Source organism: Oryctolagus cuniculus, chromosome 5 (genome assembly GCF_964237555.1).
Source record: "Oryctolagus cuniculus chromosome 5, mOryCun1.1, whole genome shotgun sequence".
Taxonomy (NCBI): domain Eukaryota; kingdom Metazoa; phylum Chordata; class Mammalia; order Lagomorpha; family Leporidae; genus Oryctolagus; species Oryctolagus cuniculus.
In genome coordinates, this window is record NC_091436.1 from 52,808,936 (window position 1) to 52,919,758 (window position 110,823).

At 43.0% G+C, this 110,823-nt stretch overlaps 1 protein-coding gene and 1 pseudogene across 1 annotated transcript; one reads left to right on the forward strand and one right to left on the reverse strand.

Moving 5' to 3' along the window:
- Positions 1 to 1,829: 1,829 nt before the first annotated feature.
- On the reverse strand, positions 1,830 to 88,675 carry DCBLD1 (discoidin, CUB and LCCL domain containing 1). The gene is made up of 14 exons (XM_017345333.3): positions 88,376 to 88,675; positions 44,744 to 44,956; positions 30,157 to 30,291; positions 28,796 to 28,847; positions 25,892 to 25,964; positions 18,319 to 18,452; positions 14,562 to 14,602; positions 13,403 to 13,618; positions 12,098 to 12,222; positions 11,295 to 11,442; positions 8,123 to 8,216; positions 7,802 to 7,851; positions 6,872 to 6,991; positions 1,830 to 3,839 (listed from the first exon to the last, which is right to left on the reverse strand). The coding sequence occupies exons 1-14, from the start codon at positions 88,623 to 88,625 to the stop codon at positions 3,334 to 3,336; spliced, it is 2,157 nt and encodes a 718-aa protein (XP_017200822.3). The 5' UTR covers positions 88,626 to 88,675; the 3' UTR covers positions 1,830 to 3,333.
- On the forward strand, positions 50,426 to 84,878 carry LOC127493141 (prohibitin 1 pseudogene; annotated as a pseudogene).
- Positions 88,676 to 110,823: the final 22,148 nt, after the last annotated feature.

Sequence of the window (110,823 nt, forward strand, 5' to 3'; positions counted from 1 at the left end):
AGGTGGGGAGAGGAGGTCAGGAAGGTGAAGGCCTGAGGACAGATAGCACCTATCCAGCCACATGTGATGGTCTACATTTAAATGAATTAAAATAAAATAAAATTAAAAATGTATTCCTCAATCACTCCAGCCTCATTGTTAGTGCTCCCCAGCCACGTGTAGATACCAGTTATCATAAAGGGCGAATGCAGACAATATTTCTTTTCTATTGCTGCAGAAGTTCTACTGGACAGTGCTGACAGAGCCTTCTAAATCACTGTTTATTGGAGCCGGTGTTGTGGTGAAGCAGGTTAAGCTGCTGCCTGCGATGCTGGCATCCCATATTAGAGCACTGGATCCAGTCCTGGCTGCTCCACTTCCAATACAGCTCACAGCTAATGTGCCTGGGGCAGCAGTGGAGAATGGCTCCGGTACTGAGGCCCCTGCCTCCCATTGAGAGACCCTGATGGAATTTCAGGTTCCTGGCTTCTATCTGCCCCAGCCCCAGCCATTGTGGTCATTTGGTGAGTGAACCAGTGTATAGATCTTTCTCTCTCTCTCTGTCTTCCCCTCTCTCTGTAACTATGCCTTTCAAATAATAAAAAAATACATAGCTTAAAAAAAAAAAAGGAATAGTGAGGCCAACTTGGTGGCCACACTTCCAACTGCTTTCCTTACTGGAGGTGCCTGGATCAGAGGTTTCTTGTCTTCACACAAGAAAAAAATTTCCAATGTGAGGCAGCAGCAGTAAACATGCTAACCAAGTTTAATGAAACAGGCCAGTGGGGCATCTCAAGAAAGCAGTGAGTCTGGTCTGCATTTGGACTGGAGTTTTTAGACATGGGCCCACCGTTTCTCCTCCCCCACCTGACCCCCTTCTGAGATACTGCTGGACAGTGGGCTTTCTGGGTGTGGAATTCCTGAAATTCCTCCTAGGACTTTACTGACACAGTGTTGTTGGAACAAATGGCCCCAGGTACAGGACAAGGAAGATTCCCCTAAGCTGTCCCTGGGGGAGGCCTGGGACCCATCTAACAAGGTTATCTGACCAGGGCAAGACTTCTGATGTGCAAGTGCTAGTCTGCTTCTAAAGTTCGCTTCTACATTTCTTCCCTCATTTAACAGCACAAAATTCCCTTTGTCATTCTACAGCCCCTCTCACATACATGGGTTAATGTCTATTTTGCTACCAAATGTATTTAACCCACGATTTCTCATGCATTTTATGACACATCAGAGTCTGGAACCATGACCTAACTCTAAGCCCAGGCTCTGTCTACTGTTCTGAGACAGTTAAGCCACCTGGGGGTAGTTCCAGTTATCTCAGGCCCCACAGGGTATGAGTTCCCCTCACCCTGAAGATAAGCAGACCTCAGTGGGCCAGGCTTAAAGCAGTTAAGTGGTCCAAGGCTGACCTGAAGTGACTTACACCTTGCTGAAGGCTCATTGTAAGTCATTAACATGCTAAATGACACTTCTGTCAGCTGCCACAGCAGAAAACATCAGATCATGTAAGGAGCCAAGAGGGGCAGTAGCTGGATTCTGGGAAATCTCCAAATACTGCTCAGGAAAAGTGTAAACCTCCCTCCCCTTTATTAGGATGTAACCCCTTTTCATATGTTAAACAGGGCCACTCCCCCTGGAGTAGGCCCCACTCTGGCTGTGGAATGTGTATCTCACTTTATCAGACACTCCTCATCTTCTGACTGGCTCCTGAATTCTTGGTGAAGGCAAGGACCTGGGTACTGGAGAGTCTTCCTGTCTGGCCTCAGTATCACCCGCGCTTTTATTAAGGCCTGCACCTCAAGTGCCTTCAACAGCACAGCAAGCAGGGCACGAGTCAGGGGCGCTTTGATTTGGCTTGTTTATTACAATTAGTATGCACATAAAATCATGTAAACTGCACAAAGTAAACGGTTTCTCCCCCACAATAACCAGCAAAGTCTGCCTTCCAGCACCTCCCTTAGTGAGCAGTACACTATGGACACATTTCACAGAAAGGCACAACCATACCAATAGTGTTAAAGATTTTTTTCGTTATGAAAATGATTTTTTGGTTGATATTTTCTAGAAAACAAACACATAATTTCCTCTTTGGCAAAAGAGGTTAGCCCCCACCCCCCACAGTTCATTCACAAAGCAAACTCAGATTGAAAGCATGTGTGTGAGGTACAGCTGAGGCCTGGGCTAATCTGGAATTACAGACGCATACTTGAGGGGAAATTTCTTAACAAAATCAGTTCAGTTCCCAATCATCTCAGCAGAAAAGCGCCATTTAAGACTTGGCCTTGGTCACTTCTGCGAGAACCCATTTCAAATAAGCATTTTCTTTTCTAGGGGACCTTGGAAGTCACCAACATGCTCTGTTTTGGAAGGAAGTCATGAGAAGCGTGAGCCTCTGACCTCAGCCATGTTTTTATCATCTGAGACACAAAAGCATCTGACACAGCAAAACAGACTCTAACTGCAGCGCTACCTCCATCCATTTCAGCTTGTTGAGAGAACAGTTTTGCATTTGAAAGTTGCAGTGTTTGCGGGGCCTGAGAGGAGGAGGAAGGAAAAAGTGAAGCAAGCACATTCCTCAGAGACCCCATTCCCCCAGCCCGCGAGCAGCGGGGGTCTCCACCAGCCTGGGAAGATGGGCCTCTCAGTCTGCCACTTCGCATCCTCATCCAGGAAGTGTCTATAAAGACACTGGCCGCCGCCGCAGAGGTGGTGTGTTTGTCTTAATCTACAATTATAACTGCCAAACAAAACCACCACCCCGGTGTGCTTTTCATGCTTCAAGTAATTTCATTTCTTCCAGGGGAAGAATGTTAAAAATGTTTTCAGTTCTGGCTATCAAAGGAAAGGAAATGAGCCACAGTAACAACAGGATTAAGCGGAGACAGGCCTGCTGCTAGCTCGGTATGGGATACCAAAACGTGCTGGGGGAAAATGGACGTCCTGGTGGATACCGCGGCACACAGCAGCGGCTGCATTTTCCCACTTAACCTCTGGGCAGGCCTGAACTCCGGTAAGGCAATCTTCGGTTACTTTCACTTCTTGTTCAATACAACTCTGTATGGATTGCACATCTTACACCAAAGAAGCTCAGTATCACAGTTAGAGAAATGACAATGCCATCTGGAAATTTTCGTTATTTTCTAGCCCAACAAAAACCAACAGATTCTCGCCCTAAGGGTCAGAACAGTATCAGCTGCACAATTTTGTAAACAGTTGGAGAGCACCTCTCCGCGGGATCCCGTGGACTCGAACGCGCGCACACAGGGATGCACAGCAGCCGCCCTTCTTCCAGGGGCTCACACACACCGCCACCGGGGACCACACCAGGTGGCTTTCACATTGTGTTCGCTAAAGGGCCGGCGAGGCAGTGTGCTGGAGGGGCTGGAGGCAGTCTCTGGGAGCCGAGTAACCGTCATTCACCCCCGGACTCAGCCGCGGCTCCTGAAGAGCTGGGTCTCCGCTCTGGGGGGCGAAGACGCTGTTGGCTTTGGGCTTGTCGTAGCCCCGGTCCGCCGGCGCGGGGCTCTCGGCGCCGGCTCCCGCCGCAGGGGAGAAGCCGCCGGCGGAGAGGGAGTGTTTGTGAGCCGGCCTGGGGCCGGGGACATGGTAGCCGTCCTGCGCGGAGAAGGTGTGGGTCCGAAGCAGGTGCCGCTCCACGATGGGCGTGGCGTACTCAGGCTCCCGGTGCGTCAAGGGCAGCGCGTACTCATGGCGGCCCGTGCGGTGAGGGCAGTCGTAGTGGCCGCCAGGCTCGGAGCTCGCCCCTAACTCGTGGGCTTCCGGGTCCATGGGCCGGAAGGTGGAGCCCTTCCTTGTGACTGTCCCGGTGCCAATCATGAGAGGCTGCTGGTAATCTGAAACCACAGGAGGAGAAGGCGCATCAGTTGTGCACCGCGGGGCTACTCACTGCACCGACAAGTCGGCTGTTTGCAGAGGGGGCGCTCTGCTTCAGGGAGAGCCGAACCAAAAACTGCATCGAGGGCCTGGAGTGCCCTAGGCGCCAGTCACGGCCGCCACAACGGAAAAGGAGCTCTCACACTTAGCCCTGGAGTAGGGGAAAAATACTTAAGTGGCTTTTATAGTTGCACTCGACATGCCAGATTTTGGAGGTGGAGGTAACACCGAGGAAAAGGAAGCAAGAGCAACCATGAAAATAGAGCTTGATGTGGCCAAGGGCACGAGGGACGCGGAACAGTTTGCTTAATGAGATATAAAGACCAAAATATGTCAGGACCCAGCGACCATGGCGAGGATAATGAAAGAGATCACATTTTTCCAGCCCTTGCTTTGTGCCAGACACGAAGACAGTAAGACATGAGAAAGGTCTTCAGAAAGTTCGTGGAAAATGGAATTAAAATGTAAGTTTATTTGGGTACACTTTTTTTTTAAATCCACGCACAGGTTTTTTTATAATCTGCATTTCCTGTGGACCTTCTGAAGACTTCTCACATGCATGGGTTTCAAAATTTTTGCACCAAAATAATTTATCTTTTGATTCCATTTTCTGTAAACTTTTTGAAGTGCCCTTGTATTTCCAAGTTACTTTTCAAAGAAAGTCTTATGAGCTAGGGTTCATTACCCCTTTACAGACCAGAGCAGAGGGAGGTTATGTAACTCTTCCCTATTCACACAGTTAGCAGCCCATGGAGCCAGGAACCCACTACACTGTCGCTCCCCCTCTTCGCAGAGGAATGACACTAGGACCCTGCGCTGTTCTTTTGTCTGCTCGGCCCTTCCCGGGTTTGCTGCTGGTTCTTCCCAGGTTGGCTACCGAAGGGCGGTTCCCCCTGCCACTTTCCCCACTTCCGCGGGGGAGCAGCATACCGCCGGCCGGCTCTCTCGGGGGCTGCTCAGATGTTATCCGGATGTTCCCTTTAGATGTTCCCGGTGTATGTTGTCTCTCTCCTCCTTTATAGTCCTCTTCCACCAATCCCAACTCTGCTACCCACACGCCGAGTACGCTGCTCTCCTCCAATCAGGAGCAGGATCAGCTCCTGCAGGTCATTGGTCGAACTGGAGGCAGCTGCATAGAAGCTGTTTCCTCCTCTCCCAGCGCCATATTGTGGGAGAGCAGATGCATAGAATAAGTCTTAATTCCAGTAACTTAGCCTAGTCTCAGTTGCTCCCCACACTACACACCCTGAGTGCGTGCTGTTAACTAACCCTCACTCAGGTCACAGGAAGCAGAGTGCCTTGCCAGGAGGTTTACTTCTGGAGAGAACTAGGGACAGACACAGTGGGTGGGAACTCTGGTGGTACACGGAAGAAGGAGAGACCAAAAAGCAAGAAGTAAAAGGCAAAGAGAGATGACAGGTAGAGGAGGAGGCCACATTTTGGAGACAAGAGTCAGGGATGTGCCATCAACGACTGTAGGGTGTGAACAAGGAGGGTAGCCAAGGACCCTTCCCAGAGGTTTTGACTGCTGGACTGGAAAATCACTTTGAGTCTGGGTATACAGAGGAACTGGTGACACTCTAGGTGGGGTGCCCAGAAAGCTCCTAAGGATTACAGACTGGGGACTGGGAGGAAAGTTGGGGTCTGAGAGGCAGTGTGGAGAAACATGCAAGGACTTCTGGAAGCTCCAGAAACTGGTGACAATGATTAGGGGAGAGACTGCAGGTAAGCTGGGACAGGATGAGCACTTGGGCCTTGCACATTTAAGGGGTTTAAGAAAGACCAGTCAGAGAGGAAGATGGAGAGGCTGTAGTGGGAGCTAAAAGTGAAATCAGGGAAGAGAGCAGAAAAGAGGTTCTCCCTTCACTTCTGTGGGACAAGAAGATGGATTTTGGCTGGGTAAATGCTCTCCTTGTCCATGAAGTGGCTCAAGTGCCTCCCAGATCCCGATGTGTACATGCATCCCCTAGTTCTGTAGTTCCCGTCCTAGTTCTGTAGGCCTGGGGCATGGTGGGAACCACAGCTTGCGTTTCTAACATGGCCCCAGTGTTAGATATCTGTACTGCAAGTGCTGAGTCTGTGGTGAGACCTGAGAAGCCAGAGCAGGGCTATGCAAAGTGAGGGCTGTGGATGCCCACACATCTGAGAACTGTTTTATATGTCTTTTAAAAAATTTTACCTTTACTAATAATTGGTATTGTATTTTTTTTTTTTTTTTAATTTTTGACAGGCAGAGTGGACAGTGAGAGAGAGAGACAGAGAGAGAAAGGTCTTCCTTTGCCGTTGGTTCACCCTCCAATGGCCGCCGCTGCAGCCGGCGCACCGCGCTGATCCGATGGCAGGAGCCAGGATCCAGGTGCTTTTCCTGGTCTCCCATGGGGTGCAGGGCCCAAGCACCTGGGCCATCCTCCACTGCACTCCCTGGCCATAGCAGAGAGCTGGCCTGGAAGAGGGGCAACCGGGACAGAATCCGGCGCCCCAACCGGGACTAGAACCCGGTGTGCCGGCGCCGCAAGGCGGAGGATTAGCCTATTGAGCCACGGCGCCGGCTCATTGGTATTGTATTTTACAAAGTTACTTATCCATGAAGGTTTGGAAGTTAAGAAGCAAAAAGACAAATTGTACCCCACAGCTACTTTGGGAAGCTCACTCCTCAATGGTGGCCTGTTAGGGACACCAAGGCCATTCAAACACGGGAGGACTTCCCTCATCTCCTCCTTCCTTCCTCAAGGGGAGGAGCTATATTTAATTCATCTTTCTAGTCTCTTTCCCACAGTGCCTTAATCAAGACCTTGCTAACAATAGCTTCAGGGCTTTCAGATACTATTAGTACTTAAGCATCATCACCTGGATTTCATTATGTCCCCTGCAGGTGTAACAGACTGCTGAATGGGGCTTTTGAGAAACAGTTGAGTGTCATTTCACAACTCTTCTTTGCAGAGTGCAGAAAAATCTTAAGACATCTCTGACATTTCGGAAGTGCGACCCTTACCTGCCATATCACTGGTGATGAGATCTAACTTTTGTGTCAACTCCTTCTCATTGTCATAGCTGATGGTAAACTCGGTTGACTGGTGCCTGGCAAAGGGGTACTTAATCTGCTTCCAACAGCCTGGATAAAGATAACATGAAACATCAGGAGGGTAATGCACACAGTCCATGCCGTGTCCCTTGGTGAGTCGCAGGTCAGGCTGTCTCTTGAGGGCTGACGGTGATGAGTGGACAGCGATAACTCTCAGGTGAGTGCTGAGGACAGCAACCTGAGGCCACTAACTACAACAGCAAGCCCTACCCCAACCGTGCTTTCCACTGTGCCCCCAAAATGTACTTGTGCATCTGCTAGGTTTCGGATTACCCATTTGTGAGGCCATCTGGGCATGGTTTCCTATAATTTGCTTTGATACAACATTCATGACCCGAAGGAGACAACATCTGTGGTGCTCAGATACTGCGCAGGCAGAGTTTCAAGTGTTCCTGAGTTTTCCCAGGGGTCCCACCTTACTGCCCTGTGGCTAGAGCACTGATAGCTCATTTTGTGGGCAACTTGTGTCCTGTGGATTCTCTGAAATCTGCACATGAGCCCTGCCTCTCTTCACTTTTCCAGAGTGGAAATTAAAGGGGAGGCCTGAGAGCATTAGACTACATGCAGTTCCCTGATGGAGCTGTTGGGACTCATTCTTGCTGACAGTGTGGTGGCCTAAACTGCAATAAATAATGGAGACATTGCTGAATAAAAGTAGGGTGGTCATGAAAATAAGGAGACAGGATACAGTAAGTCCCTTCTTTGCAGAATTGCTAGTGTAAAGGCTTATGTTTTCTTTAAGCATGTAGGTGTGTCACTAGCCTCCACATGCTTTCAATGGGCAGATCCTGTCTGTTCTTCCAAGATGGGGTAAAACTGGAGATGGAGTTTTCAACCAACCTGGTTTCTGAGCTTCAGATGATCCATATGGATTTCCCTTCTTCTTCCTCCTATCAAGAGAAGAAGTCCCTACTGAATATGTAGAAGCCAACTGGTTTCTGGATACTTCTGTGACAATGCTTTATCAAAAAGTTTGTAAAGGACAAGATGCTTATAAAGTAATATTTGATCATTTCTACTTCTACCCAGCTTGCTTTTAAAATATAAGCTAGTAGTCTACTTGAAAGGCATCATGCTGCTGTTCTATGCATAAGTATCTGAAGAGTTAACTTTTTGGGTCTGTGTTTACATAACCAGAGAATAAATGAATAAATACGTCACCTTATATTTCTGAAGGCTGCAAAGATCCCCAGTCCTACAAGCAGCAGGACCACAAGGAGCACCAATGGAACAGCGACAGTGGTGACGTTCCCACCTAGAGGAGGGGGAAGCCATCGTGTTACCATGGAGATGACGGTCACCAGGCTTCATAATCTAAAAACTGAACATTGTCCTCAAGAGCCTCCAACTGTTTGATATATGTGGAAAATGAATACAGCCCAGGCATTTGCTGATATTGGAAAGTGAGAGGATTTAAACTTTGGACTAAATTGGGGAAAATAAATTTTCCAAAAAACTACTGGAAGATAGTCTCCAGACTCCCTCAGGGATTTCTATGTACTCTGTGCTTGTTGCTGGGCCCATATCAGACTTTAAAAATCGGAATCCAGGGGGATGGTTTAAATCAGGTCCACCCAGCCAGGAGCAACTTAGGTAAATTAGTGAAGTTTAGAGTAGAGCTGCTTTGGTACAGTTAATTTTCCCAGATGGTGGACGAGTTTGGACCTGCACGGTAACAGAGGCTTGGAGGTGCCTGGGATTCTCATTAGTGGGACTTTGCAGCTGTGGCCTGGGAGGAAACGCAGTCTGATGACCTCAAAGAGCATTTTCACTGTGTGACAAGAAACACTACATATTGTTTCCCTATAACTCTTTTTGCTTTAACAAAGGAGGTCACTTTAACAGTCACTGCAAGAGGCCCCAAATTTGCAGAAACTACGCAAACTAAAGGAGAAAAGTTTGCTCCTCACCCTCTTTTTTGTGATCCCTGGGAAAAAAATAAAGGGATGTTCAGAAGTGGAGAGCTTGTGAAGAGGAGGAAAAGGTACACAAATGGGAACAAAATTTATGTAAACAGCAGGTGTTGGTTATGAGTGAAAATTTGAGGCTGGCACTGCGGCTCACTTGGCTAGTCCTCTGCCTGCGGCGCCGACACCCGGGTTCTAGTCCCAGTTGGGGTGCTGGAGTCTGTCCTGGTCGCCCCTCTTCCAGTCCAGCTCTCTGCTGTGGCCCGGGAGTGCAGTGGAGGATGGCCCAAGTGCTTGGGCCCTGCACCTGCATAGGAGACTAGGAGGGAGCACCTGGCTCCTGGCTTGGGATTGGCACAGTGTGCCAGCCACAGCGCGCCAGCCGTAGTGGCCATTTTAGGGGTGAACCAACGGAAGGAAGACCTTTTTTTCTCTCTCTCTCTCTCTCACTGTCTAACTCTGCCTGTCAAAAAAAATTGAGGAAAATCTAACTTAAACGTCCAACAATAAGAGGAATGCTTAACTAAATAATGGGATATTCTTATTAAAAAAACTATAAAGGTATTAACAATTGTGCTTTTCAAATATTCAATAGCATTGAAAATGTACTGAATACATTGTAAAATGAAAAATATATCCACAAAACAATATAAAGTTGCTTCAAAAGTTCATGGAAATATGGGATTAAAAAATAAACATGGAATTTAAAAATATTGGCTGGCGCCGCAGCTCAATAGGCTAATCCTCCGCCTGTGGTGCCAGCACACTGGGTTCTAGTCCCAGTTTGGGCGCTGGAATCTGTCCCGGTTGCTCCTCTTCTAGTCCAGCTCTCTGCTGTGGCCAGGGAGTGCAGTGGAGGATGGTCCAAGTGCTTGGGCCCTGCACCCACATGGGAGACCAGGAGAAGCACCTGGCTCCTGGCTTTGGATCAGTGCGGTGTGCCAGCCACAGCGCGCTGGCCATGGCGGCCATTGGAGGGTGAACCAATGGTAAAAGGAAGACCTTTCTCTCTGTCTCTGTCTCTGTCTCTGTCTCTGTCTCTCTCACTATCCACTCTGCCTGTCAAAAAAAAAATATTTTGGTACAAAAAAGTTTCAAATTCATGCATAGGTTTTTCATATATGCATTTTCTGTGAACTTTTAGAAATACTCTCCTGTATGTTACAGCTACCATTTTTGTCTTAAAGTTAGAAATACAGTGAGACTGGATACAGGGAGATATGGCGATATTCATGATGCTAGTTGATCATGATTTTAATTTTCTTATTTATATTTTTCTTATACTTTTAAAGTTTATAAAATTAACATGTAAATCATTTTATGTTCTGGAAAATTAATATACTTTCAATGTATATACTTGAGTAGATTATAAACTTCCATTTTCAAAATGCAGAAAGTATTAGAAGGTACGGAATGGAAGATCTCCCTCCTACTTCTGGTCCTGCTCCATGGGAAGCCATGTTATGCTTCCTGACATTCTTTTAGAGATATCAGCAGGAATATTCACTCTCCAGTCCCTCTTTTTACACAAATGGAAGGCTGTTACACAAACTGTTCAAATCTTGCTTATTTTTTTAAGCTGTGAAAATATCTCTTGGGCCGGCACTGTGGCATAGTGGGTTAAGTATCTGCCTGTGTCTCCGGCATCCCATAGGGGCACTGGTTTGAGTCCTGGCTGCTCCACTTCTGATCTAGCTCCCTGCTGATAGCCTGGGTAAGCACTGGAAGATGGCCCAAATTCTTGAGCCCCTGCAACAGCATGGGAGACCCACAAGAAGCTGTGGCCATCTGGGGAGTAAGCCAGTGGATGGGAGACCTCTCTATCTGTCTCTCCCTCTCTCTGTCTGTAACTATCCCTCTCAAGTAAATAAATAAATCTTTAAAAAAATCTCAGAGCATTTTTTGTATTACCAACACACTCATTTTTCCCTGGCTGCATTATATTCCATTGGATGGATGTATTATTCTTTTATTTTTTCCTGAAGATATTTACCTAGTGTTTGAAAGGCATGTACATTCATTTCCAGTCTTTTTAAATTGCAATATTTCAATGAATAGTTGTAGACATGCATTATTTCACACATGTGGAAATATCTCTGGACTGTTTCTTCCAGTATTTATATGACATAGGAAAATAAGTTTTGTTGAAGTTACTGTTATATTGTGTGGGGTACCAGTTATGCTCCTAATAAAACTACAAAACAGTTAGCTGCTCTGCCCGTGGGTGATTCTTTGGAGGAGGTGGGCTTTTGGATGGTCTCATCTTATCTCTCAGTTCAAACACCAGTGTTTGGGCTTGTTCTGGGCCACGCCAATGAGTCATTACCCAAGAGAGAAGAGATGTTGGAAAAACCACATTAGTAGTAAGGATATGGGGAAGGAGATGGCCAGGAGTGAGTAGCTCCCTGACCCGCCCTAAGCCCTACCTTGCGTAATCTGGCAACCAATGAGCTCCACTTTCAAGGCTATCCTCTTGTGCCATGTTTGAGGGACAACCCGCACGTATCTGGCCACAATGGGAGGGATGAAATTGTTCCTCACAGGGTCCCGAAAGTTAGAATTGCCCTGAAACACCTGTAGAAAGAAATTACTTTTATCTGAAGATCTTGCTAGTTAAATTGTGGGGGATTTCCCTGTCCCTTCACACTGGTTCTATGAAACCAAAGCAAGGATTCTGTCACACTTTTTAAAAAGGGCCTATTGATATTGAAGATACAACTTTGCAAATAAAGGCCAAGTTATTTAACTGAGTTGGTGCTGCCTGTTTTCTGCTTTAAATTTCATTTTAGGTGAAGAAGCTAAAATTGCCCTGTTTTATTACTTGGTCGTACAGTGATAGGTCTTGACCTGCTGTATTACTTGGTCTTACAGTGATAGAGTGCTACTGATGCAACCTTAGAAGTACAAGTCTTCAGCTCCCACTTTTGTCATCCTCTTCTTAATTCTAACAGCCACTAATAGCATGCCCAGAACCAATTTCCAACCCAAGCATCCACTGCACTTGGACTGAAGCAACCATTTCAAATTACCAACTTCTATTTCCTTGGCAAATCCCAAGTATCTCATTCCTCAGGCAGAAAAGAATTCAATCACAAAGATCTCTTAAGATTCTTGACATAGCTGTTATTCCTACATGCTCAGGGAGGCACCAGCATTGTCTTTCATTAGTGAGATATTTAATGTAAGCCCAATGATGTTCTCCTGCTCTGGCCTCTTTCCTCCTTCCTACCTTTTCTTCATTATTCACAATTCCTTTATAGGTCCTCCACTTCGAGTTGTTGTTTTTGAAGTTTATCACAAAACTCTTCACGTAAAAGTTGAAATTTGACTGTGTGGATCCTGTGGTCCTGATTCCTTTTAAGAAAACATTATAGGCTAGTTTTAAAAAGTAAGCTATATATAACATGTATTCTAACTTCAGGTTTCTTTTTCCCTCCTCTTTTGAAATCTCAAATTTCTTTGCAGGCCAATCTTTACCAGCTGCATTTAGAAACCTGTTCATGACGGCGCTGTGGCTCACTAGGCTAATCCTCCGCCTTGCAGCACCGGCACACCGGGTTCTAGTCCCAGTTGGGGCACTGGATTCTGTCCCAGTTGCCCCTCTTCCAGTCCAGCTCTCTGCTGTGGCCCGGGAATGCAGTGGAGGATGGCCCAGGTCCTTAGGCCCTGCACCGCATGGGAGACCAGGAGAAGCACCTGGCTCCTGCCTTCAGATCAGCGTGGTGCGCCAGCTGCAGCGCGCCGGCCGCAGTGGCTATTGGAGGATGAACCAATGGTAAAGGAAGGCCTTTCTCTCTGTCTCTCTCTCTCACTATCCACTCTGCCTGTCAAAAATTTAAAAAATAAAAAATAAAAAACAAAAAACAAAAAAAAGAAACAAGCAAACAAAAAGAAACCTGTTCTCACACACACACACACACACAAAGGGGCCTGCACTGTGGTGCAGTGGGTTAAAGCCCCAGTCTGCATCGCTGACATCCCATATGGGCGCCAGTTCAAGTCCTGGCTGCTCCTCTTCTGATCCAGCTCTTTGCTATGGCCTGAGAAAGCAGAAGAAGGTGGCCCAAGTCCTTGGGCCCCTGCACTCATGTGGGAGACCTGGAAGAAGCTCCTGGCTCCTGGCTTTGGATCAGCTAAGCTCTGGCCGTTGCAGTCATTTGGGGAGTGAACCAGCGGAATGGAAGACCTTTCTCTCTCTGGCTCTACCTCTACCTGTAACTCTGTCTTTCAAATAAATAAAATAATTCTTAAAAAAAAAATAAGAAGAAACCTGTTCATAGATGAGGTTTTTCTCACAAACAAGAACACCAAAAAAAGAAATTTCACCATTGTGATATCAACCTTCTAATTCATACATCCATATTTACAAGTGCATACAGAGTTGTACGTGTGGGCAGTGATTTGTTATGCTTTCAAAAAGACATGAAGTACTTGGAGGTAGAAAGAGAGACAGACACTCATATTGATCAAAAGTATAATTTCAACTGCAAGTCATTATGCATTCGTGACGCTGCCCCCACATTTGTTTAAGTACCTGTTATTTTCTTTTTCTCCCCCAAGTCTATCTCTAGCCACTCTCGTTGTTTGTGGTTGCTGTTGCTATCTCCTGAAGCCCATGATGGGCCTTGGTCCTGGAGTCGGGCTTGGCCAGGAGACCAGTGAACTTGTTCTCCAACCTCATTGGCCCACTGCCAAGAGGAAGAAGCTCTGATTTGCCTGTCAGGTTCCAAACTCAAGGATCTGCTGCAAGCTGGGAAAAAAGAGCAGTAAAACACTTTACCAATAGGCAGAAAGTGAAAGCAAGAGATAAAATTTACCCCATCCTAAATACCCAATCGATTTACTTACATTCTGATATTGAATCAAATATTTAAATACCAGTTTTTAAGTAACTCACAATTGCTTTTGACTTGTTTGTAGCACAGTGGCTTGCAGGTGTTACTGCTTTGCTTTTGAGTGGACCTCACTGAAATCATACCCCTATGAGTGACACCTCTCTGTGATCACCATAGATTTTCTTTTCTGACCCTCTAAAGTCACCCTGATTTCAACAAAGCATAATGTGTCTAGAAGGTTTAAAATGCTGAAGTTCTTTTCATTTTAAGGTTTTAGAATCAGAGGAGAACTCCACTTTAAATGAAAGAGAGCTTTTACCTCTTAAGAGGGAGGTATAAATTAGCAAATTGTACCTAATGTTCATCCCTCGGACCTTAACTGTCCAGGTAATGTGGAGGTAGCCATTAAAGGCCCCACTTCTTCTTGGGCACAGAAGACTTAATCTAGTGATTTTCCTTGAAATGTTTTACTTTATGTTAAGGAAGAATATTTCCATAGAATACATTCCATGATAGAAGAGCTAAAAAGCCTTTATTATATACTCATGTACAAAAATTTTAATCAAAATAAACATCAGTAAAATCAAATGCATAAAAGAGTTTTTTTCCTCTTAAAAATCTAACGTAAAGGAATTTATCTTAAAATACATGTCATTTCATTTTTCATTCTTTTGGCATAAGTTTAAGAGAGATCCAGTTCATTATTTTGTGTATTTTTAAGTTACAGAAAATTTGGTGCCATACGACCTGAGGGAAAAAAAGGAAACTGTTTTAACTACATTTTGTGAGGAGTATGGAGGAATGAACTACCACTGAAGAATTTTAATCCCAAATTCGTAAGGAAAGCATGATCCTTACCATTAGAGGTAAACAGAATTCGCTTGTCTGACAGGGAACCGCTGAAACAATGAAGACAAACATGAGCAGTGAGTTGCTTAACTAGGTCTTCTTAATTAAATCTTTATTTATTTTATGTATTTCAGAGAGGGAGGGAGGGAAAGAGATAGCACCCATCAACTGGTTCATTCCTCAAATGCTAGTTCACACCCAAAATGACCTCAAACAGCCAGGACAAGGTCAGGCCAAAGCCAAGAAATCAATACAGGTCTCCCACCACAAGGGCAGCAGGGACTCAAGTACAAGATCCATCACCTGCTGCCTCCCAGGGTGCACAATAGCAGGAAGCTAGAATTGGGAACAGAGCCAAGACTTGAACTCAGGCACTCTGATGTGGGATGCAGGCATACTGTGCCACCGCATCTACCCTTCAGGAGGTCTTAATGATGGATACTGTGCTCTCAAAATGTTCTCAGGACCTTCCCTTGGGTGCTACCCCTTGTGGGCCTTGTGACACTCTGCCAGATGTCTGCAAGGAGATTATCTGCTTCATCAGGATTTGATAGATCAGGATACTCAGGCCTTTGGAAGGTAAGCAATGTTTCCAAATTCATGCAGGTGACAAGTGACCAGAGCTCTGAGATCTTTGAATCCTCTTTTTTAAAAAAAAAATTATTAATTTATTTGAGAGGCAGAGTTACAGAGAGGGTGAGTCAGAGGGAGAGGTCTTCCATCCTTTGGTTCACTCCCCAAATGGCTGCAACTGCTGGAGCTGTGCTGATCTGAAGTCAGGAGCCTGGAGCTTCTTCTAAGTCCCCCATGCGGGTGGAGGGGCCCAAACACATGGGCCATTTTCCACTGCTTTCCCAGGCTGTCAGCAGGGATCTGAAGTGGAACAGCCGGGACTCGAACTGGTGCCCATATGGAATGTGGGTGCTGCAGGTGGAGGATTAACCTACTATGCCACAGTGCCGGCCCCCTTTGAATCCTTTTGAAACCATATCCACTGTGGTTTCCACCATGCCACATTTCTGGAGAAAGCATATGCATATATAGTCTCAAGAGCAACTGTAAACCCTAATTAATTGATGCATGGTAATACAGGCCAAAAGGATTACTTTCCTCAAGTCTTCCTTAGTTCAGTTGTCACTTGACCTGTCCCATTCACTGTGAATGCACAAGGACCAAAAAGAGAAATGGGGAAGCCTGGTCACTTAGAAGCAAGAGAGTCTCACTTCCAGTTGCCTTCTCTACTTTTTCCCACAGTGGTCTTGCCCAGCAGCATTGCTCTAGAGACGGTCGGAGCCCTTGCTTTCACTACAGTGTCATACTCCTACCTACTGCAGCAACCAGCACCAAGTCGTGAGCAGCTCCTATTCCTGGATGACAAGGCACAGCTGGAGAGGACTCACAGCTTCTCCATGGCCTGGCCTGAACTGGGCCCTCACTGCTGTGAGACGGTTCTCCTGTCCATGCGGCAGGGACCCTCTGGCCTCCTTGCCCTTGATGTTCTACAGCTTGTATCACTCTCACCAAACCAACCTCGTTCTGTAGTTGTCTCTTCAGGGGAAAAGAGATCCCTAAGGCCCAAGAGGATACCTACTTGGTGAAAATCCTTCACCAAACCAGTAGTGTAAAAAATACATAGAATGAATGGAAAACTTGCAATTCTCCAGATTACTCTTTTGTGCATAGTACTTAGACCAGAGACAAATACAAGGAGGATGTCACTGTTGTGTTCAATTGTTTATAGTCAAGAGAACTGCTTTTTATTTTAAACGCTTAATTCTGAGGTGTATGTGCAATAACTGAGAGAATACGAAAATGTGAAGCCCACTGAGAACACAAAAACACTGTTCAAGAGTAGAAACACTTGCCTATCAAAAAGGTAGTAAAATTCTCTGCAATGGACTTTTCTACATTCATTATCTACTCTTAGGCAGAGACACTATAAGCCCTGCTCTTTCACATAAAGGCTCCATTATAATTCTTGTGCAGCCTGTCATGCAGGCACCAATCACTCCAACATGAGAAAATTCAGATCTGCAAGGGCCAAGGGATTCAACAACATTCACAGTGACAAAGTTGGGGCGAGGACCCAGGTCTCCTGACACTTAAAGAAAAATATATATTATTGTAAATAAATTTTTATTAAGAGTTATTTAGGGCTTCGATTTGTCTGATTTTTACATTTTCTCTAATGTTTCTGCCCAAACTATTACACTTGCAATGTGGCCCAATTAAAAATGCTGCAACTTTGAGCGCTTATACTTGCTGCGACCAAAATGAAACATAAAAAATTTCATCCCTGGGGACCGGCACTATAAAGCTGCCACCTGCAATGCTGGCATTCCACATGAGCACAGGTTTGATTCCAATCCAGCTCCCTACTAATGTGCCTGGGAAAGTAACAAGATGGCTCACATGCATCCACATGTGAGACCTGGAAGAAGCTCCTGGCTTCTAGTTTTGGTCTGGCCCAGCTCTGGCTGTTGCAGCCATTTAGGGAGTGAACCAGCGGATGGAAGATCTCTCTTTCTCTCAGTCTCTCCCTCTTTCTCTGGAACTCTTTCAAGTAAAATAAATAAATCTTTAAAAAAAATTCAGCCCTTTGTTGTTGTTGTTGACCAATGAGAATAAGTACAAAAGTAGGATAACTGTGGAGTTAACCCAAGGTAAAGACACCAGGGAAGGTTTGACCAACAGCTGCCTGCCTGGCCTTCCTCCTTTATCAGCTGGAACATGTTTTCCCATTTCATTCTATTAAACTAAACACAACCACCTGTTGAATTCCATGGGTAAATAAGCCTCCTCTTTTACAAATGAAAATTCTCTGGGGACATTAGGGTTCTGAGGCACTCGCATACTGGGGTGAATGAATTCAACCAGCTTACAGGAATTAGAATCCTTCCCGGGTGGACTGAAGCACTCAAGAATAACCCGGTATCAACAGGAGGAAATGCCACCCCTTCTGACGGTCAGAGCCATCATCCTCTGTGTGAGGTCAGTCCCTCTTCCTGATTCCATTCTGGGCTCTTCACATCAAGGAAGTGACCTGACCCGGGCTGAATCCCAGAAGACCCCAGGATATTTCCTTTAGGGACCCCTTTTCCTCAGCTGCAATGCTTCCCTCTGTGTTTTTTCCTGAACATGTGTGGGAACATAAGTTCAATGACCGCATGTGCCGTGGCTTCCCCACAGTAAAACAACACAGATAAAAACAACTGCTCCCTGAAGATTTGGGAATCCAGAGGAGTGGAAGGAGCTGTACTAAACACAGTTTACTCTTTGCTCAGAGCAAAAAGTCAGTGCAGATCCACAGAGTGGGGAGGAAAAAGGACCTTGACATAATTTTGGACTTTCTGTCCACTCTTATCAAAACAAAAATCTGGCAAATAGTTCAAATTACTGTGTAGAATACAGAGCAAACCTTGGCAGGGGCGCACCCACTTGAGCCACCTGCTGCCTCCCAAGATGCATTAGCAGGATGTTGGGTAGGGAGTGCCGAGCACTCTGAACCTGTACTCTGATAGGGAAAATGGGTATCCCAAGTAGTGGCTTAACTCACTGCACACCAAAACACCCGCCCCACCAGGGAGCCTCCTTTTTGCCATTTCTTCTGCACAGAGACCGTAAAGGCTGCTCTAAGCACTCACATGTATTTTTCCCAGTTGACAAACGCTTGATACCACATCCCTGCTGGCTTTTCAAAATGATGCCCTGGTTAGTTATACCATCAGAGTTACTTTCCACTGGGAAGCAACAGCAAAGTACTTACCCCCTTGAGAGCACACCATTGGCCAGGATTCCCTCATATCGACTGATCCCTTTGCGCTGAAGCACGCTGATCTGGCCGCCCAGTTCATCCGCAATGATTCCTGCATGGATGGCGGCTTTGCACAGTAAGGAGGTCTGCAACACAGCGACATCACCCTTCAGAGTTTGCTTAAGAACACACTTAAAACACAGCAGGAAGTTAGGGCTTTGGATGTTTTCACTACAAAGAGAATGTGGGGCTAGAGAACCCTGCAACCCAAATTGCTGACCCACAAACTCATCAGCAAATAAAACTGCTGTTATTCAAGCCACTGTGTGATAGGATGGCTTGGTAAGCAGAAACAAATAATGAATCTAGTGTCTTACATTTTATCAGATACACATACTAAGCATCACTGGAGAGGGTGACGCTACAGCTTTATTAATTCATTTGGACATTTAACAAGGCATCAAAACCAAAAATGACAATGATAACCACAGCATACTAAATGAAACCGAAAAGTTAACAGAGGTCTTAAGACAGATAATGAGCATCTCAAGCTCATAGCCTCCATCTCATTTCCAGTGTGGGTGCTGCTCCACCCTCCAGGGCTCAGTCTGGAGGCTTCAGCAGGTTGCTGGCTCTGTGACAGATCAACCAGGAGCAACAAACCGGCTGATTAATACACAGTCGTGGGACACAAATTTGCTCTGCTGGGAAGTGGGGCTGCAGGAACAACTAGAACTTTTCTGTGGGGTGCCCCTGCCCATCAGTCCCCTGTACAGATCCGGGTGGGAGAGTGGTAAGGCAGGCAGGCTCAGGACTGGGGGGCCAAGAAGATAGTTTTCTTTCTTTTTTTTTTTAAAGGATTTATTTTATTTATTTGAAAGTCAGAGTTACACACAGAGAGAAGAAGAGGCAGAAAGAGAGAGAGAGAGAGAGATCTTCCATCTACTGGTTTACTCCCCAATTGGTCACAGTGTCTGGAGCTGCACTGATCCAAAGCCAAGAGCTATGAGCTTCCTCTGGGTCTCCCACATGAGTGCAAGGGCCGAAGGATTTGGGCCAGCTTCTACTGCTTTCCCAGGCCCTAGCAGAGAGCAGATCGGAAGTGGAGTAGCTGGGACTTGAACCAGCGCTCATATGAGATACCAGCACTGCAAGAGGCGGCTTTACCTGCTACACCACAGCGCTGGCCCCAAGAAGATAGTTTTCTAAATAAATTTGAGTTGAGTTCTACTTCTCCCCAAAGACTGAATACTAAAGAAGGAACAGCTCATGAAATTGTTGGTTCAAGAGCAGGACTCTGGGGTTTCTCTGTATTCATGGTTATGCTGTTGGCCTTACTTGCAATGAAAAATTTCTCTCAGGTGTAAATTATATTATAGGAGGACAAAAGAAATAAGTCATATTTCATAATTAATGTGATTGCAATACAATTGAGAATTTCTGTGATCCTCAATTTAAAGAGTTCCTATTTCTCCAAAATAGTTGAGATTTGGCAAAGTGAGTCAGATTCACAATAATTGCTATTCTCATCAGAAAAAGGGGGAAATTTTTGGGACAAAAGAAATAGGAGAATGCTAAAACACAGATGCAGATACTACCCTTCCTGATTCTGGGGACAAAAGAATTAGAAGAGAAAAATCAAATAGTGCTCATTAATAAAGATGCAGCTTGCATTATTAACTTTTCCTGAATCTCCTTTCATTAAGAAGTTTTTGGATCATTGGTTTGGGGGACACATGCAGAAGCCAGTTGTAAAACACAACAACAAACCCACAAGGTCCTAGATGATTTAAATTCCACAATTTAGTTTGTCATCCTGGCTCTGCCTCTGCCTCTAGCAGGTACTTGCAAGTCATTTCACTGCTCTTGACCTGGCTTCCCAATTCACCTGGACCATGAAAATGTCAGAATGGAGGTTACCTGGTTTCCTGAAGGTCTGTCCCTTGTGATTCCAAAAGGCACCCACGATACCCTTCGTGAGCTCCATACAGACCTGTCTCCCTCTCTAAGCCACAGAATGAGAGCAAGTCACTTCTGTGGTCTGCTTTGCAAGCTATTCCCTCTGTCCCTGGGATCATCTGTTTTTTCTTGAAATTCTGCTTGGCAATGGGATAACCTTTATCTCAGGAGCTCTCCCTGGGATGAAGTCTCTGGGCTTGGCACGTCCCAGGGCATCCTTGGTTCTAAGAGGGCAGGTTCATAGGTTAATTAACAACAGGTTCTAGCAGCATTATTGGCCAAGTATTCTCATTCCCCATAATACCCAGTGTTGTGAGAATCCAATGGTATATACCCTTTCTATGAACTTCATTTAATTGTGGTTTATGCTTTTCTATAACATTTAATGTGGGCCATAGGATACATCTCCAAAAGAAAGCTACCAGAACTAGCTACCATATTATTATAATAAAAATCATTCGCATTTTAAAAAGAACTATTTCCTTTTTTCATTTCTAAAAAAAAAAAATCACTTCCTCATCCAACCACTTAAAGTTGACATTTATTTAAGTTGTGGCTCTTTTGGTATAAAAATTCATTCATTGAACTTGATTTTTTAAAAAAGATTTATTTTATTTATTTGAAAGGCAGAGTTACAGAGAAGCAGAGGCAGAGAGAGAGAGAAAGTTTCACCTGCTGATTCAATCCCCAGATGGACGCAACGGTTGGAGCTGGGCCGATCCAAAGCCAGGGAGCCCAAGGACTTGGGTCATCTTCCACTGCTTTCCCAGGCCATAGCAGAGAGCAGATTGGAAGTGGAGCAGCCGGGAATCAAACCGGCGCCCATATGGAATACCGGCACCACAGGCAGTGGCTTTACCTGCTAGGCCACAGTACTGGCCCCTCGTTGTACTTGTTTCTTAAAAATTCCCCTATAAATAGCAATACAATTTATACTTTTATTTTCTAGCTATTCTTGAAGTGTAAGTCTTACTGAGATATAAATATAGGAAAGCCACATCACTGATCTATGTGAATATATTACCTTAAACAAAATATATGAACTCAAGTGAAGTAATTTAATTGTAATAATTATTCAGGAAAGGGAATTCAATGGATATCTGAGGATGTTGCATGATGTAGGCAACTGCACATGGGTGGCATTGTCTACAACATTCCCGAAGTTCACTATGCCACAAAAAGATGCCCAAACAGATTAGCATGAGGTAGGATCAAAACAGCTTCCCAAGCAATGGTCAATTGCTTGATCTCTTGCTAGAGAAATGTCTTAACTCTTCATTTAGGAAAAATCAACTTGTATTAAAAAGATTTAACAACATACTAAAAGCAAATTTAATACAAAGTCAACATTTTAACTTGTATTCAATAACATGTGAACCTAAAACAGTAAGGTAGAATAAAGCACATGCATAAAAATGTTGGTAGAAGGATGGTAAAAAGTTAAATTACGAAAATATGTTCCTCTTTCTTATCATATGAATTCCTCCTATGTTGCTAGTCTTTATAATTATCATATTAATGACATTTTCTTTTTTTAATTTTTAAAGACTCATTTATTTTTATTTTGAAAGTCAGAGTTACACAGAGAGAGGAGAGGCGCAGAGAGAGATAAAGTGAGAGAGAGAGAGAGAGAGAGAGAGAGAGAGAGGTCTTCCATCCGATGGTTCACTCCCCAGTTGGTGCAATGGCCAGAGCTGCGCGGACCCAAAGCCAGGAGCCAGGATTTCCTCCAGGTCTCCCATCCGGGTGCAGGGGCCCAAGCACTTGGGCCATCTTCTACTGCTATCTCAGGCCACAGCAGAGAGCTGGATTGGAAGTAGAACAGTTGGGTCTTGAACCGGTGCTGATATGGGATGCCAGCACTTCAGGCCAGGGTGTTAACCCACTGCGCCACAGCACTGGCCCCAGTGACATTTTTTTTTTTAATAAAAGACAAGTGCATTCATTACAGAATTGTTGGAGGGAAAATCAGTCATATTGTGATCACCCAGAGACAACCACTCACCATTATAATGTATTTCTCTCTAACCTTTATAGAGTTTGTACAAGAGGCCCCATTTCTCCTTTCTTCCCTTCTCCACCTAAATTGGGACCATGTTATATGCACTCTCTCTCATTTTTTACAACCTTTTGAATAGTTGAGGAGAAGGGGAATTACTGTAATGAATTTATGTAAGTGATGTGACACTTCAAAGCAGACGGTATAGTCAACAGGCTTAGGAGAAGAAGCCAAGAGAAAAACTGTTCTGGGGATAGATGTGGTTAATCCTAAAGAGAGGCAATGTCTCCTTCAAAGAGAGACAATCACAGAATCTTAAAAATTCAAAAACACCTGTAAATTTCCTCACATGCCCCCACCCCTCAGTCTACCCTCACCCCCAGCCCACAGCATTCCCTCCCGCATGCAGATAGTTTATCCCCAACAAATGGTTGTTAACATCTACACCTGTCATTACAGAGACTAGGAATGCACTGTTTCTTGAGACATCCTGTTTCATTTTGCACTGCTTACATACCATAGAAATTGGCCTCCCTCTAACTTTTACCCACTGCTCTGGTTCTGCCTTTTGGAGCAACAAGGAATGAACCAATGCCTTCTCCATAATAGGTCTTTGGGAAAGTCTATTCTTCCCTGAGACAGAGCACCTATTCTTAAACAGCTCCTCTTCACTGATTATACAAATTATGTCATTTTTGACCTGCAGGATATGGGTTGTCTTTGCAAAGGCCCTTCCAGGAAAGACAGCTGACTGTATGTCCCAAGAGGAAGGCACTGTGGGACAAACTTAAAGATAACCCTCCTGATCCCTGCCTCCCGGGAGAGGAATTTCCCCTTGTGAAATTACTGAGTGTGAACATAAACTGTGCCATTCTTCCAACTCATTAACATGAATGTGGTAGAGGTGAGGGGACACCACTCCATGATAACATTGCATGAGATCGTACCCTGTCTTGCTAGGATACTCCTTTGCTGGCTTTGAGGAAGGAAGCAGTCACATGGCAAAGACCTGAGAGTAGTCTCCAGCTAACATCCAGGAGGAAACCAAGACCCTTATTCCCACCACTTACAAGAAACTGAATGCCGTCAATACCATGTGAATAGATGATTTGTCTCTAGTCAAGCCTCAGATGAGAAGGCAGGCCTGCCTGACACATTGACTGCAGTCTTAGGAGACCCTAAAGCAGAGAACACAATTGTGCCAGGCCCAGACTTCTGATCCACAGAAAATGAGAGATAATGTTTTGAGAAAGCTAATAAATATTACTAATAAATTAAAATAATAAAATATGAGACTGGTGTTGTGGCATAGAGCATTAAGTTGCCACCTGCAAAGCTAGCATCCCATAGAACCTCTATAGAGTCCCAGCTGCTCCATTTTACATCCAGTTTCCTGCTAATGTGCCAGGAACCCAGTGAAAGATGGCCCAAGCACTTGGGCCCCTGCCACCCACATCAGAGACCTGGATATAGTTCCAGGCTCCTGGCTTTGACTTGGCTCAGCCCCTGCATTGTGGCTGTTTGGGGACCGAGCCCAGATGGAAGATTCTCTTTCTCCTTAACTCTCTTTCAAATAAATAAATTTATCTTTAAAATATGTAAATAGATAAAAATGTTTTAATACATATAATAACTAAGTGTTTTAAGTCTGCAAGTTTATGGTAATATTGTTATTCAGTAATAGGTATCTAATATACACATATCAACATATATAAAAAAGACACTAATAAGATTTCTTTGAAGAGATTAACTTTCTTCCTTTTTCTTTTTTAAAGATTTCATTTATTTATTTAAAAGGCAGTTATGGAGTTACAGGTGTGTGTGTGTGGAAGAGAGAGAGAGGGAGAGAGAGAGATAGAGAGAGGGAGAGAGGAAGATACTGAGATTTTTCATCTGCTGGTTTATTCCGCAAGTGGTCCCAACAGGCAAGGCTAGGCCAAGGCCAGGGTAGCAAGGGCCCAAGGACTCAGCCATCTTCCTCTGCATTCTCAAGTTCATTAGCAAGGAGCTGAATCCGAAGTGGGACAGCTGGGGGAAAAGATTAGCTTTCAAAATACAAATTTCCCTCTAGATAAAATCATTCTAACAACAAATGGTGCAAAACCAGTTAGTGAATCAAATAGGAAACCTGTCTGCCAGCACTTACAGGTCATGAACTCAGATCTACAATGGAGGAAGCCATTCATCTGTTACTCTGGAAAAGAGAACTCTCTAAAGAGACAGGATAAATATTTACAACTAGAAAGGACTGTGATATTTCTGTTATTGTACAAAATTCTTTAGTTTCTTGCACAGAACAAGATAAGAAAGAATAAAAAGTTTCAGTGGGTAAAGCCGCTGCCTACAGTGCCAGCATCCTAAATGGGCACCAGTTCGAGTCTCGGCTGCTTCATTTCTGACCCAGCTCTCTGCTATGGCCTGGGAAAGCAGTAGAAAACGGCCCAAGCCCTTGGCTCCTGCACCCATGTGAGAGACCTGGAAGAAGCTACAGGCTTCTGGCTTTGGATTGGCCCAGCTCTGGCCATTGGCGGCCATTTGGGGAGTGAACCAGTGGATGGAAGACTCTCTCTCTCTGTAGCTCCACCTTTCAAATGAATAAATAAACCTTAAATAAAAGTTTCTATTGCTATAGGAAAAAAAATTAACTTCAACTTTCTATTTCTCTTAATTTCCTAGAGTGCCAAGTAAATCTTCAAACTGTAGCGGTGGAAATCATTTCAAGATTCAAACAATTATAGGGCAAATGGTTATCCCATGTCAATCCCATAACAAAAGACAATGCCAGAAACAGGAAATGAAAAGCAAAACTACAACATTTGCTATTGCCAGAATCAGGATGTGCCAAGGCAGACACTAAAGTCAAGTGTCATGCCATCTACCAGAGAGGAAAGAGCAGTCTGTACAATGTGTAGATAAAGGTGATTTTTCCCCATGGCTGAGGACACAGGTCATACTTAAAACTGTTCCATCACTATATAGATCTTTCACATCTCTAATAACTCAAGTCAATCCCCATAAACCAGGTTGTAAACTCAACTAATTTAAATAGTAACATAATTTTTAAAAATCAGAATCTAAAAGAAATGAAGCATTACGTATTTGAAGATATGACATATAGTTTAGAAAACTTATTTTCTGAGAATCAGTGTTTTTATGGGAACAATATATGCAGTCCATGTAGCTTCATTAGGAATCAGAATTTGGGAAAGGAGAAGAATACTATATAACATCAGGACAAATGGCTTCACTGCCCTCAGACACAATGTCACTGTTCTCTGACGTGAATATTCATGTAATTGGCTCTTTTACAGGAGCCAATTGGACTGGACATTAAAATAAAGAAATAAGTTACAATGGAAAGGATGTTAACCTACAACCCTTAATAAAAACTAATATGACCAGGAGTTAAAAAGGGTCTTTTTTTTATTCCACTTACAGTATGCTTAATTGGAAATACTAGAAATAGGAAAGAAAGTATGGATAAGAAGGAATAACAAGAGAACAGAGAATTAGGCATCCATCTAGAATTTTTTAGCTCGTGTGATTTGACTTCATAATGAATTCAGGCAGAGTAACCAACACTCAGTCCTTTTAATCCCTTATTTGCCTTTATCCTCAATTACTTACATCTCTATATCCATCTACCATATTCCCAGAAATGTCACCTGCTATGTCTCTACAACCAGGAGGGCAGAATTTGCTGAAAAAAGAAAAAGAATTTATATTTTGTTAAATTAAACAATATATTACATAATACTTTTAAAAGTATTTTCCCTGCTCCATAAAACATGTGGGAATATTTTGCTTAAATGATAAATCAGAAACATGATTTCTAAAAACACAGAAATAAGTGGAAGCCATATATGCGAACTTAGATGCTCTAGTAGCCACATTAAAAAAGTCAGAAGAAACAGGAAAAAATAATATGTTCAATTCAGCCCAAAATATCCAAATTTTCCACATATAATGAACAGATAAAGTTAACAATGAAATGCTTTAGTTTCTTTTATGTACTTAAGTTTCCAAAATTTGGGGTGTATTTTATGCTTATAACATGTCCCAATTTTGACTCACCACATAAGTGTTCTACCACTACATGTGGCTACTGGTTATCAAATTGAACAGTACTGGTCTGCATTTGTTAATTATTTTTGCTATCAGAACAAAAAGAGTATTTTAAGATTAAGATGCCATTCACTCAACAATTACGTCTCAAGAAATTTTCCAGAAACATGTCAGGGCAGGTGGTGTGCTTAAAAGATCTCCATGCAGAGTTGGGGTGGCCCAGGCTCTGTTACCCTGAAATTGCACACAGTCCCTCTTAGATTCAGTTTCCTAATCACTAGTTGCTTCAAAATAAATAGGATGCAAAGGGTGGGTTGGCTATATACATCTATGAAAAGCATGCAAACAAAAGAAAGCTCAAGTGTTTTAACAACACTGATGGCTTTGAAGTTGAATGCCACGTGCCTCTGTTTCTATATATATTGCTGTTGACTTGGTTTGTTGAAAAAAGATTGTACCAACCCAGGCAGATTCCAAAATAGCACTTGTTTCTATTCAGTTTCCTCAGTTTCCTCTTGCTGACTTGGCACAACGTGTGTGTAACAGCAACTAATTATTAAAACAACCCAAATAAAAGTTTTGTAATTTCCCGCTGACATTTTTGACTCCTGACATTGCAGCAATAATCACGAAATTGAGATCTAAAAATAGTGGAGTCCTACTACAGATTCACAATTGCTTATAGCCAGATGTGTTTCAGAAGTCATACTTTTTTAGATTTTAGAGAAACAAAAAAAATGTCAATGATATGTATGAGGGAAGACCTCATTGGATCTGCACACATTAATGAAAACCAGTATTATTTCTGTCAAATACATGAATAGTCATATTAACAAAGATACATAAAGACTAAATAGCCTCACATTGATCTAGTCTAATTTTGCTGTCAAATGCATTTAGGTGATATTGATCTGGTGTTGCCACTAAATGAATTACAAAGGCTTTCAAGACTTTCTCTATATTTCAAAATTGTGAATGAGGGATGTAGTCCTATACTAGTTGGGATATCTTATCTTTAGTCAAACAACTCTGAAACAGCTAGGCTGCAGACTGCATGACCTGATACCACACTGTCATGCTGTATGCTTGATTAAATTCCCTTTCTTTACAAGTCTAGGAAGTAAAAATTGATTCCTAGAGGCTTTATCACCACAGGGACTGTGTAAGGCATAGCTGGAAAAACCTTTGAGAATGTTGGTGCATGTGTACATGGGATGAACAGTTTATATAGTTAACGTTACAGGACAACACTGAATTATTGCTCATTTCCATTTTTTTTTTTTTTTGCTTTTTCTCTAGTTGACTTAATATTAGTTAACAATGGAGTTAATTCTGCACATAAACTAATCTTATTCAGAATGTTCAAATGTCTGAGATAGTTAGGATCACAGACTATTAATCCTGACTCACTGGGGTACACATATTAAGGGTTTAGCTACAAGTTCCTTACTTGTTTTGGGCCTTGGTTTTAACAGAACCTACCTTGTAAGCATGCTGGAACATCCACATCAACTTCTATGCTAAGTGCAGACAGTTGTACCTGACACTAACTAAAAGCACTCTGAAGAACTACAGTTTTTGTTAGTGCTGTCATGGCAATGATCTCTAGATCAACAGTTCTCAACCAAGGGTAATTTTGCCTACCAGGAGACATTTGGCCATGTCTGGAGGCCTTCTTGGTCATCACAACTTGGTAACCAGAGCATGGAATTCAGGGATGCTGCTAAACACTTGACAGTGCATGGGAGAGTCCTATATAACAACAAATCACTCAACCCGAAGGCCAGTAGTGCCAAGGCTGACAAATCTGGCTCTAGACTATTTCACATTATAGATGAGGAAAGGAATCTCATAGTAAGAGGGTAAGTAGTGTTTCCAGTTAAAGTAAGGCTGGGATGAAAATTTCATCTCCTTATTCTAGTAGGCTGCTCTTTAATGAGAAAGACGAAATAAACCTCTCCCTTACTATGCTTTTTTCCCCTCCCACAAATAAAAGACTTAACAAAAATCACTCCCAAACACTAGTACTGGTCAGGAAAAAAAAATGCACCCAAGACTCAATTATAATTCCTTGGTATAAAGTGGAACTCAGGGCTCAGCAAATCACAGCCCAAGGGCAAAATCTGGCCTGCTGTTTGCTTTTATAAATAAATTTTTATTGAACACAGCCACATTCATTTACAGAGTGTCTATTCCTGCTTTTTTTTTTCCCCACAAGAGCAACGGAGACTGTATGAATAGATGCAATGGAGACTGTGTGGCTTGCAGAACCTGTTTGGCTCTTGACAAAGAATGGTTTGCTGACTCCTGCTGTATGAGAAACATTTCAAATATTCTTCATTAGTTACAACACAAAAAGTTTAAAAACAATTTGAGTATAAATAAGGTACTTTATCTGATTTCATGACAAGGAAAACAAAATGTTTAGCAATATGACTGCAGACTAACTAGCACAACTTTATTTACCTGTATTCGGTCTTCAGATAATGGTTAGCTCGTTCCAAACACGTAATTAAATCTGTCATCAATAAAGATAATTGTGATTAGCAGATCAAGTGGAAATTAGGGCACTCATTCTCTAAAAGTTTATTTTTAAATAAAAGGGATAATTTTACAAAAAGCAATTATTTACTACCTCGTTATCTGAATTGTCCTGTATAAGGAAAACTGATAATTGCCACCAATGATGGTGTTTCAGTATTAATGTCTCATGTATGATAACAGAATCTATTTCCAAGAGAAAAACCAATACCTGTTAGTTACTATCCACTACATGTCTACAAGGAACATGTATATAACCTCCTTTCAGAATAGGAAAATAATTTCAAAGGCCTAATGTGGCTCGCAGAGAAAGTTCCCATCAACAATTTATGCATGGGATTTATGACACAGAAGCAAGATGTTCACTGAGAACATTAATGGCTTTTCAGCCTTAATTGTGAGGATCAAGCACCTAAGAAAGCAGGTGCCATAGGAGTAATATACAAATCTGAACTTAGAGTCACCAAAGTGGAAACTAAGACAAGGTGGATCTCAGTGCATTTCAATCAACCTTGTAGAGTTCCCATATTTTTCCACACTCACTATAGCAGTTCTTTCTTTTCATACTTCTTTTCAAGAATCTTAGAGAGCAATATACAGTCAACATGGGCCAAGCTAGGGCCTGCTAGGATTAACCAGATCTGATTGGTAAAGAGGGAAATGAATGGCACACCCTTTTCCACAGGGTATTTCTGCCAGAGTGGACTGAGAGCAGAAACCCTGAACATCTGTACGACCCTAAGCAGACATGGAGTGGGCTGTGTGGTAATTACCCCGGAGTACAAGAGGCCAGGGCAACAGATTACACTTTGCTCTCTCATCAGTGCTCATGTTTCCCTTCCCTTCTTCTGCCCAAATTTCAGCTCCACAGTCAGGGCACTGTGCAGCAGTGAATTCCTCATCCTGCTCAAACTGTTCGTGCCTCCTATGCTGTTGGTATTAGGGGTCACAATTAAAAGGCTTATGACCTGAACTGGGAAGGGGCAAGGGAAAGGCTCCAGATAATAGTCAGGCCTTAAAAGGGTCAGGAGGTAGCCACAAAGACATACTAAAGTTTCTAGGGAAAGTGAGAGCAACACTATCCCATGTCCTAAGTCCACTGATCAATTTAATGTGCTATAAAATGAATTAGTGAAAACCCAACTGCTTACAAAGATACTAAATTCCCCTTTCCTAACATCTTAATTCTGCGCCTGAGACCACAATTCTCTCCTGAGATGGTGATAAGTAGCAAGAGAAAAATCTTAGGAAGGGTTTACAGATTTGTGTTGATTCATCTGCTATACCTGGATGGTCACTGCTGGTATAAGTTAGCAAGAAACCCCGGCCAGAAATGTGGGATCCACTTGCAAAGCGGACAGTCACTTCACTTGTATTCAGCAAGAGTTCTTTGGGGACAGTCATAGTTCCGCAATATGGACCTAAAAACAGAGCACACTTGTAGAACACCTCAAAATTTATACCTGCACAAAGAATTGCTACACAGCATTTTTTCCCTTAAAGGTAGAATTCACCAGAAAACACATATGTAAGATTCTAATCTTTGCCCAATTGAAATTTTAATAATTCCTGACTGTGAGCTTGATTTTTACTTTTGCTTCCAAAAGTTCATGGAAAATGTATATTATGAAAAAACTATGCATGGATATAAAAATTTGCATCAAAATAAACTTATCTTTTAATTCAATTTTCCATGAATATTTTCAAGTACTCCTAAGTCAAGGCAGGGAAGTGGCTTACTCTAGAAAAACAATATGCTGGCTAATTGAACTAATTAACTGTGAATCCAAGAGGCAGCTTTTTTTTTTTTTTTTTTTTTTTTTCCAAAAAGGATCCTAACAAAGGTCAAATATGTTAGGTAGTAAAGGAAATTCTGGGCCAGCGCCGTGGCACAGTAGGTTAATCCTCTGCTTGCAGTAGCACCAGCATCCCATATGGGTGCCGGTTATAGTCCCCAATCCAGCTTTCTGCTGTGGCCTGGGAAAGCAGTGGAAGATGGTCCAAGTGAGACCTGGAAGAAGCACCTGACTTCAGATCGACACAGCTCAGATCAATGTTGTGGCCACCTGGGAAGTGAACCAAGGGAAGGAAGACCTTTCTGTTTCTGCCTCCCACTCTCTGTAACTCTACCTCTTAAATAAATAAAATCTTAAAAAAAAAAAAAACAGTAAAGGAAATTCTATCACAAGAAAGATATTCTAAATATCTCAAAGAAACTCACAAAATTCCTTTTTTTAAGGAATATGCTGAATTAAGACTGTCCAATGTATGGTAAAACTATTATTCACATGTAGTACACATATTTATCTTTCCTTTACAAGAACTTCTGGTTCACTCATCTAATTTATTTTGATTTGTAAAATGAAGCATTTACAAAAGCAGAATAATTTCTAAAGGCTTTTGAAATACCATAGTAGAAATTATGCAATTAAGGGTGTAAAATTATTTCTAGAAAAAGTTGCTTTCAAAGGGCAAAACTAGAATTGGAGTTTAAAAATAAAAATGTGGGGTAGGTGTTGTAGTGTAGTGGTTAAAATACTGTTTGGGATGCCGACATTCCATACTGCAGTTCCTGGGTTCTGCTCCCTGTTCCATTTCCAATCCAGCTTCTTGCTAATGTATATCCTGAGAGGTAGCCGGTGATGGCCCAAGTACCTGGGACTCTGCAATCCACTGGGAGACTCCAATAGTGTTATTGGCTTCTGGTTTTGGCCTGGCCCAGACCCAGCAGTGTGGGCATTTGGGGAATAGATTAGTGGATGGAAGATCTCTTTCTCTCTCTGTGTGTGTCTGTTTCTCTGTCTTTCTCTGTCACTGTGCCTTTCAAATAAATAAAAAAGACAGAGAGATAATTAGTGTAATGGATAATATGGCTTTTTATAAACTTTATTATTGCTTATAAGCATGGTATAAAGGCAATTTATATTAAATCTATTTTTATATAATGAGCTAGAATGATAAATAGTTTGCAAAATTCAGGTGAGTCATCCTGCTGGGCTTGACTTTTCCAACTTATTCTGTTTGTTTCATATATATTTTAAATGTCTTTTTGCTTCATAAACTCAAGAATAAAAATGAAATTACCAGTAATTTATTGTTATTAATAAAGAAGAATATTTTCTACCAATGGTTATCTTTTTATTTACCCACTTTATCTGCCCCTCTCCTGTCCAAATGATAACAAAAATACTAATAATTCCTTAAATTCATATAGCATTCCAATGAGTTCTAATATAAATTATGAGGTAAGCAAGTCTCAATTGATTATCAATGGCAACTTGTTTGGATTTTTGTTTTGCTTTAGACTTGTAACAGTTGGAAGGAAAGGTTTCAAGACTGTATGTGTTTTACACATAGAGATGAGGATGGATGCTAACACACCACATTGTTATGCAATATATATGATTTCTTATACCAAAAGACATAGATATGAAAAAGCTCTACTTAGGTTTCATCCCCCAAAGTTATGATAGGCATGTGACTATTTCTCAAAGAAGCTCAAAGAAAGAAAATGTAAACACACACTCTTTTAATTACCCTTACTCCAGAGACACCAACCCTTTGACATGAAGCTACATCCTAGAGGGGACAGACTATGCCCTCTGATGTAAATGTCATCAAGAAGAGCTGCTTTGGTGGCTTCATCACAGTTACAACCACCACAATGGGAAGAGGGAGTTTCAGTCTGATGGGAGGGATAGGAGCTGAGTACTGGTTGCAGTACTGCCTACAGCAAAACATCTAAATTATGGCCTGTCTGGAGGCTTGATGGATGAAGACTCATTTTCATAGTCTAGAAGTTAATAACTACATTCCTACAGTTAAAAGGGGAAGAGATGAAAATAGAAAACTGTGACTGACAGTGAGAAGGAAAAATAATTAATGGGAATCACTTTGTAAGTCCTTCCTAACCAGCATTCTGTTTTCAGCCAAACTCCTTTAAGAATGATAGCTTTTTTATGAAAGTCTCTACTCCACCTCTACCCTATCAGTACTTCACTGATAGGAACCTCCATCCTGGGATCGGTGTTGTGGCTTGCTAGGCTGCCATTTCATGCTGGCTTAATATGCTGGAGTGCCAGTTTAAGTCTCAGCTTCCTGCTAATGCACCTGGGAAAGCAGAGTGATGGCCCAAATGTTTGGTTCTTGTCATTCATATGGGAGAATAGAATGAAGTCCCAGGCTCCTGGATTTGGCCTTACCAGCCTGGGCTGTTGCGGCCATTTGTGGAATGAACCAGGGGTGAAAGATCTCCCTCTCTATTCTCATCCTTTCTACCTTTCAAATAAATAAGTGAATAAGTTAAAAAAAAAAATAAAGTGCCATTCCGACTTTTAAAAAGCAGTTAAACCTATATTGAAATGTTTACAAAGGCAAACTTCATTGGAAATCCAAATGAGAGCCCAATGACTTTTAACCCTGACCATGACTTTATTTTGTCTTGTGAGTGTCTTTGCAAATCTGTCTCAATTCACAGTCAGACTGAACTCTAACCTCTCAACAAAAATAGGACCCACACTTGTGAATGGATGTTCTCATTATAACAAGCAATGCAATGATTCTATAGTGCTTGAACTTGCCATCCAACTTCCTGTCTTCCCTTACTTCTCTCACTGTCTGTGAGATAGGCTCCATCTCACTTTGCCATCACAAATTCCCTTCAGACTAAGAAAGCACAGCAGTTCATCAAGTAGGAAAAAAAAAAAAAAAAGAAAAATCAGGAAAAAAAATTGCCCTTGCTTTGTGTGGAATGTAACTGGCAGGCCTCGCTTTGGGAAGAGCTATCAGTGCACTTGGCACTAGGCTTGAGATTAAAACCTAGTAGACAATGGAACAATTCCTTGGTCAAAAGCAATAAAGGTCCAGGGACTGCAGGAGCTGCCCGCTTCCAGCACAGTAGGCCAGTCCCTCTCAGCTCTGTCTGGGGCTACAGTTCCATCAACAGCTGAGAGGGAAACTCTGTATCTTTCCATGTGTGAATAAAGGAAAGCTGTCCTACAAGGAAGAATGAAGTTCCTTTCCGAAGTCAAGCCTGGAATCCTCTTGCTTTTCTGGCAGTCTAACAGTCTGTGCAGCAATATTCAGGACTTCTCCACTCGCCACGGACTGTCTGTCCAAGACCGGGCTTGCAAGGCAAGGAGAGTTTGGTTAAAAACTGTTCCAAGTCACATACCCAAGATGAGTATGTGGTTCTGATCTTAAAAATAATGAAACTAAGTTATGAGTTCATCTCTGAAAGTGATATGCTTTAAAACAGTACACATGCAGTAAAAAACAAAGAAAAAACTTCTTACTCCCCATAACCATATCAATAGTGGCTAAAAACACTAAGAAACCAAGTAAGAACCTAACTTTTGAGAGACATCTGTCCTAAATCAAAAAGAAACTACAATAAAAAAATCTACCTGAAAACCCCCAATTTTATGAAGCTCTGTCTGAATCATACAAACAAGTCATTTCCCATGGCAGATAACAGCCTGTCCGATTATCCTGGTGACCGTTCCTGGGAGTGCCACTGGTGGGGCCAGCCTCAGGGCACACTATCAGCTGCCAGGAACACGGTCCTGAGAGCAGCCCAGATATGTATTCAGAGCCATGCTGATAAAACAGTCTCCTGAAATGCTGAAGCTGCAGACATCCCTAGATTTGTGTCTGTTTTCCATTTGTTTTTTCAAAGCAGTCAAATGGCAGGGTTTGTCCTTGCTTGCTAATTGCAGTAGGGTCATTGTACAAAATTACAGAATTTTCAGGGCCATTTTCTTTGAAAAAAGAGGAAAATTAACATAAAAAAGGGACATTCCTGGACTGTGCTATTAAAACCATGGTCACACAACAATGTGTGAGTGGTATCCCTGGGGAGTTTTGGTCTCTGGTTCCCAGGCAAAAATCAGTGACAGATGATAAATGAACCAGGCAGATTCCTGGACAAAGGTGCAGCTTTCCTTGGGGCTATGGGACCCAGGTCAAGAAGTGCTTCCACACTGGAGCTCACTCCCCATCTAAGCCATTACTTCTTTCCCCACAAAAGATGGCAATTACTGAAACTGAATCACAGTGCAATCTCTAGGGAAGCATTTGAGGGAAGGAGGAGGAGGAGGAGGAGAGGGAAGAATGTTAATGAAATACCTAGAGTGGAACATTCTGGCTCATATAAACTTTTTTATGGTTATGATTCTTCCTAAATTCTGTCTTGGAATAAAAGGCAAAGCAAAAAACAAACAAACAAAAAAACCCCAGAAAATAGTCCTTTTCAAGAATTTCTAGCAAAGTAGCTCAAAGTCTTAGAGAAAATGTACTTCTAGGGTGTTTGCAGCCTAAAACAGCTCTCCACAAGCTGGAGATTTCTTCAAAGGCCTTTGTGTCATCTTTAGAAGTCCTCAGAATTTTTTTTTTTAAGATTTTATTTATTTATTTGAGAGGTAGAGCTACAGAGGGCGAGATGAAGAGAAAGGCCTTCCATCAGCATGGCTGGTTCTGAGCCAATCCGAAGCCAGGAGCCAGGAGCTTCTTCCGGGTCTCCCACGTGGGTGCAGGGGCCCAAGCACTTGAGCCATCTTCTACTGCGTTTAGCCTACTATGCCACAACGCTGGCCAGAAGTCCTCAGAATTTTGCATTCTATTCCATAATGTATCTGAGATACCTAAATCATTTATAAAATAGAGGCTGATAATTTTGTCTTTTGTTCCCTTTTGGACTTAAAAAAAAAACCAAATCAACAGATAAGATGTAATAATGAGACCAGAATGTTAGATTCATACCGTTCTAAAAAACTGACCACAGAAACCATGTTGTGATCATGAGTCAAAACACTTAGTACTGGGTGCTTGTTTGGCACAATGGTTGAGCTGCTACTTGGGATGTCCACATCCCATATCAGAGTGTCTGGATTCAAGTCCTGGCTCTCTTGCCCATCCAACTTCCTGTTAATGCATACTCTGGAAGGCAGCAGGTGATGACTGAAGCACTTGGGTCCCTGCCCCCAAGCAGGAGACCCAGACTGAGTTCTAGGTTGCTGGTATCAGCTTGGCCCTGCTGCAGCTATTGCGAGAATTTGGGGATGTGAACCAGTGGATGGAATTCTCTGCCAATCTCTATCTGTTGTTCTGCTTTGTACATAAATAAAAATAAACAATTTTTAAAAGCCCTTATTATTATTTTCTACTTTTGCCATTTCTCTTGTTCCTAGTTTAATATAAACATTACAATTTGACTTGACATCACTGCACTTCTAAGTCACTGACAATGGTTAAAAAAATACTGGGGGAGGAGGTGGATGTACAGGAAATGTGGGAGAACAATTCTTGAACTTTCTGATTTTCCTATAGTGCAGAACATATCTCTAAACATGGCTAATTCAACTGGTTGCAATTAGGATACTGTAGTAAATTGGTTACTTTTTACTGGCCGCCATGCCTCCTCTTAGTATTTTTTTGACTTTAACTTGTACCAGTATTCTATAAGCGAGTAATTTCTCAGAACCCCATTTTATTTCCAGGAGAGTACACAGGAAGGCCCGGAGAAGTTTCCATCTCTTCCAGCCATTGACTCAAAAAGAACCACAAATCAGCTTTTCTTCAGCCCCAGCCAGGGGATTCTATGTCATTGACTGCATAGATCTGGAGTGGTGTAGTGTTTAAGAGCAGGGCCTCCATCAAATAAGGAGGTACTGTGGGGAGCAACCCGGACTAGACAGAGTTACTGGAATTAAGACTTATTCTATGCATCTGCTCTCCCACAATATGGCGCTGGGAGAGAAGTAAACAGCTTCCGCACAGCTGCCTCCAGTTCAACTAATAAACTGTAGGACTTGCTCCTGATTGGAGGAGAGCAGCGTACTCGGCGTGTGGGCAGCCGAGTTAGGATTGGCAGAGGAGGACTATAAAGGAGGAGAGAGACGGCATGCACCAGGAACATCTAAGGGGAACATCTAGCTGAAGGAACACCCGTGCAGCCCCCGAGAGAGCCGGCCGGCGGTGTGCCGCTCCCCTGCGGAAGTGGGGAATGCGGCCAGGGGGAACTGCCCTTCCACGGAGGTGGAAGGGATAGTAGCCAACCCGGGAAGAACCAGCAGCAAACCCGGGGAGGGCCGAGCAGACGAAAGAACAGCGCAGGGTCCTGTGTCGTTCCTCCACGAAAAGGGGGAGCGACAGGTACCTTTCTCTGAAGGGAGGAGAGAACTTCCACTTTGACTATGACCCTGTCAGAATAAGATCCAAGTCGGCGAACTCAAAAGGCTTCCATAGCCTTGGCAACTCATGACTAGAGCCTAGGGAGATTACTGACGCATAAACAAGAGTGTCAAATTGTTAAGTCAACAACAGGAGTCACTGTGTACTTACTTCTCATGTAGGATCTCTATCCTTAATGTGCTGTGCATTGTGAAGTAATGCTATAAATAATACTGAAACAGTATTTTACACTTTGTGTTTCTGTGTGGGTGCAAACTGATGAAATCTTTACTTAATATGTACTGAATCAATCTTCTGTATATAAAGATAATTGAAAATGAATCTTAATGTGAACGGAATGGAAGAGGGAGCGGGAGATGGGAGGGGTACGAGTGGGAGGGAAATTATGGGGGGGGGGAAGCCATTGTACTCCATTAACTGTACTTTGAAAATTTATATTTACTAAATAAAAAAAATACAGTTGCAAAAAAAAAAAAAAAGAAAAAAAGAAAAAAAGAGCAGGGCCTCCAGAGTCAGAAGCACAGACTTGAATCCTCCATCCTCTGCAACTGACTTGACCTCCTTGGGCTTACTTCCATGCATGTAGAGGTTAATAACAGAACCTCTCTGGCAGTGCTATTGTGGGGGTTAAGCAAGCTAATTGGAAGGTACTAAGCCTGCACATTGCACATAGGTCAATGCTTAATCACAGGCACCTTCTACACTATTTCAGTCTTTTCCATATAAAAGTATAGTCCTAAAATTTTTTCTTAAATGCCGCAGGGATAAGGACTGCTGGTGTGGCATAGCAGGTTATGCCACTACTTACGATGCCAGCATCCCATATGGAAACCGGTTTGAGTCCTAGCTGCTTCACTTTCAATCCAATTCCCTGCTAATGCCCCTGGAAAAGCAGCAGATAATGACCCAAATACTTGGGCCCCTGACACCCATGTGGGAGACTCAGATGCAGCCCTAGGCTCTTGGATTCAGCCCGGCCCAACCCTGGCTATTGCAGCCATTTGGCAGGTGGAAGACCTCCATCTCCGTACTCTCTCTGTAACTTTCCCTTTTAAATAAGTAAAGTAAATTTTTAAATGTAGAAGGGAGGGGCCGGCGCTGCGGCACAGTGGGTTAAGGCCCTGGTCTGAAGCGCCAGCATCCCATATGGGTGCCAGTTCTAGTCTCAGCTGCTTCTCTTCTGATCCAGCTCTCTGCTGTGGCCTGGGAAAGCAGTCGAAGATGGCCCAAGTCCTTTGGCCCCTGCACCCACATGGGAGACCCGGAGGAGGCTCCTGGCTTCGGATCAGCTCAGCTCTGGCCTTTGTGGCCATCTGGGGAGTGAACCAGTGGATGGAAGACCTCTCTCTGTCTCTATCTCTCTCTGTAACTCTGTCTTTCAAATAAATAAAATAAATCTTTAAAAAAATGTAGAAGGGATGTTTATAGAAGGAATTTACTATGAATCTTCCTACAATGTGAATGATGATACTCTAATTTATGTTCTATAAAAAAATCAGATTTTAAATATATTATGTTTAATATATATTGCCCCAAATCAAGGTACATGCAATCTGCCTCATTAAACATTGACTGGTTATCTGTAATGGCATGACCATGCTAAACTGTGGGGAACAGTAAATGAATGGGATGGTGGTTGGCATAGCAGTTAAGATGATACTTGGGATGCCTGCATTCCATATCACAGCACCTACATTCGAGTCCTGGGTTCATGCTTCATCTTCCATCTAATGTGCACCTGTGTAGCAGCAGGTGATGGTTCAAGTAGTTGGGTCCTTGCTATCCATGTGGATAGACGTGGCCTGGCCCTAGTCATTGCTGGCACTCTTTCTCCCTCTCTCTCTGTCTTCTTACCTTTCAAATAAATAAAGTATATACATAAGTTTTTTTTCAAAAGGATGAACAAAATGCAATTTCTGGCTTAGGGAACCTCACGTCTAGTAGAGAAGGTAAATTAATTATTTCAATCTGAAATTGGTGACCTACAGAATGTTTGGAAGAGAGAATGACAAAAACTGATGGACATCAGAGAAGGTTCTAGGATAGGTAACCTGGATTTGACATTTGAAGAGTATGTTTTTACTGTGAAGAGTGTGTGTGTGTGTGTGTGTGTGTGTGTTAGAGCGAACAGGAATAGCAAGGGAGGGAAAAAAAGCAGGGCATAAGAAGGAGCAGTATCAACAAATATCAAAATGTACCGGGAGGAAAAGTTTCTTAAAAAGAGGGCCAGTGTTGTGGCATAGCAGGGTAAGCCACTGGGCACCAGTTTGAGTCACTTCCAATCCAGCTCTCTGGTAACATGCCTGGGAAAGCAGTGGAGGATGATGGCCCAAGTATGTGGCCCCCTGCACCTATGTTGGAGTTCCAGATGGAGTTCCAGGCTCCTGGCTGCGGCCTGGCTCAGCTCTAGCTGCTGCGGCCATTGTGGAGTAAAACAGAGGATAGAAGATCTCTCTTTCTCTCCATCCCCCTTCAACCCCTGTAACTATGCCTTTCAAATAAATAAGCATATCTTTAAAAAAAAGAAAATGTGTTGCAGCATGAACTTGTATGATGTGGTTAGGAAAAGGCATAGAGATTGGGGGGTGAAACTATACAGGAAGGCATAGAAGGGAGAGCCAGGTGAGGTCTGAATGCCATGTAGGCAAGTTTCTCTAACTGGCAGCATGATCAACATGGAAGAAATCAGGAAAGAGATTATTATAATATTTAACAAGAAAACCTTGGATGGCCTGCAGGGAATGAAGACTGGCAAGAGGACAGAGGACAAAGTCAGGAGATTCCTTCAATAAGAAATGGATGAAAAGATAGAGACTAGCGGTAGCAGTGAAATAAATAAATAAATAAATAAATAGGCCAAACTGGACATACTGGGGGCTTCTCTCATAAGGTTGGATCAAGAAAATATATGGAGCTAGCTCTGGGCCCTTGCTTGGAATGATGTGGGCAAACTATTCAGTCAGAAATGTACCAGGAGAGGGGCCTGCGCTGTGGTGCAGAGGGTTAATGCCCTGGCCTGAAGCGCCGGCATCCCATATGGGCGCCGGTTCAATTCCCGGCTGCTCCATTTCTGATCCAGCTCTCTGCTGTGGCCTGGAAAAGCAGTGGAAGATGGCCCAAGTCCTTGGGCCCCTGCACCTATGTCAGAGATCCGGAAGAAGCTCCTGGCTCCTGGCTTTGGATCAGCGCAGTTCCGGCCGTTGTGGCCATCTGGGGAGTGAACCAGCAAATGAAAGACCTCCCTCTCTGTCTCTACCTCTCTCTGTAACTCTCTTTTAAATAAATAAAATAAACCTAAAAAAAAAAAAAAAAAAAAAAAAGAAATGTACCAGGAGAAGGAAAGCTGCAGCTCAACCTCCGCTTAGTGTTAGCCTGTGCTCAGGGAATTGAAAAGGGGACCCACAAACATCTTGGAACAAGACTAAACAGTATGGGAGACAATCAGGGAGGGTGGGGAGAGGGAGGAGGGGCAGTGATGATGGTGGCTAACATTTACGGAGGGCTTTCTGTGTGTCAGGCATCATTCTGTTAAGATATACGGGGGCGGGGCCAGCATTGTGGCACAGTGGGTTAAGCTACTGCCTGCAATGCTGGGATCCCATATTGTTGCCAGTTTGATATCCAGCAGCTCTATATCTGATCCAGCTCTTTGCTGATGTGCCTGGGAAAGCATCGAAGGATGGCCCAAGTGCTTGGGCTTCTGCAGCCACAGGGGAGACTTGGAGGAAGCTCCTGGTCCCTGGCTACAGATTGACCTAGCTCTGGCTGTTGGAGCCATTTAGGGAGTGAACCAGCAGATGGAAGATCTCTCTCTCTCTCTCTCTCTCTGTGTCCCTCCCTCTCTCTCTCTCTCTCTCTCTGTAACTCTGCCTTTCTAATAAAAATAAATAAATAAATTTTTAAAATATGCATTTGTACCTCAAACTCCCCTTTATGAAATATTTATTTATTTATTGGAAAGGCAGAGTTAGAGAGAGAGAGAGAGACAGACAGACAGACAGAGGTCTTCCATCCGCTGGTTCACTCCCCAAATGGCTGCAATGGCCGGAGCTGGGCCGATCTGAAGCCAGGAGCCAGGAGCCAGGAGCTTCTTTCAGGTCTCCCATATGTGGGTGCAGGGGCCTAAGAATTCTACTGCTTTCCCAGGCACATTAGCAAGGAGCTGGATTAGAAGTGGAGCAGCTGGGATTTGAACCAGCATCTACATGGGATGCCTGCACTGCAGACTTTACCGATTATGCCACAGCACTAGCCCCTGGATACGAAAACACCAATGCCAGAAACATTCTTTCTCAAATCATTAACTCCATATTTAACATTTTGATAATTTTTGAACCTTAAAATTCCTTGGCAATGAGTTTTAACGATTAACAGAAAAATATCATGCTGGGTAAGCTAGAACTATATAGGTATTTCAGCCACACATATGGTTTTTAGAAGCCATCCTCTATTGGAATGACAGGAGTCATTCCAGAACATACATCCTCCTCCCTGCCACATTTTAATGGGGATTGCCCTTCCACCACTGGCTCAGGTAACAGAGCGTGGATCTTGGGGGCCTGCACTGGCATTGAGGTCATCTCTACTGTTATGCCGGGTCTGGTGCTGAAGAGGTACCCTCCCAGGGAGGGGACAACAGCCATACAGGACCACTCATTCCTTAAACAACAGCCACAGGAAGACAAAGCACTTCTGCTTCTTCCTCCTTTGTATCCCTAAGAGAGGTCCAAACTTAGCTTGAAATATAGGTCTGGTTAATGGTTTTGGTGAATGGAAATCTGTAAAGTAGACATAAAGGAGAGAAATTATGAGCATCATTAAATATTTTATCTTAAGAATATCCTCAACCAAAGTTTTGGGTTTTTTTCATGCAAATTGTTGAACTCTTTTCTTAGTATAGAGTTGGTCATCTGTGTATAAAGTTAATCAAAAATGGATTTTATTGGAGAATGGGACTGGGAATGGGAGAGGGAGGAGGAGAAGAGGTGAGAGAGTGGGTAGGAGGGAGGGTATGGTGGGAAGAATCACCATATTCCTAAAGTTGTACTTATGAAATGCATGAAGTCTGTATTCCTTTAATAAAAGGTTTCTTTGGGGGGGGATAAATAAAATAAATTAAAAAAATAACCAAAAATATTATTTATTTACACTTTGTGTTTTAGACAAACTTGCTATATAATGTAATAATGGGCTAGTCCATTTAAGAAGGGTAATAATTCAATATAGTAGAAGTAGGAGAGAGCAGTAAAAATTGATGTCTTGGAGCCACAAAGACATAGGTACAAATCTTCCTTCCACCCCATAACTGGCTGTGTGATCTTCAGCATGCTACCTAATCGTCATGTGCCTCAATTTCTCTGTAGAAAGGAGTGAATTATATTTGTCTAGATGAGTGGTTGTGAGGGTTCTAGAACATACACCTTGGGGCTAAGTGTGTGCCTTGCATACAACATGTATTGAATATGTTTTTCTATAGCAAAACACAAATGTATATTATGTTTATAAAAGACAAATACAGCTTTATATTAAAAAAAACCTTAAAGGGAAATATTAATTTACTTGGTTTCATTGCTACAAGTGAATGGCAATTCATTATCCAACTCCTAGTAAGGAACCTATGTCTTGAAAATCAAGAACCTAGAAATTTGCAGAGGACAGCACCTTGAGGCAAATCACAATCATTTTGCAACCTAGTTTAAGGAATGTCTCAATTCTTTTTTTAAAAGATTATTTTATTTTATTTATTTATTTTTTGAAAGGTATAGTGATACAGAGAGAAAGGAGGAGACAGAGAGAACTTCCATCCTCTGGTTCACTTCCCAATTGGCTGCAACTGCCAGGGCTGGGCCACGTCAAAACCAGAAGCCTGGAATCCATCCAGGTGACAGGGGCCCAAGTACGTGAGCCTTCATCTGTTGTTTTCCCAGGTGCATTACCAGGGAGGTGGATGGGAAGCAGAACAGCCAGGACTCAAAACCAATGCTCCCATGTGGGATGCTGGCATTGCAGGCAATGGGTTATTCCACTGAGCTATAACGCTGACCCCTAATCCCACGCTTTTCTTCCTTCGGTATATTTGTGAATACACTTCAAGGATGATGGAGGAAGCTCCTTGGTGAGGGGAAGCCACAATCATTCTGCAATGCTTGTTTTGGGAAGGCTTCCTCCCCTTCCTAGCTCTCTCACATCACCAAGGCAACAGAGATGATGACTCTGTTGCTCTGTCAGGAGGTGCAATTAACCACTCCTCTTCTGGTCAAGATAGATACTGCCCTGTAGTTACCACAGTGAAAGAGCTGACTCTGGCCCTGCAGACCTTGTCCTCACATTTCTCAATGTAGCTCTGACTCTCATCCACCTTGGGAACTTGAACAATAACCTCTATTTAGGGCAAGACTCTGACAAGCACCTCCATAAGTTAAATATTTGATTACCAGTGGTAACTTAACAATAAGTGCTCCCAGGGGTCTTAAGCATTCCTGGAATTTTATTTTTATGATGAGTCAAACTCCAGTTAAAAAGCTGCAACCAATAATATAAATACCATCACCTTGACTCTGTCAGAGTAATTTAGCCATCATTAAAATAGACATAATATTCCCAGGGACAAAAAATCTTAGATCACTCTTTCCCCATGGAGAGTAAATAAGTTTAGAACTCAGATTCATCTCTCTCAGGGATTCTAATCCTGCTCTGGGATTCTAACCTGTGGGAGGAAGCAATGGGTGTGAGAAGATAACCCTGGGGCCGGAGGTAGAGACAGGCAGGAAGGCTGTGCATTTGAGAAATCACCTGTAGAACGAGACAGCATACACACAGGAGCTTACCTAAAAACTTGTGTCATTTTTGGAGTTGCATGCAGGGAGAATTTTTAGAAAATCCCCAAAGTCAAAACAACCTGTATATAGGATTTTGTCTTTATTTCCAAATTTCCTAACTGGAAACTGTTTTCTGGGCTTAACATTAAAGGGTCACTGCTATGGCAGTTTTGGGCTCCAACATGCTAACAGCTCACAGGAAAGCACAAAAAGCTAAAATTCAAAATTAATTTGAGGAACTGTCCTTTGCACTTGCTGCTACCTAGAAGATTCTGACCCCAGTCATACCTCATAGCCTACTCCTCACTTCATTGAGGCGCAAATGCCCCTATTTTGGAGAAATCTCACTGACCATCCCACTGCACATTAAAAAACACAATGTCACTTTAGCATCTCTCATTTTTCCTTCTCACTCTCATATTATGGATGCATTTGTTTCTCTTCTGCCTGCCCCACCCACGTGCAGCTCCAAATGTAAGCTCCATGACAACTTTGTTTTTGTCACGTCTACTTCCCAGTTCTTTACAGAGAACCTGGAACACAAGGTCACTATCCAATAAATTTTTGTCAAATGATTGAATGCACGACAGCTATCTTTGCCAAATGTCACATTTATTTAACTCTCTTCCCAGCAGGACTGAAGCTCTCAGAAAGCTGCTGAGACACATCCAACGCTAATATCTCCTTAGAAATTTTTTTGTTGCTTCAGATTATGAAGCAAATGCATACATCTATATAAAGTACCCTGGGAATTCACACAAAGTAAGTTTCTCTTCAAATTTTCCCAATTAACTCCCACTCTACTTGCCCTCTCTCCACAGCTCAAATGTTGCCCTGCTCTCAAAATTCAGGTCTCTTTTCTTACCGTATTTATCCGAAGAGCTGGTGAAGAGAAGGTAATCAGAAGCGCAGGTCTTGGATTCAATATCCAAGTCTCCCAACCTCAGAATCAGTCTCTTCCCCTCTGGGACTCTGATAGTCTTTTCGCACACAGTGTTATTGGGATAAGTCCCTGGGTAGTTCTTAGACGTCATTGTGCCACTGTCCTGATAGGTCACAATGTGCCCACAGCCATCACCTGGTAGAAAAGAAAGAGTGAGAGAAGTAAATGCTATGACAGCATTTCAGGCATGGAAAGCAAAGATACAGTGACATAAAAAAAATGTCCTACATGAAGGGACTCCGTGAATGAGACCCCAGTGGAAAGAAGGATGCACTTTATTTGAAGGGAGGAGAGAACTTTCACTTTGCCTATGGCCTTGCCTAAATAGTGACGGAGACTGTGGATTCAAAAGGCTTCCATAGCCTGGGCAGCTCATGGCAAGAGCCTCGGGTGATCACTGACATTATACATAAGAGTGTTAATTGTTAAATTAATAGCAGGAGTCACTGTACACTTACTCTCCATGCAGGACCTTTGTCCTAAATGAATTTTACCATGAGAATTAACTGTAAAACTTGTTCTCAAACAGTTCTTTATATTTTGTGTTTGTGTGTGGGCGTATGCAAATAGTTAAAATCTTTACTTAGTATTGAGTTGGTCTTCTGTGTATAAAGTCAACTGAAAATGAATCTTAATGGAAAATGGGACTGAGAATGGGAGAGGGAGGAGGAAGTGGAGAGGGAGTGGGGGTGGGAGCGTGGGTATGGTGGGAAGAATCACCATATTCCTAAAGATGTACTCATGAAATTTATAAGCATTAAATAAAAAGTTTCTAAAAAAAAATTAAGTGCCAGTGATTCTTACTGAGGATTGAGAGTCTACTATGACTTCCAAGTTATGTATTTCATTTTTTGGAGAGAAATAAGAGCTAATAAATGGTTATTAAACTATGAAGTAGCACCTATTATTTTGAATTGTTCATTTCTCGCTTCCCAGCTCACTCTTCCCAAGTTTACTCTTGTCGATGAAAATGCTTCATGTAGGGACATGGCAGGTTAAGCTGCTGCTGCGGCACCTACATTCCATATGAGTGTTGGCTGGAGTCCCAGCCCCTCCACTTCCAATCCAACTTTCTGCTAATGTGTCCTGAGAGGTCCTGAAATGATGGTCCAAATACTTGGGTCCCTGCCACCCACACAGGAAATCCAGATGGAATTCTGGGCTTATAGGCACATTCTGACCCAGCCATGACCATTTCAGGCATTTGCAGAGTGAACCATCAGATGGAAGATTCATTCACTCTTTCTCTTTCAAATAGATGAAAATAAAACACATACATATTTTAAAATGTTTTTATATTAGATTGGAAAGCCTTAGCAAGTACCCCATGCCCTTTGCATTCATACATGTGCCAGGTTATCCCTGAAGTCAATGTCACATCATAAGGTGCAATAATAATATTACTCATTTCAGGAGGTTACTGAATATAAGAAGCTCCTGATAGAATCTCAGGCTTATGCTGAGAGCCATGCAGCTAGGAAATGAGCCTAGCCATCATTATACATTTATGCTTTGATTAAAGACAGCCACATAATCTAAGATTCCTGATAGATTCTGGATGTAGCATTAGAAGAGTCCATTGATCCACTGCATTGAGTGCCTACCCCACCAGACATGATATTAACTATTGGACATGCAGCAAAGATTGCTTCACAGAACTCTGCGTGAAACAGTAGCAAGTAACATATTCAGATAAATAATTCTAGGTGCTGTGTGCTATTTCAGGATAAAGTTCAGGCCAGTGCCACGGCTCACTTGGCTAATCCTCCACCTGCAGTGCCCGCACCCCGGGTTGTAGTCCCGGTTGGGGTGCTGGATTCTGTCCTGGTTGCTCCTCTTCCAGTCCAGCTCTCTGCTGTGGCCCAGGAAGGCAGTGGAGGATGGCCCAAGTGCTTGGGCCCTGCCAGCCATAGTGGCCATTTGGGGGGTGAACCAACGGAAAAGGAAGACCTTTCTTTCTGTCTCTCTCTCTCCCACTGTCTAACTCTTCCTGTCAAAAAAAAAAAAAAAAAGGAGAAAGTTCAGAGAGAATTTGAATTCAGTGAATTATCAGTAATTTCTTAAGAAGTTAGCATAAGTGTTCTGAAAGTAGAAGTTCACTGATTAACCAACAAGTCACTCCAGCTGATTAAAGAGATCAACTTTATCACACAAATATCTAAATGCACAATTGGGTGGGCTACAAAGTGAAAGAATACACAATGCAATCAGGTTTCAAGATATCCGTGGTCAAGATGGCCTTACATAAAAACAGCAAGAATTTCTGGACTCAGCTGGAGGGAGAGAAAGCAGAATCTGTTGAACAAAAAACTCTCTGAGGTAGTAAAAGAAGGCCTCTCTGTGCCAAAAGCTGCCATGGAGAAGCCTCAACTGGGGAACACTGGGAATTTAAGAGCACAGAACAGCCCTCTTCCTTCTGACCCTATTCCTTAGTTAGAGTTGGAGTCAGTTGGAGTCTTCCCTTATTCCATTTCCTTCTTGCTATGAGGCTTCCAGCCCAAATGGGAACAGAGCCCTAATCAAAATGTGTGTGTATGGGGGAAGGTGTAAGGAAGGTGGGAGCTACAGAATCCAGGACCTCTCGTCTCACAGCCAAGGACTAGGGAAAGATCTATCCATTTTCCAAAAAGTTCCACAAGACCCCAGGCAGCTTTTGCCAGGGTACTAGATGGCAAAACAAGTCAGCTAAGTCAAAACTGCTATGAAACTTTGGGATTCCAGCAGAACTTGTGCAGGAACGTTGCTGGACCCACAGAATTTTTCTGAGTAGAGACGATGAAAGAGGTATGAGAAAAGATGATCAGCCTGGTTAGAGAATACTCCAGCAACTGGGGTTGGTAGTAGGGGGATCTGGACCAGAATAGCAAGAGGAAGGCTAGGAATGGGGGAGCTGGAATGGCATGGAAGGTTAAGAAAAACGGAAATAATCACAAGAGAAAAAGAATTGAAACTCAGGTTTGGGCTACCCATAGTAAGAAAGACAAAAGGAAGGGGGGAAAAAAAAAAGCCAAGGTTTTTGAGTCCAGAAGTGACTGGATCATTGATGCTAACAGACAGAAGGAGAGTTTTAAACACTTTAATTTAAAAAAAAAATCCAATTTACAGTTTCTTTTGAAAACTGGATGATATGACAACTACACGTGAGCAGGCATTCTCCCAGAACTAATGAAACTGCAGCCATCACTTAAAAGGAGACAAGCACCTTCACTCCCCACCAGGTCCTTGTTACTCATGTCTGTCACTTGCTCCCCTGTTGTAGGGCTGATTTGTGTACCCAGATAGAGAAGCCACAGGAAAACCAGAGTATGAAACAAACATCTATGCAGGTACCTATTACACAGCACACCAAGCAATCAGCTGGCCAAATGCCTGAATGCCTCTTTTCTTAGTGCAATGAAATTCTCCTTTACTAAGACAAAACAAAGAGAAAACTTTTAAAAGAAAACAAAGTGAATCATAAAATGAAGAGCATTATGTCAACCTACATATGATTATTGTATTCTAAATTTTATTTAAAATAAAATGATGTCATGACAAAGAAAAATCCCAAGATGTCACTTTTATTCAACTCTGTGTAATTATCTTTCTTTCCAGCCTCTTCTACTCCAAAGCCCAACGGGAAACTTTCACCCAGTGATGATGGCAGAAGAGACAGGTTTGTCTCCCACATTCCCATAATTATCTTGCACAGGGATCTGTGCCTGCTTGGGAAAACTTCCCTTTTCCTGCTGAGTCCTGACTTATTGAAAAGCAAACTGCCATCAGAAGGTGCAATTTCACTCTTGCTTATGGAAGTAGAGTATGGAGTTTTCTGTGGCAAGCATTAGCATAATCAATCTATTCTGTGCATGTTAACCACTCAGGAATTTTCACTCTTATTTCTCTTCCCCAGTTTTGATGACTTCAAAGGAGTAGACAGGAATATGCCAAAAGGGAAAATGAAAAATTGCTGAGGACAGAAAATGATCGTGGTATCATGTATTGAATAAGGCAGATGCATGCAAATGAAAAACAATAGAGAAGCAATGTTCCCATGACCTCATCCTGACACTCAGGTTGCCAATCATCTGAGAATCACTGGCAAAGAAGAAGGCAAAATTCACTTAAAAATCTATCAGTTTATGTTCCAAATCTTGTGCATCAATATTGTAGCTGTATTATTGTACTACTGTTTTGCAAGATGTCACTGGAGGAAAATGGGAAAAGACTATGTGATCTACAATTATTTCAACACAAAAACTTTAACTAAAAAATTAAAAAGGAACAGGCATTTATCCTGGTACTTAAGACACCTGCATCACATATCAAAATCGATGGGTTCCATACCCAATTCCAGCTATTGATTCCAACTTACTGCTGATTTAGATCCTGGGAGGCATCAGTGATGACTCAGGTAATTTGGTACCTGCAACCCAAGTGGGACCTGGATTGCGTTCCTAGTTCCCAGCTTCAGTGCTGGCCCAGTTTTAGACATTTAAAGAATTTGGGGGAGTGAACCAATGGATGGGAGTTCTTGCTGTCTGTCTATATCCCTGTCAAATAAAAATGTTTTTAAAAATTGAAATATATTTTACCTGTCAAGTTTGACTAGCTAGGGGTAGAAATTAGGGTTCTTTATTTTTCTATTTTATGTATTTCTATACTATTTGGATTTTGTCATCCTGTTATCTATTAAACTTTTTAAAAATGAAACAAAGCATGTACACAAATTTAATTGAAAATATCTATATGGAATAACACCAGTAAAGGTCAATTTTATTCCTAAGCCCCTTAGTTCTAAATCCATTATCCGAATTTCTTACCCTTGTCTAAGTATGATGAAGTACTGTGTCTCTTGAGGGACTTATAACAAAAGCCTCAGTCTAGAGAGAGGAAAAAAAAATGCATATTACCTTTCCTTAATGTTGGCAGATCCCAGACTATAATTCCCATAAGTACTAGCTATGCCTGAAGGGTTTTTTTTTTTTTTTTTGACAGGCAGAGTGGACAGTGAGAGAGAGAGACAGAGAGAAAGGTCTTCCTTTGCCGTTGGTTCACCCTCCAATGGCCACCGCGGCCGGCGCGCTGAGGCTGGCGCACCGCGCTGATCCGATGGCAGGAGCCAGGTACTTCTCCTGGTCTCCCATGGGGTGCAGGGCCCAAGCACTTGGGCCATCCTCCACTACACTCCCTGATCACAGCAGAGAGCTGGCCTGGAAGAGGGGCAACTGGGACAGAATCCGGTGCCCCAACCGGGACTAGAACCCGGTGTGCCGGCGCCGCTAGGCGGAGGATTAGCCTAGTGAGCCGCGGCGCCGGCCCGCCTGAAGGGTTTTAAAACATTTTTTGTCTTACCTTTTTATCCGATTTTGTTACACATGTGTATTTGTGTTTAATCTTGAAAAACACCTGAACGTCTGCTGTTTCAGACAAACCCTCCCTTTAGATACTCTCACAACATCTTCTATTGAAAAGAATAGCTCCCTACTGAGATAAAACTGCCTCGGACCACGGTCACTGATGGATGATAAACCACTGAAGGCTGAGGAAGGCAGTAGGTGCGGCTGGAGAACTAACTCATGGGCAGGTCGGAGTGGAAGCCGGTGAGCGGCTCCAGCAGGAGACATGGCTGCCAAAGTGTTTGAGTCCATTGGCAAGTCCGGCCTAGCCATAAGTGTTGCTGAAGACGTGGGGAACTTTGCCTCATGGAATGTGGATGCTGGGCACAGAGCTGTCATCTTTGACCAGTTCTGTGGCGTGCAGGACATGGTGGTGGGGAGAAGGAACTCATTTCCTCATCCCGTGGGTGCAGAAATCAATTATCTTTGCCGCTCGTGCCCGTGGAATGTGTGGGCCACCACTGGCAGCAAACAATTACAGAACGTCGACTTCACGCTGCGCAGCCTCTTCTGGCAGGTGGCCAGCCAGCTTCCGACCGTCTTCAGCAGCAGCCGAGAGCGCTATGATAAACTCGTCCTGCTGTCTATCACCTTGGAGCTCCTCAAGTCCGCGATGGCGCACTTTGACGCCGGGAAGCTCATCACCCAGAGAGAGAGGGTATCCAGGCAAGTGCGCGATGACCTGACAGAGCGCGTGGCCACCTTTGGCCTCATCCTGGATGGGGTGTCCTTGACACATCTGACCTTCGGGAGGGAGTTCACAGAAGCAGTGGAAGCCAAACCAGTGGCTTGGCAGGAAGCAGAGAGGGCCAGGTTTGTGGTGAAGGCAGAGCAGCATAAGGCAGCTTACTTTTGTACTTTTTTTTTTTTTTTTTTTTTTTTTTTTTTTACTTTTTTATTTAGTAAAAAGAGTGGGAGAAGGAGAATAAATGAAAAAGGATGGGAAAATATTGATGGTTGATGTAGGTGGATGGTAAAAGTCACAGGCTAAAAAAATTAAAAGAAATAAAATTCTTTAAAAGAAAAAAATCAAACCAGGTTTTATGACTAACTGCACGTAGTGTTGGGAAGTGGTGGGCAGAGAGCCACAGGTGCATGACAGCCAGATTAAACTGCCACCTACCTAACATCAAAGCGGGCTGGGGGGGGGGGGGGTGCCATGGAAAGAGAGAGAAGGAGGAAGTTTCGCCACAGGGAATCTGTCTACTCTTCAAAAGCAACGACTACACAATGTTTATCTTTTCCTTCCTTTGAACTGTAATTCGATTGCCAAGGCACATGATGACTAAACTATACATCATTTCCTCCTTTCCCAGCCTGAAAGTTCCACTCTAGAATATTTCAAGGGTGGTCCCGCCATGATGGGCCTAAGTCCCAGCATTTACTTGGAGCCGAGGTTGGTTTGTGACACTGAACTGACCACCTCCTGAAAACTCCTTACAAAAATAAAACTGATGTATGAAGAGTACATTTTAGAAAAAGATGCAAGCATGCAAATATTTTAGAATTCCCAAAGTGATCTATATACAGAATTTAAGTATTTTAATCCTGAGCATTTGGAAACAATTTAAATTTCAGAGGAACAGTCAAACTATGATGCCTTCAAGCAGTGTGGTACTAAGAAAGTTAGTCATGTTTTAAGAAGAAAATTTAATTTTAAAACATTTTTAAAATTAATATATTTTAAACAATTGTTATCACTTCTCATAGTCACTTCATATATAAATATTATAAACATACATGTACAACTATTTTTCATGAAACTAGGGATACTGATATCACACAACATGGGATTCATGACAAGGATTGTGATGTGAAGATAGAAGAGTATATTATTGGGCTGTTACTATGGCACAGAGGGTAAAACTGCCACCTACAGTGCCAGCATCTCATATGGGTGTGGGTTCAAGTCCTGGCTGCTCCACTTCTGATGCAGCTCCCTGCTAATGCACCTGCGAAAGCAGCAGCAGATAGCCCGAGTCATTGAGCCCCTGCACCCATGTGGGAGACGGAAAAGAGGCTCCTGGCTTCAGATCGGCTTAGCTTCGGCCATTGTGGTCATTTGGGGAGTGAACCAGTGGATGGAAGACCTCTCTGCCTCTGCCTCTCTGTAACTCTGATTTTCTTTTTTATTTATTTATTTAGTTATTTGGCAGGCAGAGTTAGACAGTGAGAGAGAGAGAGACAGAGAGAAAGGTCTTCCTTTTCCGTTGGCTCATTCCCCAGATGGCTGCTACGGCCGGCGCGCTGCACCGATCCAAGGCCAGGAGCCAGGTGCTTCCTCCTGGTCTCCCATGTGGGTGCAGGGCCCAAGCACCTGGGCCATCCTCCACTGCCTTCCTGGGCCACAGCAGAGAGCTGGACTGGAAGAGGAGCAACTGGGACAGAATCTGGCGCCCCAACTGGGACTAGAACCCGGGATCCCGGCGCCACAGGTGGAGGATTAGCCAAGTGAGCCACAGCACCGGCCTGTAACTCTGATTTTCAAGTAAAATAAATAAATATTTTTTTAAAAAAAGAAGAGTATATTATTATGTAAGGGGTACAATTCAGTGAAGACAACATTTATAAATATCCAGATACCAAACAGTATGGCACCTACACATTTTCTGTACTAAATATATATATATATATACATATAAAGTTTATGTATATTTATGTATGGAAACTTCCACATATGCAAGAAAATATGCAACTTGTCTTTCTGTCTGGCTTATTTCAATATATAATGAACTCCAGCTGCATCCATTTTGTGGCAAATATCAGGATCTCATTCTATTTTTCTGGCGAGTAATATTCCATCATGTATATATGCCACATTTTCTTTACTTAGTTGTTAATTGATGAACATCTAAGAAAATTTTTATAGCTATGTGGATATATAATAAAAAATAGACACTTGAAGTATCTATTTCTGTGGCATGATTTTTCAGAGAATTTTAATTTTATTTACATATTTATGTTCTAAAGTTTCTATAATATGAATACATTTAAATCAGAAAATAAGTTAAAAATACAAAATATTTTCACATATGTTCTTTGTAACATTAACATCTACTTTGAGCATCGGCCTTTGACACAGACAGGAAGTCTCTGTAAACCAATATGCTCAAACTGTCATTAAAAATTCACACAACAAAGAGCTAGGAATTTAATATAATTATCTCTTCAGAGACTTCACAGCCAATGAGAAGACAGAAATAATAAAAATGTAATTCTTGATAGTAAAGTGACAGAAACAAAAACTGAGATGGTGGTTCAAATTCTATTCTCTAAATTCCTGAAATTAGTGGATATGTCCTTACCTTTTAGAATTTAAATTTAAATAGGCTTAAAACAAATCCTCATTGCTTGAATGCACAAGCCAACATTTTATTTAGTCTACTCTAATTCCAACCACCAAAAAAGCAAAACAATGACTTCCTTAAAACACTATTTCCCTTTGAAAAAACTCATGTTCTACCAACAGAAAATCAAAATAAGTTGTACTTAGTATGGGCTCTTTTCTGCCAATACTAGACAACATGATTTAGACTTTTATAGAAAAGTTGTAAGTATTGGAAAATGTTCTCTGTACAATAAAATGAATAGTGTGAAAATACTTTCCAGATTGATTAATTAATTGATTAATCTTACCTAGAATTAGCTTCCTCAAATTATTTTAATTATGACCCATAGTTAGAAGATAGATTTTTCATCACAATCTAAAGTATGCATATGTGTATGTGTGTCCATAAACAACAAGCAAAAGTGTAGTGATACAGTTCTTTTATTATATGTAATGCACTGTGATATTTCCTATTCTATTCCATTTCATTTTTTACTGAAAGCATGCTAGTTGTGAATACTGAATTGATTTCATTGGTTACTAATGGATCCCAACCTGCAATTTGGGAAAGAGTACTCTAAAATATCACAAGAGTGAAACCATTTCTAGAAACGTGATTTCATTACAGTGGTATCATTGCTTTTCCAATATTCAAGTTACCACAGGTTTCAGCACACACACCATCATTCATGTGTGGGTGTGAGAAAATTTCTTCCCATGTCTAAGATCAAGTAAGCTCTTGATGACTACAATCTTTTTAACCACAAAGAGAGTATGCAATTATTACAGAGTTCTTTGTCTGATGGTGAGGCAAATGGATTTCCCAAGGTATCACTAAATACACTGTCAACCATACTGTCTCATGAACTTTGGTGTTCCCCAATTATACTTAACTTTTTGCTTTGTGGATTGCTGGAATGAATGGAAAAAGAAGGACAGTTGGGCCTAAGTGGCTATGTGAGAATAAAAAGAGATAAAACAGAGGCTATGATAATAGAACAGAAAAATCATTCAAAAAATTATTCAAAGTATTCAGTTTTCCTGAAAGGAAAATGGTTAATATACTATGTTGAAAGAAGTCACAGCTACAGACTAAAACACATGACCAAGTTTTGCAAATCTGTGCGATGATCTCTTTCAATCTTATTCTCACCATATATTAAGCAGATGCTAATGGTATGACTAATGATTTAATGAAGATGATAATACCCTTGTCTTAGTAGATGAAAGACATTTGAAAGTTATATAAAAAGGAAACACAAGGGATTTGTCTAAAGTCTCTCCTTGGAAACTCTCAACACAATGTTTTCTAAAGGTATCAATCAAAATAAATCAGTTTTAATGTGAAAATGAAACAAATCATTTCCAAATCACTTCAAAAATTTCCATCAATGAGTTCCTACATAACCTATGATTACTTTCATCAGTGTGCCAAGACATCAACAATTTCCATAGTAAGATATTTAAAAGCTTTATAATTTTAACACCAGAAGGAAAAACATCTCAGAACCTAGTTAAATATTCTTTAATGTGCTGTAAATGAAAACCACTTTAGTTCTTGGCCAGTCTAGTCTCGTGACTTGTACTAAAAAGTAAAAGATCATTGAAAGGGCTACAAGTATAGAGCAGGAAAGTTTACACACTTATCATTTTCTAGTTTTATAAATTATTCCCATATGCTCAAGAGGGGACAGAGTACAATTCTTACAAAGCCAGGTTTCCAGCACAGCCCTGCCCAATCCTGGCTGTGTGGCTTCTCTGAGTCTCCATTTCATCATCTCCAATCTAGAAACAATGATATTGCCCAACTCATGGGATTACCAAAAGCAGTGAAAGATATAACATTTAGTATACAGACAATCATACAGCAAGAATTCAATGTATATTAATTGCTATTATTTTTGTTTAAAAATATTACACACACAAAGTACTTGAAACAGTTCATGGGAAAAAGAAATTGAAAGGTAAGTCTAGGGGCTGGCACTGTGGTGCAGTGGGTTAATGCCCTGGCCTGAAGTGCCGGCATCCCATATGGGTGCTGGTTTGAGACCCGGCTGCTCCACTTCCTGTCCAGCTCTCTGCTGTGGCCTGGGAAAGCAGTAGAAAATGGCCCAAGTCCCCGCAACCGGATGGGAGACCCGGAGGAAGCTCCTGGCTCCTGGCTTCGGATCGGCGCAGCTCCGGCGGTTGCAGCCAATTGGGGAATGAACCCTCGGATGGAAAACCTCTCTCTCTCTGCCTCTCCTCTCTCTGTAACTCTGACTTTTAAGTAAAAATAAATAAATCTTTTTTTAAAAAAAAGATAAGTCTATTTTGGTGTAAAATTTTGAATTCCATGCCAATTAAGGATCTTGAAAAAGCGCAAGAAGAACACATATTACTAAAAACAAAACAAAACAAAACAAAAAACTGTGTGTTCACTGAATTCTTCTTCATATTTCTCAGTATTATTTGGAAAATTTAAAATAAAGAGATGTTGTGGTACAGCTGGTTGAGTCACTGCTTGCAACTCTGGCATCTCATATGGGTACTGATTCAAGTACCAGCTGCTCCACTTCTAGTCCAGCTCCCTGCTAATCCGCCTGGGGAAAGCAGTGGAGGACGGCCCAAATGCTTGGGCCTCTGAACCCACGTGGGAGATCTCGAAGAAGTTCCTGGTTCCTGGCTTTGGCCTGGCCTAATTTTGGCTGTTGCAGCGATATGGGGGTTGAATCAGCGGATGGAAGATCTCTCTGTGTCCCCTCTCTCTCTGTAAACTTCCTTTCAAATAAATAAATAAATCTTTAAAAATAAATAAATAGGGGCCAGCACTGTGGCATAGGAGGTTAAGCCTCTGTCTGCGGTGTTGGCATTCCCTGTGAGAGCTGGTTCATGTCCTGGCTGCTCTTCTTCTGAGCTCTCTGCTAATGTCCTGGTAAAGCAGCAGTAGCTGGCCCAAGTGCTTGGTCCCCTGCACCTGCATGGGAGACCCAGAAGAAGCTCCTGGCTCCTGGCTTTGGATAAGCCTGGCTCCAGTAGTGAACAATGGATGGAAGACCTCTCTCTGTCTCTCCCTCTCTCAGTCTGTAACTCTTCCTCTCAAATAAATAAAATAAATCTTTAAAAATAAATAAATAAAAAGACAAAAAGTATGCATGGGTTTAAAAAAAATCATGCACCACAGTAGATCCATCGTTTAATTCAAATTTGCATGACCTTTTTCAAGTATCCTTGCAATAAATTAACAAAAATATTGCTTTGTATTTATTTGAATGATCTTAAGTCATCCATTTTGTGGGTATCAGTTTTCATTTTTAAAGTTAGCAACCATAACTGGGTGTGGTACAGATGAAGGAGGCTGTGCATTAAATGCTTTAAATTGCTGAGAAAGTCTAATTATAAAGTATTCCCCAATATTTATCTAATGCTTATTTAGTGCTGAGCCAGCATATCTTGAAGTGCCTCTGTTAATAGTAAGTCCCAGGGTAGTGCTGTGGTGCAGTAGGTTAATTCTCTGCTTGTGGTGCCCGCATCCCATAAGGGCACCAGTTCTAATCCCAGCTGCTCCTCTTGATTCAGCTCTCTGCTATGGCCTGGGAAAGCAATAGAAGATGGCCCAATCACTTGGGCCCCTACACCCACGTGGGAGACCTGGTGGAAGCTCCTGGCTCCTGGCTTCGGATCATCTCAGCAGCTCTGGCCGTTGTGGCCACTTGGGGAGTGAACCAGTGAATGGAAGGCCTTTCTCTCTGTCTCCCACTGTCTGTAACTCTACCTCCTCAAATAAATAAATAAAATCTTAAAAAAAAAAAAAAAGAGTAAGTCCTTGAGAGGCTGGAGTTGCAATATAAATAAGAATGCAACTCCCCTCTTCCTTTTTTCTTCACAACGGGACATCTCAGAGCCCTTACAGTGCAGTGAAGCTTAGCGGGGCTGTGCCTTGCAATACTGCTCAGACAATTCTTCCCTCTTTAGGCATTTCCTGGGAGCAGTGTTCTGTGGGACATACTGGTGAACTCCTGAGTGTGCACAATGGGACACAGAGAGAGATCCCATGATGGGGTTTTTGAGATTAAAGATCTGGCATGCAAAAGTGGTCTTTGGTCTTAAGATTTCTAAACTGATGCTGAAATTACACTCCAAGATGCTCATTACCAAAAGCAAGACTTTTCCCACGGCTCCCTTTCAATTACAAGTGCTTTGGGCACGTTGGTTAAGGGAAGTTTCTTAATTTAACAAATGACAACTTATCAGCAAAACTTGTTTGTAGAGCTAAACATGTCTAGGATAGCTGTTTTAAATCTGTCTAATAGATGTCCAGGATAAGAAAGTCAGAGAAAAGTGGCTGATGATCTTCACCACTAATGTGAAGATGTTGATTAATTGTTCACATTGATACTGCTTAAGCGGAAGACAAATTGAGAAATTTTTCCATCTCTAAGTACACTATACTTTCTAACCTTGTTATCATGTTGAATATGCACACTGTCAATATTGAGATAAAGCATAATATTGACACTTTTGTCTCTAGCATCCAAAAAATCTATTACCAAGTGCTGAGTCTTAGCAACTAAAACAGCAAACATTCCCTTTTACAGATAAAGTTTTGTTTTTTTTTTGTTGTTGTTTTTTTTTTTTTTTTGATGGCAGAGTGGACAGTGAGAGAAAGAGACAGAGAGAAAGGTCTTCCTTTGCCGTTGGTTCACCCTCCAATGGCCGCCAGGGCCAGCGCACCACGCTGATCCGATGGCAGGAGCCAGGTACTTATCCTGGTCTCCCATGAGGTGCAGGGCCCAAGTACTTGGGCCATCCTCCACTGCACTCCCTGGCCACAGCAGAGAGCTGGCCTGGAAGAGGGGCAACCGGGACAGAATCCGGCGCCCCGACCGGGACTAGAACCCGGTGTGCAGGCGCCGCAAGGCGGAGGATTAGCCTAGTGAGCCGCGGCGCCGGCCACAGATAAAGTTTTAAAACATTAATAAAAACCAAAAAGGTACTTGAACAGGAAAAAAAAAGCAAAAATCAATTGTGAAAGGCGTTTTACTAATAATTAGAATGCATCAAGTATTTCTTGTAAAAAAGTAACAGATACAGAGTGTTCTAAGGACGTGTACATTATGTTATTTAGGTTCATGATAATCACATTTGATATTGATAATTCTCTGTTTAAAGATTGCTCATGAAATGTTTCACATATTTAAGTATACAATGTACAGATACATTTCAAAAAACTCTTGATAGTCATTCTGCTGGTCCCTGTAAAATATACTCTGCCTAGGGGCCGGCACCGTGGCGCAGTAGGTTAATCCTCCTCCTGAGGTGCCAACATCCCATATGGGCGCTAGTTCTAGTCCTGGCTGTTCCTCTTCCAATCCAGCTTTCTGCTGTGGCTTGGGAAAGCAGTAAAAGATGGCCAAAGTTGGGCCCCTGCACCCATGTGGGAGACTGGGAAGAAGCTCCTGGCTCCTGGCTTCAGAATGTCACAGCTCTGGTCATTGAGGCCATTTGGGGAATGAACCAACAGAAGGAAGACCTTTCTCTCTGTCTCTCTCTCTCACTGTCTGTAACTCTACCTCTCAAATAGATAAATTAATTAAATATTCTGACTAGGAAGAGATTAAAAGAGCTTTCATTCTTTTTTTTTTTTTTTTTTTTTTTTTTTTTTTTTTTTAAGATTTAGTTATTTATTTGAAAGGCAGAGTTACAGAGAGGGAAGGAGAGAGCGAGAGTGAGAGCGAGAGTGTTCTTCCATCCACAGGTTTACTCCCTAGATGGTCGCCACAGCCTGAGCTGAGCCGATCCGAAGCCAGGAGCCAGGAGCCTCTTCCAAGTCTCCCATGCGGGTGCAGGGGCCCAAGGACTCGGGCCATCTTCCAATGCTTTCCCAGGCCATAGCAGAGAGCTGGATCAGAAGTAGAGCAGCAAGGACACGAACCACTGCCGATATGGGATGCCGGCACTGCAGGCAGCGGCTTTACCCCATACCCCAGAGCACCGGCCCCAAGAGCTCTCATTCTTAATAGGGATTGTACAGTGATTTTTTTTTTTAAGTGCAAAATCTTTGGGATACTATTTCTGTCCAGTTTTATTTTAGTGTGTATTCTTAACATTGGAACACATTTATATTTTCAATTCTCTGATGCTTATTTTCACTCTAGATTTCATTTACATGGTCAGGACAGTCAGTCTATATTTAAATCAGGGTAAAGTTTCTGACACCTGAACATAGTGGCAATTTAGGAACTACTCGGGCACACTGTGGAAAATACACAGACATAGAATGGGAAAGTTTTCATGCACATAGAGTGTGTGCGACAAATATAAGGAAAAAGCAATTGATGCTTATCGACCAGAAAATAATAAATCTCGGTGGTGAGAAAGCCGCCTCTCATCCTACTTTATCTAATACGGCATGAAACACAAGGGTTGGGAGAAAAAAAATATAAACCTTATGAAACTCATTTCACATTCCACAGTCCTGAAAATTGTAGCTTTTGTACATTCTATATTCTGTGCTGCTGAATTTATCACAATATGATAAAAGCAAATGGTTAGCTACTAATTTTTTAAGTTTTAATATTTTTATGGGAAATGTAATCACTTCTAAAAGAAATCAAGCACTATTTGTCTAAAACTTTACTGCGAAAGGTAACTCCCTGAAACTGTTCATTCCAGATCTTTTAAAAAAATATATTTTGTTCTTTCTCTATTTGAGAGAAAGAGAGATAGACAGACAGAGACAGAGGCAGGGAGACAGAGATGGAGAGAAATAGAGAGACAGAGTTCCCATCCATTGTTTCATTCCACTTCCTAAAGTCTTTCTCAGCATCATAAAGTGGGTGACAGCAACAATAACTTCAATATGCATCCTACTGCAATACAATTAGACCTACACAGCATCTTTCAGTAGTTTCATCAAAAACAGCCCCACATCTAACCAAGCCTTTAGATCTAACTTCAGGTTTACACAGATACACAGCGAATAGTCTACGAAGTAAAAGGCACCCTTCAGAAGCAGTCAGGACAGTTTAAGACGTGAGCTGTGTTAGACAACTGAATCTGATTTCATTTCAGGAAAAGAAAAGGTAGATGGACGCAGGTCAGTGGTAGACTACAAGGGACTTCAGAGACATAATAGGTCCTGCATGTGTCCACTTTGCATGGGTCCTTGTGCATACAAACCAAGGGTGAAAATATGTGTTTAGGATTCTTGGAAAATTTGAATATGAATATCACTTGAGTACTAGATGATGATACTTAAGGAATTACAATTAATATTGTTAGGTGTGCTCATGGCATTGTGGTTTTCTAAGAAAATGTTTAGAAATGCGAAGATGGCGGAATAGTGAGGGCGCGCACTGATAGTCCGGGAAAATTTAGTTTAATAAAAGGGGAGTTACGGTAGCCTCAGAAAAAAGAACCAGGAAAATATTGCAGACAAAACTCTTCTGGATCCAGTGGGCGTGAATCGGAGGACCTACTGGGAGAACAAGGTCGCCCACCGCGCGCGAAAGCCGAACCACAGGACCGAGCCGCGGGACTGAGCTGCGCAAGCTGCAGGGTCTGCGCGCAAGTGCTCGAAGGGGAGTGCAACAGCGGGGAGACTTGGGAAGTCCAGGGCTCCGAGTCCACACATCGGCGCTGGAAGGGGAGCAGACCTGCGTGGAGAGCGTGGGAGCCCACAGTTCGGGACATCAGCGGCAGACTCAACACACCAGCGCTGGAACGCGAGGTGAGCCGAACCTCAATAACCCGAGACACCGGCAGGCAAGCGGAGAGAGGAGACTAGAGGGAACGACCCCCGGGGCGGGGGGGACTTCACCAAGCTAACTGGAAGAGAGAGAGAGGGAAAAAAAAAAAAAAAAAGGTGACTGGTATGGACACGGGTTTCTCTCTCTCCGCTCACCTCTCAAGGGCGAGCAAGACAAAGAGCAGGCGCCATCTTGGACATACGTCATAAGCAGAGCGACCTCAGGTCTGCACCGGCCCTGAGCCTAGCAGTAAAACCTGACTCTGGGTGGGGCGAATTAACAGGAGATTAGGACTTAGTAAATTTATGGTGCTACTGAACTGAGACTGTGAAAAAAGAGACGGTGGGGGAGAGAACTCACGGAATTCACGTGAGCACTCTCCAGAGACGCTACAATTCCGTAACTTTGGCAACCCAGTGGGAGACTGAAGGAGAATTTGAGCCCACTCTAAGGGCCGAACAGATTCCCTGTGTGGTCCTTGGGAAAGAGCTTCTGATCTCTGGCTCCTGTGGGTATATCATTTGCCTGCTAACTACCTCCAACTTTGTTCAGCTGTGCAGAATAACTTCCCTGTTGAATCAAAAAAAAAAGAGAGAGAGAGAGAGAGAGAGAGAGGTTTACCACGCCTAACCTGGGAGTGTCACCTTTGGCACACCAAACAGAGCTCTCAGGCCACACCCATCTCAAGCCCTAAGGCTCCATCAAAAACAGATAGTCCACTTAATCTAGAGTCATAGTATAACAAGAAAAAGCACCACAGTGAAGAAACCAAATATCTCCAATATGACAAATAACAAACGCAAAAACCAAGGTAATAAAAACAAGGAAGTCACCATGAAGCCCTCAAATGAAAAAGACACCCCAATTCAAGATTATGAGGATGATGACATAGAAGAAATGCAAGAAGCAGACCTCAAAAAATTGATAAGAACATTAAGAAGTTCTCAAAAACAAATTCTTGAACTACAGAAATCCTTAATGGACAAGATAGAAAATCTCTCTCGTGAAAATGAAATATTAAGGAGGAATCAAAATGAAACGAAACAACTAGTACAACAGGAAACTGGGATAGTGACTGAAGTGAAGAATTCAATAGATCAAATGAAAAACACAATAGAGAGCCTTACAAACAGAATGGGAGAAGCAGAAGAGAGAATATCGGACTTAGAAGACAGAGAACAGGAAAGGATACAGTCAGACCAAAGAAAAGAAGAGGAAATTAGGAATCTAAAACATATTGTCGGGAATCTTCAGGATACTATTAAAAAACCCAACATTCGGGTTCTAGGAGTTCCTGAAGGCATGGAGAGGGAGAAAGGATTAGAAGGCCTTTTTAGTGAGATATTAGCAGAAAATTTCCCAGGTTTGGAGAAGGACAGAGAAATCCTAGTACAGGAAGCTCACAGAACCCCTAATAAACACGACCAAAAGAGACCCTCACCACGGCACGTTGTAATTAAACTCTCCACAGTGAAACATAAAGAAAAGATCCTAAAATGTGCAAGAGAGAAACGTCAGATTACTCTCAGAGGATCTCCAATCAGACTCACAGCTGACTTCTCATCAGAAACTCTACAAGCTAGGAGGGAATGGCAAGATATAGCCCAGGTACTAAGAGAGAACAACTGCCAGCCCAGAATATTATATCCTGCAAAGCTATCATTTGTGAATGAAGGTGAAATAAAGACTTTTCATAACAAACAGAAATTGAAAGAATTTGTTGCCACTCGTCCAGCCCTGCAAAAGATGCTTAAAGATGTGTTACACACAGAAACAAAGAAACACGGTCATCAATATGAAAGAAGGTAAAGGAAGGAAACCAAGGAAGGAAAGCTCACAGCAAAAGATCACAGGGAATTCAAAGCATATATTAGAACTTATCTTTGGCAAATGGCAGGGCAAAGTTACCACTTATCATTAGTCACATTGAACGTGAATGGCCTGAACTGTCCAGTTAAAAGACACTGTTTGGCTGATTGGGTTAAAAAACAAAACCCATCTATTTGCTGCTTACAAGAAACACATCTTTCCAACAAAGATCCATACAGACTGAAAGTGAAAGGCTGGAAAAAGATATACCATGCCAACAGAAATGAAAAAAGAGCAGGCGTAGCCATCTTAATATCAGACACCATAAACTTTACCACAAAAACCATTAAGAGAGACAAAGAGGGACACTACATAATGATTAAGGGATCAATTCAACAGGAAGATATAACAATTATCAATGTATATGCACCTAACTACAGGGCACCGGTTTATCTAAAAGATTTGTTAACGGACTTAGAGGGAGACTTAGACCCCAATACAATAGTACTGGGGGACTTCAATACTCCACTCTCAGAAATAGACAGATCAATAGGACAGAAGATTAACAAGGATACAGTAGATTTAAACGACACTATAGCCCAAATGGATCTAACAGATATCTACAGAACTTTCAATCCTACAGCTAAAGATTATACATTCTTCTCAGCAGTACATGGAACCTTCTCTAGGATTGACCACATACTAGGCCATAAAGCAAGTCTCAGCAAATTCAAAAGAATTAGAATCATACCATGCAGCTTCTCAGACCATAAAGGAATGAAGTTGGAAATGAACAACTCAGGAATCCCTAGAGCATACGCAAACACATGGAGATTGAACAACATGCTCCTGAATGAACAATGGGTCATAGAAGAAGTCAAAAGAGAAATCAAAAACTTTCTGGAAGTAAATGAGGATAACAGCACAACATACCAAAACTTATGGGACGCAGCAAAAGCAGTGTTAAGAGGAAAGTTTATATCAATAGGTGCCTACATCAAGAAATTGGAAAGGCACCAAATAGATGAGCTTTCTATTCACCTCAAGGATCTAGAAAACCTACAGCAAACCAGACCCAAATCTAGTAGGAGAAGAGAAATAATTAAAATCAGAGAAGAAATCAACAGGATTGAATCAAGAAAAACATTACAAAAAATCAGCCAAACGAGGAGCTGGTTTTTTGAAAAAATAAACAAAATTGACACCCCATTGGCCCAACTAACTAAAAAAAGAAGAGAAAAGACCCAAATCAATAAAATCAGAGATGAAAAAGGAAATGTAACAACAGACACCACAGAAATAAAAAGAATCATCAGAAATTACTACAAGGACTTGTATGCCAGCAAACAGGGAAACCTATCAGAAATGGATAGATTCCTGGACACATGCAACCTACCTAAATTGAACCAGGAAGACATCGAAAACCTAAACAGACCCATAACTGAGACAGAAATTGAAACAGTAATAAAGGCCCTCCCAACAAAGAAAAGCCCAGGACCAGATGGATTCACTGCTGAATTCTACCAGACATTTAAAGAAGAACTAACTCCAATTCTTCTCAAACTATTCAGAACAATTGAAGAAGAGGGAATCCTCCCAAATTCTTTCTATGAAGCCAGCATCACCTTAATTCCTAAGCCGGGAAAAGATGCAGCACTGAAAGAGAATTACAGACCAATATCCCTGATGAACATAGATGCAAAAATCCTCAATAAAATTCTGGCCAATAGAATGCAACAACACATCAGAAAGATCATCCACCCAGACCAAGTGGGATTTATCCCTGGTATGCAGGGATGGTTTAATGTGCGCAAGACAATCAATGTGATACACCACATTAACAGACTGCAGAAGAAAAACCATATGATTCTCTCAATAGATGCCGAGAAAGCATTTGATAAAATACAACACCCGTTCATGATGAAAACTCTAAGCAAACTGGGTTTGGAAGGAACATTCCTCAATACAATCAAAGCAATCTATGAAAAACCCACAGCCAACATCCTATTGAATGGGGAAAAGTTGGAAGCATTTCCACTGAGATCTGGGACCAGACAGGGATGTCCACTCTCACCACTGCTATTCAATATAGTTCTGGAGGTTCTAGCCAGAGCTATTAGGCAAGAAAAAGAAATTAAAGGGATACAAATTGGGAAGGAAGAACTCAAACTATCCCTCTTTGCAGATGACATGATTCTTTATTTAGGGGACCCAAAGAACTCCACCAAGAGACTATTGGAACTCATAGAAGAGTTTGGCAAAGTAGCAGGGTATAAAATCAATGCACAAAAATCAACAGCCTTTGTATACACAGACAATGCCATGGCTGAGGAAGAAATTCTAAGATCAATCCCATTCACAATAGCTACAAAAACAATCAAATACCTTGGAATAAACTTAACCAAGGACGTTAAAGATCTCTACGATGAAAATTACAAAACCTTAAAGAAAGAAATAGAAGAGGATACCAAGAAATGGAAAAATCTTCCATGCTCATGGATTGGAAGAATCAATATCATCAAAATGTCCATTCTCCCAAAAGCAATTTATAGATTCAATGCAATACCAATCAAGATACCGAAGACCTTCTTCTCAGATCTGGAAAAATTGGTGCTGCAATTTATATGGAGGCACAAGAGACCTCGAATAGCTAAAGCAATCTTGTACAACAAAAACAAAGCCGGAGGCATCACAATACCAGATTTCAGGACATACTACAGGGCAGTTGTAATCAAAACAGCATGGTACTGGTACAGAAACAGAAGGATAGACCAATGGAACAGAATAGAAACACCAGAAATCAACCCAAACATCTACAGCCAACTTATATTTGATCAAGGATCTAAAACTAATTCCTTGAGCAAGGACAGTCTATTCAATAAATGGTGCTGGGAAAATTGGATTTCCACGTGCAGAATCATGAAGCAAGACCCCTACCTTACACCTTACACAAAAATCCACTCAACATGGATTAAAGACCTAAATCTACGACCTGACACCATCAAGTTACTAGAGAACATTGGAGAAACCCTTCAAGATATTGGCACAGGCAAAGAGTTTCTGGAAAAGACCCGGGAGGCACAGGCAGTCAAAGCCAAAATTAACTATTGGGATTGCATCAAATTGAGAAGTTTCTGTACTGCAAAAGAAACAGTCAGGAGAGTGAAGAGACAACCGTCAGAATGGGAAAAAATATTTGCAAACTATGCAACAGATAAAGGGTTAATAACCAGAATCTACAAAGAGATCAAGAAACTCCACAAAAACAAAACCAACAACCCAATTAAGAGATGGACCAAGGACCTCAATAGACATTTTTCAAAAGAGGAAATCCAAATGGCCAACAGGCACATGAAAAAATGTTCAAGGTCATTAGCAATCAGAGAAATGCAAATCAAAACCACAATGAGGTTCCACCTCACCCCAGTTAGAATGGCTCACATTCAGAAATCTACCAACAACAGATGCTGGCGAGGATGTGGGGAAAAAGGGACACTAACCCACTGTTGGTGGGAATGCAAACTGGTCAAGCCACTATGGAAATCAGTCTGGAGATTCCTCAGAAACCTGAATATAACCCTACCGTTCGACCCAGCCATCCCACTCCTTGGAATTTACCCAAAGGAATTTAAATTGGCAAACAAAAAAGCGGTCTGCAGCCTAATGTTTATTGCAGCACAATTCACAATAGCTAAGACCTGGAACCAACCTAAATGCCCATCAACGGTAGATTGGATAAAGAAATTATGGGATATGTACTCTTTAGAATACTATACTGCAGTAAGAAACAACGAAATCCAGTCATTTGCAACAAAATGGAGGAATCTGGAACACATCATGCTGAGTGAAATAAGCCAGTCCCAAAGGGACAAATACCATATGTTCTCCCTGATCGGTGACAACTGACTGAACACCAAAAAGGAAACTTGTTGAAGTGAAAGGGACACTATGGGAAACGGTGACTTGATCAGCATAGCCCTGACTGTTAATGAACAACTTAATACATTATCCCTCTTAGTAGTTTTTTTGTCTGTTCTACTTAATATGACTGATTTAATTCTGTAATTAATACACAGTTATTCTTAAGTGTTGAAATTTAACTGAAATGTGATCCCTGTTAAACATAAGAGTAGGAATAAGAGAGGGAAGAGATATATAATTTGGGACATGCTCAAGCTGACTTGCCCCAAATGGTAGAGTTAGAAACATACCAGGGGACTCCAATTTAATCCCATCAAGGTGGCATGTACCAATGCCATCTCACTAGTCCAAGTGATCAATTTCAGTTCGCAATTGATCATAATGAAAGGACTGAGAGTCAAAGGGAGCACATAAGCAAGTCTAGTACCTGCTAACACTAACCGATAGAATAAATAAAGGGGAGAGTGATCCAACATGGGAAGTGAGATACTCAGCAGACTCATAGAATGGCAGATGCCCTAAATAGCACTCTGGCCTCAGAATCAGCCCTAAAGGCATTCAGATCTGGCTGAAAAGCCCATGAGAGTATTTCAGGCATGGAAAGCCAAGACACTCTGGCAAAAGATCTCTGTGAGTGAGATCTCAGTGGAAAGAACAGGTCTTCAAAGAAGGAGGTACCTTTCTCTGAAGGGAGGAGAGAACCTCCACTTTGACTATGACCTTGTCTAAACAAGATAAGAGTCGGAGAACTCAAGGGGCTTCCATAGCCTTGGAAACTCATGACTGGAGCATAGGGAGATTACTGATGCCATAGACAGGAGTGTCAATTGGTAAAGTCAACAACAGGAGTCACTGTGCACTTACTCCTCATGTAGGATCTCTGTCCTTAATGTGCTGTGCATTGAGATTTAATGCTATAACGAGTACTCAAATAATATATTTCACTTTGTGTTTCTATGGGGGTGCAAACTGTTGAAATCTTTACTTAATGCATACTAAACTGATCCTCTGTAAAAAAAAAAAAAAAAAAAAAAAAAAAAAAAAAAAAAGAAAAGAAAAGAAAAGAAACTATCAACTCCCAACTTGACTCTCACTGGGATTAAACATGACAATAGGTCTGATCTGATTTCATCATCATTAAAAAAAATCATCTATTATTTTTCACTTTATGTTTCTGTGTGGGAGCAAACTGTTGAAATCCTTACTTAATGTATACTAAGCTGATCTTCTGTATATTAAGATAATCGAAAATGAATCTTGATGTGAATGGAAGGGGAGAGGGAGTGGGAAAGGGGAGGGTTGTGGGTGGGAGGGACGGTATGGGGGGGAAGCCATAGTAATCCATTATTCGTACTTTGGAAACGTATATTCATTAAATAAAAGTTAAAAAAAAAAAAAAAAGAAAATGTTTAGAAATGCAAATGAGATATTTAGGGGGAAAGTGGTATGAAGTCTTCAACAGCTGCTTAGTCTATTACTAGATTTCAAAGTCTCAAAAGATTGTTAGGTCCTTCTGAGCTGGCAGCAACAGCAGGGGCAGGGTCATTTCTCTTTTGATAGAGTTCTTCTATCTCCCTCATTTGGTCTCCTGGCAAAGCAGGAGCTGTCCAGGGCAACAAAATAGAAAGAAAAAGAAAGGGACAAATGTTGATTCATGTTATTCTTAAAATAAGCAGTCTCCATTCTAAAGTCCTCAGAGTGGGAGCAATTCAACACACAGATCTAGTGTTCCAGTGATCACATACCTATTATGTCTCCACAGTTTTCTCCTTGGGGCTAAAATCAGCCACATTTCAATCTGAAGTGAATTCGCTTTTGTGAAAAGCAGTGAAAAGATGGAATTAAATCCCTTCAACCATTTTAAAGGTAGGTGACAAACACAGAGATGTTTACCTATTTTCCCTCTAGGAAATTTTATGCACTAGTAATTCAGATTGAACTGGAATCCATATTTTTAATATCCTTTTGCCTTGCTCTTTGTCAGAATAGTGAAGTAAGGTTCTGTTTTCACTTTTTCAAGAAGAGTGTTTCTAAAATACCCTTTACACAGAACCTTTAGGCACAACCTCTTAGCATATGCAATTGCAAAATCAAATTATATAATACTAATTTAACTGCAAAGATCCTTGCAGTAAAATGAAATACTTTGGACACTGAATAAAATGGCTGTGATAGTGTTTATAATTTGAGTTGGAAAATGCTGAAAACAAATGTGGAGCCCAGTAAAGATAAACCCAGAGTAGTCTACTCGTTGCCAAGCTTGAACTCTTTTATATAAATTAAGACTCTCATCTTAGAAGGATCAAGATATATCTTGATACTTCATATACTTAGGTACTTTTTTCAAACAAAGTACTGACAAGCAAATTACATATGACTTCATAAGCAAGGAAAAGATATTTGGATAACAAAAAAGACAAAAATGTTGACAAGAGTCCTGGCTGATCTAAAGTCAGCCAAAACAAAAACCCCTCTTTCTCACTGGATAGCCTTCAGTACCAATAAATTACTGCGAAATAAGTTCTTGGTCTCCCTAAAGGTGAATTCTAAAACTAAGCATAGAATTTTTCCAAATAATATAGTAAACAACTATTAACAAAATGTTAAGTTGAAAAGTAGCAGAATAGAAAAGCCACATACAGACTAGGTAGTAGAATGGTACCCAGGAATTGGTTTGGTTGTTGTTCTATCTTACACATATTTTAGAAATAGAAATTTGTACCTGTCTAGAATTGAATAAAAGGAAATTGTAGACAGCAGACAGTAGGCAAGTGTGTCTGCACACATGTATTTGCTGTGGAGGTTTGCATTTGTATTTGTTTTCGTGTATATACTCGTATAGGTGTACAATAAGTTGTACAGTCCCTACCTGCAGGTTCTGTCACATTCATGAATTCAACCAATGTCTGACTGACCATATTGTATTAAAAGATTGTGTCTGTACTAAATATGGACAGGCTTTTTGGGGTCATTATTCCCTACACAATATAAGCATAATAAGTATTTATACAGCATTCACATTGTATTAGGTATCAGAATTAATCTACAAATGGTTGAAAGTATATGGGAGAGGGACTGGTGCTGTGGCTTTTCAGATAAAGCCACTGCCTGCAGTGCTGGAATCCCATATGGGTGCCGGTTTAAGTCCCAGCTGCTCCACTTCTGACCCAGCTCTCTCGATGGCCTGGGAAAGCAGTGGAAGATTGACCAAGGGCTCAGACCCCTGCACTGGCATGGGATATCTGGAAGAAGCTCCTGGCTCCTGGCTTCAGATTGGCTCAGCTCCATTTGGGGAGTGAACCAATGGATGGGAGACCTCTCTCTATCTCTCTGTGCCTCTGCCTCTGGCTCTCTATAATTCTGCCTTTCAAACAAATAAATCTTTGAAAAAAAGTATATGGGAGGATGTAAACAGCTGATGTACAAGTATTGTGATATTTTATAGAAAGGACTTGAGCATCTGAAGATTTTTGGCTTCCTCAAGGGTCCTGGAATCCCCAAACCCATGGAGACAGAGTCAATTGAGTGTATTTTTTTTCTTTGTGTGCCAAAACATGTCCTTAGTGGATCTATGTGTAACATTTTTCCTTGTAGGATTACTATATATGAGTACAAATAATTTCTTATTTGATCCATAACTGTATAACTTTGTAAGCATCAGAGAAGATCATTGCAAAAACAGTTAGGAAAGAAGGCCCCCAAGGAAGAGATTTTATTTTGTTTTGAAAAGAAAAGTACAGTAAAGTTTTATTTATTTTTATATATTATTTTGGCCTACTGGTTAGGATGCCTACATCCCATATCAGAGTGCCTGGATTCCATATTATCTCTGGCTCTTAATTAATTTTCTGTTAATGCAGACCCTGGGAGGCAGTGGTGACAGTTAAAGTAACTGGGTCCCTAAAACCTATACAGGACACCTGGATTGAATTCACAGCTCCTGACTTTGGCCCTCCCCAGCCCAGAGCAGACTGTTGTGGGAACTTGAGGAGTAAACCAGTGAATGGTAGTTCTCACACTCTCTCTCTGCTTCTCTAATAAATTGATTTTTTTTTTTTTAATTTAGGGCATGTACTGAGGTGCAGCATGTTAAGCCCTGGCTTGCAATGCCCATATTCCATATCTAAGTGCCTGGGATCAAGTTCTGCCTCCACTTCTGAACCAACTTCCTGCTAATTTAGGTGACAGCAGATGATGGCCCAAGTACTTGGATTACTGCCATCCACGTGGGAGGTCCAAATGGAGCTCCTGACTCCTGGCTCAGGACTGGTCCAGGTCTGCCTATTGCAGTCATTTGGAGAATGAACCAGAGGATGGAAGATTCTCTCTCTCTCTCTCTCTCTCTCTCTCTCTTTCTCTCTCTCTCTCTCTCTCTGTCACCTTGCTTTTCAAAAGTAAATGAATATGGGCTGGCGCTGTGGCATATTAGGTAAAGCTGCAGCCTGCAATGCCAGCATCCTACATGGGCTCCTGTTTGTGTCCCAGCTGCTCCACTTCCCATCCCTGCTGATGGCCTGGGAAAAGCAGTGGAAGGTGGTCAAGTGCTTCAACCCTGATATCCATGTGGGAGACTTGGATAAATCTCCTGGCTCCTGGGTTTGGCCTGGCCCAGCCCTAGCCATTGTGGCCATCTGGGAATAAACCTGTGGATGGAAGATTTCTCTTTGTCTCTCTCTTTAACTCTGACCTTCAAATCTTAAAAATACAAAAAGCTAAATGAATAAATCTTAGAGAAAAAAAAGGATTAGGGATCAAAATTTGCAGCAAATATAAATTATAAGAAGTTAACTTAAAAATTTTAATTAAAAAAGAGGAGAGGGAAGGGAGCAACATAGAGTATCTTGTTTCAATGCTAGTCTTTGCAGCTTTTTTTTTTTTTTTTTTTTTTTTTTTGACAGGCAGAGTGGACAGTGAGAGAGAGAGACAGAGAGAAAGGTCTTCCTTTTGCCATTGGTTCACCCTCCAATGGCTGCCACGGCTGGCGCGCTGCGATCCGGCGCACCGCGCTGATCCGAAGCCAGGAGCCAGGTGCTTCTCCTTGTCTCCCATGGGGTGCAGGGCTCAAGCACTTGGGCCATCCTCCACTGCACTCCCTGGCCACAGCAGAGAGCTGGCCTGGAAGAGGGGCAACCGGGAAAGAACCTGGCGCCCCGACGGGACTAGAACCGGGTGTGCCGGCGCCACTAGGTGGGGGATTAGCCTATTGAGCCGCAGCGCTGGCCAAGCTACCGGGGACCTGCAGCTTTTCTAACAAAGAAAAAAAATCTTCAACTACAACTACTATGTAAGCATATATAAAATATAAGACATTTCTGCAAATATGAACAAATACTTCCACACAGCATATCTCCTAAGGAGATAGTTCAGAAAAACTAGATAAAGAAATCAAGTAGAAATGGCATGAAAACAGTACACGGTAAAGGTACACCATGATAATATGGCTTAGCACAGTGTTAATGTTACAAATGCCCAAATACAGGGCAGGTATTTGGTGCCGCAGTTAAGCTACCACTTGGGACACCCTCATCCCACACTGGAGTACCTGAGTTTGAGTCCCAGATCTGTTCCCTACTCCAGATTCTTGCTAATGATTCTGCTAATTCCTGGAAGGAAGAAGTAACGGCTCAAATAGTTGGAACCACCTATAGGAGACCCGGCTTGAGTTCCAGGTTCCTGGCATTGGCCAACTCAGCCCCAGCTGTTGCAGGCATTTGGGAAATGAACCACCAGATGGGACACCTCTTTGTGTCTATCAGTCTCTGTCTCTCTGTCTTTCAAATAATTTTTTCTTAAAAAAAAAAAAAAGCAAACTGTAAAATTAAAAACAATTAAAACGCCTGCATAGTTTTTCATAATACACATTTTCCATGAATACTTTGAAGACTTCTTATGGTTAGTAAGTACCCATTAAATGCCAGGTGCTATTGGAGAAAAAGAGGAGCAGTGTCATCTCTACTGTCACGGATCTTAGACATTCTCTCAGTCTCACTGGTACCCTCGAAACAAGCCTTCCTCTTCAACTCCCAGTAAAAGGCAAGTTTGGCAGTCCTTTCTGGAGTTAGCACACCAGGACTCACAATTACAAATTCATTTCCACTTCAGGGTAGATATCTCCATGTGGGATTTTCCCATCAATTAAGTCTCCCGCACCCCGCAAGGCAAACAACTAAGTTTTTATATGCAGAGCTGAGAATGAACATCTGGAAGATGATGTCGACATGACTCAAAGATTTTGCAAAAAAGACAAAATTACTCCATAGTGTAATGGAAAAACATCTTAAATTCTGGTGATATTTTTCCTTTCATCCTAAATACTGATTTCTAATACACCACAGTGAGGTTCTGTTCTTTATACTTTCAAACTTTTGACTAACAAACAACAGTTGGATTAAACATACAATTTCCTTTACTTTGCTGTGTCTGTGTTTTGACAACAAGAGTCAGCTGTGAGTCTCTAACCACAGGGCAAGAACTCCTTTCTCACTGCCTTCTGATCCATGCTCTCCCTCTACTGAGTATTCATCGCAGGCCACGGTATAGGGCACAAACCTCCTCACAGACCTTATACTCAAGGACGGGGAAGACAGAGAAATGAATTCGAAGTGTAAACTATGTACTGTGTTGGAAGGAGGTAGGTGCTCTAGAGAAAAGAGAAAGCAGGGAAGGGGCATATGTAATTGTAGAAATGGAACAGAGAGGGTTCCTGGTGGCTTTGAAAGTTCTCTTTTGGCAGACAACAACTGAACACAGACTGAGCAAGGGGAAGGCATGTTTATGTTAGGGCCAAACTGTTCCTGGCAGAAGGAACCACACATCCAAAGGCGCTTAAGAATAATGGTATTTGACATTTGGAGTAATAGCAAGGAAACCACTAAGGTTGGCTGGAGAGAATTGAGTATGAGAGAACATGGAAGGGAATGAGACAAGAAAAACAGGGGGACACAGAACAAAGAAGCCCCAGTTCTTGTCAAATTACTAGAAATAAACATTAATGGTGGCTGACATTCATTGAATTTACTATGTGCTGAGTATAATGACAAACTAGTTATGTGCATTCTCTCCTTGATATAGAGAAGCAACCAATTGCTCAAGTATGTATAGCATGTCCTATGCTTTAGGACACACATAGAAGTCCAAAATTCTACAGGATATATTTCCTTGAACAAACTTTATTTCTTCTGCCTTAACAGGACTAAAATCTTTGCAAAATGCTGCAATTCATTTAACTTCTCCATAGATTTTATTTTTTTAATCTATTTAATTTTTTAAAAGATTTTATTTATTTTATTTGAGAGTTAGCTACAGACAGTGAGAGGGAGAGACAGAAAAGTCTTCCTTCTGCTGGTTCACTCCCCAGATGGCCGCAACAGCCGGAGCTACGCCGATCTGAAGCCAGGGACCAGGTGCTTTTTCCTGGTCTCCCACATGGTGCAGGGGCCCAAGGATTTGGGCCATTTTCCACTGCTTTCCCGGGCCATAGCAGAGAGCTGGACTGGAAGTGGAGCAACTGGGACTAGAACCGGCACCCATATGGGATTCCAGCACTGCAGGTGGAGGATTAACCCACTGTGCCATGGCGCCGGCCCCCATACATTTTAAAAATAAGAATATAACTCCTTATAAACGTCTCGCTTATTTCTTTTTTTTTTATTTTTTATTTTTGACAGGCAGAGTGGACAGTGAGAGAGAGAGAGACAGGGAGAAAGGTTTTCCTTTACCGTTGGTTCACCCTCCAATGGCCGCTGTGGCTGGCGCGCTGTGGCCGGCGCACCGCGCTGATCCGAAGCCAGGAGCCAGGTGCTTCTCCTGGTCTCTCATGCGGGTGCAGGGCCCAAGCACTTGGGCCATCCTCCACTGCACTCCTGGGCCACAGCAGAGAGCTGGCCTGGAAGAGGGCCAACCGGGACAGAATCCGGTGCCCCGTCCGGGACGAGAACCCGGTGTGCCGGCTCCGCAAGGCGGAGGATTAGCCTATTGAGCCGTGGCGCCGGCCCTCACTTATTTCTAAGTTATGTTTTTTAAATATGATTTTCATGTCTGTTTTAGTCCCACAAGGTTAAAAGTTTCAAATTACTACATGAAACATTAATAAACATTATTTGAAAGGTAGAGCAACATACACATACAGATGTCTTCCATCTGGTGGTTCATTCTCCATATGCCTGCAATAGCTGGGGTTGGTCCAGGCTGAAGCTAGGGGCTCTATTCAAGTCTCCCACATGAGTGGCAGGAACCCAAATACTTGAGCCATCGTCTGCTGCCTTACAGGTGCATTAGCAGGAAACTGGATTGGAAGCCGAGGCAGGACTCAAACCCAGGAACTTAGATATAGGATGTAGGTTCCCAAGCAGTGACTCAAACCCTTGCACTACAATGCCTGCCCCTAATAAATTAATATAACTTCTTTCTTTTATGAAATATATAGTATTATTTTATGAAATATATAAAGGCCGGCTCCGTGGCTCAACAGGCTAATCCTCCGCCTTGCGGAGCCGGCACACCGGGTTCTAGTCCCAGTTGGGGCACCGGATTCTGTCCCGGTTGGCCCTCTTCCAGGCCAGCTCTCTGCTGTGGCCCGGGAGTGCAGTGGAGGATGGCACAAGTGCTTGGGCCTTGCACCCCATGGGAGACCAGGATAAGTACCTGGCTCCTGCCTTCGGATCAGTGCAATGTGCCGGCCGTGGCGGCCATTGGAGGGTGAACCAACGGCAAAGGAAGACCTTTCTCTCTGTCTCTCTCTCTCACTGTCCACTCTGCCTGTCAAAAAAAAAAAAAAAAAAAAAAAAAAAGAAATATATAGTATAACTTGATGTTTTGAGTGTTGCAAATTACATCTACTAAGAGCCAAGAGAAATGGTAAACATCATTCTGCTGGCATGTTTCCTTCTTTCTGCTGCACTTTCATTTAAAAGGCATCCTTAAATACAGAAATAAACATGGCAAGCAAGCTGGACTTGATAAACAACATTAATTAGTTGAGGCAGCAGAAGTATCTTCATAAAGAACTTCAGGAGCTCTTTATTACTTAGTTTCCACCAATTAGGAAATAGTTTGAAAATATTTTCTAAACACAAAGAGATGGTTCAGTTCAATTCAAGAAACATTTATTGAGCACCTTTAGCAGATGCCAGGAAGACAAAGAGCACATTGCCAGTTGCTGTCCTCAGGCCCTGATAATCTACAAGGCTGGGTGACTCCCAGACTTTCTCTTTTCCAGATAAGATGCAGAGAAGTTGGGGGTGAATGCAAATAAACAGGTACAAAAAGTGCTAGAATAAACTTGTGCTAATTTTTTTAAAAAAGGTTTTATTTATTTATGTGAGAGGTAAAGTTACAGTGAGAGGGACAGAGGGAGAAAGGCTTTCCATCCACTAGTTCACTCCCCAAGTGGCCTCAATGGCTGAAGCTGGGCCGATTCAAAGTCAGGAGCCAGGAGCCAGGAGCCAGGAGCCAGGAGTCAGGAGCTTCTTCTGGGTCTCCCACATGGTGCAAGGGTCCAAGGAGTTGGGCCATCTTCTACTGATTTTCTATGCCATAGCAGAACTGGATTGGAAGAGGAACAGCCAAGACTAGAACCAGTGCCCACAGGATTAACCTATTGCACCACAGTTCCACCCCTTGTGCTAACTTTTGGGAAAAAAACCTCTCACCTAAAATAGCAGGTACCAAGGCCGGCGCCGCGGCTCAATAGGCTAGTCCTCCGCCTAGCGGCGCCGGCACACCGGGTTCTAGTCCCGGTTGGGGCGCCGGATTCTGTCCCGGTTGCCCCTCTTCCAGGCCAGCCCTCTGCTGTGGCCAGGGAGTGCAGTGGAGGATGGCCCAGGTGCTTGGGCCCTGCACCCCATGGGAGACCAGGAAAAGCACCTGGCTCCTGGCTCCTGCCATCGGATCAGCGCGGTGCGCCGGCCGCAGCGCGCCGGCCGCGGCGGCCATTGGAGGGTGAACCAACGGCAAAGGAAGACCTTTCTCTCTGTCTCTCTCTCTCACTGTCCACTCTGCCTGTCAAAAAAATAAAAAAAAAATAAAAAAAATAAAAAAAAAATAAAATAGCAGGTACCAGCTATCCCATGTGGAACCAAATAAATATGATTGAGAACTTAAGAGGCAGACTTTTTAATAGTTAACAATGAAGAGTTGGGCAGGGATTTTTTATAGCAATTTTCAAGTTATTCAAGAACTGAATCTACACTTAGAAGCTTCCTCAGAGAGCAAGTGCTATTTTTATTCTTTCATAATACTTAAATCACAAAAGAAATCTTTAATGAACACCCACTTGCAAATATTTCAGTGAAGAGAGAACCAGGATTTTTGGTTGGCACAATTCAGCACATAAATTATGGGCATTTTATTCTACAATACTTACACCAAGTTAATATGACTGGGCTAAAACTATGGATTTATACAAATTGAATGAAAGCTAATGAATTTACATGTCATATTGTGGAAGACCAAAAATCATGTGAAACAATATGCCAACATTTAACTTTAATTAATTTGGTTCAGTGGGAATGAGAATGAGCTGAAATCAGACCAATTTTGGTTCACCAATCCCTAGTTCCTGGGGCCTGGTAAACTAAGAACACTGGGGAGGGATGAATATTTTTAAAAGAAATTGAGGGGGGCAGCACTGTGGCATAATGGGTGAAGCCATCACCAAAAATGTTGAAAACTCATATGGGCTCTGGTCCATGTTCCAGATGCTTCACTTCCAATCCAACTCCCTGCTAATGGCCTGGGAAGGCAGTGGAAGACAGCCCAAGTGCTTAGGCCCCTGCATCCACATGGGAGACCCATTTGTATCTCCTGGTTCCTGGCTTCAGCCTGGCACAGCCCTGACAGTTGCAGCCATCTGGGGAGTGAACCAGCAGATGGAAGATCTCTCCTTCTATCTCTCTATCTTCTTGTCAATCGCTCTCTCTCTGCAACTCTGACTTTCAAATAAATAAAGAAATACATCTTGGGGCCAGCCTTGTGGTATAGCTGGTTAAGCCCTGCCTGTAATGCTGACATCCCTTATGGGTGCCAGTTCATGTCCTGTCAGCTCCTCTTCCTGCCCAGCTCCCTGCTATTGGCCAAGGAAAACAGCAGCAGATGACCAAGTGTTTGGGCCCCTGCCACCCTCATGGGAGATCCAGAAGAAGCTCCTGGCTTCAGCCTGGCCCAGAGCTGGCTGTTGCAGCTATCAAGGGAGTGAACCAGCAGATGGAACGCCTCTCTCTCTTTCTCCCACTCTCTTTGTAACTCTGACTTTCGAATCAACAAATAAAAAAATCTGTAAAATAAATAAATAAATTTTTAAAAGAAAAGAAATTGAGCAAAAACCATGATTTAGGCAAGTGGAAACTGCACAATGGAACCAGCACAGCTTCATGGAATCACCAGACAATAACATAAAAAATTTAAAAATATGGTGAGCTTATAAATATTTAGGTTAAATAATGACATGTTTCTTGATATGTAATACAATGGGTGAAAGTCAAATAGTGTGTATAACACAGAAGTGGGTAGCACTTTACCAAAACCCTAACACTGAAAAAATGTTTCCACCATTCCAAAACTGATTCAAATCACAATATACTGGTAAACACACATAGTCTCAGCATTCTCCCCTTCCCCTCCAAAATCAGGGCTGGAGCTTTATGAAGCTTCCAGAGATTGCTCTGTCTCTCCTTCTCTCTGTCACTTGGCCTTCTGCATAAATAAATCAATTTTAACAATAACAACAAAAAGGACAGTAAAAGCTTCTAGAGAGATTGATAATCAGGCAGGTTGCAGCAGCACCTGGGGAGCCAAGAGCTGACTCTCCCCTACCACCAGGGAAGATTAAATGTTATTAAATGATATTTCCTTTTAACTGGAGTAGAAGAACAAGACATAGTAGACAGACCACAAACTCGACAGCCAGAACATGTTTAGTCAGAGACAAACCGGAAAGGGATTCACCTCTGGTGAGGACAGACAGCGCTATTCTCATACTGACTAGGGGTTTATATAGTCAGAGATACTTTTTGGTTCTGGATAGGAGGGAGGGTGTTAGGTAGAGATGAGTTGGTTTGTGCGGGCTTTTCAAACTTGGGGCTCTGCAGGGTGTAGTCTTCTTCAAACTGTTGGAGGGGCTGTGTTTATTGCTGGCTCCTAAGATGGTGGTGTGGCTGTAAGATGGCTGTTTGCTCACGATCCCCCATTCCTGACTCCAAGGATAAAGAAATGGGGCTCCAGTCTCTTTCTGGCTAGTTCCTGCTGGTGAGGGGCAGTGCAGATTTCGTTAGTGGACTTTTTTACGCATTCAATTCCTTCTCTGACCACACCCGACATATTGCTGTAAAAACAACACTTTTCACTTAAACACGAAGTCCTCCTTTTTCGGCAATGAGGAGGTCTAATCCGTGGTGATTCTGAAGAACCACTGCCACCAAGGCGTCTATCTCGTCATGGAGATGAGACAGCTGTGCTAGGTCACCTACGTTTTCTTTGAGAGAGAGGAAAAAAGCCCTTGAATTTGTCTTGTCCACCAAAATTGCCAGTCCAGCCACTCCTGTCCCAATTCCTGCCAGTACATCCAGCAAGATTAGCAAGGGAGTAAATCCTAAATCCGTCCTGACTTGTTTGGTTAGAGGGATGGCAAATAAAGTTTGGTCTACAGTACAGGACAAAGAAATAGAAACACAAATTAAAAGTCCCTGTCCAGTTAGTGGGAAGACAAATGTAAGCCTGATTACCTCAGAGACAGCACACTCCTGTTTTCAGTCTTATACATTCTATAAGATAGAGAGCAATAGGTTGTGAGTTTTGTGATGACTTGACTACACGGTGAATAGATGCCAGAGTGGCAGCTATTACTGGCAGTAAGTTTACTGTTAAGTGAGGGGTGGGGGTGAGCCAGTGATAGTCTGGTTGCAGCCCATGCTGGACAATAAACCCACTTCATGGGAAAAGGGAGTGGGAAAACGTGTGATACATAAAGAGGCTTAACCAATCAATGGGGCCACGGCAAGTGTTGTTGGATAAGTGTGAAATACGGAGCGGCCTGTATCCTGGTAGATGTTCTGGTAACTCCAGGGAGATATAATTCTAGGAGTTTTCTCAGGAAGGTTTTGGTGTAATTAATAAAAAAGATTGGATTTCTCTTGGTAAGCAGGACTTGGACCCTACAGACACCCCAGCCTTGGCAGTTTTCCAGAGGAAATAGGAGGCAGGGAAGGTTTGCCAGCCTGTTGGGGAAGAGTATGTACAGCCCTAACATGAAGAGACATTGGAGTTATATGCAAAGAATAGACAAAAGGATGAACTGATGAAAGGTATGCAGAGGTTTTGGAAGGAAGCATTGATGGGAGTATATAGAGGTTTGGGGACCACAAAAGGGGGCCAGGTTAGAAGCAGCAGATAGCCAAAAAGCATCCTACTCAAAGAAGGAAAGAGTACTGAAAGGAATTTTTCACTATGGGTCCAGTCAGTTGGGGTGACTGCTGCCAATCCTTTGATGAGGATTAGGGCCAATATTACTACTAAAGAAAGTAAAAGGGGGTGACAATGCATTACATTAAAAGATGTAAACAGAAAATTAAAAAAAAAAATGATATCTGAGTAGGAGTGAAGTCACAGAATTCACCCTGGAGCCAAAGTTTCGAGACAAGTTTGAAAAGGTGGGCTGATGGGTTTGAGTACTGCTGTCTTTCTTGTAGAATTACAGATTTGTGTAGAATTTGTAGAATTCAGGAATTGTTGGGGGGCATGAGGAGGTGGTTCTTCCAGTATTTCAGGGAGTTGTGTCAACATAGAGTTTTGGGACCTGTAGGAATGGAGTTGCATAGGGGAAGTGCTTCTAATTTTAATGAAATGAGATGTACCCAAGGAGGCTGTCCCTAGATTTTTTCAGTGGTAAGTGTGGTCAATGCTACTTGATAGGGTCCATTCCATTATGGCTTTAAGACAGCCTCATTTTGTTTAAGATAGACCCAATCATTGAATTGAAAGGTAGGAGCATAGTTGGAAGGTTGAGGGTATGGTTTGGGTAGATGAGTATCGGCATAGTCTGTAAATAACAGTACATTTTGTTGAGAAGTGGGAAGGTAAGAGAAGGAATGGCTTCAGAGTTATGGAGAGGAGGGAAATTCGGTACGACAAGGACTCCCATAGAGAGACTCAAATGGTCTGAGTGTTAATGGTTTCCAGGGAAGGGACCTAATTCTTAATAGAGACAAAGAAAGTTTTTATCCAGTCTAGTGGACCTGGATGGAAAGTTTTATTAGAGCTTGTTTTAAAATCCCATTCATCTGTTCTACTTTTTCCTGAAGAGGGGTGATGATAGGGAATGTGAAAATGACATGAGATATTGAGAGAGGTTGATACTAGCTGAGTAATTTGGGAGGTAAATTCCAGTCCATTATCTGATTGAATGGATGCAAGGAACTCAAACCTGGGAATACTGTCTCTTAATAATATAGTAGAAATGGTGGAGGCTTTTTTGTTGCTGGTGGGAAAGCCTCCACCAAACCCAAGAAGGTGTCCACCATAACCAGAAAGTAACACATCCATTTAACTGGTAGCACATGGGTGAAGTAAGTCTGTCAGTCCTATCCAGGAAGTGATCCATGGGAATGGATGTGGTCTGATGTTGGAAATGGAGTTAAAATTCTGACAGATGTTACATGTCTGAGATATGGTATGCATATCAGGTGTATGTGTGATTTTAGAAAATGAAGAAGAGGAGCCATATGGGCGCTGGTTCTAGTCACGGCTGCTCTACTTCCGATCCAGCTCTCTGCTATGGCCTGGGAAAGCAATAGAAGGCCCAAATGCTTGGGCCCCTGCACCTGCGTGGGAGACCCGGAAGAAGTTCCTGGCTCCTGGCTTCTTATCAGCGAAGCTCCAGCTGTTGTGGCCATCTGGGGAGTGAACCAGTGGATGGAAGACCTCTCTCTCTGCCTCTCCTCTCTCTGTGTAACTCTTTCAAATAGATAAATAAATAAAATCTTTTTTAAAAAAAGTGAAGAAGAGAGTTTGGGTTTGAATGATGTAGAGAATGGAGGTTTCTTAGCTTAGAGAGAAGAGGGGAGTAGTAGTTTACTATCTAGAAACCACCATAAATCCTCTTTGGAGGGCACTTGTTGAAATTGAGAGATCTCTAAATGTGAATAGATAGGAGCCAGGTTGAAGAGAAATGACAGGGCTGCTTTGCTGCAGGCAGCTGCTTTGGCAGTTGGGTCAGCTTGGTTGTTAGCCTCCAACACCTTTCTTTTGTTTTTCTGATGTCTTTTATGATGATGGATGATGGCAGCTTTTATGAGTAGCTGGGCAGCATCTAGAAGGGCCTTTATCAGTTTGTCATTTATTATTTAATACAGAAACCCCATAGGTGGTCAGAAACCCTTTTTCTTGCCACATCTGGGCATTGGGGTAGATGATGTTACAGGAATATCAGGAATCAGTGTCGATGTTAATAGTCTTTCTCTTTGCAGCTCAAGTCAAGGCCTGTGGTTCAGACTGTTGGGAGGTTGTGCTCTGAGGTAGGGGTTGAGTCTTGATGATCCTTGGGGGAAGGGGAAGAGCAGGTATCATTATGATATCCTTGATTGTCACATATCCAGTACAAAAGGGGGTAGTTCTGGAGGTGGTAGGTCAATAAACTGATCAGAGGCTAGGGGAATGTGAGTGTCCATGAGTTTGTGAAATGTGGTTACAGAGAAGCTGAGATAATCAGGGCAGGAAGAAGAGTAGCTGTGTTAAGTGAAGAGCAGCAATGGAAGGTAACAGTCGGCTGCAGAAGAGTGGAATGGAGAATTTGGCTGCCAGTTGGTGATAGAGACCAAAGAGATAAGTGGCTAAGAAGGTCTTGCAGTTCATGTGAGGACCAAAATAGTAACGGCTGATAGAAGGTGAGTTTTTGAGCCTTGGTATGAGGGCAGCAGTGGCCAGGACTTTCAGGCATAGGGGCCAGCTCTGATAAACCCTGGAGAAGCAGGCCATAGGGGCCGTAGAGTCTCCCACCAACTAAGCCAGGAGACCAAGTGCCCATTGCCTAGAGCTATGAATAAAGAAAATGGTTTATATGGGTTGGGAAAGCTCAGAGTGGTGGCTTGTAGAAGAGCCTTTTTTTGAGTTTGGAATGAGGTTTCTAGGGGGGTGAGGTCTCTTTTAAGGGTTTGTCTAGATCACCTTTGGCAGCTTCATAGAGAGGTTTAGCAATAAGGGAGAAATTTAGAATCCAGAGGTGAAAATATCCCACAATTCTCAAGAAAGAGGAAGTCCCGCTTTGTATGTGGGAAAAGAAGGGAGTGTATTGCCTGTTTTCAGGCAGGATGAATTGCACAAGTATCTAGTGTCATGAGAAGCCCCCAGGAAATTAACATAAGTAGAGATTAGCTAGGCCTTTTCCTGAGACACCCAATAGCCTTTATCAGGTAGAAAATTTTAAGACTAGCAGTGTGTTGAAGATAGGCTTCTTAGGTGGGGCTACAGAATAGAAGATTATCAAAGTATTGAAGAAGTGTGCTGGATGAAAAGTTGAAAGAAGCTAAGTCAGCTTGGAGGGCCTGTTCAAAATGATGGGTGCTACCTTGGAAATCTTGGGGTAAAACAGTCCAGGTAACTTGTCAAGTATGGCAGGGATTGGACTCAGACCAAAGGCAAAGAGTAGCTGGGAGGATGGGTTGAGGAATCATGAAGAAGGCATCCTTTAGGTCCAAGATGGAGAAAAAAGAAATTGTAGGGGGTATTTGGGAGAGGAGAATATAGGGTTAGGAATGACTCAATAGGTGGGGTGAACAGGAGAGTTAATGTATCTAAGGTCTTGAACTAGGAGGAAAGAGCCATTTTATTTTCTGATGGGGAATATAGGTGTATTGAGAGGTGAGTGGGTAGAGACAAGAATGTGAGCCTAAAGAAGTGGTTTATAATCAGCTTTAGGTCTCTATGGCTTTCGAGACTTAAAAGATATTGGGGAACAATAGCTCTTGTGAGATCCTTTGGGGAGATGCAAACTGGAGCATGGTGGATGGCAATTACAGGGTGGGATATATCCCATACTACAGAATTAACCAGAGGAAGAATGGACTGGAGAGGAGGAACCTGGGATGGGGAGGTAGAGCAAGTGAGGTCCTTGATATGGAGGAAGAACATATGGGTTTTATCTCTGGTTTGAATGGAGACAGATGGTCCCAACTGGTGGAGCTACCTAAAATGGGGATGGGGCAATTGGGGAGGACAAGAAAAAAGTATGGGAGGGTTATATCTCCAAAGCAGCAATATAAAGGAGGAGTTACAGTGTCTCATTGAGGTCCTTCATGCCAACAACAAAGACAGAAGAAGGAAGGAGTGGGGCCCAATATTCATTTAAAACAGATAAACTAGTCCCAGTATCTACCAAGAAAGAGATCCACTCACCAGACACCGTCCCTATCACCCTTGGGTCCACAGACTAGTTTGTGATGGGGGCTACAGAACGCAGGCCTCCTCATTCTGTTAACAGAGATGTCTTGTGCTAGAGTTGGTGGAGCAGAGGGCTGTCCCAGTTGGGGAGGGCGACATCCTGGGGACAGATCCATCTTTTAGCATCCCCACTGTTTGCAGTTGGGACATGGTTTAGTGGGAGATCTTGGGTTGGGGCAGGCCTTGGTCCAGTGCCCGGTGTTGCTGTTTTGAAAACAGACTCCCGAAGGGCTGGGATTTGGCTTGTGGTTAAGCTCATTAGCAGTTTGATGGATCAGAGAGGCAAGCATATGATACTTTAAATTTGTATTTTTCTCCTTATGAATCTTTAGTTCATTGTCCCTATTAAAGATATGAAAAGCTGCATTGATAAAGTCCTTTTAAGAGGTTTGTGGACTGTCCCCCAGCTTCTGGAGTTTGTGTCAGATATCCAGGTCCTTTTGGGATATAAATTGGAGATGTAAAATCAACTGTCCTTCTCTGGAATTGGGATCCATGTTGGTATATTTTACCATTGCCTCTGAAAGGCAAGCCATAAAGCAAGTGGGATTTTCTTTAGTCCTTGTGTGATTTTGTGAAGTTTGTCAGAGTTGACCTGCTTATACCTATTTTTATCCAAAGCCTCCAACAGGCAGGAAATAATGTGGTCTCAGGCCCATACCCCTGGATCTTCAGGTTGGTAGGTACAATCCAGGGAAAGGGCAGCCCTACGGATGGCCTAAGCGGCCTCTGGGTGTCTGTCTGGGACTTGACAGTGTAACTCACCTGCATGCTGTTTGACAGTGCATGCACAGAATGTGCACACATTCATCCAGAGTTAAAGTGGAGGATAGGGCTGGCACTGTGGCTCACTAGGCTAATCCTCTGCCTGCAGTGCCGGCACACTGGGTTCTAGTCTTGGTTGGGGCACTGGATTCTGTCCCAGTTGCTCCTCTTCCAGTCCAGCTCTCTGCTGTGGCCCAGAGTCCAGTGGAGGATGGCCCAGGTCCTTGGGCCCTGCACCCGCATGGGAGACCAGGAGGAAGCACCTGGCTCCAGGCTTGATCGGCGCAGTGCGCCGGCCACAACATGCCGGCCGTAGCGGCCACTTGGAGGGGTGAACCAATGGAAAAGGAAGACCTTTCTCTCTCTCTCTCACTGTCAAACTCTGCCTGTCAAAAAAAAAAAAAAAATGTAGAGGATAGAATGAGAGAGGTCCTGCCAAGTTAAACTATAGGACTGTGTCAGGTGACGAAATTCTTCATGATATTTAGAGGAGGAGTTCTCTGAGAATGAGCCTAAGCACTCCTCAATTTGACTAAGGTCTGTCTATTAAGGAGAAAGGGACCTGGACCCTAACTGGACCTCCCACTCTGGCCACTACCCTAAGCAGGAGAATTGGCTGGGGTTATAGGTCTCCAGAGCAGGTAAAAGGAGAAGAGAGAAGGTAACAGTGGATTTAGTCAGGTCAGCAGGGTGGAAGAGGCAGAATTAGAAAAAAAAAATCTCTTAGGCAGGAGTTCAGCTGTGCTGGGGACAGTGTGGCTAGCACTCTCGCCCAGGGACAAAGGGTACCACAAGAGCCGGGCAATCACCATCACCTTGTGGTCCTCACCACCAGTTTGTCACAGAGAGGAAAGAACCATCAAGTGGAGGGAGAGAGAGTCACGGTCATTACCCAGAAGGTATTGGAGCTCTTGGCTGGAGCTCCTGGCACAGAGCAGGCCAGTATAAGCCCCAGGCCAGGTGGAGGAACTCTGCCTCCACTTCCTACCGGCCATATGAGGCTCTGATGGACCAAAGTGGGTGAGAGGACTGGTCTCGTAAGCCTCTGGGTTTCAACACCACCTCTTGTAGTAGAAGAATAAGACAAAGGGGAGAGAGACCATGAACTCAACAGCCAGAACAGGTTTATTCAGAGCCGAACCTGAGAGGGATCCACTACCAGTGAGGGTAGAGAGTGCCATTCTCATATCGACTAGGGGTTTATATATAGTCAGGGCTGCTTTCGGGTCTGGGCAGGTGGACATTAGGTGGGGCTGAGCTGCTTTGTGGTAGCTGTTCAAATTTGGTGGGTGCTGGCTCTAGGGTTCTGGAGGTGGGGTGGGGCTCTTTCAAACTTTGGGCAGGGTTGTGTTCATTTGGTGGCTCCAAAGAAGGTGGTAAGTCTGTGAAAGAGTGGTACTCCTGCTCATAATTGGGTACTTTTCACCAAAAACAAAGCTCAGGCATTCCTCTTATCATCTAGAACCCCAAGAGCACTAATATAATGTATAGCACCATGAAAGCACACAGCCAGAAGCAAATGTCAAGACTTAACATGGGTGTGTATGCTTACATACATGAACACTTGAAAAGTACATGATCAAGCGCTAGTTCAGGAAATCAGACATGAGAGAAATATTTTTAAAAAACCAAATGATGTCTCTGTGTGTCAGCACTGGAAATCTTAGTAGATTTCTTGTTTCTTCAGTACATGTCCCAAATCTAAACTATTTTGTGTAGCTACTCTTTGATTGTTTCTCCATCTTAAGTACGTGTGTGAGTTAGATGACAGTGTCTTCTAGTCAACAACAGAAACTCAAATTTGAAGCTGTAAAAGAATCTGAACAATCACATTCCCCCACCCCCACCCCCAGCGGATCTTTCTACAAAGTGCCCTATTAATAGCCTGGAGGGCCACATAAAATCTGACAGTTCACTTGGCAGGCTAGCTGACAGCTTGACCAGCTTGGTCTAGGACATGTTACTGGATTGACTCACGGATGTACAGTACTAAAAGTGCATCTTCAGATGGTGACTTGACAAGAACATTTAAATATTTAAAACCTCCATTATAAAAATCTTACATATTTAACAAAAGCATCCATCCTCATTACTATTTTATGATATGCCTAGTATTATGATGCAGTGCCCTTAGACAAAATAACTTTAGGGTTTGCTTGCTTTGTAACAAATTGGTGTATAAGTAAATTTAGGAGCCATTACCAACATCTTGAGTGACTACGTTTCAGACTAGAATGGAGGCAGAGTTCAGTGAAAAAAATGCCAGCATTGGGTTTAGTTTTGATTTTTATTTCACCAGGAAGCATAGAGGTGGGGCTGCTGTCAGTGTATTCTGGATAGATCTACTGCCATTAAATACCTCTGTTACACAGAGGCAGAAGCACACGAGAGAGACAGACCTAAAAAAAAAAAAATGGCTGAAAGCTGGCTCCTGCTATCAAAAAAGAACTAATTAACGAGGATTAATGAGTAGAGACATTTAGGGCTGGCAAACCGGTTTCCTACTCTAATCTGGGGGATAGGCAGAGAGTAAACTTGGTTGCAAGTTAATCAGGTTCAACTCGAAGACAAGCACCAGGTGCAGAGAAAAAACAATATGCTGGGCAGTCAGTCGCTCAAACGCCCACGTAGGATCCAAGCCACAAGACTGCAAACGGGGGCGCAAGCCGGGCACTCGCGAGGAGACGATGGCACCGTCTGCCCGCCCGCTTTCGAGGCCAGCCCCCGCAAGGCACTGCCCAGCCATTTGGTGCGAGCCGCCAAACGCACGCGCCGGGATTCCAGCGCCGCGCGCCGCAGCCCAGCCAACAGCACGCTGTGGAGCCCGTCCCCGCGCACAGCTCTCCCTCAGGCGACCCTTGGGGCTGTGTCCTTTCTCGCCGCGCGGGCAGAGTCAGGAAGTCTGGAAACTAAGCGAGCGGGGCTTGAGGGGCAGCGAACAAAGTGGAGAGGCACCAAGTTGACCTTCTGGTTTTGGTGTGTGGGGGGAGAGAGGCGGGGGGGTGAAGGAGTTTGGTGGGGGCGTGATCCAGAACGCAGTTGACTTGTGTGACCCCCGAGCCTGGCAGAGTCAAACTCGGTGGTGCAGGCAGCGCGCCCAACTTCCTCCCGCGCTCAGTGCCTCCAGGCCTGGCCTGCCTCGCAGCCCGCCCGCGGCGCCCCGAATCCTGCAGCCCGCCGGACGCGCTCCACTCACCCAGCTCCTCCGCCTGCAGCCGGAGCGGGGCGGAGACCGCGAGCAACAGGGCCAGGAGGCTGGGCCCGGCAGTCCTCGGCAGCAGTGCACCGCGGGCGCCGGGCACCATGGCCCCCCCAGACGCCAGCTTCGCAGGCTCGGTCTCCCCTCGACGGGTCCTGCGCCGCTGCTGCCCAGACCTGGCCGCCTGCTCCGCGGCCGAGCGCTGCGCGGGGATGGGGCGCAGCGGCTGCCCCGCACCGAATCCCATTGGGGCGGCTCTGCGCCCAGCCGGGCGGGGGCGTCCCCGCCTGCCCCGCCCCGTCCCGCCCCGCGCGCCGGCCCCCGAGGAGGAAGTCGTGCTCCGGGCTCCGGGGCGGTGACCAGCGGCGGGGCCCGAGGCGCGCCGGGCGCCGCCTGGGCTCCCCTCTGGGTGTCTGGCGCTCCCTGCTTCGTTCTGCCCTTCCTCTCCGCCCCACCTGCCCCAGCTCGGTGAACCCGGGAGCCGGAAGGACACCTGGCGGGGAGGCTGTATTCCCCAGAGTGCCCCAGTGCGCGGTGGAACTGCCCCCTCCAGGCGGTGCCAGCCGCTCAGGGGTGGGCATGCCGGGACGATCTACGTTGGAAACCCGAAGTTGTTTTCATGATAGGATGATGACGGTGGCAAGTAAGGCCAACTCAAGTCCCTCCCTCCATTCATTCACTCAGGTCAGAGTGCTAAACCCGTGCGTTTGCAGAAGTTAACAAGGATCGGCAAGTTTGTAACGCGAATTGCACTCCATGACACGAAGTGGGCTAGTGGAGCAAGTTTAGGGAGACCCGATTTGACCGCGGGTGAGAGGCCTGAGCGGGTGGCATCGCAGCAGAGACTCGGAGGGTGAGCGGGACTCGGGCTAGTGGAAGGCAAGGGTAGAAGAACGAGGGGTGCGGGGGACCCCGGTGGTCGGAGCTCGGTGAACAGGTCGGTGGGCGGCAAAGAGGTGGGAACCCCGGTGCTGAGTAGGGGAGGCAAAGGGAAGGGCCTGGGAAGCCACGGAAAGTTAAGTTTCCCTTGGCCCTCGGAGCACGGAGGGTTCAGACGGAATAGTGACTCCATCTGATTCTCTGGGTGGGTGCTGGGAAAGGCTTGGGGGAGAGCAAGCTGGAAGAGAGCAGAATGACGTGGCCGTTCCCGAGAAGTTGAGGGCAGGGGCAGTGGGAATGGACGAGAACAGATCAGACACGTATTCTAAAGGCTCTCGGACGTGTCCGCTCCCCTCTGCACTTCCGCTGCGCTCGGCCATGACCTTCGCACCACCGCGGCGCCCTGAGGTTGATTACACCTGGAGACGCACTAAGAGAAGAATACTGGAGGGAGGAAAAGTCGAAATCCCCACCCCCACCCAAAGCCACACATTGTCCTCTCCGGTGATCTTTGGACAACCCAGACAGACTCCTTTCTTTTGTGCGTTCCCTTTTTTTTTTTTTTTCCAAAAATGCTGTTGAAATTTCAAATGAGATTGGGGGCTCTGCATTGTCTCCGAGGCAGCAGACTCAGGAAAGAACTGGGGCTTTATAAGCGAAGGGATCCGAGTCTGAATCCTGGGTCAGTCACCCACTGGGTTTCGTTTTCTTGGCTTTGGTTTCCTCAGGAAATATAATCCCTAATTTTCCTAGAGACTAAATAAATAGGTATATGCAGTTCACACATGTAGAAGAGGTGCTTAATAAATAAGTTTTATTCTCTTAATTTAAAGCATTTTCTCACACGAAAATATTGAACTTTCTTGCACTCAAACATAAAAAGACACTTTGATACATTGAATCACTTCCTAAGGCCAGCTTTCCCTTTTTTCTAATTTCTCTCATTCTTTCTAAGAAAGTGAGATTGGGCAGCTTCTGACAGGTGTGGTTGTGTGAATGAACTGAAGACAATGGGAGCATTGTTGAGCCTGGAGGCAGGTGGATACCCGGGGTGACCTTTTCCTTCTCAGTGCTTTGATAGGAGTGGAGTTACCTCTTCTACTCCAGAGTCCTGAGCCAGGTAAAGCGAGAAATTGAGAAAACAAAAAGGCCAGCTGAATCCTACTGCTTTCATCATGCCATTCCTTCCTTGGAAAATAAAGGAAAAATCTCTATGTAAGATAATCATACTACAGGTCAGTGCCGCGGCTCACTAGGCTAATCCTCCCCCTGCAGCACCGGCACCCCGGGTTCTAGTCCCAGTTGGGGCACCGGATTCTGTCCCAGTCGCTCCTCTTCCAGTCCAGCTCTCTGTTGTGGCCTGGGAAGGCAATGGAGGATGGCCCAAGTGCTTGGGCTCTGCACCCGCATGGGAGACCAGGAGAAGCACCTGGCTCCTGGCATCAGATTAGTGCAGCGCGCTGGCTGTAGTGGCCATTTGGGGGGTGAACCAACGGAAGGAAGACCTTTCTCTCTCTCTCTCTCTCTCTCTCTCTCTCTCTCTTTCTCACTATCTAACTCTGCCTGTCCAAAAAAAAAAAAAGATAATCATACTACAGATGATCAGTTATATTTTTGTGTATATTAAAACAAACAAGCCTCATTGAATTACTACACTCACATAGACTTTTATGTTACGCTTGTGTATTTATTTTAAACCTGAAAAGATTCCATTTTGGTTTCTTTTATAGATACTTATTTATTTATTAGAAAGAGTGACAAAAAGAGAGATCTTCCACCCACTGGTTCACACCCCAAAAGCCTGCAATGGCCAGGGCTGGCCACTGGTCTCCAGGAGTCCAAACATTTGGGCCATCCTCTGCTGCTTCCCAGGTACTTTCACAGGATGTTGAATTGGAAGCAGAGCATCCAAGATTCCAACCTGTGCTCTGATGTGTGATGTAGGTGTTGTAACTGGCTGCTTAATCTGGTGTGCCACCACCCTAGCTGCTTCATTTTGATTTTTTTTTTAAAAAAAGGCATTTGGAATCTCTGAACCAAGTTTCATTAAGAAAAATTATACTTGTCAGGATCTGTCTAGAAACCTGTCTAGGAAAGGGTCCTTCACATGTTGCTCCACATTTAAACTCTTCCTCCAGTAACTCTTTAGTCTGTATTTTGCATATCATCCTGAAATTTATGCTAATATTTGCTGGTGCTTCTATAAAAATAGGTAATAGTTGGCCAGGGCCTGCCTTATATTATTTTATAAAATATGCGTTCTATCTTACTTATGTAAGATAGTTTTTTAAAAAAGATTATTTATTTGAGGGGCCGGCGCTGTGGCTCACTTGGTTAATCCTCTGCCTGCAGCACTGGCATCCCATATGGGCACCAGGTTCTAGTTCCGGTTGCTCCTCTTCCAGTCCAGCTCTATGCTGTGGCCCAGGAGGGCAGTGGAGGATGGCCCAGGTCCTTGGGCCCTGCACCCGCATGGGAGACTAGGAGGAAGCACCTGGCTCCTGGCTTTGGATCAGCACAGCGTGCCAGCTGTAGTAGCCATTTGAGGGGTGAACCAATGGAAGGAAGACCTTTCTCTCTGTCTCTCTCTCTCACTAACTCTATCTGTCAAATAAAATTAAAAAATAATTTATTTGAAAGCCATAGTTACAGATAGAGAAGGAAAGAGAGAGACAGAAAGACAAAGAGAGAGAGACAGAAAGACACAGAGAGAAAAATCTTCCATTTGCTAGTTCACTCCCCAAATGTCTTCAACAACCAGGGATGGGCCAGGCCCAAGCCAGGAGCTTCTTATAGGTCTCCCACATGGGTGCAGGGGCCTAAAGACTTGGCTCATCCTCTGCTGCTTTCCCAGGCTCATCAGTAGGGAGCTGGATTGGAAGTGGAGCAGCCATGACTTGAACCAGTGCCTGCATGACCTAACCCACTGTGCCACGGCACTGGCCACTATAAGATAGAATTTTTTTTTTTTTGACAGGCAGAGTTAGATAGTGAGAGAGAGAGACAGGGAGAAAGGTCTTCCTTCCATTGGTTCATCCCCCAAATGGCCACTATGGCCGGCACTGCGCCAATCCAAAGCCAGGAGCCAGGTGATTCTTCCTGGTCTCCCATGTGGGTGCAGGGGCCCAAGCACTTAGGCCATCCTCCACAGACCTCTTGGGCCACAGCAGAGAGTTGGACTGGAAGAAGAGCAACCAGGACTAGAACCTGGTGCCCATATGGGATGCCAGTGCTGCAGGCAGAGGATTAGCCAAGTGAGCCATGGCGCCAGCCTAAGATAGAATTTAAACAGAACCATAAATCTGATTCTAAAGTAGTTAGAAAGCTTCAAAATAGATTGCAGTTCAATTTAATGACCTAATCAATTTTATTCTTATCATTTTGTAAACTGATTGTGACTCTATGAAGAAGATAGCTAAGATATAAAATTTAAACCCTTATAAGCACCTGCTTCCTGAATGGGCTCCCTTTTCCTATGTAATTCAATACATGTTTTAAACATTATTATATATAATACATATATCACAGAGCAATGTGAATAGAGATACAATGAGAATCCTTATCTTTCTCCATTTATTATCTAATAATAGATCTTTAATAGATCTATATACACAAGAAAAGTCATATAGGTTGATAAGCACAGTGATGAAGAGGCTCAGGGTGCTGTAAAACTGCAAGGGTGGGGGACAGCATACAGCAGTCTGAGTCGGCCCTTATTACAGTGCCTAGTTTGGATCCCAGCAAATCTGTTTCAGATCCAGCTTCCTGCTAATGCACATTGTAGAAGGCAACTGATGATGAGTCCACTCAGGTCTCACCACCTATGTGGAAGCACTAATAGAATCCTGGGCTCCTGCCTTTGGCTTGGCCCAGCCTTGACCCTTGCAGGAATTTGGGGAGTGAATCAGGGCATAAAAGATCACTGTCTGTCTCTCTGTCTCTTATTTGCTCTGTTTCTCTGTTTTTGAAATAGAATGAAAATAAATAAATAAAAAGAACTACAGACGAATGGTATTATATAATCTGAATTTTGTTATTTTGTTTTCTCTCTCTCTCTCTCAGAAATTCATAAGGGCAGATAGTTGGAGAGAGAACTTCCTTCTACTGCTTCACTCCAAAAATGCTCACAAGAGCCAGGGTCGGGCCAGGCCAAAGTCAGGAACCCAGATTTCAATCTGGATTTTCCACGTGGATGAGAGACCCAAGTACCTGCACCATCATCTCCTTCCTCCCAGGGTGACCATTAGCAGGAAGCTGGATCAGAAGTAGAGTAACCAGGACTCTTGAACTGGTATTCCAATATGAGATGCAGGCATCCCAAGCAGCAACTTAACTGCTATGCCACATGGCCATCCCAATATAACTTGAATTTTATAACTCTGAGGAGGTGAAGGCTGAAGGTTTAGATACTAAGTAGAAGAAAGATAATGTTTGCCAGATGAAAAGAAGTGAGAGAGCTCAGAAACGGTGCTCAATGGATTGACTCTAATTCTTCAGTGGGCCTCAGGCTGAGTAGAGTCAGAGATTAGAGCTAGATTGGATGACTCCTGGAGCAATATTGGTAATAACACAGTACTACAGATGAAGTGTTTTTATTTATTTATTTATTTACTTATTTATTTATTGACAGGCAGAGTTATAGAGAGAGCTTGAGAGAGAGAGAGAGAGAGAAAGGTCTTCCTTCCATTGGTTCACCCCCCAAATGGCCGCTACAGCCGGCGTGCTGTGCCGATCCAAAGCCAGGAGCCAGGTGCCTCCTCCTGGTCTCCCTATGCGGATGCAGGGCCCAAGCACCTGGGCCATCCTCCGCTGCACTCCCGGGCCACAGCATAGAGCTGGACTGAAAGAGAAGCAACTGGGACAGAACCAGCGCCCCAACCAGGACTAGAACCCAGGATGCCAGCGCCGTGGGCAGAGGATTAGCCTAGTGAGCTGCGGCGCTGGCCAGATGAAATGTTTTTAAAGAGGTTTATTTTGGTTCACAATTCAGGAGGTCTGAGATTGAGGGGCTGCATATAGTGAGGCTTTTGTATTAGGCCGCTTTTTGTTACTACAACCAAATGCCCAAGATAAGCTATTTAAGAAGAAAGTAGGTTTATATCTGGCTTATAATTTTGGAGGTTCACAGTCTAAGATAGGTTGGGCCTATTGGCCTAACATGTGATGAGGGCGGTGGATGGTAGGAAATGTACAGGGGATGAATCACATGGCAAGTCAAGAAGCAGAGAGGCTTATCTGTTCTGCTCTTCCATGGGAGTGACATATTGAGGGCACGCTCCTAAGGGACCTAAAAGGACCTCTTACTAGGCTCATTTCCCAATTGGATTAAATATCTACTCCTAATCCATTAATGATTAACGTAAGATTGTGGGGGTCAAGCCCTTAACACAGATTTCTTTGGAGGACACCCAAACTAATGTCCAAGCTATAGCAGTCTTCTTGCTGGCAGTCCCAAGGCAGTGCAGGTCACCATATGGGAAGAAATAGGATACAAGAATGGCTGGCATTGTGGCATGTTCTGTAGGGACGCTGCCTGCAATGTATGCCAGCATACCGTATGGTGGCAGGTTTATGTCCAGGCTGCTCCACTTCCCATCCAGCTCCCTGCTGGTGGCCTGGGGAAGCAGCAGAAAATGGCCCGAGTGCTTGGGCCCCTACTGCCCATGTGGGAGAACTGGAAGAAATTCCTAGCTTCTCTGGCTTCAGCCTGGCCCAGCCCGGGTCCATTGTGGCCACCTGGGGGGGAATGATACGAATTATTTTAGTTGTTGCATTCAGGATTTATGTTTTCTTCTCTCCCAATGCCTTCATCCTAAAACAAATTATGTCTTGGTTTTTACCCTTTCTATCTTTCACCTGTGATCATGATTTTACCTTGAGCTGGGAATCTTATTAAAAAATAGATTCTGGTTCCTAGGTCAGGGCTGGAGTGGGGACAGGAGTCTTCATAGCCTGAAAGTTTCCAAGGGATGCAGATGCTGCTGCTTCAGGGTTCCACTGAGTGCAAGTTGAGTTTTGTGACAAACTTCCAAGTGGTCTTCCTGTCTCCCTTGGCAATCCAACTCCTACTGCGCAGTTCATGTGATCTCTCTAAAATGCAACTCTGAAAACTTCCCCAAATGCTTTTCATTTACAATAGTTTGTCCCCTCTGAAACCCATCCTGAAACTTAAATACCATTATGAAATATTAAATGGTAGGACTAGGTGAGATCTTTAAAAATGTGATTAGGACTCAACCTTTGTGAATGAATTGAATTAATCCATTTGTTTGTTTAATGAATGAATGGGTTATCTCAAGAGTCGGACACAAAAGCCTGCTGAGCTAGGTTGCTTATACCCTCTTTCTTTTTCCTTCCTTCCTTCCTTCCTTCCTTCCTTCCTTCCTTCCTTCCTTCCTTCCTTCCTTCCTTCCTTCCTTTCTCTCTCTCTTTCTTGATTTATTTATTTGAAAAGCAGAGTTATAGAGAGAGAGGGAGAGATAGAGAAAGAGATCTTCCATCCACTGGTTGATTCAAATACTTTGGTTGCTGATATTCATTAGTCATGTCATTTGAGCTCCAGCATGAATTCTTTTTTAAAAAATTTTATTTATGGCCAGCGCCGCAGCTCACTAGGCTAATCCTCCGCCTTGCGGCGCCTGCACGCCAGGTTCTAGTCCCAATCGGGGCGCCGGATTCTGTTCCGGTTGCCTCTCTTCCAGGCCAGCTCTCTGCTGTGGCCAGGGAGTGCAGTGGATGATGGCCCAAGTCCTTGGGCCCTGCACCCCATGGGAGACCAGGATAAGTACCTGGCTCCTGCCATCGGATCAGCGTGGTGCGCCGGCCGCAGCGTGCCGACCGCGGCGGCCATTGGAGGGTAAACCAACGGCAAAGGAAGACCTTTCTCTCTGTCTCTCTCTCTCACTGTCCACTCTGCCTGTAAAAAAAAAAAATTATTTATTTATATTTACTTGAAAAAGAGAAAGAACATGCGTGCATGCACGCGTACATGCACACACACACACACGCATGCAAGCACATGAGCACTCCCCTGGGATTCTTAAATGCTATAGCTCATTCTGGCTAGTCCTTGTCCTCTGGTCCTCTGTTTTGTGGACTCAGAAACTTGATTTTTTAAGAAGATTTATTTTATTTATTTGAAAGACAGAGTTACAGAGAGAGGTAGAGACAGAGATTCACTCCCCAGATGGCTGCAATGGCTGGAGTTGCGCCAATCTGAAGCCAGGAGCCAGGAGCTAGGAGCTTCTTCCAGGTCTCCCACGCGGGTGCAGGGGCCCAAGGACTTGGGCCATCTTCTACTGCTTTCCCAGGCCATAGCAGAGAGCTGGATCGGAAGTGGAATAGCTGGGACTAGAACCAGCGCCCATATGGGATGCTGGCGCTTTGGGCCAGAGCTTTAACCCACTGCACCACAATGCCAGCCCCTAGAAACTTGATTTTTATCTGTGTACTTGACCTTGGGGATACTTTTTCATGATTAATTTAATTTTACAAGTATGTAAGTTAGTGTTAATGCTAACTTATTAATTAACAGTAAAACTGAAGAACATTCTCTGAAGCCTGAAAACAGCTTTGGAAGCCAGAATCTATCAGAGGTTGAAATGCAAGTCTGATTATTTGTTTCTGATGTTTGAAAGCAATAACATAAGAGGATTTGGATCCTTTCCACCCCCACCCTTGATAAAGAAGTATTCGGACACTCTTAAGAATGTGAAAAAAGATTTTATTAAAGACTATTGCAATAGGTGTTAAGACTGTGGGAACAGGGGAAAGACCAGGTTCAATTCTAAAAACAGCCAGGGATGTGTAGCCAATGAGCAGAGAGAAGGGCTAGTGATGGGAAATTAATAAGAGGAGACAGCTACCTAACTGCATAACATAACATGAAAGTTTCTTTGTGCCATAGCTTTTCACTGTTTAGTATATCCTCTAAAACTCCCTGTGGGGAAAGGCCTGTTTCCCGGGGAAAGACAACTGGGAACAGATGTCTTGAACTTGTCATGAGAATGAACTCAGTTCAAGTAAAAGAAAATTTTTCAAAAACAATTTTTTGAAATGACTCAAAATATATTGAACTTATTGTTTCCCAACATATTTGAAATTTTGTTTTCATAGTTGTTTTCTGGACGGTATGGAGGGAAGACAGGTAACAGCATGTTTTTGTTTTTACCAAATACAAGTACTCAGTGGAGCAAGAAGAAGCTTCATCTGTTTGGCTTACTTGGTGGCTTGTTTTCTTTCGCACTAACTTCAAGTGTTGGAGATGAAGAGAGACAACTGGGAAGGAGTGCTTGGCATGAGGCACCTAGGGGACTGATGCAGGTTTGCTGTCCTTGAAGTTCCCAACTCTAGCTTGGGGACCTAGGATTCTACTGTGCCCTGGGCCTGTAGGTCATTGTACTCTGGGAAAATCATCCTGAAATTAAGCACATCTGTAACAGTACGACTGTCTTACAGAACCCCCAGGACAAAGGAGAACTCTGCTTTACCCATGACAGTCACAAACTATTGACCTGAGTGTTGGAATCAGACATGGGAGCCAAGTCTCAAGAGGTTCAGCTAAAAGGCTCCAGTGTGTCACCTTTCTCAATCTGGTCACTGAGCCTAGACATCCTGGTGGGAAGAGCTGGACAGAGAGCCTGCAAAGCGAGTGTTTCATAGGGAGAGGACACCAGGAGGTGGTGGATACCATAGGTGGAGTAGGAGGTTCTGTGGTGCAGGACTGGAAGGTCTGCTGACCTATAGGTCATTAGGCTGTGTCTGCCGAGAAATGAAAACCAATGGGGTCAGGGCTGGGAAGCTTGAGAGGAAAAAGAATTAAGCAGCCTCTTGCACTGTCTCACTCCTGCCCCCAACAGTTATGCCCTTGTGGTATGTGAGAAGGGAGTAGGCCCTGGACAGGGTATCAGAATTGGCTTCTAACACTGCTTCATACACTCTATGACCTGGAGCAAGTCCCTTTTCTTCTTTAGGCCTCTGTTTACTCATTTCTACAAGAAGGAGGCTGAACTGGATGATCTGTGACAGTTCCTGCATTGCCATCCAGGATGTGGACCCGACACTAATGTAAACCTCTGGGGAAGTAGAGGCAACCTCTCAGCATCTCTGGAAAGCATTACTGGAAGCTCAAAGCATTAAAGCAAAGCAAAAACACAAATACAGAAATAGACTTCTCAGGAAGTAGTGGTTCACCTCTCCTGGCCTCCGAATGCTTTGCAGCGTCTACCGTGAGGGCAGGTAGGAAGTATGGGACGGATGAGGGCTCTTGTTCAAAAGCCACTTCAGTGGAGGATTTTGATAGTGGGGGGAGATTCTGCAGGTGTGGGAGCAGAATATTTTCCATTCCAGTTTCTGCGAACCTAACTAAAAAGTAGGTTCTGAAAATAAATTTCACTAATTAAAAATGTCCGTCATCTGCCTTTCTTTTTTAAAGCCTTTTTGTCCCCTACTTTCACAAGTTTTATCCCAAAGAAAGGGCCTCATTTAGTTAAATAGGGATTGAATTTCAGCTTGTTTGAGGGCATATAGATTTTGCCTGCTGAAAGATGGCTTTCTATTTTCTTTGAAATTCTTAATGTTTGTGTCAGACAGTTTTACAAATAATCAAGACTCCAGACCAAATGGAGATGATTCTATGATCATCAGAAAAAGCTAGATAGAACTCTTGAAATCAAGAAGTTGATTAATCTTTCTTAGCAGAAGTTTCTAAGTAAACAGAGAGCCCTTTATGGGGTTTCATTGCAAAAGCTACATTCAGACAACAATGGCCTTAGTTAATGGAATTTTTAGAATAGAGAACATAGAATTCGGGGATTGAGTGGCAGATTATAAAGAACTCAGAAGACCTGATACTTAGCAGAACTCCCACTGGAAGCCAGGCAGTCTGACACCAAAATTTCTCCTTTCTTGTCTCTTCCCTGCCCTTAACCACCCTGCTTTTCTGTTTTCTCAAAGGTACTAAATGAAATCTTTAAGGATACAGACTTGGCAGACTATGATTCAAATAGGGGCTTAATAGATTCTCTTCTATCCCCTTTCAACTCCGACTCTTTGAAGTCTAAAGGGTTCTCCATACTTATTCTTTGAACCATTTTTACAAAGCATTTTTCCTTCTTCTAGCCAGATATTACTATGAGATGTTAACTGAGCACATCTTATAAGATTGGGGCTTGGAAGCCCATGATATTTTTAAACTAATATTCTTGTCTTCTCCTTTCTCTAATCTATGAGTATAACTAGAATTCAGAGCACAAAATTAGGATGTTTGGAGTTACCAAACCCTCCCTGGGATGCTGAGCTGGTCCTGCTTTTCATTCAAAGGAGGCAGATTCAATTGATTTCCAGTTAGGGAAGACAGAAATACCATCAAAGACAAATAGCACAATAGTGGGAATTGCTGAAACCAAGAAAAATATAAAAACTAATGGCAGAAGTAGGATTAGAATAGGGGAGACTCCAGAGCTAAGTAAGCAGAACAGACTGCTTTGGGAATAAGAGCTACACAAGCAGGATGATAAGTAAGGTGGGTTGCCCCCAGGGCAGTGGGAAAATCCCCAGGCTATGGGAGGTGCAGGCTCCCTAGCTCTGTCCAGAAATGCAAATCACCTAGCTGAGAAAACCTGTTGGGTCATGGGAAAACTCTCCCTAACTAAGAAGGTACTGCAGTTACAATTTTCCTTTTAGATTGAAGTCTGTTGCAGTAGTGGTGGGCTTCTAGCTGTCCTGCCTCCCCGCCACACTCTTGTAGTATGTTCAATAGATCTAACTCTGCTCACTCAATCTGACTTCTCTAGTGAATTCTTTACCACCTGTTACACCCACCTCAGCTGGTCATTTCTGTCAACAGTAAGGTTCCCATTATACCCCATGCATATCTGAGATATGAAAAAAAACCTTCAGTATTCAAATAATAAGAGCATGACAGAGGAAATGACACTTTTAAGAACTGAAGATTTTTTGTAAATCCCAACCACGTACTCCACCTGTTAATCCTTAAGAGTAACTTACTAGGTCACGGGCTCTCTTTTGCTAGTGTACCTGATTGACCAGATTATTATCTAGAAACAATCATTTTCTTTGTACCAGCCTGCCTATCATAACATCGAGGCTTACTTCCCCCTTGTTCTTCTGTGTGTTCAAGAGTCACAGAAATTTCAATAAATGTCTTAATTCATTTTTTTGGAAATCTGCTCTAGAAATGTACTCTACTGTATTGTTGGAATATGGGGTCTGGCGCGGTGGCTCAGCAGGCTAAGCGGCCTCCAGTGCCAGCATGCCATATGGGTGCTGGTTCGTGTACCGGCTACTCCACTTCCAATCCAGCTCCCTGGAGATGTGCCTGGGAAAGCAACAGAAAGTGGCCTAGTGCTTGGTCCCCTTAATTCTGTGGGAGACCTAGAAGAAGCTCTTGGCTCCTGGCTTTGGCCTAGCCCAGCCCAGTCATTTGTGGAGTGAACCAGTGGATGAAAGATGTCTCTCTGTCTCTACCTCTCTCTGTCAAACCTGGGTGTGAAGATTTGTAGTGTCTTTTTCAGTGAACATACTGCTATTAGAGTGTGACAAATTCTATTAGTCACTGCTAATGTTCCCTCCTGTTCTATTTATATATATATATATATATAGAGAGAGAGAGAGAGAGAGACAGGCAGAGTGGATAGTGAGAGAGACAGAGAGAAAGGTTTTCCTTTACTGTTGGTTCACCCTCCAATGGCCACTGCAGCCGACACACTGCAGCCAGCACACTGTGCTGATCTGAAGCCAGGAGCCAGGTGCTTCCTCCTGGTCTCCCATGCGGGTGCAGGGCCCAAGCACTTGGGCCATCCTCCACTGCACTCCCGGGCCACAGCAGAGAGCTAGACTGGAAGAGGAGCAACCGAGACAGAATCCAGCGCCCCAACCGGGACTAGAACCTGGTGTACCGGGACTAGAACCCGGTGTGCCGGCACCGCAGGCAGAGGATTAACCTATTGAGCCGCAGCGCCGGCCTCTATTAGTATATATTCTAAACCAGTCAGTTGTCCATGACTACCTTAGAGCGTCCACAGATTTGAGTACTTAAAACAAAAGTTGCTCTGAAATGTGGGCTAGGTTGCCCCAGACAATAGACAGATTTTTTTAAAAATGGTTTTATGAGGCATAACAGGTTCCTCAACTATTACAATAGAAGAACTCACTAGGAAATTTTTCTGTCACTAGCAGCTTCCTGGGAGAAATCAGAAGAAAGGGTAGGTAAAACATGTCCGCAATAAAATTTAACAGACTTAATATGACAAAAGCAGACTTTATTGATCTTTTTGCTCCTTGAAGAGGTATTTGAGGTTTTCATTTGGCTCACAAGAGTAGGCAGATTTATCCTTTGTGTGCACCTCTGCATGAAGTCTCAGAAGGTAAAAAATTAAGTCTTGACAAATGTACTCAGCTTGAAATGCCCTGTAATTTAACTGCAGTAGGAGGGCTCAATAGCACCTGGTAGGGTTCCTTCCATTTAGGCTGTAATTAGTCAGAGGGCTAGCCTTCTCTCCAAGTCTTTATTAAAACTAGATTTCCCGGGGAAATAAGCTGGCAGTGGGGGCTGGCATGGTGGTGTAAAAGGTTAGGCTGCCACCAGCAATACCAGCATCCCATATGGGTGCCAGTTCAAGTCCTGGCTGCTCCAATTCTGATCCAGCTCCCTGCTGATGTGCTTGGAAAGGCAGCAGAAGATGGCCCAAGTGCTTGGGCCTCTGCATCCACATGGGAGACCCAGAGAACACTCCTGGTTTTGATCCGGCCATTTGGCGAGTGAACCAGCAAATGGAAGATCTCTCTCTCTCTCTCTCTCTCTCTGTAACTGCCTTTCAAATTAATAAAATAAAAGTCTTTTTTTTAGAAAAGCTGTTGGTGGCTTTTGGGATCTAGCACTGAGAGAATTTTGTTACCATATTTGGTCAGAACAATTTGTATCTGTCCTAGTTTTAATATGTTTTATTGATCTTGAGTTTCTGAATCAAAGAGGAGGTCGAGGTGAGGAGGCATCTTCCATATAGCATTTCAAATGGATTAAATTTTTTTGAAAGGCAGAATTACGCAGAGAAGGAGAAGGAGAAGGAGAGAGAGAGCGAGAGAGCGAGAGAGAGAGAGCACACTTCCATCTGCTGGTTCACTCACCAAATGGCTGCAATGGCTAGGAATGGGCCAGGCTGAATCCAGGAGCCAAGAGTTTCATCCAAGTCTCCCATGTGAGTGCAGGGTCCCAAACACTTGGGTCTTCTGCTGCTTTCCCAGGCACATTAACAGGGAGCTAGATTGGAAGTGGAGCAGCTGGGATTCAAACCGGCACCCATAAGGTTGCCTGCACTGCAGGTAGTGACTTTACCAGAAATGTCACAATGCCAGCTCCCTGGATGAAATATTAAAGCAGTTCAGTCTTACTTGCTATGTATATCCTGAAGAGGGTCATAGGGAATCATTTAAGCTGTGATTCTGAGGTCTCTTGGCAAAGCTTAACCAGAATTTTTTCAAAACTATGACTAATTTTTTGAACTTTATCTGATGATTGAGGTCTTCAAGAGGCATGGAGATGGGACCGATACTATGGCATAGTGGGTTGAGCCTCCACCTGTGGTGCCCACATCCCATATAGGTGCTGGTTCTAGTCCTGGCTGCTCTTCTTCAATCCAGTTCTCTGCTATGACCTAGGAAAGCAGTAGAAGATGACCCAATTGCTTGGGCCCCTTCAGCTATGTGGGAGACCTGGAAGAAGCTCCCGGCTTCAGATTGACCCAGCTCCAACCCTTGCGGTCGTTTGGGGAGTGAACCAGTGGAAGGAAGACACTTCTCTCTGTCCCTCTCTCTGTGTGTCTGTAACTTTACCTCTCAAATGAATAAATAAATAAGGATTCATGGAGAGGATGAAATATCCATAGAGTAGTGGCTATCTGCTGAATTATGTTAGACATGGAAGAGGGTATCTTGTCGCTCTGGAGTGACTTTGGAAGACCATGGTGAGGAATTATTTTCTTTAGCAGGGCTTTGGAGCCCTCTTGTGCTTTCTCTGGTTTAGAAAATTTTCTATCCATCCTGTGAAAGTGTCAATAAAGACTAGTAGATATTTGTAATTATTTGCTGAGAGTCTGTTAGTGAAGTCTGTTTGCCATTTTTCACCTGCATATGTTCCTCTCCTTTGAAAAGGAGTGAGGCTATCATGATATGACCAGTAGGTTTGCTTTGTAAACAGAGATGACAGGAATGAGTTACTTCTCTTATGACAGTATGTAGTCCTTTCCCTCCAACTATATCTGAGAAACTATCAACATAAAGCTTCTATTCCCAGATCAGTAGAGTCATATATTTCCTTAATAATTTTCACTGAGAAGCCAGTGAGAGGATGGCCCTAGGACATAAGCCCACAACTAACTGGCATTTTTAGTGTAACCTTGTTGCTGAGCCCATTCTTTTTCACGCTTGGTACAGTAAGGAGTTTTTGGATTTTTTCTCTACAGGTATCCTATATAGAATCCTATATGTAGAGAGTTTGCCTTTCAAGAAGAAGCAAATCAATACATACTCAGAAGCAGGAAAAACAAGGAAGTTTCTGTACAGCAGATGCACCTAAAAGAATGAATGAAGAGATTCTCAAAAGAGAAAGGAAGCAGTAAAAGAAACCTTGTAATATGAGGAAAGAAGAAAGAAGACAGTAACCAAAACCAATAGCCTTTCCTCTCATCTTACAAGTTCTCAATTAAGTTTGACAGGTGAAGCAAAAAATCAAACACTGTCTGATGTGTAAAAAATAAATGTGAAGTAATACCTAACAGAATTCTACCATAAATAGAAGAAATAGAGGAATGAAAAAGGAAAGGTTTTTATGTTTCACTTGAAAATGAAAAATAATGGCATCAGTAGACTATAATTAAGATCTCCTTCTTTCTCTGTCTCCCTCTCCCTACCTAATCAATAATTTTAAAAAGGATTGTAGAGGGGCCAGTACTGTTGCAGAACAGTTGAAGCCACTGCCTGTAGTGGCAGCATCAAATATGTCACTGATTTGAGTTCTGGCTGCTCCACTTCTGATCCAGCTCTGTGCTATGGCCTGGGAAAGCAGTAGAAGATGGCCCAAGTCCTTGGGCCTCTGCGCCCATGTGGGAGACCTGGAAGAAGCTCCAGGTTCTTTTGGATAGGTTCAGCTCCAGCCATTGTAGCCGTTTGGGGACTGAACCAGTGGGTTTAAGACCTCCCTCTCTTTCTTTCTCTCTCCGCCTCTGTAACTCTGCCTTTCAAATAAATAAATAAATCTCTTTTTTTTTAAAGGATATAGAGATATGTTAAAAAACTCTAAACATATATCTAAATGGAATTCTAAAACATGTTCAAATAACCCATAGAAAGTCAGGAAATAGAAAACAGAAGATTTTAAAACAGAACTGTCGCTCCCCCTCTTCGTGGAGGAACGGCACAGGACCCTGCGCTGTTCTTTTGTCTGCTCGGCCCTTCCCGGGTTTGCTGCTGGTTCTTCCCAGGTTGGCTGCCGATCCTTCCACCTCCATGGAAGGGCAGTTCCCCCTGCCACTTTCCCCACTTCTGCGGGGGAGCGGCACACCGCCGGCCGGCTCTCTCGGGGGCTGCTCAAGTGTTCCTTCAGATAGATGTTCCTGGTGCATGTTGTCTCTCTCCTCCTTTATAGTCCTCTTCCACCAATCCCAACTCTGCTACCCACACGCCGAGTACGCTGCTCTCCTCCAATCGGGAGCAGGATCAGCTCCTGCAGGTCATCACTCAAGTTGGCGAGAGGCAGCTACGTAAAAGTTGTTTACTCCTCTCCCAGTGCCATATTGTGGGAGAGCAGATGCATAGAATAAGTCTTAATTCCAGTAACTTAGTCTAGTCCGAGTTGCTCCCCACAAGAACAATTGGAAAACAAAATATATAATCCCAGACTTAAGTCTGTCCTGTGACCAAATTTTATGCTATCTACAAAAACTCCCCTCAAGCATAATTATATGGGTAGATCGAAAATGAAAGGCTAGAAAAAGTTTATCATGCAAACATTAATCAAAGACAAACAGGAGTGGATAAATTTTCTAAGAAAGTTACTTGGGAGCAAAGAGAATTACCAGAGAGAGATAAGGGTATCATATAATTATGAAAGGGTCAATCCACCAGGAAACAATCTTAAATGTACACCCACATCAGAACTGTAAAAATATGCAAAGGAAAAGCTGATAGAACTGAAAAATAAATGGACAAATCCATAATTTTAACTAAGGACTGCAAAGCTCTCTTTGTACAATTGATAGAACAAAGGTACAGCGAACCAGAAATTCCACAGAAGAACTCAGCAATATCATCAATCACCAGAAGATATTTACCCTTTATAGGACACGTCACTCGACAACAGCAGAACATGCTCTCTTTTCAAGTGCCGTTAGTATGTAAACCAAAACAGACCATAGCCTGGGCCATAAAACAAGCATCAACTAATTTTAAATGGTCAAAGTCATACAAAATGTGTTCTCTGACCAGAGGGGAATCAGACTAGAAAGCAATAATAGAAAACACTTCAAAAACTTAGATACAGAAGAGTAAACAAAAACAACGTACAAAGAAGGAAATAATAAAAATAAGAACATAAATCAATGAAATTAAAAATAGAAAAATAATAAGCAATGTAACAAAGAGCTGGATCTTAGGAAAGAACACTAAAATGAGAAACCTTTATCAAGACTGGAAAAGAAAACAGAGAAAATATAAATGATCAGTATCATGAATGAAGTATGGAATAGAATATGGAGATATTAAAAGGGCAATTAAGAAACATGCATACTACAAACAACTCTCCATACATGCATTTCACAACTTAACTGGATCATTTCTTTGAAATACAGGAATTCACCACATTTCACTTAATGTGAAATAGATAATTTGAATAGTTCTTTTAACTATTAAAGAAACAAATTACAATTTAAGAACTTTCAAAGTAAATCTTCAGGCTCAGCTTAGTGGATAATTCTACCAAATATTTGAAGAATTAACAGCAGTTACACTGATGTTTCCAGAAAATAGAAAAGGAAGATCACTTTCCCATTCATTTTATAAAATAAATTTACCCTGATACCAGGATACGCAGTACAAATAAAAGTGAAGCAATTATAGAACAATATTACTCATGATCATACTTGCAAATGTACTTAAAACATTAACATATAGAATTAAACAATAAAAAATTATATACCACAATCAAGGGAAGTTTATTTCAGTGATGCAAAGCTGGTTCAATATTCCAAAATCAATTAGTGTATTTTACCTTAGTACTAGACCAAAAAAAAAGAACTGACACAATTGAGATGTGAGAAACATTTGTAAAATTCAACAGTCACTCCTGAAGAAAGAGAAACACTCACAAAAGCAGAAATAGAAGGGAGCTTCCTCAAGTTGATAAAGAACATAGTAAAAAATCCAACAGGTAACCTCATTCTTTTTTTTTTTTTTTAACTTTTATTTAATGAATATAAATTTCCAAAGTACAGCTTTTGGAGTACAATGGCTTCCCTCCCCATAGATTCCCTCTCACCCACAACCCTCCCCTTTTCCACTCCCTCTCCCCTTCCATTGACATCAAGATTCATTTTCGATTCTCTTTATATACAGAAGATCAGTTTAGCATATAGTAAGTAAAGATTTCAACAGTTTGCACCCACATAGAAACAAAAAGTGAAAAATACTGTTTGAGTACTAGTTATAGCATTAAATCACACTGTACAACACATTAAGGACAGAGATCCCGCAAAGGAGTAAGTACACAGTGACTCCTGTTGTAGACTTAACAAATTGACACTCTTGTTTATGGCATCAGTAGTCACCCTAGGCTCTTGTCATGAGTTGCCAAGGCTATGGAAGCCTTTTGAGCTTGCCAACTCCAATCTTATTTAGACAAGGTCATAGTCAGAATGGAAGTTCTCTCTGTAACCTCATTCTTAATAATGAAACCCTGATGATATCTCCTATGATAGGAACAAGGTAAGGAATGTCTATGCTCATCCCTCTAATTCAATATAGAAATAGAGGGTTAGTTAGTTCAGTAAGAAAAAAAAGGAAATAAAAGGCATATGGGTCAGAAAGAAAGAAATAAAACTGTCCCTGTATGCAGATGACATTATTGCCTACGTAGAAAATTCCAAGGAATCTACCAAAAATTTCCTAGAACATGTAAGTGAGCTCAGCCAGTGTGCAAGATACAATAGGAATATAGACAAATTGGATTTCTATACAGCAGCATAAATATGTAAATGTCAAAAGTAAAAATATAATACCACTTGACAAATTTAGGTGTATATCTATCAAAATTTGTCTTTTTTTTTTTGCTGATAACTACAGAAAGCTATGAAAGAAACTGAAGAAGATCTAAAATAAGTGGAGAGTCATACTGTGTTCATGGATTGGAAGTCTCAGTATACTAAAGGTATAAATCAAACACAGGTTTAATGCATTTCTTATCAAATCTCCATCATTTATAAATAAAGTCAAGATTAAAAAAATATACATGGACAGTCAAAGAAACTAGAATAGTTAAAGACAGTTTTGAAAAGGACCACTAAAATGAAAGGAATAGATGTCTCCTATTTCAAGTCTTAAAATACAGCTATAGTAATCAAGACTGTGTGGAGTGGCAAAAATATAGAGACCAATGGAACAAAACAGAGAATCCAGAAACAGACTCATACAAATATGTGCAACTTATTTGTGAAAAAAAATGCAAAAGCATTTCAACAGAGGAGAAACAGACTGACTTTGCAGCAATGGTGGAACGACTGGACATCCCTGGGGGGGGGGGGGAAGGAATTTCAAAAGAACCTCCATTCAAGTTTTATAACATTTATAAAAATTAACTCAAAATGTATGAAGTTCTTAGATATTAAACATAAAACTATGAGATTTTTAGAAAACTTCTGGGAGGAAATCTAAAGAATTTAAAGCTAGGTAGAAAGTGCCTAGACTTGGCCAGCACTGCGGCTCAATAGGCTAATCCTCCGCCTGTGGTGCTGGCACACCAGATTCTAGTCAATTTTTCTGTCCCGGTTGCCCGTCTTCCAGGCCAGCTCTCTGCTGTGGCCCGGGAGTGCAGTGGAGGATGGTCCAAGTGCTTGGGCCCTGCACCCCAGGGGAGACCAGGAGAAGCACCTGGCTCCTGGCTTAGGATCAGCGCTGTGTGCCGGCCGCAGCGGCCATTGCGGGGTGAACCAACAGAAAAGGAAGACCTTTCTCTCTGTCTCTCTCTCTCATTGTCCACTCTGCCTGTAAAAAAAAAAAATATATATATATATATAATCCATAAATGGAAAAATTGATGAGTAGGCCTGCATCAAAATGAAAATTTTTACCCTGAAAGAAACCCTTGATGTGAGTGTTGTGACCCAGCAGGTTGAAGCACCACTTTAGAGCACCTATATCCTGCTTTGGCTTCCTATCGAGCTTCATACTAATGTTCCTGAGAAAGTAACAGAAGATAGCCCAAGTTCTTGGGCCCCTGCCACCCATGTGAGAGACCTGGATGGAGCTTCTCTTGCTCTGTCACTCTGCCTTTCAAATAAATAAAATAAATCTAAAAGGAAAAAAAAAGGTATAGTAGAAAAAGTTTAGCAGTTTTTTTTTTAAAGATTTATTTTATTTATTTGAAAGACAGAGTTACAGAGCAAGGTAGAGAGAGAGAGGGAGAGAGAGAGAGAGAGAGAGAGAGTTGTCTTCCATCCACTGCTTCACTCTCCAAATGGCCACAATGGCCAGAGCTGAGCCAATCTGAAGCGAGGAGCTGGGAGCTTCTTCGGTTCTCCCATGTGGGTACAGGAGCCCAAGGATTTGGGCCATCCTCTGCTGCTTTCCCAGGCACATTAGCAGGGAGCTGGATTGGAAGTAGAGCAGCCAGGACTCATATGGGACACATATGGGATGCAAGTGCTGCAGCCTTGGGCTTTAACCCACTGTGCCACGATGCCAGACCCTAGAAGTGTCTTAAAATGCTAAACATGTAACTACCAAACAAACTAGCAGTCACACTTATGCCTATGGGAATTTATTTCAGAGAAAGGAATGCTTATTTTCACACAAAAACTTACACACAAATGCTTATTGTGTGGATTCTAGCTGCTGTATCCATAATAACCAAAAGGTAGAAACCATTCAGATGTCCTTCAGTGAATAACTAGTTAAACAAATAGTGCTGCCTTCACGTGACAGAATACTTCCCAAAGGAAGACCAAACTATAGACCCATGCATAGCTTGGGTAAATCACCAGACTCTTTCTGTATTATACTAAGCTAAATCCCCAAAAACAACAAAAGGAGTCTTTACTAAAATGCTACTTAATGAAAGATTCCGTTCATATAACATTTTTAAATGACAAAATTAGAGAATGGAGAACACATTAGTGGTTGTCAGGTGTTAGTGATGAGGGTGATAGAGGCATGGAAGTGAGTGTGGCTGTAGAAGAGAAATATACAGGGTCCTGTGGTGATGAAAAAGCTCTGTATCTTGACTATATCAACATCAGTATCCTGGTTGTGAAAGTGGATGATAGTTGCTGTTTCCTGGTGGTACCAGTAGGAGAAATTGGTAAAGAGTGCACTTGATCTTTCTGTATTATTCCTTGCAATTGCATGTTAATCTGGGACTATCTAAAATTTAAAAACAAGCTGCTGAAGGTAGACACTGTGCTGGAAGGACAATGACAAGGCAGAGCTGCAATGGCCAATCTTGTCAATCTACAGGCACTAAATTAATCTGAGCCTTTGTCCTGAAATTTGGGCTGAGTCCATATTTAGACTTGGCTTGATTTTTGAGTTTTCAGATAGACCTGGCCAACCTACTTCCTGTATATTAATCTACCTCCTAGCAGGGGTGGGAAACACCTGGCTGGTAGACATTATAGGGTCCACTCTCCAAATAGCTATAACAGCCAAGTCTGGGCCATACTGAAGCTAGGAGCCAGGAGCGTCTTCCAGGTCTCCACATGGGTGCAGGGGCCTAAGTACTTTGATCACACTCTGCTGATTTCCCAGGTGCATAAGCAGGGAGTTGGATTTGAATTGGAGTGGCCAGGACTCAAACTGGTGCCCTTATGCGATGTCAGCACAAGTGGGTAGAAGAAACAAGATGTCATCACTTGGAAGGAGAAGATGAAATGTAGTGGATATGCACATTGGAGCAGTATGTACAATTTAAAAGCAAAGAATTTGATGACCATGAAACAGCTCACACAGTTGTAAAAAACATGATATGGGGGCCAGCTTTGTGGCACAGTGGATTAAGCTGCTGCCTGACACTAGCATCCCATATGGGTATCCCAGTTGCTCCACTCCCAATCCAGCTCCCTACTAATGTGCCTGGGAAAGCAGCAGAATCGGCTTAAACGCTTGGTCCCCTGCTTCCCAAGGAGGAGACTCAGATGAAGCTCCTGGTTCCTTGCTTTGGCCCCACATCGTCCTGGCCATTTCAGCCACTTGGAGAATGAACCAGCAGATGGAAGATTTCTCTCTCTCTCTCTCGCTCTCTCTCTCTCTTTCTCCCTCTGTCACTTTACCTTTCAAATAAAAAA

What these genes read in the sequence shown, in the direction of transcription:
- DCBLD1 (XM_017345333.3), bottom strand. Translation starts at nt 88,625, where the DNA reads ATGGGATTCGGTGCGGGGCAGCCGCTGCGCCCCATCCCCGCGCAGCGC. An exon ending in AATGGTGTGCTCTCAAGGGG is followed by an intron (nt 14,603 to 18,318) that starts GTAAGTACTTTG and finishes TCATTGTTTCAG; the next exon opens with CGGTTCCCTGTCAGACAAGC. An exon ending in TTGTGAATAATGAAGAAAAG is followed by an intron (nt 11,443 to 12,097) that starts GTAGGAAGGAGG and finishes TTCTTTCTACAG; the next exon opens with GTGTTTCAGGGCAATTCTAA.